Source organism: Nelusetta ayraudi, unplaced genomic scaffold (assembly GCF_046127955.1).
Source record: "Nelusetta ayraudi isolate G7.1 ecotype Tasmania unplaced genomic scaffold, CSIRO-AGI_Nayr_v1 ptg000042l, whole genome shotgun sequence".
NCBI classification, from domain to species: domain Eukaryota; kingdom Metazoa; phylum Chordata; class Actinopteri; order Tetraodontiformes; family Monacanthidae; genus Nelusetta; species Nelusetta ayraudi.
In genome coordinates, this window is record NW_027466092.1 from 22,039,037 (window position 1) to 22,183,215 (window position 144,179).

At 43.0% G+C, this 144,179-nt stretch overlaps 1 protein-coding gene and 1 long non-coding RNA gene across 2 annotated transcripts in view; one reads left to right on the forward strand and one right to left on the reverse strand.

Annotated features, from left to right (window-relative positions):
- Positions 1 to 736, reverse strand: part of LOC142894270 (uncharacterized) — a 1,751-nt gene extending 1,015 nt beyond the window's left edge. Inside the window, exon 1 of the mRNA XM_076035535.1 lies at positions 1 to 736. This exon is cut by the window's left edge and continues 54 nt beyond it. Coding sequence (XP_075891650.1) covers positions 1 to 694 — 694 coding nt within the window. The 5' untranslated portion in view covers positions 695 to 736.
- Positions 737 to 31,456: 30,720 nt separating this feature from the next.
- LOC142894219 (uncharacterized) lies at positions 31,457 to 108,086 on the forward strand. Its single transcript, XR_012927790.1, has 2 exons — positions 31,457 to 31,617; positions 108,003 to 108,086. It is a non-coding gene; the product is annotated as an uncharacterized LOC142894219 (long non-coding RNA).
- Positions 108,087 to 144,179: the final 36,093 nt, after the last annotated feature.

Here is a 144,179-nt window from a genome sequence, read left to right on the forward strand (position 1 = left end):
AGGGAACACCGGTAGAGAAGGGAACTGCACTTCCCAAGGTCCTGCGCGGGATCGGGATTTCGTCGGGTAAGACGGTGCTGATGTCATCAACATGCGAGGAAGGACCTGCAGTTGGTACAAAGTTTCCACCGCTGGCCCAAGATGTAAATTCCGCTGCAACGAATGGTGGTTGGGATGAAGCCGCAGCTGATGCTTCTAGAGACTGGATTCTTGCGTCCATGCCAGAGAGAGAAGTTTGGATCGAAGACAGCGCAGCCAAGATGGAGCCGTTCGAGACTGCGGAACTGGTCGCTGGATCGGGGGCTTTCGCCTTCTTGGATAGCTGGGTTACGCTAGATCCCGAAGGGTTGAGGTTGGAGGTGTTCTTACATTTCGCTGATGCCTTTCGAGCGATGGAAGGAGGACGATCGTTCGGAGGTTGCGGCAGCCCCGAGCAACTCAGGAGAAGAGCGAACAACTCTTCATGTGACACGCCGATTGGAGCAGCGACGTTGTTGGCAAAAAGAAACTCGAGGATCTTCGGGATTGGCCATCCTTTGATGGAAGGGACCGGAGATCTTTTCTGTATTATCCAGGAGCTCCGGCGAAGGGAAGGAGCGCCGTCATCGCACATGCCAGCTTCGGTTTCGGAGCTTTGAGGTGACTCCAGGGCGCAGACGAGCTGCTCCTGATCCTCGGCATAGATTGAGGACATCGAGGCGAGAGGCAGCGAGGTGAGTAGGAATACGAGTATGAACATCGATCGCCGGTGAAGAAGCAGAGGAAGAGGATCAGTTGGGGTGGCTTTAAAAAGGGCGCTTCTAAAGATGTTGACCAACAGGAGCTGAGGAAAGTGATGTAAGCCTACAGCTAATTACGGTCACACAGCTGGAATACTAATAAGGCGACATCATGCCCTGTCAGAACTAACGCTTCGCTCGATTTTTGTTATTTACCTTTATTGTCATCATTGTTATCATCAGTTATTTGTCTGTCAGCCATCGAAGCCATGAGTGCAGCAGGTGCGGTGGGCCTCCAGGTCAGTGAGGGGCGGTGTGGGACTGTGTCGTGGTGTTAGCGGCTCTAATAGGCAGTGGAGGTACGATCTCGCCGTCATTGCCTTTTTGGAGCTGCAGCACATGTCATGTCTCCGCCTCCTCTTTACATCGTTTTACAGGTTTGTCACAACTCTTGAACTAATGACAGTATTTAATGTTGGCATAAGAGATAGCATAGTGCATATACTGCATAGTGGGCACGTAGTTTGGGGAGGGGAGTCAATGCTAAAAGTATGCTCATTCAAGTCACAGACGACATGCAAGTGGCAGTCACGTAGCAGCGCTAAACAGGCTAGCGGCCGCTATGTCACTAGCTTTAGACCTCGTGTTGATTGTGGAATGCATCGTCACACACGTGATTACCCCCGCACACACTCACGCGTGCGCACAGGTAGATGCACTTATTTCATTTATTTGAGTATTTTGTGGTAATCTTTATCTCCATTGTATATTGGTTTAAACTAGCAGAGTTTAAAAAAAAAAGAAAAAAGAAGTCACATTCAAAGATGGAGTTGATTTAAGACGAGCTGTAACATTTTCAAGAAAGGGGAAAATGTGTAACCTTTGAGTGTTTTTGCATAACTGTATCAGGTGGAAATTGTTCTTATTTTTATGCTGAATAGGCATCTGTAAAGTAGCACAGTAGTGCAAATGAATATTATTTCATTGGAGAAATTGTAAATAAAATTGTCATTGCCTTTTTGGAGCTGCAGCACATGTCACATCTCCTCTTCACACTGTTTTACAGTTCTACTGGACGGAGACTGACAAAGACAACATCACTGTCAGATCTCAGCCATTGGGACCTGTAACATTTGCAATGCAATGCAATATACAGTACAGTCAGCCACCTTGGGGAGACTATAAATGGCATGAAATGTCGTCATAATGCAGGTTGATTGGGCTGCGCATTCAGGAGGAAATCACTTCCTTTGCCTCTCACGCCACACCATCACAGGGAAGTGACATGTGCAAATAAGCTATTAGCAGTAACTCAATTAAGTAGAGAAATCAGCAGAAACATCATGTCAACAGCAATGATGTGGTTGAGCTTTAAAGGGACAGTGCCCACACCCTGGAAAAATTAGAAGCACATTATGCATTGTGCACTTGCTAGTTTGAGTTGTCACCTGGAAATGATCTTCACCAGATCATTTCAACAAGACTGTGTTTACTCATAACCTGCCAGGGAAGTACAGATACACATTAGCTTTGAACTAACTCAGATACATACAATGCATGTGTGGCAATGCAACAATGATGTTTATTTATAAAAATCAATCTTTATAAAAAACAAACCAAAACAAAAACTAGTCGTTGAAAAGTAAATTTTAATGAAAGTGCACAACAGATTTCATTCTCTATACACTCTATTATATGGTCACATTACATTCAATATTTTTAAATACATTTTCAACAAGCCAACTTGTTTGAAGTACATGTTTCAAACTAACATCTGTAACGCCACTGGAAAAAACAAAAGCTGTCTTGGAGCGGCGCAACAGCAAATCCTATCCTGACCTGAGCGAGGCTCCCTCACAAATATATATGTTCAGACAGCACAGCTGTCAGAGGGATCCCTCGAGACCCCCATCTGTCACCGCAGGCAAGGCAAGACAGGGTTGCAGGAGTTTGGAGGGGTGCCATGCTGCCCTGGCTAAAACAATCAGAGGCGAGGCCAGTGAGGTGGGGGTGGGGGTGAATGGGGGTCACAGTTACTGTGCACACCCTGCTGCTGCTGCAGCACCACCGGCTGACAGGCCACGGGAGTCTGAAGGTCCATGATGTACTGGCATTTGCTGGGCTCCTTCACCGATCGCAAGGCTGTCTCCGTTCTACATGTCAACATGACCTAGAAAGGCACAAAGGCAGGAAGAGTTGAGGTGGAGGTGGAGGTAGAGGTAGAGGCGGAGGGGGGTGAGGAGACGAGTCGTTGTCAGCCCGAGTTAAAAAAAAAAACAGTGCCGGTTTCAGGTGAATTTGCAGCACCGCAGGAGAAAGATGTTTGGTTTTCTGACCACGTTATTAAAGTTCATTTTGCCATAAAAGATTTTTTCGTTTTACTTTAGATGTGCTTATCATTTAGAAAGCTTTTTGGAACAGATTTAAATCAAAGAATAAAAGATCAGATTTTTTTTAAAGTTTGGGGACCGAGAAGTTTTGTTTTATGCGCATAAAACGAACCACCGCCTTCTACACCATGACTTAAGAAAAAAACAAAAACAAATCCTACATAAGAGGAGATGGGTCAGTTTTATGCAGGACCAAAAATGACATAAGTAAAAATAAATAAATAAATAAATAAAGGAATAAATAAAGGAATAATTAAATAAAATGATTTTAGAAAAATAAAAGTTTGTTTTTGCCTTAATTTATTTTTAAATTTATGTATATTTACTTTTATCTATTTATTTTTACATTTTTTATTTATTCTTTTATTTATTCATTTATTTTTCCATTTATTTATTTCTTTATTTAATTCCACATTTATTTATTTATTTATGTGTCGTCTCAGACATGTCAGACGGCAATGTAAATATGCTAATGTGGGAGGCGGACCTACGTTTATCTAAAGCCCTATTGGTCACATCTATGTGAAGGCTCGGATCTACTAGTGCTGCCTAGATTTGAATTTTCTTGGCTCCCAGTGTTGTGCCGGAACGCTTCTGTGTTTCAGCTGTTTTCACAATAGTTGTCCTTTCTCGTAATAGTTCATCTACGACGTCGATGACGTAGTCGTACGCACCATAAAATTCGTACTTTCCAATATAAGCCTAGGCAGTGATTACAAAGGAAAATGCGTAAATGGCTACATTTAAAATAAAATAAAAATGAGGTATATTGGAGTCAAAACCATAGATTTTTTTTTAAATCTTTAAAATGCGTGTTGTTGTTTTTTTTTTTAAATTTACCAGGCAACCGTCCGGTTTCATTAGATTTCCTCTATGCTCTATTCAGATGTGTGTAATAATGCAGTTTGGATACCACCATTCATCAATGTTGGAATAAATCATGTAGGAAGTAATATTCGTGCTAATCTATTAATACACAGTTAAATCATTTATTTCAATGCGCTTTTGTGGAAAATATAACTGCTCCACTACAATGCAGGATTCCACAATGTTCAGTGCCCCCCCCCCTGTTTTCCATATACATGCTTCTACTTGGTCATCTCATCAGCAGCCTTCCAGGTGTCTTCTATCTATCTCTCTAAAACTGAAGTGTTGACCTTTGCTCCTGACAGTGCAACAGCCAGGGTTCAGGAACATCTGGGCCCACTGAAGAATACTGTCTGCCAAAGAGCAGTCAATGTATCTTGACCAACATGTCAAGACTCTAAAGTTTTACGTGTTGGGAAGAGTGCTTTATAAATTTAATCTGAAGTTATAAAATGTTTAACACACACAAAAATGTCTAAAATTAAGGTTGTCATTTTCATTTTATACACAGGTGTAACAAAGAATATAGAACACTTCATATGTCTAACTGAATTGTTTTTAATAGATTATTAACAAAATTGAGAGAAAATTTCATTGACTTATGAAATCCCCATCTGCATCTTAAATAATCTTGCCATCCATATATCTGGAATGTAGTGACGTCTTCATGATCGATACCAGTGTGTATCTCCAACCAGGCCGCACTGTTAACACTGTTAATCTGGTGGCTCCAGTGAGCGTGCTGCAAATGCTGACCTCATGTTTAGAAAAAATATAAAGACATTAATATGTTTGAACATCGATTAATTGACCTAAAGTCCAATCCAACAAATAATTACACCCCCACCCCCAATGTTTGTTTTTTTTTAAATGGGCGTAGGCACTTTTTCTTTCACAATGTTGAATACTTGGCAGGAGGCCAACAGCTTCATCCTTGTTTTTCTAGGGGCATCTGGAAATTGGTTGCTCTGCTCTCGTAACAGCCTGTGTTGACCTGGAGTCACATGCTGGGGTGGGGCATCAAAATCTTAAATAATATCATTGAGCTATGGACTAACACAATTATATTGAGGAACGTGCAGAAAACGCTTACCGTATGGGTTTCACTTGCAACTACCCGGTCACCTCAACGAAACCTTGGGTAGCAAACTGCATAGCACATCTCACCCTCACTGATTTGAGCAACTTCTCTACTGCTATTGCAGTTAAAAAGCAAAGGTTCCAGGAGAAGTCTGAAGAAAAAATTAGAAAGTGAGAAGTGGTTCATTTGAATATAAACAAAAATAAATACATCACAGAGGATTGAGAAACGAAATGTTCCTTGTAGTTACAGCACGCAGTCTTACATGACAGAGGGTCTAATCGAATACATCAGTATACAGAACAGTTGATAGGGTCCACTAACCTTAAAGCTATGCAAGAAATAACTGCATAGCTGTATGCACAATATAATTTTTGTTTGTATATTTAAGATGTTGATATATATTTTTTGTATTATTTTTTCATTGTAGAACTTTTAGATTACTATAAATGAAATTCATTGTAATTCTTATTTTCATTGAAGGGGCTGGAGGCTTGGATGCTTCATCGACCATTACAATTACAATACTTACAATGTATGTTTACTTTTTTCACATTTTGTGCCTCCTGCCCCTTTAAGTAAATACCTGAAAAGAAAATGTACCTGTATTTGTAGCATGGTCAGTTTTTCAGAATCACATACCTGTTGTCATCCCAAGGAGGGAGAAACCAGTGTGCTTTGGTGCAAAGTGCAGGATGAGGGAGTGAAAGCTTCAAGGGGAAAGGTCTGATGCTGTGGGGACAACAGCCGAACATCCTCTAACAGTGTCTTTCTTGTGGTAATGCTTTTCAGCTTTAGAGCAGGTGTTGATCCTGAATAAATAAAAAATCTGTTACTACAAAACTACAAAATAAATGGCAAAATAATACATTTTATTTTTTTACATTTTTCAGAAAGCCACCCAACCCATGCATTGATAATTAAAATCAAGTTTTAATTTCCTGTACCTGGTTCCAGACAATGCATGTTCCTTACTTCTTTCTCACTCCATATGGCTGATGTGCAAGCCTTGGAAACGCGGGTGTGCCACGTTCGTTGATGACTTGAACATGGTTGACAGTGCTTTTCCCCTTGGCCTCCCATCAAATCTGGAGCTCTGTTAGGAGTGGAAGTCCAGTAAAGGTGGTTTATAAGAGCTGGCCTCTTCAGCATCTACTGTACTCTCCACAACCCATGTCCTTTGAAGCCACATTTCTAAAGCTTTCCATACATCTATTTGAGAAAACAATCAAAAAATTATAAATACGGAACAAAAAAAGTGACAAAAGACAAACCAAACTGAACCATAACCATAAATATACATAATTTTGGCAATATGCCAAATTATGAAAAAAATAGCGTGTTCCCTGTGGACAATGGCTGCATCCGAAATGCGAAGTGGCATACTGTACTGCCCACTGCTACTGCCTAATGCTACTACCTCAACACGGCGGCACCATTTGGCAATCCTAGAAGATTGGCGTTGAATCACGACCTCTACTGGCGCGTATACTGGCTGAGTATAGACGCTGCACATGTTCATTTTCGGTTCGTTTTTTTTTTATTTAGTGAAGTACTATACCCATGGTGGGATTTAATAGCTTTAAAGACCGTGGTACTTGCTCCAACGTTTCTCGTGACCAATCATAGTTCTACAAAAGTCAGAAATGAGACGAAACGTGCCCAACGCGCCACAGCAAACGAGTCCACTGCGCCGCCCGGGGTGAATCTGCGTAATCTGTGCAACCAACAAGAACGCAATAAACAGCCACATTGATAATCAAAACGTTAGATATCCCCAGCTAGTCAGGAAAAACAAACTGATAACGTACTGAGCTTCGGGCAGCAGCTAGCATGCAACTCTTTCTCGTGAGGTCATATGAGCACGTTGAATGGCCGCGATGTTAAAAAGAAAAAAAAAGGTCGATCATGGGATCGATTCGGATTGCTTTTGTCTGGTGTGCTGGTTGACCAATCGGGCTTTAGATAAACGTAGGTCCGCCTCCCCTATTAGCATATTTACATTGCCGTCTGACATGTCTGAGACGACACATATAAATAAATGTGGAATTAAATAAATAAATAAATAAATAAATAGATAAAAGTAAAAATAAATAAATAAAAGTAAATGCACATAAACTTAAAAATAAGTAAAGGCAAAAACTAAAAAGAAATACCGTTTATTTTTCTAAAATCATTTTATTTTATTTTATTCTTTTTTTTATTTATTCATGTATTTATTCATTTATTTATTTATTTTTACTTATGTCATTTTTGGTCCTCCATAGAGTTTAGCACGTGCACACATATTTTGAATGCCTTCGGCAGACTTCATATGAGCCATTTTAATCGTGATTAATCGCGATTAACTCCCAGATTGGAGTGCGATTAATCGCAATTACAAAAATTAATCGATGCCATACGTTAATGTATGTATATATATATATATATATGTGTGTGTATATATCTCAACTCAATCAATCAACTTTTATTTGTACAATCACATCCAGAAACTTTGTACAATCAGAGAAAAAGAACCAACTGAGCCCCCAGAGCAAGCAAAGTGCGACAGTGGCCAGGAAAAACTCCCCTGTGGGGAAATACAAAAAATGTAGAGAGAGAGACAGAAGTAGCCAGAGTGGCAGACAGGCCAGAGTGAGTTGCAGGGTTAAAGCTCTCACAATAAACAGTAGATGCAGATATATAAGAATTAATAATTAAAATATGTATATAAATGGATGTTTTTGTATCATAAACATCAAAACATTCTAGAATGTAGATAGGCCCAAATGTTGAGTGGTGGGGTGGTACAGCTGCCATCCATGTGTAGAGTGTGTTGGTCTGTGTTTGCTGTCCATGTAGAATATGTTGGTCTGTGTTTGCTGTCCGTGTAGAACGCGTTTGTTAAATACTGTTCCATATACAGTATATATTAGGGCTGCCTAGTTGATTAAAATTTTTAATCACGATCAAATCACATAGAGTTAACTTGTGAGTAACTGCAAATTAATTGCAATTATTATTATTTATTTTTTTTACCATGCTCTATATGTAACTTAACAAAATATTTATTGTGTTTCTTATACTCTAGGAAGAATTGGAGAGGATAATAATAATTCCTTTGTGGAAATATTTTATTTTAATTTTCATTGGAACATTGTGACCATCTGTAGCTCCAGCTCATCCATTTTGTGGGTGATGGATCTGTCGTTGGTGAGGAAGAGGCTCGGAAGTGCTGGCCGGTGTGGTTGTTTACGTAGCCTAGTATCAGAGCCCGACCGACATCCCCGCTTCTGCTTCCTTTCTGTCCGCCGCCTCCTCCGCTTGCCGGGCGGGCTGACCATCCACGGAGACCCCGGCAATCTCGCTATCTCCTCCGGGATGTTGTGTGATCGCTCATAATCGCCGGTAATACACAAATTATGTCTAAAACCCAGGTCGATTAGGTTCTGGCGACTGTATGAGACGGCTGCATTACAAAATTTAAAAAGTACACACACTAAAAGCAATAAAAATAGACACCAAACTAGAGAGCTGAAAGCCGCTGCACCCGTGCGCGCCGCCATCTTGAATTGTAACTGAATTGTTACTGGTTGCTGGAAAAATCGCTTTTTTAATTTACAAGAAATACAAGAAGTATACTGTGAATAAGCCAACAACAAAAAGATAATTTTGGTTCTCATTTTGGGAGGGGGTCACATGCATCTTTGCAGCCCCCCATCCCAGCCCAGGGCCCTCCAACATGGTTTGCCACAAACGTTGAAAGGCCTCTGCTCGCAATGCAAAGTTCCACTGCTCTGTATACCCACACCGACCTTCCTGCCTACTGTCAGTTATAAAGCCTGCCTGCCATCAGGAGAACTGACCGCAGTAGTGTGGAATTCTGGGACCTCAACACTTTTGCATCCAGGACAGACGAAAATGTAAAAATGTACTGTAACATGACTGTGCCGGCGAACAAGGGCGCCAGGAGAGGAGTGGAGACGGCAACATGACAGGCACAAAATAGATGTAACCCAGGTCCGGAAATAACTCCATGTCTTTTTTTTGTTAAAGTTTCTTTTAAAATAATTCATTTTAATTGTGAGATGCACAATGCATTGAGCATTCATTAAAAATCTGTGAAACAATTCGATTTATTTTGAAATAAATAAATAATTCATTGAAGCTGATTTATGTTTAAAACTATATTTAAAACTGTTAAAAGCGGGTTAAAAGTGTTTAAAAATAAATAAATAAACAAATAAATGAATGTTTTGCTCACGACCGAATGTAGCCAGTGCAGAGTTGCCCCACCTAGCCAATCAGTGAGCTGCATGAGCCCCAGGTGGTCAGCTCGGTAGTCTGACATCCTGTCGTGACTTCCGGGTCCAGAGCATGTGCTGCTTCGTGAGAGCTCAGAGAAGGAGAAAAAACGGGTGGAATGAGTGGCGGTTTACGGGAACTGGTGGGGTAAAGCTTACTTGCATACGGTGATTCATCGGTGAGTGAAGAAAAAAAGCTATTAAACTGTTTTAAGGGTGCTAATGATGTTTCGTGATGCTAATGGCCTACTAGTTTGGGCATGGCCACTTAGCTGCTATTATCGCTTAATTGCAGTTGCAATTTATTAAAATGCTCATTGTTGATCTGCTGTTACAAAAAAAATATGTTGTTTTCCTTAACTGTTTATTATATGTTGAAAAAATATATTGGTGAGCTTTATTTGAGTGTGTTCATGTCATGATTGTGGTAGTAAAAGAGGGGAATTTTTAGTGCATTCTCTTGCTGTTACCGGTGCAAACAGAGAAGACTAAGCACGCTAAGACACATTACCTCAAAAGATTACTATCATAGCTGACTGTATTGAATGTATTTTCTTTTCCAACTTAAGGTGCACTTACTACGTTGTATTGTTTTTTATTTTTGAAAAAATGTTTTGGTTGGTTACCATCATAGCCATGATTATGTAGGGTTTTGAAATGGTATTACAAGAAGAACTTTGAATGTATTTGTGGTTTTACGATTACAAATGAAAACTAAACTAAAGATAGATTCTGGATGTACAGCTACATTTTTTGAGAACATTACTGAACCAGTTAAAACAAGTGAGTGTATTTAATTGGTAAAAATATATGTAGAATTAGAAAATGAAAATGACTTTGGATATAGTAACAAGTTGGATTTCCTTTGACCTGCTCACAGGTCAGTTTTTTTTTTTTTTTTGGATGATTTCGGTTAGAAGTCCCTGTTCCATCGTCCATCGGAGGAATTCCTGCTGGATTCGGGCGAGGTTTCCAGAGACCCCGAGACATCAAGATCCCAGTGTGAGCTGGGTGGTAACTTGCGCCTCAGAGAAACCATGTGGGTCTGTGTGTGGCTACCGGTGGGACCAAATGTGTTTTCATGTGCATGACTGATTTGCTTCACCCGAGCCAAAGATAGTGTTGAGTCCGGCTATTCTTCAGCTGAGGATGTTTCCTCTTCAGACAAAATAGCCCAGACTTGAGAGCAGTGATGTCATTAACATTTTGCAGCCAATTAACAGAGGTTGAGTTTTTTGTGTTTTTTTTTTATCTGTTTTTTTGGGGGGGTTTTTGTGGGGGGTTTTTTATCTCGTATTTTCTAACGCCTCCTCTCCAGGGAAACCCCCTCGGCCAACAGTCCTCGTGACTCATTACCGAATGGATAAATAAGCATGGACAATGCCGGGGAAGCAACAGCAATCAGGTGGTGGAACACTGTTGCGGAGTTCTCATTTTATTTAATCAAAGCGGAAATCTTGAACTAGTCGTAGAGCTCTCCTACATTTGCTTTGCAAAGAAACACAAAGAGCAAAAACCAACACAGGAGTTTTACAGAAGTGAACTTTGTCTCATGTGCCAAATACTCTGTTCCTCAGCCTTCAGGAAATAATCTTAACCCAACATGACAGGAAGACAAAAGGTCAGTAAAATTCTTCCTTGAAGCTACTGTACATTGAAAGGCTAAATCTCTGTTGGCTGGAATATTTTTTTGGTATCTTGGTGGAGTCTGAGCTGAGCTGTTCACCAAAGGGATGTCATATCCACAACTGGCCAAGCCTGACTTTGTTGTGGATTCCCCTCCCTCTCTTGTGTGTGTGTGTGTGTGTGTGTGTGTGTGTGTGTGTTTTCCCTCTCTTTCTCCAGGAGAGGTGCAGGCAGCTGCAGATCGTCACACACCTGATGCTTTTCATCTTCATCAACCCTTCGCTTTAAAAGCCCGGTTCTCCAGCCACTCCCTGCCAGATTGTTGCAGTAATCTCAGCGGTAACGCCTGTCAGGCTGTTTTTCTAAAGCGCTTCTTCCACTGCTTTTTTGATCCTAGTTCTTGATTTTTTTTGTCATCAAGATTTTCAATGTTGGCTTTTCCTTCCGGGAAATCTCTCCTGCACTGCACGCTGCCTCTCTGGACCCGCTCCTGCTACAAGACTCTTATCAGCCACCGTTGACCTATCTCACTTCTCTCCTGGCCTCAGCCCCATGCTCCACTGCCTGTCATCATCAACAGCAACTAAATAGTCAAAAGTCAGCTGCCACTCTGAGTCTGTGCCTTGGTCCAACCTTTTCCTCCACCTGAATGTCACAAGGGAAGCCTAAAGAGTGAAAAAAAAAGCAAATAGTTGATTGTAGATTTATATTTAATTATAACATCAAGGGTGTTTTGTTTTAACCTGCACTTTATGTGCTCTGGACCAAATGAGTTGATGAGTTTCCTGACTTGGTGCAGTTCTCCTTGCTTGGTTTGATTTCAGCCCCCAAAATCTGTCAGTGCAAAACACCTTTTGGCTGCAGAAGACAGGAGAATTTGTGTGACTTTTTTTTTTTCTCATTTCCTCATAATGCAGACGCATCAAGTTCTGATAACTGAACGAAGGTGGCACCTTCAAAGACGTCTCCAGTACGGTGCAGGTCATGTAGTGAAGGCAACGTTCATATGATGTGGCTTTACTCAAATCATGCGCCACACTGGCTGCACGTATGTTGGATCTAAACCTTGACGTTAAAAAGGCTTGGGATCCCCCCCTGCTTTAATTTTGTTTATGCTCATAATTACCTTCCCGTCCATTATCTTTATAGTTTAGATTTCCACTTAGCTCAAAGACTTGAAGGAGACTAAAGTGGAGCCTGTTCTATTTAAACCCTTCTTCTTCTTCTGCCGCATTATCCGGGGTCGGGTCGCGGGGCAGCAGCCTCAGCAGAGATGCCCAGACCTCCCTGGCCCCAGTCACCTCCTCCAGCTCATCCGGTGGGACCCCAAGGCGTTCCTAGGCCAGCCGGGAGACATAGTCCCTCCAGCGTGTCCTGGGTCTTCCCCGAGGCCTCCTCCCGGTGGGACATGCCCGGAACACCTGCCCAGGGAGGCGTCCAGGAGGCATCCGGAACAGATGCCCGAGCCACCTCAGCTCTATCTAGCCGGTACCTTTCAACCTCCTGCACAAGCTCGAGCTCCTTCCCCCCAGCGAGGTGACATTCCATGTCCCTACAGCCAGAAGCTGCTGTCGAGGCCATCCGCCTCGACTGCCGGCCTGAGCACACTGCACCCGACCCCTACGGCTTCCTCTGCGGGTGGTGAGCCCACAGGAGGTAGGACCCACGTCGCTTGTTCGGGCTGGGCCCGGCCGGGCCCCGTGGGCAAAGCCCCGGGCCACCAGGCGCTCACATGCGAGCCCCAACCCGGGCCTGGCTCTAGGGTGGGGCCCCGGTTGCGCCATACCGGGCGACATCACGGTCCTTTTATTGATTTTATCCATAGAAGTTTGTTTAAACCCCACAATGACTAATGCATTTTGTTAGTGATGGTGAGCTGAAGCCTCATGAGGCATTGAACCACTTGAGCCAACTGGTTCAAGAAAGGGTTCATTTATCAAAGCTTCATGAGACTGTCTGTTGGGAATGACTATGAATTGCAAAAAAATGAATGACCAAATAATCTCTGTACATAAATTATAATATGTGTATAATAATAATATATTATCATATTTTATAATAATGTATTCTGTGTGGGTAAATTTTCCAAAAATGGTAATATAATATGGCAGGTTGTCCAATTTTTTTCTGAAAATGGCATGGGTGTGTAACTTGGACATAAATGTACAGGGGACATTTTATTCATTTTTGTTCAGAAACAATATTTTTTTCAACAGTTTTTGGTTTTAAACAACTTATTTTTTTTTTTTTTTGAAACAACCTCTCAGGCCTTTGAAAACACCCTTTCACAAAGTACTGAAGATGCCGGCGTGCACAAAAAGGAGAGTGCAAGTTTATATAAATTTGGGTAAAGAAGTTTTTGCCTCTCCCGGTACTCAAGAGAGTTTCCCATTCTCTATTCTGAAGTTGCTTGATTAGCTGGTCTCCCACTTCTAATGCCACTGCAGGTGCCGGCTTTGCCATTTCCTCCTGAAGGTTCTGCTCCAGTATTTTCATAAGGGGTACAACTTTGGAGGCAGACACGTTTTCCTCAGCCGACAACTCTACAGTGGCATCAAGGGAGACAGCAGAGAAAGGCACCCTCCAACAATGTTGAACTCGTCAGAAGTCATCATGGGGATGTCGTGCCGGAGCCCAGCTAATGCTGCACCTACTGGCTCCCTTTGCTCCACCAAACGTTGCAGCATCAAATATGTGCTGTTGCATCTGGTGTCCACTTCTTGCATTAGTTTCATTTTTGCCATCTCCAGATGAAGCCACACTTGTTTAAGCTTCTCCTTTAAAGATACAGATGAGTAGGCCATTAAATCATTGCAGCAGGAACGCAGACAAACTATAAGTGTTATTATACATTTAAATAAAGGGAATGACCATACCTTAGCAGTGGTGCTGCTTCTGAAGAAGTCAACCAGCTTCCTTGCTTCGGCCCGGCTACCAGAGAGCACAGGGTTCTGGTCAAGTGCTTCTTCACAATCAAATTCAGTGTGTGTGTGTGTGTTGTGCAAATATGTTGCCGAAGCTTCAGCTCTCTCACACAGGCCACCATATTGGGAGCACCGTCAGTGACCATGCATGTCACCTTGTTGATGATTCCCTATTCCTCCATTAGGGAGGCTTTCACACGTGCAATATTTTCAGCAGTGTGTGACTGGGGAAATGCCTGCACTCCCAATAGCACTGAGCTGAGCCTGGTGTTCTCCCCCACAAAATGGCATGCCACAGCCATGTTAATGGATGTCCACATGTCAGAAGTAAGGGTAACAGCAGGCCTTCAGAGCCTAAAGGAAAAAATATACAATGCTGAATTGTGAGACATACAATTAAATACTAATTTGTTTCTTGCATGCACCCACACATATCTGCCTTGTAGGGAGAACATAACTGGGATCCAGTTTGGACACAAATGCCCTGAATCCAACGTCTACTGATGGGCTGAGTGTCCTTCAATACCAAGGAGACAAGAGCTTCATCCAGCTCCTGTTTTCTGGTGGCTGGTTAAAAGAGAATAAATACAGTGTTACGTGTCTTTATTTGCACAATAAACAAAAGTAAACATAGAAAAACTGTGATAGTGTGTTTGTAATATTGTTATGACTTACCATGGCTAGATGAAGCTCTAGTTTCCTCCTTGTTCTCATGCAAGGCACGGTAATGCCTTAGCATGGAAGAGGTGTTATTATTGTACCACAACTCCTTGGAACACACCGGATTGAGGTGTGGAGTCGAAGGAGGAGGCAGGCAGCGTCGAGTGCGGGAAAAAACTGTTTATTTTTGCTAGCCAAAAAAACACAAAGCAAGCAGCGGGAAACGGCATCTATCTCTGCTAGCCTCACACCAAGCTAGCTGGCTCAACCCCCCACACAAGAATGAGCCCCCTTATATAGGGCAGAAGCCTATGGCCAATTGGGCCAACCTACTAACAGTGCATCAAAATACAGAACATTAAAATATATATATATAATAATAACACAAAGAAATACATACTTAAATAAACAGAACACAATCCCCACTAAATATACAAACCCTTAAATAGAAATAAACCCTTCATTTCGCCCCTAATTACATATTCACATTGGAATTAAAAAAACAAACACCCCCGACAGTAATGGACTACGCCACTCAGCCCGGCGCTCAATAAAACCCCACCCCTGCAGCGGCGCACGCTTCCGCCCAGAAGCAGACCGGGACCAACGACGGATGCAGGTGAGGCGTGTGTGAGCAACATGGTGTCTAGGCTGGAACAGATGATGGTGGGAGATGATTGACCAGTGCACTAACTGTTACAGGTTGTTTGTGGAAAAGAATTAGAGTCGCGGTGCTCCGTGTGCAAAACACAGTGCTAACTAACAGACTAGGCTCTATGCACAAATCACTTCCGCGTTCGAGTAAGGATGGTGAGTCATTTCCGGTCTGGCGTAAACACTATGAACCAAGTGCGGAGTAACGTCATGGCTTAGCCTACATACACACACTGTTTACTGGAGTTGCCAAAGATCACGGTAAATGATGTCCGGAGAATTGTCCGAGCGTCCAGCGCAACACCTCAGAGCAAACTTGAAAAAGGTTTCAAGTTTTACGTCTTGTCGTATCTAAGCTTATTTTAGCCAGCCGAACTGGTCGGCTGGCTATCACAACCTCGCTGTCTTATAATAATGATCTAGTAAGCTTCAGGCAAATCAGATAACAAGAAATGACTCTCATGTGCTGTATTTTGTTTGGTTAAGTATCTGGAAAAGACCAAGCCACTAATGAGATCTCTGTGAGAGCTCACTGCTACCGCTCTATGAAGAAAAAAACGCCACACAAGCTGACAGTAGGACAAGATTAAGTGACACGTTCTGAACATGTTAAAGTTCTGTTCAGCATGAGTTCAGCCCTTGATGTTACCATAAGTAAGCTCTGATGACTATTAGCAAAGATGTTACCTTTGCAATGACATAGATCTACTAGTTGTTAAAGGGCAGTTACAGGAAAGCTGAGTGGGAATTGGCGTGAGTTACTTTTAACAATAAAATTTGCTCTTCTAATATTGGTGACCCACCGTTTCTGTAATTCAGTGTTATGAGGAAACGTATGGAAACTTAGGACATAATTACAAGTAGCGATGCTGTACATTGGGGCACACAGCAGTGGTGGCTGGCAGTGCTATTCCCCCGTTTTTGAAAACAAACTTTTGTAAGTTTACACGTCATCCTGACATTCAGTGGGTATGAGACGAGTTGAACTCACTTGCTAATAAAATCCCAAAATAGCTCTGCATGCAGCTTTGGTGGCTTTGTTGCTAGCATCACATAACAACCAACGCTGACCGGAAACTACCAACAATCCTGAGATTTTGCTGGAACTACGTCATCGTCTCTCATGCATAGTGCCTATTATACAATAATAAAACCCACTACACAGCCCGTGTCTCTCCCGCTCGCTCTCCCACGTGGGCGACGCCACGCCGCCGTGTCCTCCTGGGGAGACAGAGAGAAGGGGGGGTGTTCGCTCACCTTCTCACAGGGACGGTTATTAATTGTAGCAAATATGTATTTTGAATATGTAATGTGTTGTTTTTTTGTTAATGTACCGCTTGTTGTAGAAGCTGTTTTTTTTCGCGTGGGGGAAGTGGTTTTGTGTTCGCTGGGAGGGTCGGAGTTGCAATGCTGGAACCGGTTCTGGCGCGGTTTGTGCATTTTTCTTGAAGGTGTGCGTCATGGAGACGGACAAGCGTGCTGTACTTTTTTAATTCTCTGTTTTACAGAAAATTAAATACAAGTCGAAGCAGATCCACGGCTTCCTGTTATTCTTCTCGCGAGGTCACAACGTGAAGGTTCCAGGCGAAAGCGGTGTGCAAGCAAGACCGGCTAGATAAGCAAACCAAATGCATCTCTGATAATGTTTAGATTTAGCTTACTTTGTTAGGAGAAATCAAATCAAAGTGTTCACACACAGGGGAAATCCTCCTCTTCCTCGCTGGCTCCATCCTATCAACTATCCTCTCTTCACTCTCTCCCTAAACTCTCCAAACTGTCTCCAAACTAAGCGCTATCTAGTCTCCAAACTCTCCAAACTCTCTCCAAATCTCAACTAACTGCAACTCTCCTACAAAAACCGACATTTTGAATGGAGCCTTAGGGGTCTATATAGCCGTTGAACGTCGCTGCAAAATCTGAACCACTTCCCGAAGCAATCACGTGGTACAGCCGGGCGGCAAGGCTTCGGACGTCATCATTTTTGGCTCCTCCCCTAAATGAAGCGAGCCTCGATACGTGCTTCGTGGAAACGCTCCCATCATTACTCGACACAGGCTTCGAAGCCTCGGCACGTCTCGTAACATAACTACATTTTGTTGTTATGCTTCTTTAGTTGTTGCTGTATTGTTCCTCGGCTGTCCTAGGTTCATAGTCTTGGACCAGTTAGATTCCTATTGACCTTGCTTGCCTGTAACTCAATCTTTACACCTGTTATTAAATCCTTCTACTGCCATCGAGACTTTTGTTTGGAACTGCTTCCGGTCTGAGTAAGCCCAGAGTTCTTACCGACTCTACACAGCGATTCAAATTATGCAACCACCAACCATTATATCTTTCACTTGATGCCCTGACTGGGGGATAAAACCTATGACCTTCCATTCTATAACATCAGAAAATCAAAATACGATCAAAATATGATTTGTGCGTACTGGACTGTTATGTCTTAATAGATAAATCCATCCACTTACATGCGATGCGCGCTGCCGAAATTTGGATGACGTCGAAACCCCCCTGAAACGATACATCTCTGGTCCTGGCAGTCAAATCCAACACGTATTTAGCTGCTGAACGCCAGAGCTCTACCCGAAGACAAGGCTCAACATTTCAAATATAATGAGCGTCGACTTCTGACGAGACTTCATTTATGCCGACTGCACGCCGTTAAGGGAGCCAAATCAAAGGAATTCAATTTAGTCTTTTCAAAGGCGAGCCCCCGGTTGGCATGACTGCTCGCATTTGCAGACGACATTTGTTGGACTTGGATTTGAAGTGGGGGGCCAGGCGAAGAAAACAGGATGATTAAGTGTGCTGCATTTTTAATTGAGCAAATTCTTAACACAGTGAGAGAAGATGGGGAAAAAAGCAAGGGGTGAAGGTTAGGGGGTAACTGTAAACAGATCTCCGAGAAGTGTCAGAGAGGAGAGAACGGGTACAGGGGGAAGGAGGGAGGCAGCAACAGCGGCTGTAGAACCAATAATGACTGAGAGGGGAAAAGCCAGTCAGCTCCCATTGTTTGGATTGGAACAAAGCATCTTTCTGCCACGCTGCTGAGTGGCAGCTTGGCAAAGGAGCGCAGCTTCCACTGATTGACCGACGTCACTACCCCCCCAGCCTCCACCCACCCTTTCATTGTCGTCAGCTTGCATGCACAGAGCGTCCAGGGCTTCACTCGGCCGCTTTTCTTCTTCTGGGCAAACAAGCAGCCATAGAGCTGTGCTGCGGCCCTCAGCTGTGTTTATTTGGGAGGTGAGTTTCACCCAGTTTGCGGTGTATCGCTTTTAGGCTTTTCTGCGGGAAGCAGTATCTGCTTGTGTATGGACAGAGATCATCATTCAGGATCTGTGAATCATTCAGCCAGTGAATACAAACCAAACCTGGTTGGAGCAAACTGAAGAACTAGCAAAAAAACATGAATAATAATAATAATAATAATGATAAATAATAATAATAATAATACCGCCTTCCCCCACTAACTGCCCAAATTTATTTTTTTTACCTCTTTTCTCAATATTTTTTTTTCTTAATTGTTTAAGCTGTTTTTGGCTGTGCAGGTAGTGCCATTGATTAAAGTTTGGACATAACGGACCTCGCCCTCCTTTCTCTCACCCCTCCCTTTCTCAACTCTTGCCTCTCCATCTGTGTGTGTGTGTGTGTGAGAACGCCCATCCCCCCAGCTGCAGCTGAGAGAGGGCGTGTTCTCATTGCCTCGCCTCGCCACAGTACGCCTCGGTATGATTGTGTTTTCATTGGCTCTGTGATCACGAGACCGTGGGCGGAGTTGACGCGGTAAAGCGGGGCAATGTTTTTGACAGCATCATTTCTGTGCGATACACAACAGCGCAGCGATGGACAAAGTAGAGGTTGTTTCATACCTGCTGCTCGGTCTGTGGTTGCTTTTCTGTTAAAGAAAGAATAGTTTTCCTCACTGAAGTCACAGTTGATAATTTATGCAGGCAACATTTATAATTTATTGTTTCATTTTCTGGGAGAGTAAAGGTGTAGTTCAACCTTTATATTTTCACCAAAAGTAAACACGAGACAGATACAACGGGAAATAGCATTTATTTAAAAACTTTAAAAACAAACACAGACAGTAAACACGCCTACTTATTTGAAATAGCAGAGAAGTCAAAGACAGTCAGAAAATGAAACAACAAAATAATGTTACTGTTACAGCGTACAGGGGTACGAACTGTGATTTTATATATTGTTTGAATTTTGGTTTTATTGTTTGATTTTTTTTTATAATTTGTGAATTTTATTGTTGCTGTGTTTTGTGTGTATTTTTATTGCATGCTTTTACTTCCTTGTACCTCTAATCGACTCTTAATAGCAACCACCTGAATGATGTTAAACGTTGATTGGAAATATGCGCACAGCCCATGGGAGGTGGCAGAGGCAGACTCACCTGCAAGACAAATGATGCTGTTTTCACATTGAACGCATTTTTGCCTCTTGTCTGCCGCGCGGGGTGGCGTTTGACGCCCGATTTAAAACATTTTTAAATCGAGCGTCAACGCGCTGTGACGACATCTTGGCGCGGCCAATAGGAGAGCAGCCGGTTCTGAAAAAAGTGGGCAGACGCAGAGCGCCAGTTAGCGAGAGAGCAGGAGTGAGAAAAATGGAGGAAAAACTTGTCTCTTGGCGCTCTGGCGTTCTTGCTTGCTCCGGTGCTCGTACTAGCTGCTACGTGTTTTGCATTCAGGTGGCACCGGAGGCTTGAATAACTGCGGTGAATGAAAGCAACAGCGCTCTCATCCTCCCACTTGCTACTCAGTGCGTTGCTATCCATTTTGCCGGAAACTCGTGCAATGTACGTTCCGTGTTGTCTAGAGTATAAAATAAAATGCAAATCAACGCGATAATGTCCCGACCCTAATATATATATGAAAAATCAACGACTTTATGTTCATATATTTGTGGCGATGCGAGTGGCTATAACTATCTGATAAAGCAAGATTTAATATGGTGAATTTAAAAAAATGAAAAGAACCGACAACGCCACACTGTGAATTTCGCCCAGGGAATTCTAACTATACACAAAGGTAATAAATGGGCACACAGGTAAGTTATACGAGGAAGGAGTAGGAGACGTGGTTCAGAATTGTGTAACATATGAAACCAACTTTTATTCAACATTGAAAATAAAAAACAAACAAACAAACATTTAAAACGGAGCTACTGAGCTCCTTATTCTTGGTGTAGAAACTGAGGCTTACCGATGAGGGGGCCAAACGGGGGAGGAACCAAAAAAAACAAGGAACACCCCACTCACACGTGACACACCTGCAAAGAAAGTGAAGTGCAAAAAAAAAGAAGAAAACAACCACAATCCCGGGTCACAGCACTCGAAGGGGCCCACCACCCGGGACACCGCCACCACCAGCAGCCCTCAGTGACTACAAAAGAAAAGATAAACAGTTAGTTAACAAAAGTTCCCTAAAATTGGTCATATGTACGAAAATAGCAAAAAAATAAACAATACATTTTTCCACGCACACACACACATACAACAGGACCCCAAGCAATTAGGTGTTGGAGGCAGATGAGTTGGAAATCAGAATAACTAGTAACCTAACCAGAAGTAACCAGAAGAGCAAACAACAAAAACTGTCTCTGGCCAGAGTTCTCAACGAAGGAAAAACAAAGAGGACATAATCATTGAATTGATCTGAAAGACAAATAATTAATCAATAAACCCAAGCAATACAAGACACTTAAATTAAACAAAACAAACCGATAGTACAAGACTTAGACAAAATGACTCCCTCTCCCCTTCACACACACACACACACACACACACACACACACACACTCACTCACTCGTCCCCACCAACCAACACACACACAAACAAACGCACACGCATACACACACGCACGCAACTGTAGCTGGACCGAAGACTTGATAGTAAAGTCGGCTATCTGAGGGTCAGTGGAAAGAGCCGTAACTTTCGGACCCACTGTCATAAAAGTCAACGCAACGGCATCAGCAGGCGACGTAAACAAAACAAAGAAAAAGACAACGAGAAAGGAAAACAACAAGTAAAACCAAGGCGAGATGGAAGCGACATGCACCGTCGACCGTCTGTACGGGGCGGCTAGCACAATCAAGTGTTCCTGTACTTATCTCGCTGGACCGAGTTTTGGGCCAGAGGTCTCGCTCACCAGGCGTCCTCCAGGTGAGGAGAACAACGAGGAGGCTCTGCACAGCTTCGTGCTAGCAGGCATCTGTAGTGTGCCGGTGATGTGTTCAGGAAACACTGATCCTCTTAAAACTCGGGCACACAAAGCAGCTGGCCAGTGTCCTGTTGACCACAATGGACCACCGCACCGAACGCAGCAGAGCAACCAGAAGGCCGGGAAAACGGAAGCAGCCTTCGGGTCCGGAAGCAAGAGGGCGAGGGAGGGGCGCAGCCTACTTTTATGCCCTCGTCCTCTGCAGTGATAGGCTAATGAGCAGAGTAGGAGACCTCTGCAGCGACAGTGATACTGTCACATATTGTCAGGCACAGTTCGATGTAGATAAGTTTTAACACACATTTAAAACACCGGTGCCGTGCTCTGCTTCTGGGCACTTAATTTACCCCCAGAACCGGCTGCTCTCCTGTTGGCCACGCCAAGATGTCGTCACAGCAAGTTGACGCCAGGGCTGCGCCTGCTTGCGCCGTACCGCGCGTAACCAGAATGGAAATATTCACTAACGGAAAAAAAAAAAAAACAACTACGGGGATCTCAAACATTTTTCTTTTTTTCTTTTTTTTTCTTTTTTTTTATCAACTTTTGATCTTCACAGTCTTGGCCATGTTATACTGAATTTTTAAGCTGCCAACATTTGTGGTTTTGGAGGAGAAGATGTACCTGCCAACATGCTCAAATTGCGCATTTTCTGACAAAGACGGAAACTCGGACACAGTGTTTCAAATGTAGCTGAGGATCACATGCACGCGTGGGTTTTTGGACCCACGATTCTAATACGTTCATACTGGCTGTAAGAATTTTTCTTGTGTGTTGCATCAAAAAAAAATGTTTGCTGATCCCGACGTGCATGCCGAATTTCATCAAGTTTAAACAAAGTTAAAGGGGTCAAAATTGGGTCGAAAGATGTATAAGAAAAATGCTAATAATAGAAAACATTATAAAGTCAATGGGTCTTTTGCCCTTGTGAAAGACGTGGCTTGAAGCACATTCGAGCCCCGTCATTCGTCGGGCTCAGCCCCAATAATTCTGTTAGTAAGTAACGCATCTCATATAAAAGAGGCAGAACCTTCCCAAGAGCTGAAAGGTTTAGGTTGTAAACAGTTCAAAGCACAACCTCCTGTGATGGGTATTAACTTTATTCTTTGAAAAATCAGACAATAATAATAATAATGGTGCCAAATGTAATCTGGTAAAATCTGGCATAAGAAGGAAAAAAATATGGTTGCATGTGCTGTATTCTAATGCAAATTTTTAAAATAACACATTCATTAAAATAAGACTCACTGAGGCAACCGACAAAGCATTTCAAGAATTTGATGAAATGCAGTCTTGAACTCATACTTTTATACTCATGATTAATGGATGCCCCAAGTACTATTTCTTTAAATTCATTGATTCAGAAAGAGTGAATGAAGGATGGGCGACACGGTGGCGCAGTGGTTAGCACTCACAGCAAGAAGGTCGTGGGTTCGATTCCAGGGCCCAGACCTGGGACCTTTCTGTGTGGAGTTTGCATGTTCTCCCTGTGTCTGTGTGGGTTCTCTCCGGGTTCTCCGGCTTCCTCCCACACTCCAAAAATGTGAGGTCAATTGAACGTTCTAAATTGTCCGTAGGTGTGCATGTGAGTGTGAATGGTTGTTTTTATGTGACCCTGCGATGAACTGGCGACTTGTCCAGGGTGTCACCCTGCCTCCGCCCTTAGACAGCTGGGAGAGGCTCCAGCAGACCCCTGTGACCCTGAATTGGAATAAGCGGGTATAGAAGATGAATGAATGACTGAATGAATGAAGGTTTATCATAATGATCATCATTGATAGTAAATAAACCGATGGACTGATTATGATCATCTGGGGAAATTGCCAAATGAATTAAAGGAAGCAAACTCCAGAGCTTCACACAAACTAGTCATCATTTTGTACAAACCAGCTATGAGTCACACAATTTGTGTTATAATATACTTATATATAATTATATTACACATAAAAATAAATGTGTGGCATCACAACCATTGTTTTCTGATTTTGTCTCTCTGTTGTTTGTTTAAAATGTGCCTTTAGATTTACAGTGCCTGCTTCCTCCTGCCCTCCTACACTAATATCAGTGAGGGAAATACTGACTTTCGTGCTTCGTAAACCTTCTTGCCAGCAGCGTTCTCCATTCTCATAGGCCATCTGGATGTAGCGGTTCTTTGGGGATCCTGCCCACATGTCCCACTTCCTGAAAAGAGAGGAGACAATCCATATCAACGGCCAGAAAGTAGTTGTTTGTTTGTTTTTTCAATCAAAGAAAAAAAAGAAAGTTATTCTTTGACTTTTTAAGAAAGAAAAGAAAACTTTAGAAGTCGGTACAGAAGAAAACAATTTCTCAAAGAAAAGGAAAATAACCGGAAAGTTGGCCAGACTGGCATTGACAGTCTTTGTATTCTGGCATCCTCATCAACAATGGAAGGGAAATATTAACTACCAGAGTTTATTCCATGTGTGAGGAAACCCACGGGGGAAGACACACGAGATGGGACATCTCAAATGAGGCTGTGCGTGCCCGGCGCTGCCTAATTGCATTCTCACAAACATTCTCTTACAAATTTGGAGAGCCAAAGAGAACTGGGGTACCAGCGGACGCTCTCCAGCACAACTCGCGCTGGCGAGCCATTAGATGAGATTTTCCACTGACAACTTCCTCTGATCGGTTGTTGAACTGGAGCGGTGTCTTTGAGATGGCCGCAGGTCAACTCCTCTTCTGCAGGGCTGACGGAAGGTTTGCTTCTTTGGCAAAAGTGGGTGTTTCTCTGACCACACAACAGCCTCGCGGCACCTGCTTCTCTACAATGCCCCCTTCCCCCAAAAAATTCACATAAACCTTCACTTCCACAACCATTTGTCAATTTTGCGTTAATCATTCTTGCCATGAGGCAATAAATTCTACACGCTGGTCTTTAAATCCGCCTAAGTGCTCAACTTAACAAGTTTTGCACCATTTGATGAATATGCCTGCACCAACCTTTTCCGCCGAGGATTAATAGCGAGAGGCAAAAGAGCTTGTGCGTGGTGAGTTATCTAATGAATCCGAGACCACACCGGAACAAACAAATAAAGTAAAAGGAGATTTTAGTTGTCCAGTTGTTAATCCAAAAAGAAAAAGAAAAAAAGAAACCCTCAAACGAGCATTTTTGCCGCTAGTTGCAACCAGTTGACTGTTGGATTCCTGGCACATCACACCCACGGCTTCTTGCTCCTTGTCTGCCACACTTGCACCCCTGAGGTCTTCGCTAAACACATCGTCAACTTCTCTCACTTGGTTCCCGCATGTGTTTTCTGGCTTTTATGCCGGCACGTAGCCACAGATATGTTGGGTTGATCCCTCATTCCTACCATGATACACAGTCAAGTCAAGTCAAGTCACCTTTATTTATATAGCACATTTACAAACAGCTGGGCTGAACCAAAGTGCTTCACATGTAAAAACAAGTGCATATACATGAGATAAAATTGACAGGATAAAAGTTCAAACAGTGAGAAACATTGGATAATTAAAAAAAAATGGAGATAAAAAGACAGATATGCAGGGGGCAAAACTAAGCACTATCAAAAGCGAGGGGAAAGAGGTGAGTTTTTTAGGATCGACTTGAAAGCATTGGCTCTGGGCTACAGTGAATGGATTGGACTCATGGGGCTTTTCCACCAGCATCTACTCAGCTCTGCTTGGCTTTAAAGCGTTTCCATCAGGTGGTAGGTAGTACCGAATACCAGGCAGGTACTATTAGTACCTCCTCGGCTGTGGTTTCAAAAATATGACGTCAACAGAGTTCAGGCCACTGATTTGGTAGGAAGAGAAGACACAGGATTCATCAGAGAACACGTAGAAGGAAAATGGCTATAGCTATATGAATGTTTCTGTGCTTTGTGGGGTAATAAAAAATTCAGGGGGAGCCAGACCGACTCGATTTGCAATGAGAAGGTCTATCGGGACTTGACGCTAAAGTACCAGCGCGCATGAAAACATTTCTGGCACTAAATAGCAAATATGGTACCGTCAAGGGCTGCCAGGCTCTGCCGACTGGTGGTACTCAACTGTTATAAAAAATGACCAAAACTAAGTCACGGAAGAGCGTCATTATACTGCACTTAACAAGTGAACTGCATAACTCAAAGCACTTTTGTGCTACACACTGTTCACTCAGTCACACAGCGGCGGCCGCCGCTGCCATGCGAGACGCCACCAGCTCATCGCTAGCTCGTCGTCTTGCTCACTTTGGTTTTCGGAGAGAGCCGAGGAGCAATCCGGTGAAACTTCTGACAGCTGAATGCTGTGCTCACTGCTCAGTTGGTGGAGTGGCTGAGCCACCGTCGTCCCACCATAACAATCCTCAGTTGTTGTTTTGTTTTCCTCTCTGTTAGAACCGCAATGACCTGGCAATTTATCATGGTGTAATCCCATAGAGTGCAGGATAAGTCCCCTCAACTCCTCCCCATGTACATGTCTGAATTACTTTGTTCATCGCAGGTAGCTACTTAGTCCCCTCTGATGTCTGCAAGGGATTCACGGAAATTCTCAATAAAACAGAATATGTCGGTAACCACCACAGACCTGACCGTTCTTTGACTCTAGTTCTGTTTTTTTGGGAGGAAATGGAATGTTTGTGGCCCGAGGGAGGGGTCTCTAAACAATGGACCACCTGCATATCACTTCACGCTTCACATACTTCATCATCATCTTCACCTGCTTGCTGAGCAAGAAATCCTGTTTGCCCTCCCAGCGCGAAGCTTCACACCTGGCTGTTACTATTCAGATCACAATAGAAGCTCCATTTCTCAAGGATAGCAGGCGCATGGTTCTGTTTTTCTTAAAAGAGGCAGCACAAATAAAAATAGTGAAAGTGTGGAAATGGATGTGCATCTGTTTCCGGATATGAGCAGACAAGGGAGGGACCATGAATCCTTTTAGTGATTAATGATGGGGGTCTTGGAACATGCGTTCCATTTCCGGGGCTTTAAAAACCTGCAGAATCCTATTTGCAGATATCTGGGTTGTGAGTCACCCTTTGTCTGGACTTTGTCTATAAGATGCGCCCACTGTTGCGGATAGACCAGTAATAGCAGCATATCGAGGCAACTATAAACCCATTATCTATACATTTACTTTGCTCAGACATGCCTCCAACCGCACACATTAGGGAGTCAATCTCATTTAATTTTCTCTGCGAATCACTAAGGTGTGATTTCTATTGACACACAGGCTGGCAGATGGAGTTGTGATTAAATTAGATCCACCACACACACACACACACACACACACACACACACACACGCACGGCAGCATTAAGGAGTGCGCATTCAGCCCCTTTGGCCTTCAGAGGCCACATTTACTGGAAGACTGTAAGAAATGGAGACACACAAGGACATAACATGCTCTTATCACAAAGGTCTGGAGCGCTTACTTTGAAATTTAAGAGCACTCTGGTTTTGATAAGCCTGAGGACAACGTGGTCTCAGAATATCTCTCTTTTTTAACATAATGTAATCCTCATTAGGAATAAATAGCATTTAAAAAGGTGATTAGCGTCCTTTTCTATGCCTGATAATAGCCTGAGCTGGTAAAGGCTCATCCTCGTTCCTTAAAAAAGAGACGGAGATGTGACAGTAGTCGCCAGTGATTCAGTTTTAAAACTTTACTGTGTGATTAATCCCGTTGCCTCGCCGATAAATCCTGCAGAGCCACGGCTAATCTCATCCAGAGCTGAGAGAAAAATAGGTTAGAACCGCATCATTCAGACAACTCTATTGTGTTGCACGTCTGGTGTGAACCAGACGGCTGCGGCTCACGCCAGATTTTCGTAGCGGCGACGCTTTGCGGCGCTTCCGCGTCCAGTGTGAACCCGACCTTAAAGTTTTAAAGTTCACCTGCACTGTTAAAAAGAAGAAGTTCAGAAAACGTAAAATTTCAAGGCAACATGACGCAAGAGATTTTGAGTTTTCTCAACTTTTACCAGCTCTAGTTGACTTAACTCGGCTTTTTAAGTTTTGCCAAGAGTTCTGCCAACGTAGATCTTTTTGTTCACCTCATGAGGATAATACTGTGAGACTAACAAAGAACTTCTTGTTTGAATGCAATGTATTTCTACCTTCACCAAACACAGATTTTTATGTTGAATTAATAAACTATTTTCCCAATCAATGCCATTTATTTTTACCTTTTTTAAACTTAGATTTTCTTGTTGTATTAATATAACATTTATTCCTTCAATGGCATATATTTTATAATTCACTTAACACAAAGATTCTTGTTGAATAAACATACATTTTCCCTTTATAAATCAAGCTAAATTCATCTTGTTATTATTTCATTTTAAAACTGCTCAACAGATGGATAATTAATAATACACACTAAAGCTGATTGTTATTCAAAATGTTTTATTCAATTTTCCAGTTAACCTATGGAAACCACAACAGCAGCAGTGTATCAGAATCACAGCAGTCGTACACAGCCATGAAGACGTAAAAAAATGACCGCCTGGTCTCGCACACAGGATTGATCCTCATAGAGCACCGTGAGGATGGCAACAGGCGCATGTACCTTCAGCCACTGTAGCCAAATCTTCGGTGTCCTGGGGAAGAAGAAAAGAGACATTATCAAGATCTTAGAAAACAAAGAGCGTTTTAAAAATGTGAGTGCTGAAAAGGTTAATGCTAAAGCTGAAAAGTATAACTTGTAAGCGGGAGACGATCGGCTGCCCGTTTCTCTTGACATCAAGGACATATATACAAGCAATGGCAATCATTACAAAACTGTAGCTCCAAACCAGACAGGAGGATAGAGGTCCCTGAGCATGTGGGTTGGGCAGTAAATCTTTTGGTTTCTCACAATTCAATTCCAAATTCAAGGGTCACTGTCCAATTCAATATCGATTCTCATATGCATATACTCATAATTGTCCATCACCTTTAACAATTGTGCTCATTTAAAAAAAAAAAGGCATTCTCTGTCACGCCGCTTCACCTGAAGCAGGTGCTGTCAGAGACTACTGCTGCTGCCCCCCTCTGCTCCCCCCCTTTTTTTCAACAATCAATTTCACCCACTAACTTTGTGATGAAACATCACACAAAATGACAAACTCTTCCCCTCAGGAGAAACAAAGGCATATGAAGTGGAAAACTGCAACCCTCCCCCCAAAATGGTCTGGACTGATAAACTGCTATGGGAAGGTGTACTGTTACATTTTGGATTAACTAGTCCTTAAAAGCATTTTGTGGGAATGAAGAATTAGCTGCATGACCTGGATTATGTGTCTTTTCTGCAGTTGCTATTACATACCATGCACTTCAAGAAAAACTTGTGTCCTTGCGTATGTAGATTGGCAGGCCTCTCAGAGCTGCCGTCTTGCGGTGGGACACAATGTCGGTTGTCTAAAAATATCCAGCGCATAATTTAATTAATATATTACTGTAATGTTGTCATTCCCAATAAGAAAGTAAATATCTCTTCTAAAACTGCCCGTGAAAAGGGCACTTCACTGACCTGATCATCGAGTTCATCAAGGAGCTCCTCCATTTTTTGACCAAAGGCTCCTTTCTTGGACCTGTAGAGCTTCAGCAGGCCGGGCCCAAATTTGTCAAGGGATGCATTGAAAGTCCCGAGCAGGTCTTTGCTTGTGATCCGCTGAAATTCTTCAGATATCTTGACAAGAAAACAAAAAAATAATATATTGTCAATTTTCAAACTATTGAATTGAATTTCAAGGTGCAAGTGTATCCTTGTCCACTGCTGGTCTGAAATCTGTGACCCGTCAGGGTTAGGTTAGGTGATCTGCTCCATGGAGGATATAAAAAAAAAAAAACTCTCAACAAAAACACATCCTTACCTGATTAAAAATAATTTTGTATTCTTCTTATTAGTATTTATTTATTTCTACTGTTCAGACGAGTGAGTAAAAAAAGGATGTTACCTTGACCGTGGCGAAGGCGAAGGTGTTTGAAGAGGGCCAAAGCCGGCAATGCATGGAATCCACCACCACAACAGCACAACAGTTTTGTTAAAAGCACTTTCACAACAGAATTTGTAATTTGCAAACATAAAAGCACACACACTGCTTTTAAACATATACATAGATAGATAGATAGATAGACAGAGAGAGTCCACTCGACTCACATGCATCCACCATTCTTGAGTCCCAGAACCTTGAGTTCTGGGACTCAAGACTAGCTTAAAAATATGTATCGGGTTGGCGACTCTGCTTGGTTTCGGCGCACTGACGTTCTCGTTACCTCCGGTGCTCGTACTAGGTGCTACGTGTTTTGCGTTCGGGGCGCACCGGAGGCTTGAATAACTGCGGTGGAACGTAATCTCGTTGTCCCACCGTTTGCACACAACATCCTCCCGTTTGCTACTCAGTACTTCGCTATCAATTTTGCCGAAAACCCGTGCAAAGTACGTTCCGTGTTGTCTAGACTCTAGAGTGTAAAATAAAATGCGAATCAACGCGATAATGTCACGACCCGAATATATATGAGAAAACAACAACTTTATGTTCATATATTGTCAGGCACAGTTCGAGCATCAAGGCGTCAAACGCCGCCCTTGCGCCGACGTCGCACATACACAATCAATGGCTGCGCTGACGCCACCCTGCGCTTGGCGCGTTCAGTGTGTAGGCACCTTTAGGCTGACGTTAGGCCTACTTACAACCATAAGAAAAGACACAACTTTAGCTAAAATTAATATAGCTTCTGAATTACTTACACCACTGTCTTTTAAAACGTTACAAGGATAGGCCCAATTCTCCGAGCTCAAGCTAAAGCGAGCTAAAGTTAACGTAGAGTTACTCCATGAAGCGGCCGCATGACGAGGCACGCGGATTACAAAGCGAAAACAGCGGACAATGATACTCGCTTCAGCAAAAAAACAACAAAAAAAAAACCAGTCTGCAATAATTCAGCGTGATGACAGTACAAACATGTATAGGTTACCTGCAGAGGGAAAGTGATGGGCGCTTTCAGCTTTGTCAGCTCTCACCACATGATGTCGGATGGGCTGAGCTGCTCCAACTTGTTCAAACTTGTGCGCCCAAATTGTTCAAATTTGTGCACGCATGCGCAAATGAGCAATCGACGGAGTTGGCCCAACTTAACTCAAAATTCTGCTTAAAGATTAACAATTTTTTGTTGGGCAGACAAGAGTTACTTATTACATTACTTATTGTAAAGCCATATTTAAGTCAGTTTAGCTTAAAAACTGTAATGAGATCAACAATTGCGAGTTATCATTTAACAGTGTGTTGGTGTTTGTTCAAGCAAAGCTGTTTTATTCTGCTGCCTTTAAAACCTAAATGCAGTTTCATTTTGCAGCTTTGACATTTTGATTTAATTGGATTGTGATGCACTGGAAAATATATATTCTGTTGATACACTGTTACTTGATGCCAAGAGATCTAATTGAAAAATGAATAGCAAATTGAGGAGAGTTCAAAAAAATAGTAATTTTGGTCTAAGGTTTTTTTTCCCCACTTTTTTTTTACTTATTCCATCAAGTCAATAAAGTCCTAAAAAAAAAAACTTCTGTTAATTTGCAGCAACTGCAGATGCAGCTGAAGACACCTGTGTTAACAATTAAACAGGCCATAGCGGCAAATATGGTACTAAAAGTAGTTTCCGCTTCACACCAGGAGATGGCAGACACCTGTGGCTTCAATCTGAGCAGCATTTGTGGGGGTGTTGATATTCAGATTTTGGAGTATAAATCGAGAGAAAGCCCGCCTCAGTCGAGTAGACGAGGAAGTGGTTGTAGTGGGAGCAGAGAGAGAAAGACAGCGAATTTTGCAGTGAATACATCGCCGAGAGGTTTGTTCGTTGACAAAGTACTTCGTCAAGTAATGGCTGACTCAGATAACGAAGAGGAATATTCGCACTCTGACGATGATGTTCAGTCGCCACGTGAGAGCGAGTCTGCCGGTGCGTCTTTACGCAGCTCGATGCGCCACTACAGTCACCAAGCAGCGCATGCTTCGCCTCAGCGTGGCCGGGGTGTAGTGGGAGTAATCGGCGAATGGTGGGGTAAGCAGGAGTGCTCAAAACATCGCTAATGGTGACGGAGGGCGCGGGGAATTAGTGCTCAACGTGGTAGAAGCTGTGGGAGGACACGCCCAGCCAGTGCCGTGGGAGGCAGCAGGGATGTTCGCGGTCACCCTGTAAATTACAGTGATGATGGCTGAGTTTGAGATATGTGGAAAATGATCAAAAGTGGATAAAACATTTTGATGAGCCTGTGGCGTACTGTGGAGACAGGGATCTGACATACAGATCCCTGACATCTGACATAACACAAAAACAAACAAACAAAAAGTTTGGGTTTACTGAAGATTTTTCTCAATTACAGTATGGCTTTATCTCGAACCAATTTCAAGTCACAGCCATTTGAAATCTTGATATCAAAATTGAATATTTTCTTGAAAAAATGATGGTGCTTAAAGGGTTAAGAAGTAAAACCCACTTCTCCATTCAGGATTGCCACCAGTGTTCAGAAAAATAAGCTTATTATACCATCTTCCTGTTGAAGCCCACCCTCATTAGCTGCCACTGCTCAGGAATTACACCTCACAGCAATGCTCATTCGCAGCTTTAACAAGGGCCCTGTGCCCACCCCACCCATCATCAAAGCGTTAGCGTGCTAATCGCTTACAGCCCGAGACCGTCACCGCCAGTAAGAGGGAGCGATTTGGAATATGATTTGGAATTTGTCTGAGTGAGTTTGTGTGTATTGGCCAAGGAGATGACTGGCAGTTCACCGGTCGGGGGGGGGGGGCAGTCCTCCATCTGCCAGTTGGCACGGCCCCTCTCACTTCTCCACCAATCCAATCACCTTGATGTTTCATTGGCCATCAAGAGGCTCAGACACAACGTTGCTTTTCTATTAGCTCTAAGTATCTAACGTTTCTTAATAAACAGAAGCAAGTTTGAATGTGTTTTGCATAACATCAGGCACAAATGCAGGTTCTGTTGATGCTGTTGTCCTTAATTGATTCCTTATTTCATACCAATGGGAATAGTTTCACATGAAAAACGTTTTGTTTTTTTGTTTTTTAGCTTTGATGGTCTAATAAGCAATTTCATAATCAGAGAGAAACGGCCAAATAACCCAGAAAAGGCAGACGATAAGTAAACGTCATGTTAATTCCTGTTAAGGCATCATTTGCTAGCCATAATCAAGTGAATATCAACTAATGTTTCCTCCCCAGGTCATCAACATGAGGTCGCCAGCGCAGGGTGGGGCCACATTTCATTAACACTGACATCAGACCTGAATCAGTATTCCTTTGACAACTCACTTGTGCCTCATTAATGGCTGGGCAACTTGTTACTGTGGCAACGCCATAGAAAGGCCATCGGGTTGTTGAGAGAGCACGGCGGGGGGTCACCATGTCAGCCCCTCTTTCTTCCCCTCCCCCCAATCATCCTACTTTCCACTCCCCACACTTTAACCCTCTCCTCAGACGAGCAGCATCGTTAATTTCTCACTTTGATTGTCAGATGAAGTGTGGGCTGCACAGGGACACTGGGAAGAAGGAAACACAGAACCAGAGACGGTACGTAGCCGCTATGAGCAGGATCCCTACATCTGAAAAAAAATTTTTTTAGCCTGATTAAGGATGCTATTTAAAAGTCTGAATGAAGTTGTTTAATCATAGTAAACATTAACAAATGGGGAATGGAGCATTGCCTAGTAGTGAAGCTGATAAATATGTATTGCGATGGCGGTGAACACTGTGTCTACTGCTCACACATACGGCCAAGCTGACCACCATTGTAAGTCTTTCAAGTCTGTATCCAGTAGAGTAATGGGATGCATGGACAGGTGGGCTGATGCATTGACTGAAGCATCTGTGGCTTTAAATAAACTATGAATGTGAAACACAGAACCATTTGTTATCACAAAGAGATAATCAGCCAATCATATGGCAGCAATTCACTGCGTTCAGGCACGTGGGTGTGGTGAAGACGACTCGCTGGAGGTCAAAGTGAGCAGACCAGTGAGATTATCTTACTACTTCCTTCCTTTCTCACTAACTTCCTCACTTATTTAATTACGTATCCTCTTTGTCCTGGTTGGGACCTAAGACCACAAGAGAGTATCTAACTTAGCGTAAGCAAAGCGCAGTGCTTGGTCCTCACCTTGATTGACACTTCCAGGACACGACCATTGTAGATTCTGAATTTTTAGGGTCATTTTAAAATTTCAATTCATATGCCAATTCAAAATTTTAAATCAAAAGATGAGCCAGGAGGGAAACACAATGTTAAAATTGAATTTGTAAATCCCTGCCAAGGCTGGTTGTGTGTGGTACATTAGAGGCCAGCGTGTTAACAGACAGAGAGGGCCCCTCTCCTCACTAATGGCACTCCAGCAAATCACCTCAACAGCTCCAAAACGAGCGCATTAAGTAGACACTTCCATCCATAATTATGTACTTGTTGGGGTGAAATGCTCTCTCTTCTATGTATGCCAAATCGTACAGGCTGTGATGATGATATATTTTTTTTCTTTTTTTTTTTAAAGGATAATTTAATCATGAAATGAGTACTTTGTGTATGGAAACAATTTGGGTCTGTAATTGCTTTGATATGGAAATATTAGATGCAGCATCAATTCACTCACTAGCAGAGGCAGTTTAAAAAAAACAAAAACAAGCAAATGGTGGGAGAGGAAGCAAACAGCAGCCAGTGGGGGGTGGAATGAGCCTGTCTTGAATTTCACTGCTGGAATAATGCAAAAACAACAACAACAAATCAGTGTTCTGTGAGTCTACAATGCAGACACCATGTTTAGATCATCTTGCAATGAAAAAGGTTCTATATGAACTCAGATTATTCCACTCTCACAGTTGTGGCAGTGATTCCAAAGCACTCTCTCCAGAATTGGGGGCTTCACAAGGAAAAAAGAAGAGCGGGTTTTGGATGCTCAATATTTTTTTGTCCTATAATTAAAATCGGAAAGCACGGCTTCAGTCTCAGGTTGATGTTTACATCCTTTGTGCCCGTTTGTAACCAGCTTACATTTCACTGAGTTTACCGTGATAATCTTGTGGCTCCCCAGCGACTGCTGCGCAATAAAAGCGGCCACTGGTGGAGATAATTAGCCACAACACATTCTGCTTATTTACCCAATGGCAGCTGCTGCAGGAAAAATAAAACAAAAAAAATAACTAGACCATAATTAATCTTAAAAAGAGGAGAAACATGATACGTATCGATGCTTGCAGCAGTAGCTCGTGTGGGGAGAATCCGAGCATTTCAGCTGAAATCGACTCCTTTTGATCAAATGACAAATTTCTCCATATTACCATGGCCACAGAGTGCAGCCTCTCCTTCCTCTCGCCTCTGCCAATAAATTTGCTCAGCTGGATCACTTGAGCCCCTCAAAGGGACTTTGACTGCCTGCAGGCATCCGCGTCTCCAGACCTCTCCCCCCCCCCCCCACCCCCATCTCCCTCTCTCTCTTTCTCTCTTGGCTCAAGAGGAAATTGTCTTTTTTTTCCCCCCTGCTACATCTTGGAGATCTTTAAATCAGAACACAGCGTCATACAAACATTTAAAGGGTCACTCTGCTCTTGATGTTTTTTTTTTGTTTGTATTTTTTTTTTTAAAAAAGAAAAAAACCATAAGCCACTACCGGTGTGCAGCTGAAATGATAATGAAAAGAATCTGTAAAGCATAGGTGTATGTCCACACTTAGCTGCTACAAACAGCCAACCTATTTGTAGTTTCCTCGGTAGCCAGCACAGCCCACTCTCTCTGGGGTTGCTCCACGTTGTCATTTCCACTGCCGAGCTCCTTTGCAGTGGGCACACTCAGTCATTCACTGCCGCTTCAACGTTGCTAGGCTACCTAACTTGTCCTGCGCTTTTTTCTTTTCCCTTTTTCTTTCTCTCCTGCAATAAAGCAGTTCAAGGGAGACCTGTGAGTTTGAATACAGAGTGATATACAGCACACCTGCAACTCTTATAGCCCTTTTTTTGTTTGTGTGTGTGACTGAAAATGCTGTGTTTTGCGTATTTTCTTCCTCTTGACTTGGTAACACGGAGTCACTTAATGTGATGTAATGTAATGTAATGGGTTCTTATGCATCTGTCTGGCATTTTAATACACATATGTTTCCCTCATCTATCACTCCTTATCCTGGTGTACCCCATGAACAGCTATTTGGCCAATCAAAGTTTGAACACTAGGGATGCTAGTGCTAGGATACTGGGGAACAATATAGTCATTTAAGCCTCTGTTCCACTAAAATTAGCGGGATGACACCATTTTTTTGGACGCGGGACGTCGCGGAAGCAATCGGCATTGAGTTCCGTGTCCACGCACCAAACCCAGCGGGGTGTCACCCCTGCCGGCAAGCTGCACCCCCTCCGCTTTCACCGCTGCGTGTCTGCTGACGTCATTGCGTAGACGAAGTGCTACAGAATTCAAGAGTCCGGCGCTGGCCAGTGTTCTTAGTTGTTGGTCACTTTTGGCTGTAGTGGAACGATGACGTCGTTGCCGCCAGACTTGAAGCGGCACGCACCTCCGCGGCCGCTCCCCGCCGTGTAGCGATTGTTTCGGCGTCTGGTCCACTTGGTGCGCGAGCAGCGGGTGAAACAGCCAGAGGACAATGAACAATTATCGAGCGCTGATGGAACGTGATCGAAAACTTTTGCATCGGTACTTGATAAACGCTGCGACTGGCGCGATATTATGATTTAGCGCACGTGACGTGCAACGTCATCCCGCGCGGCAGGTAAAAAAGGTGGTGTTGTCCCGGGTGTCCCGATTCCATCTCAAGCCGATCGGTGCGGAGCCAATCAGAGCCGATTATCACCCGGGTCGTTTGCCGGGTTGTTTGAACCGTTTTGTCGCGCAACAGCGCAGCTCAGTGAGCAGATTCCACCGCTACCAAATGGCGATTAGTTGCGGGACATCACCACGTTTTTTGGCCAATGGAATTGGGGCTTATGACTAAAGAAGGGTCAATTGTTAGTTGGATTTCTCACTGCGCAACCTTGTTTAGCAAAGCGGACATTTGAAACGTGTGAATGTTGAACATTCAAACGTCATTAGCACTATATCAATATATCATTAGCAATATTTACTGAAATACATTCTCTGAAGAAAGTACTTCAATTTGCATTTCATTTTTACTGAGCGCATGCCTGAAACAATCTCAAGCCATGTTTGAATGGTGGTCACTACAGAACAGAAGATCTGTTGAGCAATTATGCACAACTCAGAATTGACAACTGATTGAGTCACAATCACAATAGTATAAATATTTCTTGGCCTTTTATGGCTTGTATAGTCGTGTCTGCCCAGCAGTGTCTGTGAGCTATTATTATCTCTCTTCTGTCTGGGATATTTCCAATACTGGCTGTTTTCCAACCTTCGACTATCAAAACACAATGTGTTTTTTGGGTCAGGAGGTGAATAAACGGGGTGCCTTTCAGAGCCCAGCACATTTTAAATGCCCCCCCGCCCCCTCCTTTTTTTCCCTTGATGTGCTCTCAGTGATGGCGAGTGGACAATAGTTTGACCCTAGCACAATGGGAGGCTCGGCTCCTTGAACTTTGCAGGGTGACATGCAACACCCTCTCCCTCTGATCACAAGTGGGCAGCCACCCGATTTCCCTCGAGTACCCAAACAAAAACTCACTGGATAACCTCTCCACTGATCTTCACCCTCATCTGGGACTACATTTAAATCAGTCCAGTCCTCTCTGCCCTGGAAATACGAATACTTTTGCATTGTTACGTCTCATGCATTTCATCTGCCAAAGACCATTGACTGTAATTGACTACATGTAAAAAACAGATGGGGTATCTGGTTTCAAAAAGGAGGCCAGAGGAGAAGTTCCAAAAAACTGCATTTGATCATTTTGGCCAGCAGGGACTGCCAAAAATGGTTGCAAAAAGACTAACAGCTGTCTGTACGGAAAGGAGCACAACATTTATGATTTTACAAACTGGTCAATATTTTTTGTTGCTCTAAGTCACTAGTAGAAAAATCATTAGACAAGTGCATTTTGTCTGATTTGGTCTAATTTTGAGTAAACTTGTAGTAGTCGTAGCGGTGGTCGTGGTTTAGTTGCCAAGTGTAATGAGTTAACCAGTGGTAGGCGGGCATTGGAAGACACACTGCCCCTGTCCTCACGCTCCATACTGAATCAGAATTAGAATCAGCTTTATTGGCCAAGTTTTTGCATGCCAAACAGGGACTTTGACTTTTTTCTCTGATCTCACTGCTTAGGTTAAAAAAACAAAAAACAAAAAAACAGGATAAGTAAAAAGTAAAAGATAAACAAGTAAACGATGTGCAACTAAAGTATACAATAAACAACGTGCAACTCGGTGGTGGAGTAAAATAATAATTATATATATATATGTATAAATATATATATATACATATATATATATATATATATGTATATATATATATATATATATATATATATATATATATATATATATATATATATACAGTATATTAAGTATTCATTAAAATGTGCACACATACCTAAGTATAAGTCTGTCTGAATATACCTAAATATAAAAAGAATAATATATACAAGTCTACATATATACATTTACACTGTGACAGGAAAATAAAAAGAAACATAGGTGCAGCAGTAGAGGTAGAGATGTTCAGAAGTACACATCCAAATATGAATTTTCCGGTTTCAAAATGAACTGTAAACTCAACATGGTGTTGACCATGAAACCAAACGCCAGGCTACCAAACAAGAATTTGCAAACCAATGGGCATCTTCACAATGACTCTGCCTTTATTTATTTATTTATTTTTATTTGATGCAATCGGGAAAAATAGCGAAGTAAGACAATGTGTCCACTATCCATTGGCCAATCAGGCAGTTCACTGCAGCTCAGTCAATATATGTACAGTCAATGCCACATACTAAGACGGCTGCAGTTTTATGAGTGATGATGACGATGATGATGATTACCATTGTTATTGCTATTATTATTATCACCAAAGCTCATCATGATTGTTGGCTTCCTCTTATGGAATGACATGCTGCTGAAAAGTAGTTTGGCCAGACCTTGATGTGGGCTAACTCTAAAAACCTCTCTTAGCCGTTGCCAGCAGTAAATTGCATCTGCTGACGATCGACTTCCCGGAGAGTTGCATTTAAAATGTTCATCGCCATAGTGGGCTGTGGTGCTGTGAGTATTTAAGCCATTAGTGTAGGTTGAAAAGACACTTGATGAGATGCGGTTAGTTATGGCACACTCTGGGTTTACTGCATGACACCGCCAATTGTGTGTGGTGTGATTTCCTTCTGCATTTCACCTCTGTGTGAACCTGGTAATGGCGCACAGTCGAGTGCACACGCCGTGTTGCCGCCAACCAGGATTTCAGACTACACAGCACACGGTTTGTGTGGGTGTTAACACAACTTCGACACATATTTAGTTACGTTCCTGTGTTATCACATAACAACTTCACCATCATTTTATCTATGGACAAAATAAACCAAACAAAAGAAAACAAGGCTGCAACACTGGCCTTAATTGTATTCTTATTAAATTACGTAATGAGGTAAAAAAAAAAAATGTTTAGGGGGAAGACTAGCGAGGATGTGTGACAACTCCCACATCATTTACTAAGGTTTCCAGCAATCAATAACCGAAGATTAGCTTTTCCAATTTGGATGCCGATTGGTAAAACTTCAGACTATTAAAATAACTGTTTTTTGGCTGATAGATAGATAGATAGATAGATAGATAGATAGATAGATGGATAGATAGATAGAGTACTCATTAAGCCTGTTTTATGAGGCTTAATGAGTTACACAGTCTTTGCTCACAAGGTTTTGAACACCACTGGTCATGATCAGCAAACAATTATCAAAGCACTACATATAGTAACATTCAATACATTTATACATTCAAGTCAACATAATTCCAAAATATAAATGTAATGTTACCAATATAATAACACAATATGCTTTGATGCATGATGTTAAGTATCTGATTCCAGCAATAGATAGATAGATAGATAGATAAGCTAAAACACACGCTAAAGCAACAAACTGCCACAAGCTATGACTTTAACAACATTATCATGAGGCCTTCTGAGATATTAATGTGATGTGCTGCTGAGAAACGATCAATACTTTATCTGAGTGAACGGTGCTTTGTCTGCACAAACAAATAGTGTTTCCATAAACAGTGCGCACACGCACGCTCCTGCATGTGCCTGATTTACATACGCCTGTTTGCCTTTAGCAAAGCCGGCACTCAGCGTCCTGTCGGCGCTGCCGCTGTGTTTGCCCCAGGCTGGGTGGGTGGGCAGAGGCAACATTATGAAGACGGACGAGGCTGTCATAGCGGAACGCTGTTTGCTGCATTGCAAGCATTCCCTTACACTCTATTATTATTTTTGCGGCTAATGTTATTGTTACAATGGCCATTTCAGAATTGGTTGAGCTGCTCAGATCGAAAGGCAGAAAATGGCTAAATGGAAAAACAAAGACGATGGAATTCAGGAGGTGAATATGACTTGTATAATGTCTACATTCACAGATAATTGGAAGCGTATAGTACAACTGGGGTGCCTTATGAAATCTTTATGGCTGCGCGTGTGCCCACAATACAGGGGCGGGTGGGCCAGCTACCAAAGAATGTGTTCCGTAGCTGATTTATCGCTCCTTAAAAACATTTGTAAAGTTAATGGCGTGAGGAAGACTGTGCTGCAAAGCCAAGCATGAAGGAAGGTTAGGACTCGGGGAACAATTCCCATTTTTATGAGCCCTGTCACACCTCACGGGCCTAGAGCTGGCCACGGGAAATAATCAAAAATTCTGCAGCGACAACTTCCATTTAGCGGCACAGAGATGCAACATAACTAACCCAAATGAGTGTGAGCGGTGCGAGCGAGGCTTTAACGCCAACTGGCACCACATGCTGATGCCGCCTCTCTCCTCCCGTCTCCATCACACGCTTGTTCTTTAGGTTGCCGAAAAAAAGCAGGTGTGACAAATGCCGCAGTTTAAATCAAAGCACTTCCACCATAGCCGCACCCGAGCACCGGGGGAAGAGGAGCTTGACATCAGGCCATATCTTCCCGCCAGGGTGAGTGATGGTGTCTCAAGATCCCCCCCCAAAAAAGAAAAAAAAAGATGCTATCTATCCCACAATCGCCCGCGTACCTTCCTCCTCAAAAAAACATTTCACCGACGTCTTCATCACACACAGCTGGCAAGCAAACCTACATAGACATACTCACTCAGTCACTTTATCCGTTATAATGTTCACTTGTAGGCATGTATAGATAGTGAGGGCCACTTGCTGAAGTTTAAAGCAAACATCCGTATGGTAGCTTTAGATTGAAGAGCTGTCGCCTCCAGCGTCACACAGGAGGTGACAGCACAGCCAGCCAGCCACGCCGCTCTCGAGCTCTGACTGAGCGAGTCACTGGACTGTTTTTTCTTAAAGGTGATCGAAACTATTTAGTCTCTTCTCGACACCTATTTCTATCTGTTTGCACAAGCACTGTCGAAGCCATGGCTTCTCCCTCCCACCTCTCCCCGGTCCCCCCCCTCTCTCCACCCGTCTTCTCTTGCTCACACTGCCAGATGCTTAGTTTTACCTCATCCTCAATTACTGAGTCAGGGATTTGTATAAAGTGTAGTGCTATGTTAGCGCTTGAGTCGAGGCTGAGCCAGCTTGAGGAACAACTTCGCTCCTTTGAGCATAGTAGTCCGGTAGCTAGTACGGTTAGCTTAGCTGGAGTGGAGCGTTCAGTTGCTAGCGTAGCGTTAGAGGTTCCAGGTCCCTCTAGCTCCCCTCCCTCAGCGGTTCCCGAGCAGCCGGGAAAGGGCAGCTGGGTGACTATCAGGAGGAAGCATAGCTCCAAAAAGTCAGCCAGACACCACTGTTACTCTCAAGCACCAGGCCCCCTCCGTCCATGTCTCTAACAAGTTTGCCCCGCTCAGCAGCACGCCGGCTAAGATAGACACTCTGGTAATCAGCTCATCCGTAGTGAGTCATGTTAACCTAGGACAGCCATCGGCCAAAGTGAAGTGCATTCCCGGGTCAAGGGTGGCCGAAATCAAAGGGCATTTAAAGTTAATGGCTAAGGATAAACTGAGATTTAGGTGAATTGCAATCCACTGTGGTTTCAATGATGCACGCCTAAGATTGTCTAAGGTCACTAAGTTAAATACAGCATCGGTGTGCGCATTTGCCCCGACAAAGTAGTTTTCTCTGGCCCCATCCCAAATATTAGCAGTGATGAGATGCTTAGCCGCATGTCATCTTTTCACTGTTGGCTGCCAGAGTGGTGTCCCAATAACTTGGTGGCCTTTGTAGATAACTGGTCTTGTTAGGAGGGATGTTGCAGCCCTCTAGCAATATAGTTAAATTATTAGCTTCCACTCACTGATGCTCCAGGGTGGGGACCAGGCAACAGCGTTGCAGTCCTACACGCTACTCTGGGCTTCCCTCACTGCAGTCCCCAGCTGTTAGTAAGTCCTGCATTACTTATCCAATAGAAGTTGTTTCTGTCCTCCGTACCTCCAAATCTATATTACAACCTAGATCTGATATGAAGGCTACAAGTGATTACAGTAACTTAATTCAAATAGATTGCAAAAATAGGATGAGTGATTAGTGAAGAGAATATTGATCTTTTCGGCCTAACACAAACATGGCTACATGAAGATGAATATGTTCGTCTTAATGAAGCCACTCCTCCTAGTCACATTAATACTCATATAACTTGTGATAGGGGTCGAGGAGGTGGCATGGCAGCTATTTACAATTCCAATCTGCTGGTTAATATTAAACCCAAATCAGATTATAGTCCTTTTGAGAGTTTAAGCTTCCAATAAATCGATAGATTATGTTGAATTTATTATTATCGATCGTCTACCTGGGCCATATTCTTCTTTTTTAGATTCATTCAGAATTTTTGTCTAATTTGGCATTAACTAAGGACAAGATGATAGTGATAGGAGATTTGAATGTTCATGTTGACGTTCAGAGTGCCAGTCTGAGTTCCCAATTTAAATCAATTTTGAACTCCTTAGGTTTCCTCCTGTCACACACGCCTGTCAGTCATGCCTGCTGGTTTCAGTGTGCCCTCGGCTGGCACGCAGCTGAGGCACGTCTCCACCAAAATATTAACCAAGTTAATATTTTGTTTTTTATAATGACTGAGTGATACTGTGAATGTATATCGCGTGAATGTAGTATTAAGTAGTTTTGTTAGGAGACGGAGCAAGTTGGAGGAGATCGCTCTGCCGCCATGTTGAGCTGAAAAAATGTCATTACTGTAATTCCATATTATCAGGGTGCCCAAAATCTCCCCTTAGGACCTTACAATTGACACAGAATACTGCTGCACGTCTACTAACTGGAACGAGGAGGAGGAAGCACATCACACCAGTTTTAGCATCTTTACATTGGCTTCCAGTTGGATCCATAATTGAATTTAAGATCTTGCTAACAACTTATGAAGCTCTTCACTCTCAGGGTCCTTCCTACATTGAAGAACTTATTGAACTGTATCATCCTCCAAGAGCCCTTCGCTCTGAGGATTCAGGACTTTTGGTAGCTCCTAAAGTCTCTACAATTAGATCAGGGGGTAGGAGTTTTAGCTTTCTGGCTCCTTTACTTTGGAACCATTTTCCGGCCTCGGTGGCAGACACTGTTAGTTTATTTAAGAGTAGACTTAAGACCTTCCTCTTCCATAAAGCTTACAGTCAGTACCCACCCATTGTCATTTATGCTGCTATAGGCCTAGGCCGCTGAGGGAGATCTTTCTCTCCAGTTAAAGGGATTGTCGCTCTGTGCAGGTGGAGCTTCTATCACTTTTTCCTCTCCACCTGAACTACCTATTATTTGCATGATACTGCCGCAGTCTCTGTGTCTCTGGCAGGTAATGACTACGACGCTACGACCACCCCACCACTCAACATTTGGGCCTATCTAGATTCTAGAGTGTTTAGATGTTTATGATACAAAAATATCCACTTATATACATATTTTAATTATTCATTCTTATATATCTGCGTCTACTGTTTATTGTGAGAGCTTTAACCCTGCAACTCACTCTGGCCTGTCTGCCACTCTGGCTACTTCTATCTCTCTCTCTCTGTCTCTCTCCCCATAGTTTTTGTATTTCCTTCTAACCCCAACTGGTCATAGGCAGATGACGGCCCTCAGGAGTCTGGATCTGCTCTAGGTTTCTTCCCACAGGGAAGTTTTTCCTGGCCACTGTCGCACTTTGCTTGCTCTGGGGGCCCAGTTGGTTCCTTTTTCTCTGATTGTACAAAGCGCTTTGAGACATCTTTGGATGTGATTTAGCGCTGTACAAATAAAACTTGATTGATTGATTGATTAAAGATTGAAGTGCTTCTAAACGTACTGAACACGGTTGTTGCTGGGGAGAACTGCTGATCTACTTGCAAATATCTAGTGAGTGGCAGTCATGTGGAGGAAAACGACTCTGCTGATGTCAGAAGTCAGACTGGTTAGCAATCACAGGAAGGCACCGGAAACTCCAATAGCTACACCTCCAGCCTCGACGCAGCATAGGTCCTAGCTAGGTGTACCTAATAAAGAGGCCGGTGGGCGTACATGATGTGGTGTCATTGTGCCCCAAATCCAACATCAGTGACCCACCCAACTCCCAATCTAAGGGACCTCAACTTACATGACTTCTGGAGTTGTGCTTAACAGTAACAAGCTGTAGTTGAAGTGACCAACTCTCACAAACCTGCTACGTGCTTCATTGCAGCTTCAATTTGATCCTGTCGCCCTTTCATACTACAAAGACTGACAGGCAGGCAGAACTGCCCCGGTCATGTTACTCACAGCTAGCATTCTGTTCTGACTTCTTCCTGAGCTACCGAAGAAAAAAGGTGAGTGGGAAGTGGTGTGGAGGGTGGCACAGCCCTGCTTCAGAGCCTTTCCAATTAATATGCAACATAGGAACGGCAAGAAATATGCCGAGATAATTGCTGCTAAATTATCTTTAGCATTTCAGCAGAGCTGTTATAAAGAGTTTATCACATCTCTGAGACAAAATGTTTTGACACGTCCATTTCCTGTTTGTTTTTTTGCCGTTTACCTATTGTCTCTGACCACAACATCGTCAGACTGAATCCCAGTTTCTGAGGAGGAAAGGCAGAGGATCTGAACATTTATTTTTTTTTTCAATCTCTTTTCTGAATAGAAAAGTGTCACCATTGGAAAGACGCTTTCCATAATTGCATGCTTTTATAAGTGATGGATCCTTGACGCTCAAGGCTAATGAGAGAGTGGAAGCGGACAGTGAGACGACATCCTGTAATCATCACCTCAGATCTGAAATTCAAAATGCAATTTTTTTCATTCCTTCTTTCTTTTTTCAAATAAAGGCAAACACATCACAATGATGCTTCCCAAAATTGAAATGAAGAAAAATGTCATCCTGAAGTCATATCACATCCAGTCCACATCAACTCTAAAGGGATCAGGAACGTACATACTAGGGATGGGAAGATTAACCGATATGTATTGATACACGATGCGAGTGCATCGGTAGAGCAGCCGTGAATTGATGCAATTTTGGGATTAAACCTATATGCATCGGTTTTTATGTCTGTCACAGACTGATACAGCACTGCATAGCACAGTTAAAAAAAAAATAAAAAAAAAATAGACCGATCGCTGCGCGAGCCGGCCACGGAGGTGCGTGCTGCTTCAAGTCTGGCGTGAACGACACCATCGTTCCGCGGCTATTCGTGGAACGATTCTACAGCCAAAAGTGCCCAACAACAAAGAACACTGGCCGCCGCCGGACTCCTGAATTCTGGCGCGGCGGAAGGTGTTCTGTGCTGGAAGTTACAGCACAGCGCAGTTTGCTTCACCCCGATCATGTGGATCAACTGATATTCCTAAAGAAAAACCTTAGAGTGGAACATGTCAGTTGAATAATACAGGATGGACTGAAAGTCACACACCAATGATAGTTGCATTGTGCACTAATTTTGATTGAGTTCAAGGAACCATGACATTATTTTTTTTGAGTATTTGAATCTTTTTCTGTCTTGAATTTCTCATCACAGCCAAGCTATTTCACTGTCGTGACTGTTTTATTATGACAGTTAGGCCGGTGTCTGTTTACAGCAACAGCAATAAGAGTTTACATTTATTCCATTTGTAAGCAATAAGGAAAGGTTAATTTATTTTTCATAAAGTATATTGCACTTGCCTTGTTATTGTTAATTGTGAACCAGTTGTTCACAAAAGACCTTTAAATTTAAATTGAAAAATACAGAATGTTTGTATTTTGGTAAATAAATAAGCAAACTCATTGAATTGCATAGCTTCATTCCTTTGCATCGGAGTCTCAAATCAAATCGCATTGTGTTGGATCAAACTGTGTTGAATCGCACTGCATCGTATTGGGGGGGCGAATCGTATTGTATCGTAAATATACAAATCGTATCGTATCGGAAATATACGAATCGTATCGTATCTTTAATGTATGGAATCGTTGGTAGTGTATCGAGATACGTATCGTATCGGCCACAGACCAGAGATGCACAACCCTAGTACATACACCAGTGTCCACCAGCCGACAGCTGATCTCAAGGGGGCGCTAAAAAAGCTGAGTGGAATCTTTGCAATGAATGTGAAGCCCTTTGAGTCTGACAAATTACAGGCTTGGCAGTTTATGAAATTTGCCGCCCGTTTGTCATAGATCAAAACGTATTAGAAAGTATGATAGCGATGTAGTCGCCGCTGATTGTTTTGAGAGGCCTGAGAGATTAAATAAGGTTTCTGATTTGGTGAGAAATCAATGGGACAAATATTGCTCTGATTGTGACTTGGATGGAGCTGGTGACAATGATTAAAGAGCCTCCAGTGCAGCGCCGGGATGTTGTCACATCCATTCATGGAGTCAGTATACTTGCTCTGACTTCATCAGTCTGACGAAAGATGTGGACAAAGTTCTTCATTCTTTTTAGGGTTTCATTTTGTGGAGTAATAATGGAAAATGTGGCCAATTTTCAGTTTTCAACTCTTTTTTTTTTTTTATCTGTGCCCTCCAATTTCCGATGTTGGTCTCAGATCAAGGGAATCCCGGCATAAAACAAACAAAAAAAAAAGAACACGAAATATGAATTCCCATTAACCAATCAACTAATTCACACTAGCATCTGTGAATGCTTACAGTACAATCAGCAACATACCTCACATTCGCATATATGTACGAGCTCTCCTCTCATTTCTAAGTTAAACTTGCAGGCAAAGGATTTTGCTTTTCCTCTTCCGTTTTAGTTGACCTTCCAGAAAAAAATCATTGCCCTGGACCGAAACTTTCTATTATTTTAACTAAGGAATTATTGGAACATAGGTTCTTACCCCAGTGAGAACTCTGTTCCCAAGGAGCTTGTGCTGCCTCTGAGGCATTCCTTTATTTGTTTAACAAGTTTCTCGTTCTGTTTCCTGTTTAGTTTCAGCTTTATATTTCAAGTTGGTCGTGAGAACGATTTATTTTGAAGTTCAGTTTTGTATTATGTCATTTCCTGTGCACTTCCTGGTTAATGAGAAAGATGGCAGTCATGTTGTACATGCTCTGAAGTTTCAATCTGCTTCCATCTGCTGAAGAACTTCATAGTGGCAGTGCTGTAAGTTCATATATATCATCTCATAAGTGTTAAAAAAAATATATATAAATAGGAATGTTTGTGATAAATTACGGTTTGGAAGGTGTTTAAAAGAAGAATTTATTAAACCTAGAAGGACGTGCTGACAGCCGTTTCACTGTTATTTAAAAGTGGATACACTGATGCACATGTATGTTTTTTATTATATGGTGTCTTTTTCACTAACTGTAAATGCTAAATATTTCTTGTATTGTTTATTTGCAGTTTTCACCAATGCGTCAATGAAAAAAGTGACAGTAAACTTACCACGACTCGTTTTCATTGGCTGTGGTGAGTCTCAACACACTGACGAGAACACTACAGAGCTCTTCTGAGGGACCTCATTGAACGGGCACAGAGTGTAAGTATACCTGTGGAGCATGATTTCATGTAATAGATGTTATTCACAGTCGTATTTCACACTAAGTCTTGACAGATTGAACATCTCTACTAGCATTGACTATGATGCTATGTGAAGCATATTACTGAGAACTGCTTGCTGCAAATATATGAAATTGTGCCCGTTGTCGTTTCAAATTCAACATCTGGAGTTGGTGGGGAGAGGAGATGAAAGCAATGTCAGGTAATTTCCCCTGGGAATTATTAAAGTTTTCTGACTCTGATTCTCTCAGTGATTTTCCATCATTTAACAGGCAACTAAAACCCACTCAATAAAAAAGCTACTTGTGGACAAACGTTATGAAGTGGCAGAATGGAGAGTGAAGTGTTTTGCAAGGTGTTTGAAGCTTTGTCAAAGCCTTGTGGCTGGATAATGGAACAAAAGAAGGTCAGTGACGACCACAGCTCTTCAACTGAGGTGTGTGTGTGTGTGTGTGTGTGTGTGTGTGGGGGGGGGGGGGGGGGGGGGGGGGGGGGGATGGGGATGGGGATGGGATGGTGTGTAAATATTAATGTTGCGCACCTGGTGTGGTGCAACAAAAAAAAAAGGGAAATGCAGAAGGGGTCGCTATCTAAAAAAAGAAAAACTGGATGAAGGAATAGTCGTGTTCTTTTATCGGGGGAGAGCAACGCACGAAGCGAATGAGTGATGGGAGACAGATTGATTTTCTCTAACAATGGGGTTTTTCACCCCTGTTTAATAAAATATAAAATTAAAGAGTGTTAAAAATCAGTTACACCAGGAATCCTAAAAATCTAAAACCTAAAAGTCCGGAAAGCTAAAAGAAGTACCCTAAAAACTAAAAGCAGAGTATCAAAGACAGTCACTGTAGCTAAAATTGACGGGCTGGAACGTGGCTCCACACTCTTGACGCCGAAGTCTGTTGACGCTGGTCTGACCCGCAGACACACCCAAGCTCTTCTGGCACAACCTGCCAACGCAAAGACTGCGGCAGCACTCAGGGATTTCCACACATTATCGAGCACCCACACAATCCAGCTTGGTGCCACGTGGCGAAAGCAAACAAATACTTCTCACTCTGCCGGCACGGGTTCTCAGCGTTGTGTTTGGCTTGGGCGTGTCAACCTCTCGTTCGCGCACTGCCACCGTTCCACACCGTCTCTTGTCGGCCCCCTACTTCACCGTCTGTTCCCTTGTCCGTTCTGGCTTCGGGCTTTTTCCTCATGGTTCCCGTTCTTGAGGTGCCCGTGTGCTCCCGCTCTCGTGCCCACGCCGTCTCCTCCGCTCTTCGCCCCGGATGCACTCACCCTCGCTCTTCGCTCCAGCTGCACTCGCCTCCGCTCTTCGTTCCAGCTGCACTTGTCGTCGCCTTCATTCTGCGTCCCGGCTGCCCTCGCCGTCGCTTCCGTTCCGCGTCCCGCCTGCACTCGCCTCTGCTTCCATTCCGGCTGCACTCGCCGTCGCTTCCGTCCTCCGTTCCGGCTGCATTCACCATCACTTCCATTACGCGGCCCGGCTGCACTCGCTTCTGTGCTGGCCGCACTCGCCATCGCTTCCGTTCTGCGTCCCGACCTCGTTGTGCTGCAGACGCTCGTTATTTGACTCCAGGTGAGTCGGCCTCTGCCACCTCTCATTGGCTGTGCGCTCAGTCCCAATTAGAGTCTAACAGCATTCAAGTGGTTGCTAACAAGAGTCAATTACAGGTAAGCAAGTACAAGCATGCAATAAAAACACACACAGAACAACATACAACAATAAAAAATCACAAATTATTAAATCAAGCAATAAAACCAAAATTCAAGCAAAAATATAAAATCACACAGTTTGTACCTCTGTACTTGCAACATACGTGTAAAGGCATTCGCGCTTAGCAAGACCATCAGCAGGCACAATTGCAAGCTGGAGTGAGTAAGTGATCAAAGACCCTAATGGCAAAAACTGACAGGAAGGGGGAAGAGGCCGTCACTCTGTCATTTCTTGACATTTGAACCATCACAATGATTGTAATGAAAGAGCAAAGGACAAGGACAACTGAGGGAGTCGGGTGAGACACACACACACACAGAGGTAATGCAGCGCGTACGGGGGAGAAACATGGCGGCGGAGTGATGAGCGCGCGGGGAAAATGAAAGAAGAGAAGGAGATGAAAGAAAAGAAAATTCACATTAGATGAGAGAGAGAGAGCGGGACAGAAGTATGTGATGGGCGTCTTCTTATATTACAGGCTTTCATTTAGGCATTTGTCTTTTCATGTCTTGAAAGTCTCCATACCCCTACAGTATTTTACAGCATGAAGGACTGGCATGATTCAGTTGGTCATCTGCCCTGCTAGTTACTGCTAGCCGTGGTGGTAGATGAGTTGGTCATCCCTGTACATTACAGATGATTTATTTCAAATGCTAATCACACTTATTATGATCTCACCAATGCTGCAACAGTTATGTATGTAGGCAAACCTGTCTGAAAAATAATGATCTGAAAGAATTTCTACATTTATATTAAACACTTTCATCAACAACAATTAGTTGAGACACCAGTGTGAAAATGAATAATACCCTTGCACAGTGACAACTCCTTCAGATTGACACTCACTGACAGGGTCACACTACATATTATGTTTTGTTGTTGTACACAATAGTCATATGTCAGCCAAGACAATCATAAAGCTGTGAATTATTGTGTCTTAATCGCGACCACACACCAGAACCCTGATCAGCCATTGTGTGTTGGCATCACGGCCATGTACAAGTCCAGAGATTGTCAAGGAAGGTGAAACAAGAAGTTGAAAATCTAACCTTGCTAAATAAATGAATGATTAAACAAAAAACAAAAGAGAACTCTCCAGAGACCGGTGGTATTCTTCTATCCACAAGATTCATTAAGTTTGTAAGGCAGGTGTTTTGGCAACAACAAACACCCTCATCTGAGTCGCAAACAGATGGTGCTGGAAAGACGGAGAAACTGAGAAGAAGGGGGGTAGCACTGTGAAAAAAAGCAATTAAATGAGTCCCATAAGGGAGCAGCACTGTAGGCTCTTCCCGCACTCTTTCAGCCTCCCTCTTACCTGCATGGCAAACACATCCAGCCCTTCCTTCAGATGAAGGAGAAATTAAAGCGCACAAAAGACAGTGGGAGCGAAACCAAGAGCGTGTCGGAGCTGAATCACCGGCTGAACAGGCCGCGATTATGACAGATGATGATGTGAGGCAAAGAGGGACACTGGGGCAGAGGATGCCAACTACGCATGAAGATGAAACTTGGTGGATCTCTCATTCAACCCACAGCAATTATTATAACACTGCAGTGTGCATCAGATGAGAAGTGACAACAGCAACCCTCCCATCCTGGACATCGACTCGGCACTGCATCCCACTCTCCACTGCCTGTGCCATCTGTCATCGGGTGACAATGCAACTCCGGCGCTGGATGTAATAAGTCGAGTAGCACTGTGTCAATCTCTGACAGGTGTTCTGCAGCCGTGAGGTCCACACTTAGCCAATCAAGCTCTGCAATGCCACCACTCAGTCCCTTAAGGCAGCATTTCACGCTCTGCTGAGCTGGGCTGACGGTTCAATTCATCCACAATTTCCAGCTGGTTTCTGGAGCACGACTAATTGTAAACTCAATACCGTCCGATTGCAAAGGACTTGCATTTGATCAGATGACAGCAAAGTGTTTCCTATTCTATCGTCCGCCGGCAGCGGCTCGGGGTGAAGCTTCCTGCAGTAGCTCCCTGAGGAAATAGCAGTTGCATTATGAGGCTAAATACGTCCAGACAATCGTAACCGCCAGTTTCCACCAGCTTTGAGCATTGTCACGGGCCATCGCAAGTCGCCATGTGCGTTTCTGAAGGGCCGCGCAGCGTTGAAGAGCGGCAAGCAGTTTGACCCATTGCGAGATTACAGAAGAACTACCAGCTCACAAGGGAGGTGTTTCAGTGCGCTGCTGCACCCATGAATAATGTGATACCCTAATGTAAATACAACTTCATTTGAGGTTGCTCAGCTGTTCACGTCTATATTAAAACATCAGCACCACAGGTTAATACAACAAGTACCAAAAATATCTATAGTTTTCTCAGATGTGAGTTTTGTAAATTGTAAATGATAAGTGGACAGCACTTAAATATAAGTAGTGGTGGGATTTGATAAAATAAAATAAAAACTTATTATACTAACTATTATTGAATTGGCCTTTGTAATTCATTAATCGTAATGAATTGTATTTTAATTGCATATCAATATTTGAGTTGGCAACTGAGGTGTGCAGTAACAACAAATACTTTGTTACTGTTCTTAAGCATATTTTTATCATCACATTTTGTGATGAAAAGTGAAGTATCTGTACTTTTACAGAATATGAATAATTTTGCCTCCTCTGGTTGGGGACTTTTGGTTCTGCTTGTCTGACGTCACTGAGTACATTGCTATAATCCGTATTGCCAGAAACCCGTTCACTGACAAACTTTCTGTGGTGTCGAGAGTATACTTTTTTAAGGCTGGATTTCCTTTTTTTTTTTTGCATTAATTATCAGTGAATATAACATTCACAGGGCCCAAAGCGCCTTACAGTTGCCTCACATTCACCCAACAGTTGCCACACACACACTCCCACACCAATGGTTCAGTCTTCACCTAGTGTCCTTGGGCAAGGCATGTGGACAGTCGGGTCATGACCAACAAACCCTTGGGTCAGTGCACGACATAACTGATCTACCATCAGAGCAACAGCCGTCATTTAAATGTCTGATTTGTGTTTTATTTAGCTATGCATGACTTTGGGCAAATGACTTCAGTAAGTTAACAACTATTTTGAAATTTAACAGATGACACCCGTGTTCGTGTTTTACCTCATGCTTGGGGCAACGTGAACCAGGAGTGACAGCAATTGCAAGGTATTTTGACTTGATGTCTCCTTTAATAAATGTGTGGGGAAGCTGATGAAAGGCGGCACAGTAGTGCAGTGGTTAGCAATGTCACTTCAAGAGAAGAAGGTTGCGGGTTAGATTTCGACCCAGGGGTCTTTCTGTGTGGAACATGCTCATTCTCCATGGGTCAACATGGCTTCCCTCCAAGTACTCCGCCTTCCTCCCACAGTCCAAAGACGCCACATTAGGCTAAGTGGCAACAGTAAGTAGTCAGTAGGGGTGAGCGTGAATACTTCTTTTTCTTCCTCTATGTGTCCTACCATAAATTGGCAGCTTGTCCAGGATATAACCCCACCTTTGCTCAGAGACAGCTGAGTAGACCTCATCAACCTGCAACCACGAGGGCAGGAGAAGCAGTGATAGAAAATGAAAAAATGGATGGATGGATGGATAACTAACCATTCTACACTTTAGGGAGACCTTTGTGGGATCATTTCAAGTCTTCTCAAGCAACACACACCCAGCTGGTTGCCATGGTTATGTGTCCGTCCAGTGAGTTCTAGTTGTCTAGTTGAGTGAATCCGACTTTGAGATGGAAGCAGCAATTAAGCCATCCTCCCAGTGTTGTGATGCTGTGGGTGTATAGTGCACTGAAAGTGCAGCAGCGCTGACACCGGCTAATTGGTTTCCAGGTGTGCCAGGCACTGTGCACGGTGGTAGCATGTCACAGGTTCAAGGTGAGCTTGGCGCGACAAAGCAACGTGGTTAATTGCTTGTTGGCAAACTCTGAGGAGAACCAACAGTGTAGCGTCGGGAAACTTTGGCATGACCTCACACAACTTCTAGGCACTTCAGCAGCACTTTCAAAACAGCGGGAGAGAGGAGACTTTTTTATAAACACGTAGTTCACATGATATGTGAGTATGTTGCGCCCCTGAAATCAAGGAGATGTGATCACGATGCTTCCTCGTGTGAGTGTTTAATGGAATGATTTTAACATATACCCAATTTACATGCAACTTAAAATACATTTTACAAAACTGAATAATGCATTCACAGGTGACAGGGACACTTGATGTAGTCGCTGGTTGAACGTTGAACATGCACAAACATACGCACTCAGCAGGGCTGCTCTTAACTGAACTCAAAAATATGCATAAACACTCCCTTAGAACAGAAAATATATTTTAACATTCTCACAACCCCTTTAACAGTGTAAACTGCTGACAGCACACCTGAAATCAGGGAGAAATACTCACTAGATGTGATCATGATGCGTCCTCGTGCAAGTGTTTAATGGAATGAGGAAGACACCATGACTCCCCCGGGGTATTGTGGGTGGAGACCAACATAATCGATCCTGAACTCACAGATCACCGATAACATTTTTATATATTTTACTTTTTAACAATAATGATAAAAGATGAAACACTAAATGAATGAATTAAACCTTCTTCAATTCAACCTTTTTTTTTAAACACTTTTTATAAATCTTTTTTTTTTTAACTATCACAGCATTGTGATCAATCACATGAATCTACAATTATAACCTTTTACAAGTACAACATTATGTGGTAAAACATTTGTAATTATTATACATACGAATACAGCAAAAATTGCTAGTTGTTTATAGCTTGATATACAGGTACTACCCAGAAAATTAGAATATCCTGAAAAGGTTGTTGTATTTCTGCAATTCAACTTAAAAGGTGAATTTGACATATTATATAAACAAATAATATGCAAATCAATATACTTCAAGTTTTTATTTCTTTGGATTTTGCTGATCAGGTCTTGCAATTTGAAAAAAACCCTCAAATTTTATAATAATTTTCTTAGTTTGTGGGTTTGTGGTTTTAATAAGCTGAAAATCTTAAAGTTACAACAAGGAACCGCTTGAGATGTCAATTTGGATGTAATGGCTCAATAAAATTTGTTGGTTTCATCTTTTCTTTGCTTTTCTGTGTTGGTGACTTGGAATTTAAAAAAATGGTACACTAACATCAACCAGATTCAATCAATCACATTTGATTTACAAAAATATCAGCAAGAGAGTTATCAGAGTACGATGTTAATTTTTCATCGTTTGAAAGAATTTTCAAATAAGAGGCGAGGAAAGTTTTGTCCAGGGAAAAACAAGGAGAAAAACATACAAGTCAATGCCAACATAGAGCAGAATCAGCCTGTTTTATTGCATTAGCATGTTTGTTTTTTGCTGTGTTGATTGTTTAACTGTTTTCTTTGGAAGAACTGCAGATGGAAAATAAGCTTCCCTGGTTAAAACCTGGTTAAACACTTTTTTTTTTTACCCACAGAAAAAACGATATATCAGGTACAATACAAAGAAATAAATGAACCACCACTAGTCAGCTCAAATGCTTTAAATCTTTGTGCAGTCTAAAACATTTGTTCAGGTCATAACATGTGCAAGTTTGTTGAAACTTTCTTCATCTTCTTCTTCTTCTTCTCTAAACAACCTGACCTGTTTGTAAAGGCTTCAGCATGTCTGTCCTCTAATCAGCAGATCCAGCATAACATGGGTTTTGCCCACTTCTACCTTTACCCAATAATTTCACATATGCTGATTATTTCTTATCTAAAAGACTGGATAAAACGTTTTTCTAAGGCTTTCAATTAATGTTATTTGGTGCCTATAACAAGCACAAAAACACAACTCAAAACTAGAAATAGGTTACACTGTTAGCTACAATAAAGAACAGACTATGTTAATAGAACAAGAATAGGTTAAATAACAACACTTAAAAATACTTTTCATCTGGAAAACAAATTAATATTATAAAATGTGTCAATAGTTTTCTCTTTATTTTGCAGAAAAATGCAGCAGAAGCACAGTACTGAAATAAAGGTCTGATCACACATCCCACTTATAATAACTCCTTTGTTTTTGAAAACAAACTTTTGTAAGTTTACACGTCATCCTGACATTAAGTGGGTATGAGACGATTCCAAAATAACTCCCCATGCAGCTTTGGTGGCTTTGTTGCTAGCATCACATAACAACCAGCGCTGACCGGAAACTACCAACAATCCTGAGATTTTGTCGGAACTACGCACATGCATAGAGCCTATTGCCTGCTGATCCTTCAATACATTCTCTTTTTCTTTCTTTGTTTTTAACATAACTAACATAAGAGCACAAACTTTAGAACGAGTAGGTGGAATGGAGGCATTTTAATTTATTTCTCAGTGCTAAAAACGTTCTGCAGTGGATCTTGCTGATATAGAATAAAAGCATCGAAGTACAGCTGGAATGAGAGATTTTCTCATGAACCCATTTGGGCCTTCTTGGAATCAGCTAACAAAGAAGACTTTCCGGAACCATTTCAGAAAAAGCATTAACTTATCGACTTTGGGTCACTGCATTTAGCTTCACATAATAATCAGGTTGAGATTCTGGCAGCAGCCCAAAGATTAAAGGTCACTTTATGTACCTTTGGAGCCACAAAAAAACAAAAAAGCATTCAAATTCAGTTTACCTTAATTTTCCACATGAGGGGGCACAAATGGAATTCCCAGTGAATGTGACATACATTGTTTTTCATCCTGATTGAAGCTCACTTTCCTGACAGCTTATCATGTCTCTGCCCTGAGAGTCTGAAGTCGGCATGGTCGTTATAGGACTTTTTCATCCTCCGCTACGTTTGTGCGGTGCATTAGGAGAATGTGAGTGCACATGAGAGGTGGGTAGAGTGTCTCCCTCAAAGATGCCTCAATTTGTGAGAGGTAACAAAAACAAGCACAACTTCAATCCGATTTATTATTTATTTTTTTTAGAGCCATCACTGAGGGCAATGAGGCAAAGGGCCTCTGGCGGATCGTTTAAAGCAGCTCTCTCATGATGGCATCTCCTCAGCTCTTATTGTTCTGCTATTTTGTACTGAAACAAGGTGAAGGTTAAAGCATGAAAAAGAAATGCACAGCAGCTGTCCATTACACATTTTTCTGGAGGAAAAAGTTTCTTTGACTGTGGATATAAAGCATTTTAATTGTATTATAATCCATTGTTAAAATATTAATTCTACCTGGGTCTCATTTAGTTACGGCAAATTAAGATTTGATTTGATTTTGATTTGATTGATTTATTTCGAACATGATATTTTTCGAACAAGGTAAGAAAATAAAAGGGTTTCCAAAAACCTTAAAACATACGAAAGAAAAATTAAAAAACACACACATATATATGTATATATATATATATATATATATATATATATATATATATATATATATATATATATATATATATATATATATATACATATATATATATATGTACATATATATATATATATATATATATATATATATGTATATATATTATTTATATATTATATATAATATTATTTTATATATGTATATGTATATATATAAAATAATATTATTCATGTTCGAAAAGGGGTAGGAAGAAGTAAGAACTTATGTGTACCTACCCCTAAACTTAAATAAATATACAAACTTATGAACTAAATTAAGTATATACAATTAGATGACAGAAAACAACAAAAGACAACAACCAAAGACAAATCTAAACAAAAGACAACTCCAGTTATAAAATAGTGCTGGAATTCAGCTGTTTATTATTTTACGAGTCTATATACATATATATATATGTATATATATATATATATATATATATATATATATATATATATATATATATATATATATATATATATATATATAGATACAGATAGATATTCATTATTCATGTATATTCATATATAGACTGATTGTAATAATAATTATAATAATAAAACAATAAAACAACAACAAAAATAATAATTAAAGCTGCAAGCAGCGTTTGCGGGACTGAGCTGCCGTGGCCGACGCGACCCCCGACCTCTGCCGATGCCTGCAATTGACCCCCGTCCTCTGCCGTCGCCCGGCGACATCTGCTGACTCTGAAAGAAGTCTTTGCAAATGATGCCGATTTTTCACCTCCAGTTTTGTTTTTTTCCTTTTTTTTTTGAATATGCTGTCAAATTTAAATTATAGGCCTTTCTGAGACAAACACGTGGGTGTTTGAATGACGTCTGTAGGACTTCCGTAAAGGCAACTGCAGCCGTTTATGTGTGTGTTGAAAAAGAGGGAGAGAAAGAGAGGCTATAGGGCTCCCAACTAGCAGGAGCAGAGTTAGCTCCACTAGCTCCGCTTTTGCAACCTTGGACACCTAAGCTTAGAACTCAGCCATTTCGACGTCTACATGAAAGATATTGGTATCATCTTTTAGCTAAGGGCTTCAGTAATCTAAATATGTATAGTTATCCGGAGTGTGAATAACGGTGTAGGGGTGGTCAGTGAAAAAATTAGAGTGTAAGCGACGTAGAGCTTGAAGAGATGAACGCATGGGTTTTTGATGTTCCTAGAGGGCGCTAGGTGCACTTCTAGTTTTCTGGTGTTTTCTTGGATTTTGGTCAGTTTTGACATCCATCGACTTTAAAGGGCTATAAAATGAAAACGGTGCAACGCATCCGGACCATTCTTTTTACGTTGACCTTCTGACAGTCCAGTCTGTGCAATACAAAACTGCACACTTGCAGCATTCAGTTGTTGAGTTCTGTCATTCTGGATGATTTCAAACAAGTGAAAATAGCTCACTTCCTGTTTGACAGGGGTCAAAGGTCAGAGTGGCAAAATGCAGGTATCTACCGAATGCGTGGGTTTTTGTCCCATGTCATTTCGACCTTCCTAGAAGGAAATAGGTTTTCACGAGGGGCAAGAAATTTTCAAAAAAGTGGAAATAACTCACTTCCTGTTTGTCGGGCGACAAAAGTTAGAGCGTACGAAATGTCGGGCTGGAAGAGACGAGCGCGTGGAATTTTTCCCCATATTTTTTTGACCTTCCTAGTTGAAGCTAGGACCCATTCTAATTTTTGGACGCCTCTAGGGGGCGCTGGAGAGTGGAATTTTGTCTTTTTCTCTTCATTTTATAATTTTTTTCGCCAGTTTCTACTTATGTGGCAGATTTAATTCACATATTTTGTATGGTAAGGGGGTCAAAATGAGGTTCGAAGCTGCGTAAGTAAGTAAGCAGTCTCAGGCTCAAGTTGAAGATGTGCCCCACTATCCCGCACAGTTCCTCTGCACAGGATTTGAGGAGACTTGAGCTTATGCCATCTGGACCTGCAGCCTTCCTCGCCTTGCACCTTCTCAGCTGTGTCCTCACCTGGCTAGTTGAGAGGAACAGGGGAGCACAGGGGGTCTGGATGCAGAGTGTTGTTGAACAGGGGTCAGTTGAGGTGGGGGGAGGGCCAGTCACAGTTACAGTAGGTAGTGGGGGTTGCAGCAGTGGTAACTGGACAGGGGGTGGGGTGGGTGACTGATCAAATCTGTTAAAGAAAGTGTTCAGGTCGTTCACCCACTTTAGATCCCCCTCAGACTGGGTGGCAGGTTCCTTGTAACCAGTGATGGATTTCAGGCCCTTCCAGACTCCGCTGACGTTGTTCTGCTGCAGCTGTTCCTCCATCTTCATCTTGTATCTGTTTTTGCCCTCCCTGATCTTCCTCCTCAGCTCCCTCTGCACAGTCTTTAGCTCCTCTTTGTTGCCCGACAAAAAGGCCCTCTTCTTCTCCTTAAGCAGAGCCTTTATGTCGGGTGTAATCCAGGGTTTGTTGTATGGGAAACACCGTACAGTCTTGGTGTGTACGATGTTATCCACACAGAAGTTAATATAGTCCGTAATGCAGTCAGTGAGGCTGTCAATGTCCTCCCCATGAGAGTCACTGAGTTCTTCCCACACCGTTGTGTCGAAACAGACTTTCAGAGCCTCCACAGACTCCTCAGACCATCTCTTAACAGTGCGTGTGACCACTGGCTGTCTGCGGACAAGAGGTTTGTACACAGGCAGGAGACATACCAGGTTGTGGTCAGATCTTCCCGGGGGGGGGAGAGGTGATGAGCTGTATGCCCCCTTGGTGTTAGCATACAGTAAATCCAGTGTTTTATTGTCCCTGGTGCAGCATGTGACATACTGGGTAAATGTGGGCAGAGTGGAGGACAGAGAGACATGGTTAAATTCCCCAGAGATGAGAAGAAGGGCATCAGGGTGCTGTGTCTGCAGCCTGCTCACAGTGGAGTGGATGACGTCACAGGCCGCCTCAGCGGTAGCAGAGGGGGGAACATACGCAGCTATCACGATAACATGCGAGAATTCCCTTGGCAGATAGTATGGCCTCATGCTAACCGCTAACAGCTCAATGTCCTTACTGCAGAGTTTCTTCTTAACAGTGATGTGCCCAGGGTTACACCATCTATCGTTGACAAACACTGCCAGCCCACCTCATTTCCTTTTTCCGCTCTCCTTTGTCCTGTCCGTCCGTAGAAGATGAAATCCGTCCAGCGTGACGTTCGTGTCCGGTGTTAGCTCCGTTAGCCATGTCTCTGTAAACAGCATGATGCTACTCTCCCGAAATTCCCTCTGGTGCCGGGTCAGCGCCGCTAGCTCATCTATCTTGTTGGTCAAAGATCTTACATTCCCCATAACGATGGATGGAAGGACAGGTCTGTAGCGTCTCTTCTTAGCTCGAAGTGCTGCACCGGCACGTCGTCCCAGTTTCCTTCTCTTCAGTTCGCGGGGAAGATCAGGCCTCGCACCGGTTAGCATTGACATGCCACGGGATGCTAACAGCTGGTCCCGGGTGTAAACAATGCGGCCATGGTTACACATGGGATCCCCGAGCACGCTCGTAACCAGAACGAGTAGAAACACCAGTGCTATCGTAGCCAGTTTGGTGTCCATGGTCCTTAAACTTAACAAAATAAGACCAGACGAACAAATAAATAAGAAAATAAGTAGAAAGAAGAATAAATACTAAAAAAGATAGCTGCTGCAACAGTCGCCACTCGAGCAGCGTCCTGCTCCTTAACCGGAAAAGAGATATAAGAGAATGTAAAGGACTGTAATTACCGTAATTCTGGACTATAAACCGCTACTTTTTCCCCATGCTTTGAACCCTGCGGTTTATACAACGGTGCGGCTAATCTATGTTTTTTTTTTTAGAGCTAACGGCCACTAGGGGACCTTCTCAATTTATGGATTTTTGGGTGGGCTCGGGAAAGAGTGAGACAGGCAGTTCGCGCGAACAACGAAAGCAAAAATGGAACCAAATACAGAACGAGAGCAAGACAGTTTGTGCAAAGGAAGTTTTCATGCACAAACCCTCATTATGGAAAACATACCAAGAATTGCATATGATGCAGCTTTTAAAGTTAAAGGCAGTCGATCGGGCTAGATCGCTCGCGCTCTCATCTGTATGTTCTCTTGTCTTGTTCTTGTTGTCGAGTTCTGGTTCGACTTCATACCAATTAACCGAGGTGACCAGCGGGACCCCGCAAACAGGATCCGTGGTGCGAGTCCAGAGTCAAAGGCTCGCAGCCGCCGAACCGATCCGCTCCGCGGACCCGTTTTCTGACAAAACACCTGCGGCTTATAGTCCAGTGCGGCTTGTATATGTACACATTTGTTTTAGCTGGTGCGGCTTATATTCAGGTGCGCTTTATAGTCCGGAAATTACGGTATGTAGGTGTGCAGCAAGTTGGCTCAGAATAATAACTTACACTCAGCCCCCTCTAAGGTGCAAAACAAAAGTGTCCTAACATGAGAATGTGTTGGTAAATCTGCTTCAGCATAATTTAAGGTGATAATTGGAGATCCCACATGAGGAGCGAGGCGGAGGAAGACTGGAATTAATAATCAGTTTGAAAAGCGGGAGAGTGACTGTGAAACATCTGCTCTTCCAGTCACACAGCTCACTTTCAAGGCGTCTGTGCAGCACAGCTTGTTGTTGTTTTAAATAGACACACTGGCGCCGGCACCGCACAAAGTTTAGAGTGAAGCTTTCATCCCCACCTCTAGAGGTGCGTCGGGAACAGTTGGTGGTGATTAGAAAGATAAGAAAGCAGAGATTGCACACAGCGTAGCGGAGACGGCCGCTTCCCGGTTTCCTTTTTCTTCTGACAGTTTCTATTGAAGTGGACAAGAAGAAAGTCTGTGGAAAAGGTGGTTTCCCACAGTTTCTACAACGTCTCCAGTTTAAAGACAAACTTCTGACGATGGGATGAATTTTAAAACCACAACGTTCGACCTTGACAATGAAACACCTACACGCCACACACTAACACACTAAGACACTAAGACACTGGTCTGTAAAATGGAAAGTGATTATTTTTGACAGCCTGAGCAGAACTCAACATCTCTGTTTATCAAGGATTTTCTAGTGCACACTCTTCCAAAATACACAATTTAATAAAGGTTAAAACATGAAAATACACACATTTGTATGTGCTTATATATATGTGTGTATATATATGTATTTATATATATATATGTATATATATATATATATGTATATATATATATATATATATATATATATATATATATATATATATATATATATATATGTATATATATATATATATATATATACAGTATTGTCGAAACAGCACAGATACGCAAACGAGACTAATGACACTAAAACTGTTTTATCATGTTAAGGGAAATAAATAAATGTAGACATGTTTGGAGTAAAGGTGGAGTGAAGAAAAAACTACTATGCCTTTGTTGTCAAACAATAATGTGTAACATCCTACCACAGTGTCTGTCACTCCCAGGGTAAGATGTTAAGTTTTCTGCTTTACATATCTCACTGTTGCTAAGATGCGACGGGAGCCGTTCGCTCATGTAATCTGCTCCAATTTAGCCCCATAACATTGCAAACTCTTCAAAGCACTAAATAAAATGGGTCACTGCCTTGAAAGCCTCACACTCCTTTTCCATTCAGAGAAAGGCTCGGGGTAGAAGCTTGATAATGCTATGATAATGCACAGCCAAACTGCTGAGCTAACACGCAGCTAAATGAGAAAGTGGGTGTCTGATTTGCCGCTAATTTGCAGTTATTGTGTTTTTACAACTTCACTCTCTCTCTTGAAACGAACCATATGACAGCGAATCTCGTCTTGACACACACCGACAAATATTCCTTTCCCTAGGTGCGCACTAATGCTACGTTTTTGTTTGTTTTTTCTTCCCATTTGAAGGATTAAAATAGAACTTCTAAATGAAAGTTGGAGAAAAACAGCAGTGATTAAATTTGTGCCTTGGTTAAAACATTTGCACAGTCTAAATGTGTTCTTATTAGATTTGATCAGATGAGATGAGGCCTGTTAATCTCACCAGGAAGTTAAAGCTTTCACAGCATGAGCGCAGAGACACACAACATGAAGAGAAACACATTTAAAATTAAACTTCCATTTTTATCATAGCATATTGTGCTATTGTATTGGTAACATTACATATATATGCTGGAATTATTATAGTGAGTTGAATATATAAATGTATTGAATGTTACTATATTTAGTGCTTTGATAATTATTTGCTGATCGTGACCAGTGCCCTGGGGGTGTTCAAAACCTTGTGAGCAAAGACTGTGTAACTCATTAAGCCTCATAAAACAGTGACCCTGGGTGACCAGAGAGTGGACAGCTGAAGGGACTGGCTTTGCAACGCTCATAAAGTTTGTTACCCAGAGTGGTCCATGGAATTGGAGTTTTACAACTTTTGATTTTGCCATATAAGGGCCTGCTTCCTGATGCACAAACAATGACAGTAACACCCAGGAACTGAAGGGGGAAGAACGGATAGCCAATCAAAGGACACTTGAGAAGACATTCACATCAGGAGTCAGCTTTTTTGTCTTTGCATTTAAGGACTTTTTTTTAGGAGAAAGGAGTCAGTCTGACTCCGGCGATGGCCAGGACTCAACTCCAGAGATCTCTGCACCAAATATCTTGTTCTTCCTTTTACTAAAACTGATTATGATTTTACTTGTCTCCTATTCTCTCCATTAAACAAACACGCGGTTTGGTAGCACGACAACAGATAAAGGAGCCAAACCAACACCAATCAACATCAGAATTTCAATCAGAATAAACTTTATCGACCAAAAAGAGATGATTAGGACCAAGTAAGATATCCAAGTCAGATATCCAAAAGAGCTTTGCCTTTTTTTATATAGGTCTTCTGCTGTGAACAGACTGCATCTCCATCTATCCACCCATCCATTTTCAATACCCGCTTCTTCCCGAGCTCAGGGTCGCGGGTTCTGCTGGAGCCTATCACAACTGTTATAGGGCGAAGACAGGGTGACACCCAGGACAAGTCGGCAGTACATCGCAGGGCCACATAGACACAGACAACCACCTGAAATCACACACACACCTACGGACAATTTAGAGTTTCCAATTCACCTCACGCATGTTTTTAGAGTGTGGGAGGAAGCTGGAGTACCCGGAGAGAACCCGCGCTGACACAGGGAGAACATGCAAACTCCACACAGAAAGGCCCCAAGCCCGGAATCGAACCCACAACCTTCTTGCTGTGAGGCAGCAACGCTAACCACTGCATCTATTTGTGCATGGAAATGTATCAAAACTGTAGGGAAGAGCAGGTGAAGGCTTTTGTCCCTCCGTCGCCCTCCTGACCTTCCACCTAAATTAATTGCGTGAGTGTGTTATTAGGAGCAACACTGAATTCATGCTTTAATTCAACAACAGCGTCTCGGCCTGCATCTATCTCGATTTGAGAGCTATGGTGTGTGACAAAGTGCTGGTGCTCCAGGGCGCGGATCTGCATAAACAGCAGGCGCAGTGCCACCACTTACTTCAGCAGCATTCCAATTACGGTTAACCAGGTCCAGCGGCTCTCTGCCCACATCGCCGAGACAGCCCCCTGCTTTTTTCCAGCACGCATGTATTCCTCAGCCATTAGCCCGTTCCGACGTGGTACATTTCAAAAAGGCTTTCAGCGGCTTAAAAAGGAAGAGGAAGAGAGAAACATCTCTTTGTTTCATAATTTGGCCTCACCCTAAAGGAGAGGGGAGGGGCTGGGGAGTGCTTTCCCCTTGGCAATCAACTACCCCCCCCCCCCCCGCCTCCCCCCCCCCCCCCCCCCCCACACACACACACACACACAAACCCAAATGTTCCTCTCTAATACAAACAAAATTAAAGAATGTCATGATGCGTACACTCTTTAACCAAGCTAATAGCCTCTTCACAAACTTTAACGATTTAATCATGACAATATCTATGAAAGAGTTAGCCCACTGCCACCAGGACAGGGAACTCAGTGGTTGCCATCTCAGTGCCAACAATTTCTTAGCTGCTGTGACACCAACCCATAGAGTTCACCTCTTTGGCAAAGACAGGTTCAAAGAGGAGCCGGAGCCGTAATTAAGAGAAGTAACGCTGGTGATAGTGGGATTTTAATTGAAATATCTGTTTACAGAATCTAGTGAGTGGATGTGTTCTTAAAAATTATCATCACTGGCGACAAACTCGCTCAAATCTTGTCATTTCCCGACAAGCCCTTGCCATATGGGGGAAAAAAATTGCAGACTGTCTTTAACATCCCGGCGGTCCTGTCAAAGTCCTACCGCTCGTCGCTCCTTGTGGTGGAGCCCTTACAAAACACACAGGCGTACACAGCCCTTTCGCTGTTAGTCTCACAACAGCGAGCACACACAAATAGGGCTTAGCACAACCTGCGCAACCGTTTACATCCTGTTTTCCAGAGCGCCCCACCCCACCCCAGGCCACACTGATGGAGTCGCTTTCTTCCTGTGAAGGATCTGGTGTCGCCAACGAGGCCACGTGACGTTCCGACAGACAGTTGGAAGTGTCACTAGCGCCGCGTTCTCCCTTCCCCTCTTCTCCGTCAGGGCTGAGCCAGTAGGCATGACTCACTGAAACGTTGTACTTTCTAATGACACAAGAGCAAAGGCTGAGTCAATGTGACCTGACACGTGTTGCATAAATCGCCCCTCCCCACCCCCCAAACCCCAAACCACTATTTTTTCATGATTTGAAGTTGCTCTGAGGAACGTCAGCAAATCCATGAGAGGAATCTTCCACCACCACGCCACAGGTACCTCAAAAGGCTCACTGTGCCTGAATCTCAGAGTTTCACCCAGATTCAGTGGTGGTTTCCCTCAACTTTCGAGTCGTAATAACAGCCCCAGGAGCATCCCGTAGGCTTTAGGCTTTTAGCTCTTGGTAGGTTTGGCAGGGGAACACATTTCTAAGAAGAGGTTTATGAAATACAGGTATAGAAGCATTTCACTTGGAGAAAATAGATGCATCTTATCTTATTAAACACAAAGCTTTTTTTGTTTTCTTAGAAGGGTTGCTTAGGGTTAATAGGCTAGATTCCCAGCCGATGCATCACCATTATCATCTAGTCGATGTTGGTTGTTAATCCTCATGCAGCTCTTTCAAAACTTTTATGTTTAAGTCAACAAGGTGTCAAAGTAATGAATAATTGTCCAAAAATGCAACAGAACATCTTTGTGAATCCTGTCACCAGTCAAAGTTGGGCCTGCATCAGCATCGAAGGGTAAATTTGGCTTGAAGAAAATACTACACCATGATTAAGGAAATACTGCCTACGTTCACATTGACAAAAATGATTGGAATGAAAGTCTCAATCGGAATAAAAATGCTTCCAATTTTGCCAATTGGAAGATTTTGATCCAAGCTGGTCCATTCGGAATTAAATTTGATTTGGATTGAACAGTGTGGTTTATGCTGATCCTCAATCCAAACATGGTCCACATACACACTCATCATGTCTCTCATGTAACTGGTGTAACTGGTGTCACTGAGTCACAGTTTTCGTTATTTCAACCTTTCCATCATGCAGTACACTCAAAAAAATAAATCTTTGAATGAACTTAAAAAAAATCATGGAAAGTATTTCCACGTGATTAAATGTCTTTCTTTCAGCATTAAACAATTTTGTTAGTCCAACTTGACATACTTACGTTGTTTCAACTTAATCTATTAGGGTTGATTGAACTAATTTACTCGGTCTGGGTCCAACTCAATATATTTGGGTTTGGTCAATTAATTCATTAGGGTTGATGTAACTTGTTTACTATGGTTGGGACTGACTAAATATAATAGTATTTGACCCACTAATTTGACAGTAGTAAAATTACACCAGTATATTAAGTTGATCCAACAGAATTGCTTATTTCCCAAAAGAAGCCAATTAATCAAATGGAAATACTTTCCATTATTTAATTACAGTCATTCAAAGAATACGATTTGAGTGTAAACAGTTTGGTGTCAATTGGAAAGAAACCTAAGACAAATGGTAGACATTTCCATACAATTGTATTTTTCAGTCACAATGCTTAACACTGGCAGTAATACAAAGTGGGACAATATTTTACACAAGCAGTTGTTAACAGCAATACAAAAATGTTTCCATATAAACTAAAAGGCGGGTATTAACAGAACCTCGAGAAACTAAATATTTTTTCTCCAAATAGGCAATAATAGTCTAACAAAAGCAGTTGCTTCAACAAAATAAAGTAGTCATATTTTCTTGAAAATCCACTCAGAAAAAAATAGAAATAAAAGACCGTGTCTTGCCTTGTTTTTGACCTTTGACACTCCTTTACAATATAGAAAACAATTTCAAAATGCAACTGAGAACAATAAAATTAAAGAATCAGGGTCACAGTCCTTCACATGTAACAAATCGGATCTCCAAATCCTCTGTGAAGGATTCTCCATCACTTCACTAACGACAAAGGGATGTTTTGAGAGCTTGTACTTTTCTGGATAGTCTGCTTCCATCTAGTTCCATTATGAACTTCTGAAGTGCTTCAAAGGTATATTTCAACTCCGGAGGGTAGCTCAGGTTTAGAGCATACACAAGAGCGAGCAACATTGCAACAGCTAAAGGAACATTTCTCAAGTCGCTGAGTACTTCCACCCCTTCCAGAACGATTACAACATCCTCGGGGTCATCACCAGGCTCGGCTCCTTTATGTCGGATGACAAATATTCCAAAGACCATCTCTGTCATAGCTGTTCCAATGCTTTCGTCATCGGCCTGCCAAAACAATTTAGAAAGGGCAATGATTTTTCACTGATATACAGTCGATCCCTTTTTTCCCCCCCAATTACCTTCATTCACATAATCAAAAACAATTACATACAGTGTTTCCCACAAACTGTTCAAGTTCCCAGACAAATTGAAAGGAGGGTTATTTGATAGGTAGAACTCATGTATGTACCAGTTGGCCTAATAAATTGTTCTGTTCAGACATCAATTTGTAAATATGCACCTGGTTTGTTTACAAATGCAATGCTACCAGCATGTAGGGAGAATATAAAAAGAAATTTAAGACCTTATCTTTCCCAATTTTACTGCTGATTGGAACCCAGAGGAAACCATCTATTTCAACTGATCAAAACCTTAATAAACATAAAAAGTAAATTCACATACCATGTATTCTTTCACCAGCTTCTCTGGATCTTCATTCAAGTAGACACAAAGACCTTTGAGGACGCATTCTCGTCTGATGTCAACGCTGTCCGTCTAAGTAAACAGATCGGAGAAAATATGAAAAAAAAACATTAGGAACACCATCACAACCTAACGATAGAGCAGCTTTCACCTAGCTGAGACAACTTTTAACTTTTAAAACAACCCTTTTTGAATAGTCTGGCATTTTCATGTATGACGTATACAATTTCAAATTGAAACAAGTTCAAACCTTTTCTTATGTAAATTCCCCCCTTAGTTAAATCTATAATTGTGTACAGGAATTGATTTGAGTTATCTATCTAATTTCCAGAACATTAGTCATTTCCACAATAGTGGAGTTGCAGTACAGGGAGAACATTTTCTTTTCTTTTCCATCGTTGTCATACCTGGGTTGTGGGTACCATGATGCTCTTGATTTTTTTCCCTTGAGTGCCACCTTTTTTGGCATATGCCTTGAGCAGATTTCCAGAGTTTGCATCCAGCTTAGAGAAGAACTTTGACTGCAGATGCAGTGTTGTGATTCTCTTGAATTCGGAACTCACCTACAGCACAATTAGAATAAAGAACAATGGTAAACAAAACTCAACTCTGCTTATTTTGATGTCAACATCACACTTGATTTGGCAGCTCGGGCCATTCAAGATACAAATGCATGACATTCAAATATCTCTCTCTATGTCTTTTCTATGCCATACACAGTCCTGTCAGAGACAGGACAGACATCCTCACTTGTGACGTCTCATAAGTAGTTTTCCTGTAATGTAATGTAGCAGTGTATTAAATTAATATCAGTTTGTTCCATCACATATTCATTCACTCACCTCACGCACATGGAAGAGAGCTGGCCACCTTGTTCTGAAGTCAGCTATCATAGGTGCCTCTCCAACTACCTCTTCCCTTCTGAGGGCAAAGGTCTTCTCCATCATCATTGCGACCTTCTCATCATTATTTATTTTTTGTACTTCTGACAGGAGTGCCACTCTGACCATTTCTAGCGTCTTTGCTGTTTCACCAGTTGGATAGGCGGGGCAATAATTCACCTCTGCTTTTTTCGGCCAATTAACACCATAGGCAGGACTGCACTTGCCATCAGGTTTGTGCTTTAGGGCATTCACTGTAACTTCTGGACAGCCAAGCTCTCTGAGCTTTGTTCTGTAGTTACCGAGTTTATACTTCAAGCTTGCTTTCCATCCACCATATCCAGAGACCGAACCTGGCTCTTTCAGACATGGATGTTTTGATATAAGAGCTTCTGCAACATCCTCAAACTCTGAGTCAGAGAGGTACACTTTGTACTGGATTATCGTTTCAGCTAAGCCACCAAGAATGGAGGATTTTAGTTTTGCATCAGGATTTAACAAAGTTCCGGTTTCTATGAAAGCAACATTGGCCCTGACCAGGTGTAGCTCAGTATCATAGGAGAACCTGGGAACCTGGAAGACTACAGGCCATGCAGACGATCTTGAGGAGGTGGACTCGGCAGAAGACAATATGTCAGTGTCAAATGAGCAGCAAGATGAAAGGGATGAGGAGTCATCTGGAGAGCGGGAGGAGGCAGAAGCTGAGGGGGGAGTGGGGGGGGGGGGGGGGGAGCTGAGCCACCAGACTGACCAGGGGCATCTGAAATAAAGATGACCTTAATGGTTCCTTTGTCCTGGACATCCGACATTGTCAGCAAGTTGGTGAATTCATTCCCAAATTCTGTGTCCATGAATTGAAGCCTGAAATCCCCCTCTATTCCACACTGTGTCATTATTTGCTGTGAGAGTTCACTGACAGACTGTGGAATCCCATCAGGAAGAAACAATCTCTGGAAATTGTTTTCTCCTCGGATGACTCTTAGTTTCACAGGGGCTGTCATTACGCAATCTGTGCAAAGAGAAAGATAACAACAAGGAAATTTAACTTTTAACAAGAGTAGATCTGAAATTTAACAGATTAATCAGAGGACAAAAGAATCATTCACCATTTAATCTTCCTGGTCATTCATTTCTTCTCTTCTTCTAACAGTGGAAGGGTTAATCAGTTACTGCACTTTATAAATGGATGTATCTTTTTAATGTCACCATTCTGAGATGTCCAACAAAGTAGTCTGCTAGAGGGTAGTAATCAGCAAGTTCACCAAGCTCAATCAAAACAGTTTCTCTGGTAGCACATGCACCCAGCTCAAAGGCTCCGAAATGTTCCCTGTACCAACCAGAAAGCCTTTTCAGCATGAAACATAGTTTCTCATGTACAATGCAAATCTGCAGGATCTCGCCAAAATCAGGCAGTCCACTTGTAGACCCATGAGCAACTATCATCCCATTTCTGAATTGTACACCTTTGCTTGACACGCATTTCATGAGGTGAACTTCAGTTGTACCAGGGAACTTCTGTTCAATAGTCTGAGTCATTTCCTGTTTCAAAACAGCCACAGGAACTGTTGACACATTTGTAATCTCAAAGGCAGTTTTTTCAAAACTGGATGATCTCAAGTGATATGAAATCATTAGCTGATGCTTGGTAGCGAGTGAGAGGGGGGTATTTTTAAAGCAATTGGTGTGTCGCATAACCTGCTTAAAAAAAACTATGCTTGGCCTCAAATCGCATGGTCCAGAGTGCCACAAGTGGACCAAACATCCTGATCAGATGGGGATAGTGCTCTAAATAATGATGTTTTGGGAGCAGTTTGACATCAGGTAAGAGTTCTTGGTACTTTTGTCTGTGCTCTGAAATTTTTCCCTCAAGATAGGCGATGGACTCATCTGTGTGTGTTGGAGCAACCACAAGCTCTACAACGTCTTTTAAGTCCATCAGTATTTGCCATGCCATTTCATCCTCAGGTACTAGATGCCCAATTATGAATGGCAGTAGTCTTAAGAGGGCCCAGTTTTCATGGGCGTTTCCACCTATTGTTTTCCTTGATGAAAACGTGTGTGGGATCACATGTGGCCTACTTGTCTTATCTGCCCATTTGTAGGGGAAATGCAGGATAGATTTGTTGAGGGTTTCCAGATTGAAATATTTTTTGGAAATCAGCAATGCCAAACAATGTGCAAGCTCCACAGGCACAATGCCCTCAAACACATCATGCATGACATCTGGTGGATAACCTTCATTAACACTGAAGTGGGCAAGAGTTTTAGTGATAACACAGTGACTTTTTACTCCGAAACAGCTTGTGCCATTCTCCCGAGCTGATTTCACATGACAGTCATGGAGTTCTTTAGTCCTGAGACTGAATGCACCTGACTTCACTTCTTCTGTTTGGATGTCTGTTCTTGTTCCTATGCAAAATCGGCAGATATACCCAGAAGAAAAGCACTCATTAAAACCAGCTAAACTGTGGGCTCCCAGGTTGTCTGCTGCAACAAACTGAATCGTGCCTTTGAGACATCTGCCAAGCAATGGAACGAAAACTCCCTCTTCCTCCAGAGTTTTTATATCTTGAAGAAGAGGATGCAAGACACGGTTATAACCAAACTTGTTCACATCATCCGTCTTACACAAGACTGCCAAGTAAATTGAAGATAGTGATGAATGTGAGCCTGGAGGGAAATTATTCAAAGTCCAGTAGATTCCACAAAGCTTATGTTTCCTACGAGAAGTGCCCAGAGGGTTGCAAACCTCAAAGTCATCTATGTATAAGCTAACCAAAATTTTCAACTCATCCCCCGAGAGAAAACTGTTTCCCTGGAAGTATGAACCATCCTGAGAAGATTTGTAAGTATGTTGCTCACCAGTCACCCTGTTACTCTGCTGGGCTTTGTGTCAAAGAGTTGCTGCAAAGACTTCAGTACAGGCACATACTGAAAACTTATTTTTTCCTTTGCATCAAGTATGTACTCGATGGCTTCAACAACCATAAAGGTTTCTTTATAATACTGCTTGCGGAGATAAGATGTGCTCAGGCAACCACCCTTCCCTATGGCTTTGACCAATGGGTTTGATGCGCATAGAGCAGTGGCTACTTCTCTTATTACAGACTGATCAGTAGTGGGACTATGTTTCTGAAAAACACCCTCAAGAGTGTTAAAGGAGAGGGGTAAGGTTGCTGAATTTAGCAAGTAGTGCAGTTCCTCTAAGAACTCATCAATTTTTGTGCCTGGCACATGTGCAAAATGCTCCAACTTGAGCAACGCTGCAGCAAAATTTTGCTCAATTACTTCCGGTAAGTTCTTCATTACATCTACATCTCTACTCGAACATGCATGTGCTGTTTCAAATGCAAAGTCATCTTGATCAAGTGTCTCTTCCTCAGGATTTTCAGAGGATTCTTGTGAAACTCCAGTGATTTTAACTACACCTGGCTTGAAATCTTTCAATATATGTGGGTTGTGTTTCCTATTCTTGTGAGAGTGAAATGTTCCATACACATTTGTTCTAAAACTGCAACCCTCAAACATACAAGAAACAGTTTCATTACTCCTCAAATGAATGCCAATATGTACAAAATAATCCTTTTCTGTAAGCAGATCATTACAAGTGCACAAATGACAACTGAATGTTGAAACTTCCAGCAGCTCCTGAGAGTTTTGTCTAGAATGGACTCTACTTAAATGAATGTGAACAGCATTCCATGTCTTAAAAGTACATGGGCATGTTGTGTGGGGGCATGGGTAACGTTGCCTATGACAGTGCTGTAGTGTAATATGTTTAAGCAGCGCAAGTCTACTAGATAGAGATACAGTACAGTCCTTACACCTCCACATCTCCTCACCTAAAATACATTCACTGTTTTAGTGAGAACTCCAGGTCTGGCAGGATGAATTTTTCCCAGCAGGCACTTCTGCAGTTGAATGCAGACACAGGTTAAGTCGGACAGGACCCTCCTGCGATCAGAAATTGAGAGAACAATCAATTAATGCCCATGAAAGTCAGTATGTAATCACTGACACACGTGGATCTGGACGAGTGGAACAGGTAGCTCAAAGAGTAGGGATTGATCAATCAACATAGATATGATTAATAAATTCAAAACACATACAGTGCATATTGTTTTAATTGTGTTACGGTGTATCTATCAAGACTACCAAGAGATCATTTTCACACAAAGCATTTGGCTGAAACTGGCACACATCAAAAAGAAAACATATGCAAGATTTCTAATCTCTAGATGAGGCATCGCTGCAGCCACACTGCAATCCTGCACTGAAAATGTTACTTTTTACCACCATCACCACCACCATCCCCCGAACACACACACACTTCATACCTTAAGGTGACGGCTGCGCAGCAATAGACGCAAATGTTCATGCTCAAGTATAAAATACACCAAACAACCTGCACACAGTTACACTGCAAAGCGCACTAACCAGCAATTCGCCAAAACTACCCCCCATCACGAGTTTCCCACTTGTAGCGTTTATCTTAAACATCGCCATGCTAGCGAAGAGACAGCTCACGGTGACGGCCGGCTTTTTAGTCTAATGACATTAAATAACTAACCACCACCGCTGAAAATGATGTACTAAGGGATAATGACATTTATGCATCGTATTTCGTTTGCATCTAGATGAATATTAATGGAGTTCAAGTACTTACCTTTTCCATGCATGCCACCAGACAGTTCTTCTTCCCAGGTGTCTTTGCAAATTGCCGCGATATCGATATCTCGCGGTCTATCGCGATGTTTGCTTGGCTTTTCCTGCCTACTTGTACAAACGTGATTTATTAACTTTATGGCAACATGAATGAATTTAGTGAATGTTTAGTTGTTTGAGTTCATGTAAACCCAACATAATTTAATCATGTTCATCTTGGAAACATTAAAGTATAGCTTAGATAAAATATGTTACACTTGAGTTAATGTAACAGCCCACCAGTTTGCTTATTTTGAGTGTAATTTTTCAGGGATTTAGATTTTGTGATCAACCAAAGTCAAGATCAGCGAGAAACAGAGATTTTGTGTGTGAAAATATGAGATGCCAATGAGATGTGGCACAAGTCAAAGTTGGGTCTGCATCCGAGTGGCATTTGAGATCATTAATCCAGAAAATGGAAGAAGATGAATGGAAGAATGGAAGAAGATAATATGGTACTATGACTAAGGAAACACAATATACCCGGAGACCAGAGATGAGATTGGAGCTCTGCTAAATCAAGCAGCCATTAGATCATCGACCACAACTGTTTCACATGGCCAGGGCTGAGCACACAATTATAAATTTTGAGCGCATAAAACATATTTTGCAAGCACAAATCGATTCTGAGCGCCTTATATGAGTTTGCATGTTGTGTTTATCCAAATGTTCGCTCACAAACTCTTTCCATGGTGCTCAAGCAGCCCACTTCACTCGCTCGCTTCCCCCCTCCTCCTCTCGCTCAAAACTCTCTCTGCGCGTTCGGGTTGTCTTCTTGTGCCACAAAATTCACTAATCAGAGAGCTTACGGAAGTACACTCTGATTGGGTGTCTATCCACCAATGAAATCACTAGTTACATTTACCAGAGGAAAAAAAAACAACAACCAAAGACGCTCGCGTGAGACGGACACCGACCGGATAAAGACTTGACTCATCACAAACGTCGGTCAGTATTTTATTATTTTATTTATTTATTTATTTATATTTATTTATATATTTATTAAATCATATATATCAGTTTATTTTAAGACAGTAGATATTGTGTGACTGACGAATACTTTCCTCTCCTGGGCACTTTTAGATAATGTCAGGTGAACAACAGCCACAACCACCCAGACCACATGTAAGTCGTTTGTGTGGCCTTTCTTTTAAACGGTGTGTCAGATATATGATTTAATAAATAAATAAATAAAAAATAAAATACTGACTGAAGTTTGTGATGAGTAAAGTCTTTATCTGGTCGGTGTCCGTCTCACGCAAGCGTCTTCGGTTATTTTTTTTCTTCCCCTCTGGTAAATGTAAACTAGTGATTTCATTGGTGGATAGACAGCCAATCAGAGTGTACTTCCGTAAGCTCTCTGATTAGTTAGTTTTGTGGCACAATCGCTAGTTGAGCGCGCGGAGAAGACAACCCGAGCGCGCAGAGAGAGTTTTGAGCGAGAGGAGGAGGGGGAAAGCAAACGAGTGAAGTGGGCTGCTTGAGCACCATGGAAAGAGTTTGTGAGCGAACATTTGGATAAACATAACATGCAAACTCATATAAGGCACTCAGAATCGATTTGTGCTTGCAAAATATGTTTTATGCGCTCAACATTTATAATTGTGTGCTCAGAAAATATAATCGCTCGCTCAAAATAGATGCTAGTCGCGGCGTATATCAAGCACTGATGCAAAAGTCTTCGATGACGTTCCATCAGCGCTCGATAATTGTTCATTGTCCTCTGGCTGTTTCGCCCGCTGCTCGCTCACAAAATGGACCAGACACCGAAACAATCGCTGCACGGCGGAAAGCGGCCGCGGGGGTGCGCGCCGCTTCAAGTCTGGCGGCAACAACGTCATCGTTCCACTACAGCCTAAAGTGACCAACGACTAAGAACACTGGCCACCGCCGGACTCTTGGATTCTGTAGAACTTCATCATGTGATCTCAGCGCGATGACGTCAGCAGACACGCGGAGGGGGTGCCGCTTGCCGGCGGGGGTGACACCCCGCTGGGTTTGGTGCGTGGAGACTGAACTCAATGCCGATTGCTTCCGCGACGTCCCGCGTCCAAAAACATGGTGACATCCTGCTAATTTTAGTGGAACAGAGGCTCAAGTTTCCATGGACCATGAAGGTCACTACACAAAGTTAGGACTGCTTTTATGTATGTAATATGGGTCAAACACAACAAACACTTAATTGGATGGGATGAGGATGGCACCACACAGTGTTCAGCCAGCGTTAATCCTGCTAATCAGTGCACTTGAAATGTTTCAACCACACTTTTATTTGTCCACTTTTGAAATAAAAGTAATTGCTTTATTCTGTAAACAAAATGAGCCTTCAAGTCCCAGAGTGCAGACGTGGTTCACACCATCTCAAGGCGAGGCAGAAACAAAGCCGGAGAAATTACCAATAACAGGCTCTCCTTCACCAAGGCAACAAATAAAAAAAAGTAATAATGACCCGAGCCCTCTAGTGGAATAGGAACACGTTTAGCCAGAGGTATTGAATTGTAAGCACTGACAAGTTGCTGTATTTTTTAGCATGCTGAATCATCCTGAACTAGAGTAATTCAAAGAAGCTATTAGCTATATCAAAGACAGATACTTCAAACTTTTACAGCTCCAGGAATTTTCTTCTCCAAAACTGTCTGCTTCTACTTAACAAAAAAAGGAAGGAGACACTTAATCAAAGTTGAGAGATCTGCACAGTGGGGGGAGGGGAGATGCGAGAAGGGTTTGACCAGCGACTGAGGAGCCTAAATGGAGACGAGTGTGATTCCTCTTGCGGTATTGGAGAGGAGCTAGAGCCTCGTGGGCTCTTCTCTCCAGGAAATGTGACAGAGTGTGATGGGAAGCCGGTGATCGGCGTGTCCGTCACTGTCACGTCTTCTCAGGATCACAGTTCAAAGTAAGCGGAAAGCAGGGTGGAAGGTGCTTCATCGCTGATAGGGCACTGGATGGCCGAAGGACCTTCGACTGTGTTGACGTTGGTAGATGTTTCACTCCTCTGTGAGTTGAAAGACAGGATACATATATATATATATACATATATATATATATATATATATATACATATATATATATATATATATATACATATATACATACATATGTATATATTATATATATTATCAGTTTTACTTTTTTGCCGAGCAGATCTCAGATCATTTTCTTTCAAAACTGCAGCCACCCACAGTCTTCTAAAGCTCCAGCTGGCAAGCGATCCTGAGGAGAACAGATTCTCCCCGAGCAGGGGCCACAGGGATGCAGCGGGAGAGAGTAAAAGAAGCTCATTTTGTTGATTAAATTTAGTTGATTTAGCTGCTCGGCTTTCTCTGGGATGCCTCACAGCTCGTACATTGCTAAGTTTAAACAATGATGGAGATTTGCCGTTGTACTCTATCGCTGCGACACATGCTTTTTTTGTGGTTGCTGAACAGGGTGTTGGGGTTAACATTTGGGGGCCAGTGAATATTTCTTTAACCTTACATATCTGCTGCATAGTCTATCAGTCTATCTGTCTGGAGATCACCGAGCAAACAAACAAATAAAATCAAACTATTCAAAACAGCAAAGTTTGAGTTTTTGGAGCTTTGGATGAAAAAAAAAGGGGTTTTCATTCAGCTGTGTTGCAGCTTTAAGGGTTTAGACATACGACACTAGGAGAAACCTGCTTGGCACGCAAAGATTACATCACCAGGAAGGAGACGCTTTAAGATATGCAGATTATAGAACTCTGCAACAGAAACAAGTGTTCCAAATGTAGGCCATTTGTTTTAAGTTTCCTGACAAGTTACTTTAATAACTTCTTCATGACTCTTAACTGTGCTGACAGCGGCCTTTTTTTTTTTTTTTTTTTTTTTTTCCTCCGTTCGCCTCTTCAAGGGTCTGACTCCTTGGATGGAGTGTTGATGAAGGTGCACCTTTAAAGCTCGTCCCTCGCTCTGTTTTTTGCTGCCAGTTGAGGGCTGCTCTCCACGCTAATCGCAAATGAAGGGAACCATGCCCTATCTCATGGCAAGCCGCTCCCTAATTTCCATATTCATAACCTGGAATGGTGGGAATAGGGTGTTAACAAATGTTTAAGGAGGGCAGTCTTTATAATGGAGGTAGGTCGGTGGGTGGCGAGGTGTTTGGGGGGTGGGGTTTGCTGGCGTGCGCAGGGCAGGTGGTTGGAGGTGAGAGGTGCAACGCTGGCTGCCTTTTTAGCGGGGGTCAATTTCTGCGGCTGCGCCCCCCGCCCTTTTTTTTTCCCTGCTCAGCTTAGAAATAAAGACTAATGAGGTAAAGACTTTATATTCATGTCAGCTCCAGAGGCTGAGATAACGCAATGTGTGCACTAGCACATTTATATCTACAAACTGATAAAAGGACATGGCCCGAAGAGGAGAAGTGTGTAAGTCGGGGGAGGTGGGGGGTGTTGTGGAGGAGAAGTGAGTCATTTGACCGGGAGCAATTGCAAGGCAAGGTGAACAATGAAGAAGTAGAGCAAATGACGTCATACCCGCTCCTCTGTTCTGCCTGTGCAGCCGTGTGTTTGAAGGGGGAATAAATCTTGACCTTTAGGTAACTGTGCTTTGCTCTCCTAATGTAACAAACACGTTCGCAGGCCTAAGGCTTGGCTGCAGCTTATTAGATATCGCTGGCCGACTACAAAACATCTGGACAGGAGTCAAAAAGAAGTACATTCATATATATATATATATATATATATATATATATATATATATATATACATATAAAACACAGTTGTTCACCGAACATCATGAGTACAAGTCTTTTATACCACACAATAAACATAAGCATGAGATGAATAAACATGAGCATACAATGAGCAGATACATATGTAATTTGTGGAACTCCTCCCCAACAATATCTGGATTCGCTCCAGACTCAGTGTCGCTGGACAAAGATACAAACCCCTATCCGAGCTACTTGACGCCTTCGCCAATCTGTTTTGGTCAACCTGACCTAACATTGGTGTTAGAGAGACTTATACTAAAGGCCGGCTGAAATGTCTCTACAAGTCCAGTTGTCACAAACCACATGATTCAACAATATTTTTCTTCCACCACAGGTCTTGAAGACCTGACACACTAAACAAAAAAACATGAGTGCACCGCTAATTTGCCTCTGCAGGAAATCAATTGTGTCCATTAAAAGAACAAGAAAAACATGTGTTTGCTACGGTAATTTGTGCCACAACATATCAGAGCAAGCAGTTTGGATAACTCCCACCCAGGTGGACACTGCTCCAAGTAACTTAGGCGAGGCCTTTCCACTGCTGCGTGGCAGGAAGGCGGCGCCGTTTGTTTTTCTCCATTAAAATTGGCCCTAGGTACCGTAGAGTGCAAATTCATTACTGTGCAGCTTTCTTCTTCAGGGAAGGGAAACTATTTTGAGGCAAGCCTGCTTGCAACTTCTCTGGCTGCGTGCAAAGTGAGTGCATCCACAGTGAGTGCAAAAAAAAGAAGAGGTTTTAGCTACAAACAAACTTACAGTCTGAGTCTTACCGCTCACTCTTTGTTGCCACCCCCTTACCTTATTTCCATATTGGCGGTCTCAAAGGCTTCCTCTATTTTCTTCACACTTGCCGTCTCTCCCACTGAAGACAGACGAAACAAAAGGTCAGACAAATTAACAGTGCTTGTGAATTATTAGTTTGGATGCGGGCGTACAGTTGTCTGGCCTTTGTCTTCGGTTAGAAGAACAGCAGCTACTTCTGATGACTTTATCCTTTTTTATTGACTCCACTCATAACTTGAAGGACATGCTGACTAATGTGTGGTTTCTCGACATGCACGCACAACGTCAACACTGAAAGTCCCGCTTCGGCTTTCAGTGCTGACGTCAGTTACCCAGGGAAAGCCGTGCTCGCTGTGAGTCTTGGTGGCTCACGGATGTAGGCAGGTGATATACGTTGTGTGATTTTTGTTGGAGTGAGGTCGAGTCCACTACTACTAATGTCACTACTACGCAGCACTCATTTCCAGAGGCATATTCGCTGCGGTCGATGTGGACTGCGACTTTAAAATCGCCGGTAATATGTTGTGCATGTTTGTGAATTGTGTCGAATCTGCTAAGGGAGGCGCAGCACATCGACATCTGTTCAACAAGGAAACCAGTTAAATCAGAAACCAGTTGGGCCACAACACCACTAGCGTGCCAACGTTACACTCACATGGCCACTGCTGCAGTCTCAGTGAATGTACACTTGTGGATCATCATCATCATGTGGATCTCCAACCTCACTGTGAGTTTTGTGCTCTGGTGGACTGTCCTGTACATCGTTATTTATCCAGCGCAAACCCTGATCCACTACATGCGTGCGGAGCTTCTCCAACTCCGACTCCACCTGTCTGCTCCCCCGCCTGCACTGCTCGACTTCCCGGACATCACTTGCCCTCACCACCGGAGGTACATCCACCGCGGAGCCAGACAAAGCTACCACATCAATGACTTGACAGCGATAAACTCCATCTAGTCCTCCACCCGCCGCCTCCCTCCGAGAAACACCCGTAGGAAGGTCGACCACAGCGCGTTAGCTGCCCATGCTAGAAAGGCTAACATTGCCTTCTCCAACCAGAACTGCGATGTCAATTTGGGATCATTCAACGTCCGCTCCCTCACTGGCAATTGTCAGCTACTTGAGGACCTCATCATCGATAGCAAGTATGACTTTCTCTGTCTGACTGAGACATGGCAACATCCGGGCGACTTCTCTCAGCTGAACGAATCAACTCCACATGGGTTTGTTTACACCTGTCAACCCCGTCTCACCGGCAGAGGTGAGGTGGAGGTCTCGACGAGACTTGGAAAGTCTCTGGTTATTCAACTAAATGGACCTTCTACAACCTTATTAGTCAACATCTACTGCTCACCCAAACCAAATAAGGACTTCATTGACAAATTTACTACATTTCTCACCCACATCTGTTCACTCTCATCCAATATGATTTTGTTGGGTGATTTAAATATTGGGCGACACGGTGGTGCAGTGGTTAGCGTTGCCGCCTCACAGCAAGAAGGTCGTGGGTTCGATTTCGGTGCCCGGGCCTTTTCTGTGTGGAGTTTGCATGTTCTCCCTGTGTCTGCGTGGGTTCTCTGGCTTCCTCCCACACACCAAAAACATGCATGTGAGGTCAATTGAACATTCTAAATTGTCCATAGGTGTGCATGTGAGTGTGAATGGTTGTTTGTTTCTATGTGGGCCCGCGATGAACTGGCGACTTGTCCAGGGTGTCACCCTGCCTTCGCCCTAAGACAGCTGGGATAGGCTCCAGCAGACCCCCCGTGACCCTGAATAGGAATAAGCGGGTATAGAAGATGAATGAATGAATGATTTAAATATTCACATGGACAACACAAACCATGCTCTCGCTACCTCTTGCTTGGACAGTTTTGGTCTACAGAAACACACTCCTTACTCACTCTAAAGGCCATATTTTGTTTTTAGATTTTGATTTAGTATGCTGCTCTGGGGTCACTCCTTCAAACTGTTCTGCTGTTGATTTAGGATCTACTATGTCTGACCACATGCTTGCCTCAAAACCAATCAGCTACGTGTAATGTCCTTCCACAACATCAAAGGTATTAATTTAGAAGATTTCACAACAGGCATGACAGTGGCTCAGAGCGTTTTGCGTCTCTGTGGTGTGAGTGAAAGGATGGCTCTGAACTCCAGCTGATTAAAAGCAAGTGTTTAATCTTGCAAGAAAAAAGTGTGTGTCCGACACTGTTGTTCACCGAACATCATGAGTACAAGTCTTTTATACCACGCAATAAACATGAGCATGAGATGAATAAACATGAGCATACAATGCGCAGATACATATATCATTACATCATCATACATCATACATATCCCCAACAATATCTGTATTCACTCCAGACACAGTGTCGCCAGGCAAAGATACAAACGCCTATCTGAGCTACTTGACGCCTTCGCCAATCTGTTTTGGTCAACCTGACCTAACATTGGTGTTTAAAGCTTGCATGAGAGGCTGCATATACTAAAGCCCGGCTGAAATGCCTCTACAAGTCCAGTTGTCACAAACCACATCTTTTTCCTTCTTAACTCCTGCAACGGCCTCAGCCATAGTAGCGGCAAAGGATTGTAACCTGTAATGTAGAGTATCCACCCGTAACATAATTTCCCAACACCAAGCCATAGAAACAATGAGAGCGTGACCTTCAAACCTGTGCTCCAGAGTTTATCCTCCTGGGGCACATCTGAGCCAGCCCCAGATAGGATCATGGGGATCAGGGATTTTGCCCCCCCCCCCAATTATGTTACGAACCCAGTTACTCTAGGGTCAAGGGTTGCAACATAAAATAAAAACCAGAGGGCCGCCAAGCGTTGAGGAGGAAAAATAAGAGGGTCAACACAGGATTAAGAGTAGGAACGTGTTTTTCTTTATTCTTGTTCTTTTTTTATGAAGCTATTTACAAGGGTCAAAATGTACCAAAACAAAATAAGCCACTGCCAGGGGACCATGGGTGTTGCCAAAATAATAATCTCAAGCAGCTAGGAGGGCGGAAACACACACTAAACTAAATAACTAACATTCCAAGAAAACAAAAGCCTGCCTGCCTAACTACTCTATCTGTGCGAATTAAATACAAAGGGGGCAACCACCCTTTACCTGGTGTGACTAACAAAGTTGGAAGCCTACGTGATGCCTGTGTATGGAGGTCCCCTTTCTTACCTGTCCCAAGGCAGGGCATACAAAATGGCAAAACTAGGAGAAACAAATGGGAATGACTCCTAAGCAATGGTAATGTGGCTGGTGTGAATCATGGAGAGTAGGATAGAAGGGCTGGACCCCGCCCTTTTATAGAGCAGCTAATGAGCTGGTGAGGTGGCTGGGAGATACAGCAGATGATGGTGGTGATGGCGAATTCAGGCCTGCAGAGAGCGACAGAGTGAGGGAGAGAAAGAACAAAACAAACCCAAGAAACACCATACAACTAAAACAAGAAGTGGAACGTAACACACATAATCTTGTTTCTTACATTCTGCGCCAAAACCATGTAAGAATGTTGAGTAGCTCTCACGAGCGCACAACGTCCAAACCAATTAGAGGGTAAATTTGTATACAAGTAAAAACCACATAGCCAATAGATATCGGCCTGGGTCCCAGTAAAGTCAGGAGCTAGAAAATAGGGAACAAATGTAGCTCCCACTGGTGCTTGGGTAGCATTGAGTTCTGAATGGTTTGCATTAGGGGTGCAAGGAGCATACACAGAGACAAAATGATACATTGATAAATTACCCAAATACTGTCGGTGTTCATCTGGAAAAATAAATAGTTAGTATAAGATTTGAATTTGATTCCCTCCGGAATCCACACTGGTCCAACCATGGGAACAGCTTTCACGCTGTCGTTCAACTTTGGTGGGTCTCTAAGTACCAGTTAACCTCCTTAGAGTGCAATTGATCTGGGTGACCACAAACTTTGACTCAGTGGATCTTAAAATAGCAGGAAAATACGATTTCACCCCCGGAATGGGCTGTGGAACAGCTAAGGGTGACAACATAGCTGAAGGCATTCGTGAGCAAACATATCAGTTGCTGTTATGTGCAATGTACTTAGCATATCTGTACCAGAAATTGAGAGTGAAAGGGTGTGCATGCACTGATTGTTGTTCGACTTCGGCCAGCCAGGACACATCTCTTTTCAACTTGGGTGTTTCTAACCTGCCCAATCCTGCATTTACGTTTTTTTATTTATTATTATTCCAATATCCTTGCTACGTCATTGTGTCGCGTACAACGTCACGCGGCCATGTGACGGAACGCGCCTACTCCAGGTGCTTTCAAGTATGCTAAGTTAAGTAGTTCGCTGCCGGCAGCTGCGAGATCGCGTGGAGAAATGTTTGCTGTACGTGTTGATTACCAGAGCTGCTGAACGTCACGTACCGATCTGCTGAACGCCACGTTCCGATCACGTTCAGCAAGCGAGCTGATTGCCGGATGAACACGGCTGTCTGTTAATCGCACTGGGAGAAGTGAAGCAAAAGCATAAGCCGACTGCCGTAGCTAGTCGTGTCGAGCCGCGTCTCGTGTTAGCTGCGGAATTGGTAAGTCGCGCTCACATCCTTCGTCAAAACAAGGATTGTTTAAATTAGCCTTAAGTTTAGTTGTGTGCACACAGTGTTTTATTGGAACTATTTTATACAGACCAGGTTGATGGTGAGCCCGGACCCTTGTTTCTAGATCTTAGTGCTACATTTGATACTGTTGACCACAGCATTCTTCTTAGAAGACTTGAGGATGTTATTAGCATTAAAGATCAAGCCTTAAATTGGTTTAGATCGTATTTGTCTGACCTCTTTCAATTTGTGTATGTCCATAATCACTCATCAGAACGTAAGAGGGTTAGACATGGAGTCCCTCAAGGGTCTGTTCTTGGACCACTCCTCTTTAACATTTACGTTACCCATTGGTGATATCATTAGACGGCATAACATCAGTTTCCACTGTTATGCGGACGACACACAGTTATATCTGTCATTTAAAGCCGATGAGGCACATCAGTTAGCTAAATTAGAAACTTGCTTAAGCGACATCAAAACTTGGATGACGCAAAGAAATGTTTCATGCTCAATACCAGCAAAACTGAGGTTATTATTGTCAGCTCAAGGGCGCTTAGCGAAACAAAATTTGCAATGGTCACATTAGCTTAAACAATACCACTTTTGCCTCGAATGATGCTGTAAGAAACCTTGGAGTCATTTTCGATCAGGACTTGACATTCAACTCCCACATTCAGAACCTAGCAAGGACAGCTTTTTCCCATTTAAGAAATGTTGCTAAAATTAGAAATTTCTTATCTCTCAAAGATGCAGAAAAAAAACATTCATGCTTTTGTTACTTCTAGGCTAGATTACTGTAATTCCATATTATCAGGGTGCCCAAAATCTCCCCTTAGGACCTTACAATTGACACAGAATGCTGCTGCACGTCTACTAACTGGAACTAGGAGGAGGAAGCATATTACACCAGTTTTAGCATCTTTACATTGGCTTCCAGTTGGATCCATAATTGAATTTAAGATCTTGCTAATTGCTTATAAAGCTCTTCACTCTCAGGGTCCTTCCTACATTGAAGAAGTTATTGAACCGTATCATCCTCCAAGAGCCCTTCGCTCTGAGGACTCCTTTACTTTGGAACCATCTTCCGGCCTTGGTGCGGGGGGCAGACACCGTTAGTTTATTTAAGAATACACTTAAGATCTTCCTCTTCCATAAAGCTTACAGTTAGTATCTACCCACCGTCAGTTGTGCTGCTATAGGCCTAAGCCGCTGAGGGAGATCTTTCTCTCCCGTTAAAGGAATTGTTGCTCTGTGCAGGTGGAGCTTCTATCGCTTTTTCCTCTACACCTGTAGTACCTATTATTTGCATGATGCTGCCGCAGTCTCTGTGTCTCCAGCAGGTGATGACCACGACGCCCGGACCTGGAGAATGCAGTCCTGGGAGTTTTGGTGCCACTGCTTCAACTTTGCCAGCAGGATCAGGACGAGGACTTGATTTCATGGCAGATCATGCGTCATTATGGACTCTTGACCTCCCAAACATAAACAAGCGCATTCTACATGGACAGCAAACACAGACTAACACACTCTACATGGACAGCGGCTGTACCACCCCACCACTCAACATGTGGGCATATCATGTATATGATACAAAAACATCCACTTATATACATATTTTAATTATTCATTCCTATATATCTACAACTTTTGTTTATTGTGAGAGCGTGAACCCTGCAACTCACTCTGGCCTGTCTGCCACTCTGGCTACTTCTATCTCTCTCTCTGTCGCTGTCTCTCTCTCTCTCTCTCTCTCTCTCTCTCTCTCTCTCTCTCTCTCCCTCTCTCTCTCTCTCTCTAAAATTTTTGTATTTCCTTCTCACCCCAACTGGTCATCGGCAGATGACGGCCCTCAGGAGTCCGGATCTGCTCTAGGTTTCTTCCCATAGGGGAGTTTTTCCTGGCCACTGTTGCACTTGCTTGCTCTGTTGGCCCAGTTGGTTCCATTTTCTCTGATTGTACAAAGCGCTTTGAGACGTCTTGGGATTTCTATTAGCACTTCACTTTTCCCCCTGGACACTCGGTCATCAGGCTGAGGAGCTGTGAGAGAGCTTATTTTGCACCAGCAAAACAAACTTTTAAAATTTGTTTGGTTGGGGATCATGTAAAATGAAATGGGTGCTGTGAATGTTGTTTCCTTGTCTCAAGGTGTGTGATTTAATTGATTAGTTTTGTCCATGCTTAGTTTATGAAAGTAACTGTTAAAGTGTTCATGTTTTTTGTCTGTTCATGTTTTCTTTATGTTTTACAATATATTGTAACATACAAGAAACCCATGGTGCACAGTATTTTACTCTCCACTCCAGTAGCCGAATCTTGAATCGCTGAGTCTAGCCCAATTACATTTTATTAAATCTTAAATAGCATAACACCCATGGTACATGTTACAGAGTCTTCCTCCCGAACATAACGAAAGTACAGAATCACTGTACTTTCAAGTGTTCAATGCAGCCATCAAAGTCCAGGAAATCAGGAAAAAGAATTCAGGAAATCCAGGAAATCAGCGTAGGCTGGTCGATCGTATGATTGTGTTTCTGCTTGCTGGTGTATGTGCACTCATGTTCTCACCGTTGCAGCAAGAGCAGCGATCTGGCTACACTCTATGCTGTGCTGGGTCAACGTCGATTGCCGGAAAGGAAAATTCCGGGTCGTGTGTGTGTTCCTTGGTCGCCCTCGTCGTCCTCAGTGGCAGCTCTGGAAACGTTGTCCTCAGTTAAGTTCTTGAACCGACGTCCTCAGCGGCAGCCGGCTCTGCAACCTTTTTGCAGTGGGTGGCGTGGACCCACATTGCTCTCTCTGCGACTTTCCCAGCCGTGTGTGTTGTCAGGAGGATCTGGAACGGTCCTTGCCACCGTCTGGACTTCAATTGCTTCCTCCTGAAGTTTCTCACCAGCACCCAGTCACCAGGTTTGAGCTGATGGAGCGGTCGGTCAGCAGCGGCTGAAAGAGCAACAGACACCTGTTTAGAGATATCAGAAAGCAGATTGGACAGGTTCTTGCAGTAGGACATGTCATGTTCATAATGGTTGGTATCCAAGACAGGTCTTGTGGTGGGTGGCCCTATTCCCAAATTTAGTGGTCGAGCAAAGATAATTTCAAAAGGGCTCATGTTTGTTCTGGTTCTCACTCGCATCCTCATGTAGGTCAGGACAAGTTGAATGGCCTTTGGCCAGCTCAAGCCTGTTTCTTCACAGCACTTGACCAGTTTGTTTTTCAGCGTGCCATTTTCTCTCTCAATCACTTACCCACTTGCAGGATGATAGGCACAGTGCTGTTTCAGTTCAATGCTAAAACTCAGTCATGTGCTGGATAGCAGTATTGACAATGTGAGAACCATTATCACTGCAAATCTTTTCTGGAATCCCCCACCTGGAATGACCTCTGTTACCAATGCTTTTGTGACCACGTCTGCAGTAGCATTTTTAGCAAGAATGGCTTCTACCCATTTCACCCACATGTCCACCATCACCAGACAATACCTCTTCCCTTCAGCAGGTGTTCGTTCAATGAAATCAGTCATGAGGTGCTCAAACGGTCACTGCGGTGGTGGATGAGCTGCAGGCTGCGTTGAAACTGGCTTTCCTGGATTGTGAGCAGCACAAATCAAACACTGTTTGCAATGTTTTTCAGCGACTGGCGTAAACCCTTTTGTGAACCATTCGTCTGTCACCATCTTTATTATCCCCTCTTTTGACACATTGTCTAACCCGTGGGTCAACTTAGCAAAATGAGGGTAAAAGTGTTTGGGAAGTCAAGGTTTGCCTTCTGATTGACATCCAAACACCCAAGGTCACGCTCAGCTTGAGTAGAAAAAGTTTGTTTGTCAATCAAATGAACACTGGAAAGAGAGGCAGAGGCAGGTGGAAGTGTAGCCGCAGCCTTAGCAGCAACATCCACCCTGTGGTTGCCCCTAGACACAGGATCACTCCCCCCTGTGTGCGCAGCGAATTCACACACAGCGATTGCAGAGGGAAAATGAATAGCTTCCAGCAGCGCTGCAACCTGAGAAGAGTTACAGATGCGAGAGCCCGAGGAGGTGAGAAATCCACTTTGCTTCCTCAACGTGCCAAAATCATGTACCTCTCCAAAAGCATAGTGAGAGTTAGTGTAGATGGTCACAGATTGGCCTGCTGCAAACCTGCAAGCTTCCATTAGCGCAATGAGCTCAGCTTCCTGTGCAGAGAGGTGAGATGGAAGAGGTGAGCTCACAAGAGTAGCAGACCGTGAGCACACAGCAAATCCAACACAGTTCTTCCCCGTGTCTGGGTCTAGAGACGCAGAGCCATCTACAAAAAGAATAAACTCAGGATCAGTTAGGGGAACATCAGAGAGATCTGCACGAGGAGTGCACATCTGGTGGACTACAGCAACGCAGTCATGCAGTTCCCCATCGGCAGCTGTGGGAAGAAGAGTTGCAGGGTTAAGGATGGTGCAGCGCTTAACATATATGTTTGGCATTTCCAGACGTGTAGTGGTGTAACGCAACTGGGGAGCAGCAGACAAGTGAGGTAGAGCGGGTTGTCTAATGACCGAAAGGTTGGCGGTTCAAATCACGCTCCATCCTAGTCCGTTGTGGTGTTCTTGGGCAAGACACTTAACCCTAAATTGCTCCCTATGGCTTGAGGCAGCACATTGCATGGCAGCACCCACCCATTGGTGTGTGAATGTGTGTGTGAATGGGTGAATGAGAGGCCATTGGTGTCTGAATGTGTGTGTGAATGGGTGACCGGGGGGTGAATGGGGTACCGTGAAGGTGCTGGAAAAGCGCTATATAAGTCCAGTCCATTTACCATTTACCAGTTGTCTTTTGCTCCAGAAGAAGGAGAGAAACTGCATGTGGAGGGTCAGTGGAGAGTAACCCACAACGTCTCTGGATGAGATCACAGCAGCTTCTGCAGCCGCAACAGCGCAGAGACAATGCGGCAGTCCTGCCGTGACAGGATTGAGTTTAGATGAAAAGTAGGCTACCAGTCTCAGGCGGTTGCCATGCTTCTGCAACAGCACAGATGACATTGTTCCAGATTTGTCACATACAGTTTGAACAAACGGCTTTGTCGGATCGGGAAGACCCAAGCACGGCGGCTGCTGGAGAGCAACCCTCAGGTCAGCAAAAGCCCTGCCTGTCTCTGAAGTCCATAGCGGAACGGGTGCTGAGGATGTTGTCATTGCCCGGAGAGGTTTCTTTGGCAGTGGGTGGGACTTGAGACAGAATCGTGTTAGTGTTAGGAACATTAGGAGCATGTGCAACGATGGCAGCACTCACAGCCTGCAGGTCGTGGATAAACCTCCATTCACGTGGTTCCACATCCTTTTTCACGGGGTATATAGGTGAGGAAACAGGAGAGTCCTCGCACGGAACCACAATGTTGGATTCTAAGAAAGAGTTCAAAGCAGGCGAAGTTCCTTCAATAGCCTCAGGCTTAAGAGGATATTGTTTCTGATAAGGTCAATAGTCAGACCTTCGCGTGATGCGGAAAGGTTCACAATTCTTAATCAGCACAACATCATGTTTACTTTTTGCCCAAAGGTGGCTTGGCACTTCCAAGAGTGCAGGGTGTGCCAGATCTGTTGGCTGTGAAAGCATTGTGAGAAGGGTCACTCAGAGTGTCTGTTTGAAATCACTGTGAGTGCTCTGTGTGTTTGTGTGTGTGTGTCATGCAGTGGAATTCTAAACATCCGAGTGGAGGGAGAGTACTGCTGTTGTGACTGTTGAACGAGGTTGTGTGTGTCTCGCCAATCAGCAGCGCACACACACTGAGATGCTAACTCCCCCACCTCGGCACCCCACTCGGCACCTGCAGGTTTTGCAAGAGAAACATGTAGTGCGGATGAATTGTCTGGAAAAAAAAAACTGAAGCTGATCTTGTCCGGTGCATACATATGCATATATATATATATATATATATATATATATATATATATATATATATATATGAGAACCGTTGTAACGGTAGGAAAACCAAACCAAATTATTGTTATTGTACACTGTGTACACTGTACACTGTTATTACTGTATATATGGACAGCATATATGTTAAGCTTAACCAATATAAAAAGCATAAATCAAGCCAAATGTGGCGGTATGAGACACCACCGTCAGGTAGAGGGCGCAGTCTGTTTTTATACACCTTTCTTTGGAAGCGGCCTGTCGTTGATTGAACCGAGGGTATAAGAACAGGCTTAGCGTGCCGTTATTTTAGCAACGTCTTTTAAGATATATATATATACGGACATATTTTAGTATGTTCCTTTGTTTTTCGATAGATCCGGCGTCACCACCGTGATCGAGGCGCGTTGACGGGGTTTGGGTGCTGCCGCTGGCCAGACTCGCGCTCGCTGGCACACCTGCGGTGGCAGACTCCCCGCGTCTCTCCCTCCAACGAGGCGGTAAATTGGCTGCTGTTGCTGCGGCGCTACTGCTACTGCTGCTGCTATTGCAACTACTACTGCTGCTACGCGCTACTGCTGCAACTGCTGCTATTGCAACTACTACTGCTGCCACGGCTGCTACTGCTACGGCTGCTACAGTTGCTACTGTTGCTGTCGCTTATTGCTGTTGCTGTCGCCATGTATGAACTTGCTGGTGCTGGACTCGACAACGCCCGAGTCCGGACCGGTCTGCCGAGTGTGTGGTTGTGTGTGTGCGTGTGTGTGTGTCTGCCTGATTTTGGTTTAGTTTTTGTGGTCACTATTGTATATTGATTTTGTTTTGTTTGACCAAACCCTTTTTCAGTCAGTTCTTTTCTTAGGGCTTAAGGTCATCACTGGGGTTTGAGTCGGTAGTAAATCTTAAGTTTTAGTTTTGGGTTCTTTGGGTTTGGAATATCTGTTTATTTTCGTTTGTCAATCAAGGTTTTGCTTTGTTTTGTTTCCTTTGGATATCCATTTATTTTGCCGGGTTAAATTCTGGTCTTGTTTCTGTTGAGGGGAATTTTTATTTCTTTCATTTGGTTGCAGCAGGGTGAGCTGTTTGTTTAACCTATTTCCTTTTTTCTTTGCAGCTGAAGGCAGACGGTGTTGGTGGTGGTTCTCTTGGGTGATGTTCCCCGTGTGTTGGGTCTTATAAGTATTTCATATTGGTTTGTGCACTTTAATTTTTCCTTTGTTTTGAATTGAAGTGTTTTGTTGTTTTACTTTTGGGGGGCTGCCTCCCCGCATCGCCTTCCCCCCCGCCTCCAGTCGGTGTGCCTCAGTCTGCCTCTTATTTTGTTAGTGTTCGTCTTATCCTGGTCAAACATACGTTGACATTCCGAACCATCAAGGCACACGACATGGTTCATCTTTCTTGTTGCATTTCTTCTGTTTTGTTTGAACAATAAACCTATTCTTTTGTACAATATTGGAACACAGTCTCCGCCCCCCCTTTTTGTTACGAACCTGAACAAGTTAATTTAGCATGGGTCCTTGGGCCCTTACCCAAGGTGGCGTTGTCGGTATTATTAAGTTCCTTTTTTTTTTGGTATCCATTAATATAAAATAAAGTACCCTTCCCCTTGTGCCACCACACAAATCTACACACTGGCCTTTAACTGCCACCGAATGCGAAAGTTTTAGCAAAAATAATGAATGTCTGGACTGCAACTGTGACAAGCAGGACAACTCGGTTGCAAGCTAGTTTGACCAGCAGTTGACCGTTTCAACGTCGGGAAGCCTTGCTATAATTGGCTTTTAGCACTCAATGCCATCAAGAGGGTTTCTAACCCAGAAGGCAGCATACAAAAATAGCAGTGAAGATGGAAAACACTGTACGACATGTCTTCAGCCGAGGGGAATCTCCAGAGCATATATACCTGGAGCTGCAGACCAGATGCTTTTTTTAACATGGAAGTGGATCAATAGGCAAAGCAATTTCTTTGCAGCTCCAAGAAAAGAAGCCGGAGAGTCTGAGCAATGCGTGCCGTGGCAATGCTTAACACAACAGGGCCAATGCAGTGAGGCCACCCTTGAACTCTGGCGCTCGCTCTGGCAGCAGACACCTTCAGCTAGCTTGCACCGACAATAAGGCACATGTAGGCGTTTGCTTTGTTTCCTGAAAGAGGCAGCTCTTTAAAATAAAGACGGCGCACTGCAGCTTCCGCCTCGGCTCCTGTTCGCTCTCCCCTTACCAGTTCCCTCTCTACTTTTCCCATCTCACCACCTATCCAATCCACTTCAACTTTCGGCACTCCTTCAACATTTTCCACATGAGCTCCTCTGAGTTTTCCTGTCAACTGTCTCCCTCCTCTGCTCTTGCTTCTAACTTACTTTTTGTTCTTGCAGCTTTTTCTGAGTCCCCTGTAATAAAATGTTCATGTCATGCTGCGGCTGCTGCTTAGAGCAAAAGGGCTTCCGAAGGGCTGGCGATGGCGGTAATTGCCACCTGCTATGTAAGCACAAAGAGGTGCAAATTGCTTGCTTTTATTCCCTGGATCATAGATCAAGACAACTGCAGTTAATGGTAATGAGAGCGCTGTTAAATAATTCCAATCTCAAGCTCAACTTTCACTTTAAGTGAAGTGCACTAATGGTGTAAAACACATGACTCTGAAAACCAAAGCACAGGATGATTCAAGTTGAAGACAGGGTCAGTCTGCCACCACCACCACCTCCCATCACATAATGGTTATGTTGGAGACTCACCTGGTTTTATTATGGCTGAGTGAATAACAGTGGCTGGCAGGAATTAGCATCATGTTTTGAACTATCAGCGCAATTGAGAGCCCTGCGACTGACTCAGTTTACATTTATTCTCCCACACTCTCCCACTACGCTCTCTTCATCCACCGTGGGCTGAAGGACAAGTGTGTCACCTGGACCGAAAAATGTACCAAATTAAAAATGGGCTCATTCACTGCACAACTGCCACTGTATGAGACGGCATCAGCTAATATGCTGACCAGATCAGATCGGTCACTAGGTTGTCCTCCGACGGCAGAACCTCAATGGCCTCATTACAAACTACAACATGTAAAAAAAAGATGAGACATTTCTTGAACATACAACTCACCAGCCACTTTATTAGATACACATTGTTAGTACCGCAGCAAGTCCTTTTTAACTATGTCTACATGCCTAAATGCACAGTTACTGCTGATTAGCTATTTGTGGCAAAAAATAAATAAATATTATTATTATTATTATTATTAAATAATAATAATAATAATAATAAAAATAATAATGATAATAATTACGCCAAATCAAGTCAGCTGTGTACACGTATCTTGCAACTCTGATACAATTAACAGCCGTTGGTTAGCTTAAGAGAGTCAACATTTAATATTTCTGTATTAAATATCAGATCACATATCCAACCTATTTTGATGGGAAAGATTAGAAATTTATTTGGGTTTGTTTCTACATTTGCTTTTTTTTTTAATCTCTTCCTGATGTTTTCCAATGGGAAGCACTTGGGACTAAAGGTGAAAATTAGCAAATGTTGCTATAACCTGGCTCATTATATCTTCTCTTATATGCAAGGTTAATATTTTATTGTGTCGTCCCTGTTCAAGTAAATACATTTCTATTGTTGTAAGTTGCAGTCTCTTTAATTTTTTTTTTTCACATTGTGCTATGGAGATGTAGCCTTGTAAACACCAACATGAGAGCACTTAAAGCAGCTGAACTCAGCTGTTCATGTCATCAAGGCAATGTGTAATTACTATTTAACATTTATACAGAGGCAAAGGGAGTGAGGGTAGCGGTGGGCAGTGAACGGAATGAACAGTCTGTGTGGAGAGAGTGTGCAACAACTGGGTGCTGTTTATGAATATGGATGATGTAACAAATGCCTAGGAGCTGACCTACTTCTGGGTCTTCTCCACTCATGACTTGGTCCCCTTCCGGGGTAACTGTCATCTCGCAACACACTGTAACAGCAGGAAGGATGTGACTCTTGTGTACAAATCAAACGCTCCCTTTTGACAGCTCTGAAAGCGATGAACGCCGTCTGCTGACGGAAAGTGTTTAATAGTTGGTCGCGCCGCTGCGGGAACAATCAGGAAGTGGAGACGAGAGGTTACTCATGTCCTTACACGCAACGCTGACAACTTCATTGCCTGCGCGAGGCTGATATCAAAGAGGGTGATTAGCGCCACATCCAGGGGGAGTTGCGCCGGAATAAAACACGCACATGTACTCAAGTGGTCACATGGCAGGGATAGAACAGCACAGCAGGAAATAGGAATAAATGAATGATGGACAAGTAGGAACAGACAAAAGGGAGCTCTCGACATAACTAGGGCTGCACAGTGGAGTGCTTGTCTGTACCATCTCATAAAATATCTTTATCGGGGATCATCTTGGTGCGGTGTCAAACGCTGTTAGCTTCAGAAGCCGGGAGAGAGGCAGAGAGGGAAAAAATAAATAAATCTATTTCAGACAGAGAGCTGGCAGCTGCTCAAATCAGACTCCCAACGTTTGATAAGTGAAAATGGGCTAATTTGCCGAATCCCTCAAGCAACTAACCCTAATCCAATACATACCACCCGTGGCTACTGAAACGGGCTGAGAGGCCAATTGTTTCAACCCCCGAACAGCTTCATGGAATGAGAGGGGGAAATGTACTACCTGCTCGTTGCACGCAGCCAGAAGAAGCTCGCCACCTTTTTTCCCCCCCATTTGGCCGACTCCTCCACCGACACGTGGCCTGTCATGGCAGCACTCGATGTGAGCACAATTACTGTGTGAAGGACGTGCCACCCTCGGCCAGCGGGGTCGTAGGTTGCAGCGTGTGCCGCGGTAATGGCGAACCCCTCTTTGCTTAACATTCCACATCTAATTTAGAAAGAGCTGAGCATAGCCTTTAATTAACAGTAGGTTCCTGCCAAGTTTCCCAACCAGCTTGGCCCCCAGTGCAGCGCTGGTGTGTTCGCAAAGCCCTCAGTAGCAACCATGTTCACCAGCCAGCAGCGCAGCAGCATCCTCGGGTTTAAGGCTGACAGATTCAGTACTTCATTACATGTTTTGGTTGTTTTATGACAATTTTGAGAAGCTATAAATCATAGGAATTCTATGCTTTAAATAAGCATATAATCTGTGTGCAGAGTGCATTTACGTTCTGCTTCAGGTTGAGGATTCCTGCAGTCAGCTCACAGCTTGCACCTCGGGAAAACACCGCTGCTTTTTGACGAAGACGGGACCTGGAGACAACAAATCCATTTCCTGACGTGTCTTTGACCGGCTAGCTCATTCGCACGGCGTTCTGAAAATGCAAGAAAATGGGGATGGTGGCGTAGATCAAATGATGCGGTTACCCACCAAGATTAGCTCTACGGAAGGAGCAGCATTTGCACTGCTGACAGCACGGGCCTGGATAGTAAAGGAAAAAAAAGAAAGATGAGGTAGCACAAAGGGGCAGGTGGCCAACAAAAGCAGTCAGCTGTGGCTTAGCAAGGACCGGCTGGAATGGGAGCAGAATTGATAACACCACAGACAGCACCAGCAAGCCAGCGTCTCAGTCAGCACTACGGTAAGCGCACTGCTGAGCAAGGCACTGCAGGGAGGAGGGGAACTGCTCAGCGGGGTGATGAGATGTCTGGATTTGAAGCTGCTCTGTAGACACTGCTTTTGTTCCTGGTGGACAAACATGCGACATCGAAGGGGCCCCGAAAAATTAATATTTATTTATCTGCGAATGCTTAGAAGGTGGCAGCAGAAGTGACACTGCTTGTTTAGTTTCAAACATTCTGGGAGAAGCAGAAGTGGGCCTCCGTAGAGATGCTAACGTTTCCACCTACTGAGGCTTCTTGGGATGTCAGACAAATTACAGAGTGACACAGCTGTGCAGCGTGTTAACAGGGCGCAAGTAGGGTGTGTGTGGTGTGTGCGTGCTTGTAGTTGTGTTACAGCTTATTCAATTATTATTACGGTTATTATTCCCACAAGTTGGAATTCAGATTTATCACACACTCGGGCTGTCAATGTTCCAGCTGCAAATGGAGAAAAACGGAACAGACGCATCAGTCGTTGTCGCTAGCACAGTTAGCACTGGCACTATATATCAGAGTGCATGTATGAAAAAAGAAAATCAGCACACACACAGGTAGCAGGTAGACAGGTGAAAGCGCTGTGTACCATTGTTGATGATGTTGATGATTGTTGTTGATTGTTGTTGTATTTAGCCTTAGATGGAGTTTACCACCCGCTTTGGGCTGCATTCCCTCACTGGTCCCCTGCTGTGAGGACCAGAGAGGGCGCCACTGAGCGACAGTGACCTCGACTGACTCCTATGACACTGAAAGGGGAGTGGGGGAGGGGCAGCTGGTGAACTCTGGCTTCTCCCCCTCAGGCAAGAGCACTCTGTGAATATGCCATATATATATATATATATATATATATATATATATGCTGTGCAGTATATATGTGTGTGTGTCAGTCTAATCGAGGAAGAAGGAAAGACGACAAGTGAGAGGAGTTGCCACTCTACGGCTGGCAATACACCCTGCAGTGGCGCTCTTAATAGCAGCAGCCTAAGGCCCATGCGCACAGCATACGTGAACGCACTCACGCACGCACAAACACAAACACACACACACACACACACACACACACACACACACACACACACACACACACACACACACACACACACCTGCATTTCAACCAGTGGATCCTAAAGCTGAGCAACTCGTTTTGGGCCTTTGACATCGCATCATTTAATAATAATAACGCACAGCCTTTTTTGCATCACTATGATCCCCCCCGACCTATCCACCCTCCTCTCTCTCTCAATCTCTCTCACTTTGTCTATCACTCGCAATCTCTCTATCTCATTCACTTTCACTCACTCACTAAAGGGAAGCGGGGGAACGGGAGGGGGGGTTGTCTGGCTGCCAACACTCATTCGCAACATCCGCAACCCGATGGCAATTATTTAGACGTCCACTTGCTAATTATAATAGGGGATGACAGGTGCCCGCTATGATTTGATAGTCGCTGGCGGAGAGGTCCTGCGTCTGGTTCCATTCTGCTCGCACTTGCCGACAGAGAAAGAGCCGAGTGGGGCGGCCCATCCAACAGACATCTCCAGTTCCGGGCTCAACTCTGATCGGCGCCGAGGCGCCATGCGACGGAGCTTACACGGAGCTAATTCCGAGATGGGATTAGCACCTGCGTTGAGTTTCAGCATTTTTCTGCGAGAGGAAAACAATTCATGGGAAATGAAAAACAAGTAATAATGAGAGTTTAAGATGTTGCATCAAGGTTTATGGAGCAGGCTAAACCAAATCTATAGGAATGCACTGAAAAAGTATGTTAGCTGCATTAAACATTCATACAAAGCATGGAAAAAATATTGAAAATTTGCATTTTTTACAGCAGCCTACAAAGGCCTGCAGCTGCCGGCCATTCAAGGCTGCAACTGAAAATTAGCATAGCTGTTAAGTCAAGCTGCGTGTCAAATTAGCTAATAAACAAGCACTATTTACTATTAATTAGCCTGCCGGGAAAAGATGCGTTCCTTAAAAAATGTAATTAAACAATAAAACCATGTGTTCACTACAATACCTGTGCATTTCCAGCAAACAAAGAAAAAAAATGCAGGGCAGCTGTTTTCAAAGGCTCTCCTTGCTGTTTAATTTCCTGGGTTAGGGTTGTAGTCATTTTTTGTGGGATTAACAATTATTTCATTAAAACTCACAGGAAGAGATGCAAACCGAGAAATGACCAAAGTGATTTTGTGTATCATTTCTGTTCACAATGCTCAACTCTTTGAGTTCCTTAGAGCTCAGTCTCTTACTGTGCAAAATACATATGCATTTTCAGTGTGTTCATTTTCTGCAAAACATTTGTCAAATAACACGAGTTACACAACAATATTGTCCAAATTTGGAAGGTGGAAAGGGTGCTGAATAGATGTTGTTGCGTCCGACTTAGCTATGTATCGTGATCAGCTGAAAAATTTCACTTCAGCGTTACCACATGGAAGAGAAAATGCAAAACAGGGTTTATGGCTAAAATGTCACAAATCTGTAAAGACTGGGACCCAAGCAGACTGCACGACCAGCCCCGGACTGGCCAGTCTGGCATTTCTGGCAGAATCCAGAAGGGCCAGCAGTCTCTGGGGCCGCCAAGCCCTCCCCCTGAAAAATCTAATAATAATAAAAACACGCAGACACCGCTCATCAGCCGGCCCTAATAGAAACTGGGAAGCCCGGTCCCTTATCCATTGTCATGGGGATGTGTGAGGTGATTGTGACTGGGTTGAGGTAGGTTGACACCCTGTGAGAAAGTGAGCGATCTCACACACAAAGTGGCACACACGGGGTTGTGTAGGGGATTTTTATTTTGTATTTCATATTGTTCTTGTGCCCTGCCGTGCTTTGGGGCGGAGCAACGGGTGGCGTGTGCAGGGTGTCGGCATCGGGAGCGCGGAGCACCGCGACTCCCATTCTGTCCCATTTCCCAACCTGTAACAGTTGGTGCACTGGTCAATCATCTCACACCATCATATCTCGCCATGCTGCTCACCCACACCTCACCTGCATCCGCTTGGTCCCGGTCGGCTCCGCTGCTCCTGGGCGGAAGCGCGCGCCGCTGCAGGGGTGGGGTTTTATGGCGCGCCGGCTAAAGTGGAGTAGCCCATTTCCGTAAGAGGGGGTGTTGGTTTTTGGTTTGAAAGTATAATTAAGGGGAAAATGTGGGGTTTATTTGTATTTAAGGGTTTGTATGTTTAGGGGGGATTGTGTTCTGTTTATTGAAGGGTTTATTTCTTTGTGTTATTGTTTTGTTTTGAAATGTTCATTATGGTCGATGTCACCACGGTTAGTGGGGTGGCCCAATTGGCCATATGATGCTGCCCACTATAAAGAGCGCTCATTTTGGTGTGGGAAGGGAGAGCTGACTAGTCTGCTGAGAGACTAGAGGACCGTGAAACTGGCGCCTGTTTATTTATTTATTTGTTGGGGTTAAAAGAATAAAATTTTATTTCCTCCTACAATTGACGCTGCCTGCCTCCTCCTTCTACTTCACCACCTCAATCCGGTCAGTCCAGATCCCCTTTTTCGTGGGGAGGCCACTTTGCCCCTCCACAGACCCCAAATGGTTTGCTCTGCACGACTACGTGACTACCTCAAAAAAAGGTGGCGGGCTTAGTTACGCTAATTGAAGGTGGGACCGGCGTCGTCAGAGAGAAAATTTCAATTAAAAAATGGAGCGAAAACAAAACAAAAAAGTCAAAGGTGGTGCGGAGAAGGAGCGAGACAAAAAAAAGAAAATGTCTGGAGGCAGATGCGGGTAAATGTCTAAAAATGACAAAGCTGTTCGCCCAGCAGCAGCCTGCTGTAAAGAGCGGTGCTGTCAGCGAGGGCGCCGGCTCGGAGGCGTCGTCACCGACACCGGCTGTTAGTGCCACTGCTGCTACATCCAAGTCACCTATTGTCGGGGACGTGGTGGATAAGGAGGTGGATGGCGTTGCGGCCGCAGCCCAAGGAGGAAATGTAGGTGGTGATGATGAACCTGCTGAGACTGAGGAGACTGCTGCATTTAACTACTTTGCTCTGCCAAACTCAACAGATTTTGATTTATTTTTTAATTATCATCCAATTCAAGCAACCACCAACAATACAGTTAAAAGATAATTTAACTGCAGCGATGGGACAAGGCGATCGTGGTTAGCGTATTGTGAAAAATCACACACATTATACTGCTCTGTGTGTCTGGCATTTTCCAAACATGATAACCCCTTTACCCTGGGAATGAGTGACTGGAGGCATATACCTCAACGTATGGGCGAGCATGAGATACTTAGGGTGAATTCCAATTCCTCCCTTAACCCTCAATCTCAACCCTCAATCTCAAAAATGCGCGCTCCCGCGAGGTGCAAGTGCTGTCCCGATTCTAAGAACGTCAAGTTGAGGGACGAGTTTAAGGGCTGTATCGCCCTCAATATTGAGATTCTCTGGCACCACCCTTGGGACTAAGGGCTACCCAGAAGGCATTGCGTATTTTCGCCAAGACATCTTCGAAAAAGATGGTGATGTAAAAGCGAGCTACAAATGGAAGTATTTTCTTAGTTAATAAAGATATAAATATTACGAAACCATTTTATTGTCCTTGTTTAAGACTTTTTTATGGATTATTGACATCGTTGTTGCGTAACATTTATTTTTTTTTTACTTTACAATGTTTGTCAGCCGGACCGGCGGTCCCGGCTTCACGTTACTTGTGTACATCGTTGTGTAGCAACGGAGGACTTCTTCTTTTTAGTCGTCTTCTTCTTCTTCTTCGTCGTTGTATTCTTGACTGACTGGATGTAGCTTTGGCGTAAGGCCGCCCCCCACAGTCTGAAGACATAACTGCACTTAAGGGGTGTCCCATTTCTAAGCCCTTACACTTATTTTTGAGGGCCAAGATTGAGGGCCAGAGATTGAGGAGTTAAGGGAGGAACTGGAATTGGCCCTTAGCCCTCAAAAAGATGCTGCATACGCTTACCTGTTAAGAGAGAACAGAGGCAATATACCTGAGGTGCTTTATGGAAATCAAATGTCTATAGCCATAGTCAGAGGCGATTGGTTTTAGAGCGTGTCATTGACATTGTTAAAGTAATTGGAAAACGTGGACTCAGTTCCAGGGGAGACAAACAAGAGGCTGTATTCAGTTTGGAAAACGAAGCTGCTGTCCATGAGACCTTTTGAGAACTTGTTTTCTTGTTGAGCAAATATGATGTAATAATGCAGACACATGTACGTTCAAGTATAGAGAAAAGCAAGAGGCTGCACGACTCCAGTGCTAAGGGCAGAGGTTCACTGGTCACTCTACTCTCTAAAACAACAGTAAACATTGTCATTGAGGCTATTAGACGTCTCATTAAAGAAGATATTGCTGCTGAGGTTAAATAGGCTGGGATGTATTCAATTCAAATTGATACTACACAGGACATTACAGCTAAAGATCAGTGTTCAGTTATAATGCACTATGTGACTGACACAAATATTCAGGAGCGACTGATTGCACTTGTCATTACTGAGTTGTCCACTGGCCAGGCCTTTGTTGATTTGGTGAAGGGCATTTTGGAGAAAATGGACAGTAATGTGGCAAACTGTGTTGGTAATGCCACAGATGGTGCGGCTAACATGCAAGGGGAATACAGAGGCTTTTCAGCACTCTTGTCAGCTGATGCTCCCCAGGTACACGTATGGTGTTATAGCCATGTACTGAATTTAGTGCTAATGGACACTACAAGCTCTGATCTATCGAGCGCATCACTCTTTAATTTGTTAAATGACATTGCTGTTTTTCTGCGAGACTCATACCAAAGAATCAATGGGACGATGTGAGCAAAGACACACGACACAGGCGGCTGTCAACAATAGCTGCGACACGATGGTGGTCTTTGGCAGGTTCGGGATCCAGCTGAGTGCCTTTACATTGATCTGACAGTGACACTCAGGGAACCGAGTGATAAAGTGAATCTTCAGCCGCAGGTGCGCGAAGGCCAACTGGTTTGCAGATAACCTACTGAAATACCAAACTATCCTCACTGCCCAGATATTTCTGCGCATCTTCCAGACAACAACTCCACTCTCAGAGTACTTGCAAATGAGTGGAATGGATTTGCTTTCAGCCCATTGCTTTGTCACAAAAACACAAGAGGATATGGAAAAATACACACGTGACTTTGCTGGAGTGAAGCTGGCAGCAGACCTCTTTGTGAAGTGGGAAGTTAAATGAATGTGACTGTGAGGACGCAGTGGCCCTGCCCAATGTCAGACCAAAACAAAACAGGAAAAAAAAGATGGCAGGAAAATGATGTGGTGACACAACCATTCAAGATGCTTATCAGAGGTATGAGATTACAGTACACAATGTCATTCTCGATAAAGTCAATCAAAGCCTTTCCCAACGTTTTGAAAAAAACAGAGAACTATACACAGATTTATCTCTGCTTCACCCCAGGAGATTTGATCATTTGAAACTTAAAGGTGTCCCTGCTGGCACACTGAACACGCTGAGTGCAAACCTGACGAGGCACAACAGCAACGCTACTCCCGCTAAGTTGCAGGCCGAGCTTCTCAGTCTGGCTACAAACTGGGCCAGTTTCAGCGAATCTGTGCGTAAAGAGTCGTAGTCCAAATATGTATTGAGGATAAAGAAGATGATGAGCAGACCGAGGAAGAATGGGATGTTAGAAACTGTCGGGCCTGTGTCTATTTTTACCTCCAGCGCTTAAACATGCTCACTCTTTCATACCACCTAATTGGGCTTGGATACAAGTTTCTCTTAACACTGTCTGTGACTCAAGTTGCTTGTGAGCGAAGCTTCTCCACTTGAAAATTAATCAAAACTCGATTAAGGAGCACTGTATCACAGGAACACCTGTTGCAGGAACAGCTTCATGTTGATGGCTATGGAGAAAGAGACTCTGCATCTTTGGATAAGGACTGCATCATCGACCTGGTGGCGGAGAAAAGTGCTCTCGTGACGCATGCTGATTCAATAAAGGACATAAACAAGCAGTTTATTATTATTCTATTCTATTCTATTCTATTTGTGACGGCTCTGGGGCTTCGGCGCTGCCTGTCTGTCTGTGTTTTTCTGCCCCCTGCAGTACCAGTTCCCAGTGAGGCAGTGCCTGCCATTAGGAGCACCTGAGAAGGTGGCTCCAAGTCTACAAAAGAGGGCGGTTCAGTCCCTCTCACTCTCTCTTCCTGTCAACACCAGAAGACCCAGCCTGAACCACTTTATTTTCTGTTTTGATTCTGGTTTAGTTGCATATTATTCCTGTTTTGTAAATAAATTCAGATTAATTATTGATCTTCAGTCCTCCTTTGGGTTAATTTTTGGTTGTGGTCTCAGAGCTGGGCCATAACATATTCTATTCTATTCTTTTCTATTGCATTTGGGCTTAGGTCAATGTGGGGGGCTTGTCTAAGCAGCTCTCTGTGCATCTTTATGACGCACAGTGCCATGGCATGCTGTGTTGGTCTGTGCGTTGTTACAGTGATACTGTTTTGGGCTGCTTTTTGCATGTGAATGTGAACGTGAACTTGATGGGAGTTATGCAGTTTAGTTATTACCGGCTGGTTTTGCGTTTGTCAGTCTGTGTGTGGAGTGTGTGAGGCTGTTGTATAATAAGTGTTAATCATTTGATGGATGCATGAAGTGAGCGCTGTATTTGACACTGACTGAGACTAGATCACTGTAAAATCGAGTTAGGCTATTAATGTGGCCTGTACATGGATTATAGTGTCCTATGTGAATGTTGTTGAAATATTAACATGTACAATGGTTCGATAACAATTAGCATGGACCATTATAAACGGAAAAAAATACACCTACTATTATTTTAAATTGATCTAATTAGGATACAATCATGCAGAACAGAAGCTTGGCAATGCAACTCAGTCACGGCTGTTTACCTAACAGAATTGTATATATGTTGTTTTATTTCATTTTGGCAGCTGTCCACAGCCCAGGCCAGGATGAAGGGTCAACCACACACTCACCAAGCAAACAGATTCAATATAACGACTCAAAATAATGAGAGGCTTTCATTGACAGAAATGTCAGCAAAACCCGGGCGGTGAATGACTTATAAGTCTCTTGCAGAAATTTTATGAAAAAGGTTTAAACAAAAATTCACTCTCAAAGAGAACACAAAAGCACAACAAATATTCTCTTGATCAAGGAAAAATACAAAAACCTGCACTGGTTGCTTGAACCACATGACTCCTCAACAAGGACCAAGACAAGACAAACTGGAAAAGGGCAAAGGCAGACAAGGACTGTGTCTCAATTCAGGGTCTGCATCCTTCGAAGGAAGCGTCCTCCGAAGGACCCGGCCGAGAAGGGCGAACCCAAACCCGCCTCCCCGGTAACCACAGGGGACAGTCTAGCCTTCAGCGTATTTCCTGGTTGCATCACCGCCGTTCCCTACTGCTGGCCAACCCCAGAAGTGACGTTTTTATAGCGTCAAGCTAACCATTGTCTCGCCATCCAGACATGACACTGGATGTTCAAACAAGTAAAAATCCTATGTTAAAAACTTGAATACTTAAATTTATAAGTCGTGTCTTTGCCAGCAGATGCTGCGATTTCAGCTAACTTCCCAGGATCCCTGGATGCTTAGCAGCAGCACGCGAAACATCCTGGGATAAAGAAGGATAGCGGTGCATCCTTCGAATCAGCTAAAAGTAGGGCGCATTTGGAGCGCCCTTTGAATTTTAGTGAATTGGGACAAGTCTTCGCGCAGGGCTATGACTTAACTGGCCTTCAAATGCAGGCTTCAAAGAATGCAGACCCTGAATTGAGACACAGCCAAGGACTGTTTGTACAAGAGGGCAGAACAGATGACGAGACACAGGTGAACGTGATGAACGACTAAACAAGAGTAAAGCTAAAAACACCCACACTACAAAGGAAACAGAACTATAAAATAAAACAGGAAGTGGGAGACGAGACTAGACGAAGGCATTAATAAAACACTAAATATGAGCATGAATTCACTTAACAGACAAGTAGATTAAATCTCAAACTAGCAGCTGCAAAGTTACTCAGACACTCCACTGCACTATTTGACCTTAAAGGTCCAGTGTGTAAAATTTGGCCTGATAACTGATTTTTGTATCGGTAAAAACTTAAGATGCTTCCAGTAAATATACTAATATAAGTATATGCTCACAGTACAATAAGCGTTTTTTTGGTTTTCCTACTCGTAGAACAGTTCTCATTTATACATAGGAATATCCATAAAGCAAGGGGTCTTGCTCCCATGTTAGCTGCCATCTTTCACCGCCATATTCCTCAGGGAACCCGCTGTGGACAATCCACCCTACCTGAAAGCATGTTTCGTATTTATGGTGTAGGGGGAATATCTAGAAACAAATAATAATATTTCCCCACTGCATATTCTGTCATTCCAGTGTTAAGATGAGGATTTTAAAGTACAGTAAATAATTATTGATTTAATCTGACTCTATTTAAAATAACTTCACTTTTAGGTATTGATTGAAAATAAATAATCAAGCAATAATTAGGAATATAGATCCTTTAATAATAATAATAAAACTTTATTTGTACAGCGCTAAATCACAACCAATTTAAGAATTAAGCTCTGCTGTTAAGAGATCTGACATCAGTCTTCAGTTCAGGAATGGCATACATCAATTAACAAACCACTCAGTTTCCTGACTCACATGAAATAATAGCCCTGATGTCTGGGTTGGAGTACTCAGAGGTTATAAAACATGATCAATTTTGTCTGTTCAACTCAGAGTTTAGGGGTTTGAATAGCACCCAGTGAAACTTACCATATAACTAAGGTCTTTGGGATACTAATTAGTCCCAATCTTAGTTCAGGGATCACCGATATAGACAAATTATTCAGTGGCCTTCTTAACCCTTTAGGCGGCATGGTCGCACAATTGCGACAAGCGTCATTGCTGAATTAAACAGGCCATAGCGGCAAATATGGTACTAAAAGTAGTTTCCGCTTTACACCAGGAGATGGCAGACACCTGTGGCTTCAATCTGAGTAGCGTTTGTCGGGGTGTTTATATTCAGATTTTGGAGTATAAAGACAGAGAAAGCCTGACTCAGTCGAGGAGACGAGGAAATGGTTGTAGTGAGAGCAGAGAGAGAGAGAGAGAAACAGCTAATGTTGCCAATAATACATCGCCGAGAGGTGTGTTTGTTGACGAAGTACTTTGTCAAGTAATGTCTGACTGTGATTGCAAAGAGGAATATTCGCACTCTGTCGTCCCGTGAGAGCGAAGTCTGCCGGTGCGTCTTTACGCAGCGGCAGCGAGTCAATGTGCCATGACAGTCACCAAGCAGCACATGCTTCGCCTCAGCGTGACCGAGGTGTAGTGGGAGTAATTGGCGAATGAGGATGAGGAGACGTGGTGGGGGAAGCAGGACTGCTCAAACACCGCTAATGGTGATGGAGGGCGCGTAAGTGAAAAAGAATTGGGGAGGTAGCGATCAACGTGGTAGAAGCTGTGGGAGGAAACGCCCAACCAGTGCCGGTGTAGGTACAAAGTTGCTGTGTCTCAATTCAGGGTCTGCACCCTTCAGACCGAGTGTCCTCCGTCTGAAGGAAGCGTTCTTCGAGTACCCAGCCTAGAAGGACGGACCAAACCCCGCCTCCCCGGTAACCACTCGGGACGGTCTGGCCTTCGGCGTATTTCCTCGTTTCGTCACTGCCGTTCCCTCCGGCTGGCCAACCCCGGAAGTGACGTTTTTATAGTATCAAGCTAACCATTGGTTCGCCATCTAACAATGCCGTTGGATGATCAAATAAGTAAAATCCTACGTTAAAAACTGGATACTTTATGTGAAATTTCAATACTTAAATTGATATGTTGTGTCTTAACCAGTACATGCCGCTAATTTCAGCTGACTTCCCAGGATCCCACGATGCTTTGCAGCAGCACGCAAAGTATCATGGGATACATAAGTACGCGAAGGATAGTAGCGGTGCATCCTTGGAATTGGCTAAAACGAGTGCGTATTTCCAAATACGCATTTTGAGCGTCCTAAGCACCCTTGGGAATTGGGACAAGCCAAAATGGGTACTTCAAGGATGCAGACCCTGAATTGAGACACAGCAAATGTGTCCGGGGTCCTACGGCAACTCTATTAGGACAAACTACATCACGGTTTGTCCAGAGCGCAGATTTTTACCGCAACTCTTTTAAGACAAACAACATTTTTTTCTGTTGCAATAGATGGGCAGCTGTTTTACTCTTGGAAAGGAAAGCCCAAAATGGTGGTGATGGATCACAAGTACTTGCCAGTACATGCCATGACAATGTAGGTCACTTTGGCACAAGGAAAACCCAGGAAAAGGTTTCAGCATCTTATCGCTGGGCGACTTTGTCTGAGGATGTCAAGAAATGGGTGAGACCTCTTGAGTTATTAATGCATCTACAGGAATGTTTGACTGTTATGACTTAGCACATGCCATACCCTTGAAATTGTTCAATAATTTAACAAAAATTATTGAATAAAACTAACATGTAAAATCTTCACATTAGTTTGTGAAGATTTTATTCAAAAACTAACATGGACTTGGAAGTGTTTTCCACTGTTTGCTCTTTGTTTCTGGTGAAATCCCTGGAAAAAAACAAATCAGTCAAGTCTTAATCAGGCCATTGGCTATATCACATAATGCTTCAAAAGTGCAGTTTACAGTAATGTCTAAAAATTTAAATGATTGTCATAGTCTAAACAACAGCTATCTTTTAAGCTTGAGGAGTGTCCCCAATGTCAGCGAAATGACAGGATGAAGACCGCTGCACCTGTATTGCAACCAATTGTTGTGAAGGAGGCATGGAGCGTACTTGGCGTGGATTTAATTGGCCCTCTTCCTACCACTGCAAGGGGCAAACAGTAAATGACTTATGTAGAAGTTATTGTTATTCTCCCAACATGCGTCCCCTGCAACCTTAATACTAGTATATTAATACTAGTATTTTATATTCTAGTAATAGTATTTTTTACAAAGAAAAACAAACACTGACTATATTACATTACGTTGTAGATATATACTTACGACCACAGACCTTTTCCCAAAGTGGGTTGTGGCAATGTCCCTTCGAAATAAAACTGCTGCAGAGGTTTCCAAAAAAATCTCGAATATCCTACTCGACCACGTGCATTGGATGTCAAAGGCTGTATAAGAAATTCTCTGCTGGTACATGCATGTTCGAAAGAATGATATTGTGTTGATGTCAAACATGTTGTATTGCTCTGTTATTAATGTATAGGCAAATTCATGGACCTCATGCCATCTCTACTTTTAAGTGGAAACTTCCATTTACAGGATATGTCAGTTCAGGAAAAGAGGACAAATCCAAGGATTTTACTCTGTATATACTGATGAAACACATCCACACAACTGTTGCTACTTCTGTGCCTGAAGCTCCTTACATTACTGTGGTGAAGGTCAGTTCCTTAAAACAGGTGTTTATGCAGGCACTTATTGGAAACATCATATTCTTCATGACGTGACTACTGTAAAGTAATTAATAAATCAACTCTGTATTCTCCAGGTCTTCCTTACCAAGGGGAGTGGACACCAGTGGGCATCAGTGCCCCTATCTTGCAAATGTTACATTATTTTGTATTTGGTTGCTTAATTGTTAATTTCAATTGTTTTTAAAATGTTAAAAAGAATGGTAAGAATGCTTTCTTAATACTTTTCTTTGATTTTTTGGGGGATTTAGTTAATGCACTTTTTTTAAATTCACTTTAGATTCAATCAAATTACAGATTACAGTGAAGAGCATAGTCATATACCTGTTTGTATTACACACACACACACACACACACATACATTCTAACACGAGTATATTCTGTGCGTATATATATCCTACCTCGAGGTAGTTTGTCGTAATCGGGTTGCCGTATGTGACGTCGTCGGCCGGGGGTCTGGCGACTGCCGACGACGTCACATACGGCAACTCTACGATGTCAAACGGCATCGCGGTAGAACAAACAGACGGAAAAACCAACTCATAGGAAAACCAGCGATAACTATCCATCGTTCGTTTGATTGATTGTTTGTTTGTTTCCTCTATTGCATATAATACGTTCAATCTATGTACTTATCTATCTACGTTTAACAATTATTTTCTCTAAATGCGATCGTGATGTAGTTTGTCCTAATAGAGTTGCTGTAGGACCCCGGACACATTCCACAGCCCTGGACAGATTCTGTACCTACACCCTGTAAATTACAGTGATGATGGCTGGGTCTGTTTGAGATATGTGGAAAATGATCAAAAGTGGATAAAACGTTTTGATGAGCCTGTGGGGTATTGTGGAGACTGACATACAGATCCCTGACATCTGACATGATACAAAAACAAACAACCAAAAAAAAAAAAAAATGTACTCCTTTCACAAAGTTTGGGTCATACTGAAGATTTTTCTCAATTACAGTATGGCTTTATCTCTAACAAATTTGAAGTCACAGCCATTTGAAATCTTGATATCAAAATTGAGTATTTTTGAGGGTTAACATAGAACAGCCCAGACACCTTGGTTGAAATATTCAGAGGTTATAGAATAACTTAATAGTTAAAGAACATGATTCACAATATTTTCTATTCGACTCAGAGGCTACGAGTGTGTCAGATAAACTTACCATATAACTAAAGACCAAATCCATATCTGATGTGAGGGCATTCACCACCTAGAACACAAGTCTCAAGTCAATATTAAAAGGAAATGGTTGACATACCAGTTTATTGCGATGTCCAAAGTGAAAATGCAGCAAATAATGTAACAGACAGTGAGTGGGAGTGGTAGTATGCGGATTAAGAAGAAGCAGAAGAAGAAGCAGAGCCTCGAGGTTCTTGCTTAAATATCCCCCCAGACCAGAGACACTTCTAAATCACATATCAAATAGATTCAAGGAGATCCCATTCCTATATGGGAACCTTTTGGCCATCAGGAGTTCTTATCCAATGACAATAAATCACCTAGACCTTTGTACTTGTACCGAGAAACAACAAAGGGAAGTCAGATAAACAAAGGGGTTAGTTTTGGGTGATAAGAGACAGTAACCAAATGGTGACATCTGAACCTAGTTGGTTAATTATAAATAAACAAAAGATAAAATAAACACAGTTGTTACCAGGGTTGGGAATTGACAATATTTTATCAATTCTCTTAACGATTCCCAAGTAGTTTTTTGAGGAAGAAAAAGTTATTTTACACAGTTTTCAGCAATGCAACTATTTTATTTATTTATTTTTCCAAAATGTCAATATGAACATGTTTAGCTTAAACAGTGATTGAACAGTGTCGGACTCTCATAACTTTCAAAACAAAAATGTAAATGTTGTTGATTTAACTTATAAGCCTAAACCAAATGTAAGTCAATAGTGAAACACTTCTTTTCTTAGAAATTATATAAAACGGTGACCTGTCTTATGAGCATGGGAATTACATCGCCAATTCTTTTTTATCAGAGCTTTATTGACACTAACAAAGATGTCAACGAGCCCGCAAATGACACAGAGAGTCCTAAAAAATAAAATAAAAATAAGAAACCGGACAACACTCAGCTTCTATATGTATTCCCCTCGACCAGAGAGAGAGAGAACACACATAAAGCAAAATCGCGGTATTTTTTTTATTTTATTTTTTTTAAAGTTACTTTCAGTCTAAGGTAACTTCGACATCGCCACTGAAGTCAGTAAATAAAACAATGTCATTCTCAACAAAAACATAGCGAAAAATGATCAGCCCAGTATGGAAATGCTCAAAATATTGACAGGATTATTTCAGTGGTTTTATATGTTGAAATGAATTATGTAATTTCACTCGCATTTCCTATTAAATTGCTATTTGTTTGAAACCCGATAGTCATATTGTGACTTGGGGGAAACATGTCACTGAACCCTTTAGTCATATTGTGACTTGGGGTAAGTCACAATGTGACTTGCAGCCCTGCTGCCCAAACGTCAATATACGACTTCCAGGGAGTGAGAACATGTTGTTAAAACCATAACCAGCAGGTGGTAAAACGTCGAACCCTATCCGTCTGACTCCCACATCAGGCTCATAACGTTGAACTCCCGGCGGACACACCCACCGCTGTTTAACGCACACAAACACTGGTACTGCAAACACGGAGAAGATCCCCCGCCTCACCCTCTTCCTCCTCCTCTGCCCGCTCCAAGTTAACCAAGAATCAGCGAGCGGGAGGAGGGTGCGGGGGGGGGGGGGAGGTTGGAGGCGGAGCCAACAGATGTTGGACTCCAAATGCTGGAGTCAAAGCAGTCCACCATCAGCATCTAAACCGCAGCTGCGGCAAGTGGGAGAAGCGAGCTGACGTGCAGCTGTCGATGTGATGAGGTGATTGCCGCATGCGGCAAGTATGTTCGCGTGCACTTAAGCCGGGCTTGCGCTGCTGTCTGTCCATTTCCCCCCCCCCCATCCCTCCCCTCTCTCCCCTTTAATGCATCGCCCTGAGTGCGTGTGTGTGTCTGTGAGCGGTGCCTATTGACATCCTCCGCTGTGACCCTCTGACTCCTGACAACTCCAATCAGCAGGACGAGTGGGAGGCGGGGGGGGGGGGACCGGCGGGGGGCACTGTGAGGAGAGAGAAATAACGTCTAGAAAGAGAAGAGAGAGGGGACGGCTCCGTCTCTCTTTCACCAGGCGATGGACAGATGGACGGCTTTACACTTTTGTCGAGGCAAAGGCGAAAAAAACACAGATGATTTCTTTTTGTTTTCAGTGAATATCTCCAATTTCACAGGCAATGTCATGCAAACATGTCACCTCCCATCCCAGTGCTGGCAATTAGCTATTAGCGCCGCCATTCTGGGGGAGTCACATGCCAAGCAGTGTGACCTGCCATTGGCTATCTGTGAGGTCCATATTTAGATTAGACAGAGCTCCCAAATACACACACACACACACACACACACACACACACACACACATATACCTCCAACACGATTACAGGCACCAGCATGAGAAGAGGAGGAGAGGAGGAAAAAAACACTGGTGGAGAAGGAGGCTTCGAACAGACGCATTCCCAGATTGTTTTCTTCACCACTAGAGAAGAGATCGAACCTGATGCCATTCACGCTGCAGTATGTGATTTCTAAAAATCACACAGCCCAGGTTTAAAAAGGAAACAAATAAATACATATAATAATAATTATAATAATGATAATAATAATAATAATGATGATAATAATAATAATAATAATAATAATAATAATCATAATGACACAATGACAATAACCAAAATAGGATCAGATTCAAGGACCAGTTCCTTTTCCTGTTACTCTGGACCGAATTGTCGTGACGTCACCAACTGGTGTCACACTGCGGTGAGGTTGCGTCTTGTCTCGGTATTGTCTCGTCATTTCCTGTTTTATTTTGACATCTTTACTAACCTTCCTCTCGTTTCAGATCACTTCCTCCTCCTCATGTGTCACCTGTGCGTCTGACCCAATTACCCATTGTCTCCACTTGTGCCTCATCACCTCATGTCTTTAAATAGTCTGTTGTTGTGTCTCAATTCAGGGTCTGCACCCTTCAGACCGAGTGTCCTCCGTCTAAAGGGAGCATTCTTCGAGTACCCAGCCTAGAAGGACGGACCAAACCCCGCCTCCCCAGTCACCACTCGGGACGGTCTGGCCTTCGGCGTATTTCCTCGTTTCGTCACTGCCGTTCCCTCCGGCTGGCCAACCCCGGAAGTGACGTTTTTATAGCATCAAGCTAACCATTGGTTCGCCATCTAACGATGCCGTTGGATGTTCAAAGAAATAAAATCCTACGTTAAAAACTGGATACTTCATGTGAAACTTCAATACTTAAATTTATATGTTGTGTCTTAACCAGTACATGGCGCTAATTTCAGCTGACTTCCCAGGATCCCACGATACTTTGCAGCAGCACGCAATGCATCATGGGATACATAAGTACGCGAAGGATAGTAGCGGTGCATCCTTGGAATCGGCTAAAACGAGTGCGTATTTCCGAGTACGCATTTTGAGCGTCCTAAGCACCCTTGTGAATTGGGACGAGCCTTCGCACAGTGCGATGACGCAACTTCCTTTCAAAATGCGCACTTCAAGGACGCAGAACCTGAATTGAGACACAGCATTTGTCTCCCTTGTCTTGTACCAGAGTGTCTTCTGTTGTCACCTCTAGCTCCCTGCCACAGCCAAAGAAAAGTCACAGTAAGCCAAGGTTCATCCTCGAAGACGAGTGAATTTTTGTTCTTAGTCAAAGTTTAGTTAATTGTTTCGGAGATTCTGTTATTTTTGCCCCTCTTAGAGAGTGTTTTTTTTGTTTCTGCTTTATTAGCCCTTTTGTACCTCCTAGTGAACACTTTCGGTTTTGATCCGTTTTAGTCTAGGTTTATCCTTTAGTTATGTAGCTTGCCCCATTTTCCTCCTTTGGAGTGATTTTTAGTTTATCCCTTGTTTTTCCCCATCCTCGGCTCTTTATCCCTTGAGAAACTTATATCTTGCCCTTTTTGTTTCATAGATTAGGTACTCTAGGAGTTTCACAGCCTGGTTATTTTTGATCACCTGGTCTTGAGGTGTATCGCGTGTTGGGTACAATAAAAATCTTTGCCTCTCACTACCCTCTGCGTCCTGAGTCCTGCCTTGAGTCTCAGCTTGACAACTGGTTCATGAATAACTGTTTTGCCGTCACAGTCAGCGCCATCTTAAGTTTCCGCTACATAAACGCATTAATTGTTCTAGTCAGCTTTTTTTTTTTACGAGTTATTTAAACAAGCAAGAAATGTAAACTAGTTTGTGAAGGTTGGAATGCCAGTTATGTTTACTATTTTGGCAACCACTTCTGGCGGTCCCTGCTGGGCTAATAATAGACTGCAAGTTTTTAGTGCTTCTCCTTTATATCCGGCCGATGGCACTGTAGGCAATGTCAATGTAAACATGATAGCACCCCAGCAGCATGCTAACAGGCTAACATGTAGCAAGTTTTAAGCACATTTCAAGAATTAGTAACAATAACAATAAGCCTGCGAGAAAAGTTTGAGGGATCGGAACACAGCAGTAATCAAGGATGCCAAGAATTACAATTCGTTTTCAATTGTGTTGACAAATTAAAAGTTTATTGCAGAACAGGCATCAGAATTAAAACTTTTCATAACTTCTCTTGACATCATATTTCAATTGCACCAGATCACTCATTGCAGTCACATGCAGCTACTTGAGAATTTTGTTATCCTAAATAGTAGGGATGCACACTATTTATCGGACTGATAAAATATCGGTAGATTTGGGGGAAAATTACATAATTTTTTTATTGGTCCGATACAGTAAATTTTCTCCGATAAAAATATCAGATAAATTAATGAAACGTGAATTCAGAAAACGGGAAACGTTTGCAGGCTGAGTAGCGACAAAACAGGCTTGCGATGGTTACGTCATCTATCGCACCTTATTAGCAGGACCAAAGCCTGGCCCCGTCACTGCCTGACTAATAACAAAGAAGACATCAAGTTTTAACACAACAAATCTTATAGCTCACCAGAAAAGTCGTCATCATGGCGAAGCGGTATTGAAAGAATATGAGAAAGCCGCCTTAGCCACTAACGATGCTAAAGCTAAAACAGCAATACGGATGGCAGATGTCCCCATTCAGCAGGCGTTTGAACACTGTAATCAGGGGTGGACTGGCCATCGGGCGTACCCGGCGGTTCCCGGTGGGCGGATGCCCATAGGCCGGCACCGGTATGGTGACAACGGTGAACATAGGTATACTGCCACCTGCTGGTCTGCTTCTATACTGCTACATTGTTTGCTGTTATAGATAGGCCAGAGCAACAAAATATCAGTTTTCCATCACTGTATCCTGCACAAACTGCAGATTACATGGAGATTGTATTAAATATAAAAATATGAACTTATTTGTTATTGTATCTGTATCAGCCGTGAGAAGCAGGAAATTATCGGTTATCGGTATCGGCTGAAATTTTTCATATCATGCATCACTACCAAACAGAGGAAATGCTGCAAACTTAAACAAGCTACTACTAGCAGACCGAGGCATGGCAGATTTTAAGCAAATTCCAGATACTTCAGGCCAGATCCATAAATAATGGCGCGCAGCGCTAAATTGCGGCGCGTTTTGCGGCGACTTTGCAGCCTTAATCTCCACCACCTTTGTCTTGTACCCACAAAGATTTTTTGCGCTAAATATATGCAGGCACAACAACGCCTGTAACCTGACCGCACAATAGATCGTCAGATCAAAGGTTGAATTTTTGATGGAATACTTTATTTCTGTTGTTGTAAAATAACACGCATATCGGTTTTCCTCCGAACTCACCCAAGAAAGAGACAGCCGCACACGTCTCTCCAAACATCCCCACAGCCCTGCGCACAGGACACACAGCGGTCTCTGTCACCCACTTAAAATGGGAAGTTTAACATGTTCACCCGATACTAACAGCAACACTAATAAACAGTGGAGCACATAGAAAACTGAACCCCAAATCAGGAATTTAACAATATGAATATGAGTGTGTTTGACTGCACGGCAAGAACAAACCCGAACCTTCGAATAATTTGAATTAGTCTGATTTCACAAAGAGAAACTATAGTTAATTGTGTTGTATATTTTACAGTAACTGCTACCTGAGGACCAGAGTGTGATTTATAGCTGTTTAGTGGCTGATCTGATCAAGTAAATGCATGCTTCAAGTGTAAGTGAAATGGATCTACCTCTGAGAATAAAATCTGTCAGCCATCATAGACATTCAGAGACACTTCTGCTTGTCATTATGGCCAGACCGGACAAGGGAAAAAAAAAAAAAAAGTGTAAGTGAAATGGTAACTTATCGGTTTCGCGTTCTTAATAAATCAATAAATGTTACATTTGATTCGATGTGTGTGTATGACATGTTTCTATATACACACACCTCATCATTAGGTGAACCATGTTGGGGGGGGGGGGCTAGAGGTGGTACCTAATTGACTGTGATGCTCCTCTTTCGATGACAAGATCTCACTTGAGATCTTGAGAACATAAAATACACAGTCTAGGAAGAACACTTTCACCCACAAATCACAGTTGGGAGTCAACTTCAAACATTCTCAGACGACCTGGTTCCAGGCAGAGACTGGTACCACTTGGGGCCAGCGGCAGTTTTATGACCTTCATCTCTCAGCAGGACATTCCGAAGGACAGATGTTCCTGACAACACAGTCTCACTCCGTAGACGGCACATATTGAAGTTTTGTCAGAAACCCACAACGGCACGTAGTGCCTTCTTCGGATGCCAGCGACGTCATTTTGCGCCTTCCACGGTCGCTCATAGAGGTCCAAAGACGGCAAACTGCGCCATCTCTGGGATGAGCGAATCTGTTATATAGATCTATTATATTATATAAAAGAGTTTTGATCAGATATCAGATTTACTACTACCAATCATGGTAATTTATTTGATGTGGATTTATTTGGAGAACGTGACCGTTATTTCACGTCTCCAACCTGTGACGTCACGTGACATTCTTTCCGCAAGCTTGACATGATTGGTAGTAGTAAATCTGATATCTGATCAAAACTCTTTTATGTAATATAATAGATCTATATAACAGATTCACTCATGCCAGAGACGGCGCAGTTTGCCGTCTTTGGACCTCTATGAGCGACTGTGGAAGGCGCAAAATGTCGCTGGCATCCGAAGAAGGCTCTATGTGCCGTCGTGGGTTTCTGACAAAACCTCAATATGTGCCGTCTACTGAGTGTTTCCTAAGTGGTCGATCGAAAGTTGAATAAACTGCACATCAGGTTTCCTTATGTCAATGTTACATACTTTGCCATAATCCCGATCATTACCGTTCCAGTTTTCCACGTTACACGTCAGCAACTGCTACCTCAATTTATACGCATATCCTTTATATATTGACAACCACAGATACATATATCTATTAATTAGGGCTGGGCAACGATTAAAAATTTGAATCGCAATTCATTGAATGATTTCCCTGATTAATCACGATTAATCACAATGTATACGCAAAATACAATAATGAATTTGAAAGAAGTGTATAGTGCACTTTTATTTTAATGTTCTATCATATGAACAAAGTATTTTCTTTTGTGGTTCCGCTGAAGCCAGCAACACACTTTTACAAAATAAAAACATGTATTGCGGTTAACTGGCGATCGATAAATAAATAAGCCCCGGTGGCCTAAACAAAGGAGTAATTGTTGACGTGCATGCAAAAATGAATCCAGTCTTGCTTCGAGGTTCTTTTTTATTTACTTTATTCTTTATCAGAATGACTCCGACGGTCACCCCACCACACCAAGCCAACCGAGGCGCACAGGTGAATGTCATTAAATAGCGTTGTGGCTACAACCCACAGTGACACACACACCCTGGTCCACACACCCTTTCCAGGTGTTAAAGAAGTGCGCTCACAAATATAAACATTAGAAACTCACGGCTAGGGATGGACGATATGGACTAAAAGTTTTATCACAATAATTTCTGGCATTTATTGCGATAACGATAAAAGTGATGATAAAAAATATAAACAATTCAACTCCATGTTTTGTTTTGTTTTTTTGGAAACTGCATATATTTGAAACCGCGCTCGAAAAGAAACGCATTTACATGAAGCCATATTAAAATAAATAAATAAAATAAAGAATTAAAATAAAAAAACATCCCGTTTACACGGATACGCGGCTGGAAACGACTGAAAATGATGTAGTACCTATGCCCGGCCTGGTGTGGTGCCGCAAGTTTATTCCTTGAAGGCGGAAGAAGAAGAAGAACGCCTGAAGCACGCCGTGTTTGCAAAAACGGTAGCTCGCTAAAAACAAGCGCCACAGAGAACAGAAAGAAAGATCGCTCTTGAAAAGATGGTGTGGATAAACGACAGAGTTCAACGTCTGCTTCGAGTAACTTTAGAACACAGAACACAAAGCCTGAGAAGGTCCATGCTAAAATTGACTCGGAGTTGCGCCAGTAAAGATTCGCTAACATTTTTGCGTTTCCTGCCTCAACATCCCGGGCCGCCAACCCAAAAGTAAAACAGGATGTTTCCATGGTGTTTATTTTCACTTTGCACACAATCCATGATTGATTCTCGAGCACGGTGGGTACGCTATCAGCCCCGTGCTTGTTATTGTGCGACACATGAGCTGCCGGCTGCCAGCAGAAAGTGCGTTGCACACGTAATTACGTCATCAACACGAGTTTATCGTTATTACCGCGAGATGACATATTCTTACCGCGGTGAATTTTATGACGATATAACGCAAACGCAGATATATCGCCCATCCCTACTCACGGCTCCTACAGCACGTAGGCAACATGCATTAATGCGCGATAAAATAATTGTCGGCATTTATAAATAAATGAGCTAACGAGATAACGCGTTAACTTGCCCAGCCCTACAATTAATATTTATGTATAAATATATTTATATATGTGCCCATATACAGTAAGTGCCTGAGAGTTCAATCTATCTTCCTCTTTTAAATATAAATAAACGTCCGCCTGCTTCTGTATGCATGCTAAGATAGGTTGATATATATACTTGGATATAAAATATATGTAGAAGGTTTAATGTGCTCTGAAACTCTGCATCTTCCCCAGCGGTTTAATATAACATTAGGTCCAGATGTGGCATTAACACCACAGAGGGGACGCAAACGTGAAAAGCGGCGGAAAATGCGCAGAGGCGCAAGTAGCAGCAGGGCTGCGGCAGACTTATAATGTATTTAAATTAGCCATTACACGCAAAATGGCACCCCCTTCTAACTTTTGTAAGGTATCCCACCATACGAAAGACCACACAGTTTTTATTTATCCATGTTAATAATGTTATTTTATTGTTGGATGTTGTTTCATTTCTTTATTGTTGCAATGAACCCACATACATATTCATCAGATGCATGTAGCGTAAGACGATCCATCAGTTTTAGTATTGGAACAGCCTTTTCTGTTTTCGTCTTCACTTTAGTTTTTGTCTTTGTCATTTTTCTTTGTTCTATTTTTCATCGACTTCATTTTTTTCAGCCTCGTCCAGTGAGTGTTATTTTTAATTTTTAATTCATGCCTGATCTCAGCTCGCTAATTCTCAACCCCCGAGATTGTGATTTTTATTATTTTTCTTTTTAGCCAAGGAGTTTTTCCTTCCAAGTAACTGTAATTCGTTTGATCACCGAAATTACAACCGGTTAGGAAGAAAGACTCTACTTGGATGCCAAGTGAAGCCACCTGTAGGACAGAGCGGAACGGGCAATTCAACCTCAACGGTCGGTGTGCTAATCCAAGCTCCCTACGCGGTACCGGACCCGAATGTTACAGTACACACTCTTAGGACCACCTTGGAAGAATCTCATCCAACGTAAGTCCTCATCCCTGGCTCGCTGTCCCATGAGGCTGGCGTTGCATCAATTATACCAATAACTTTGTCAAATTATTTTTGTGAGACCTAGCCTAACAAGTCTCAGAGACACACGGAAACATCTCTATATTTCTTCTTTTATTTTGTTACTTTTAGCTTAAATGTAGGTTTTCTTTCCTTAGTCTTATTCACACACACACGCCCAACACACACACACACACAGTTCGTTGCTGATTGTGTCCTCATGATCATATTCATGTCATACTGCCCTGTGTGAACCATTGAGCCATATTGAGACTAATTCTGGCGTTTCCTGCTGACGTCAACTACCGAAAAGCAGGTGGTGCCCCGATATTAAAAATATTCATTCCTTTACGTGTCCTTTCTACCCATCACAGACTTCCTCTGGTGGTCAGGGTAAGAACTGCATGCAAATCCCATTCATATTTATTTGATGTCCCGTTTCCATTCGTTTGTGAGTTTGATCGATTAAAGATCGATTAAATTAATCAATAAACCTCCCCCTACTACAATGGATAGTATGCACTGTTTTTGGCGATATTTGCACAGATTTTCTGGGACAAAATCCAGGGCAATCGTTTTGCGTATATATTGCGTATATCCTTAGTGTTGGCCAATCACATGAAAGTAAATGCCAACTGTGGGGCCATTTGTCAAACACTAACCTGATTGTGGTGCAACAAGGAAGGAACATGAATGTGAGTTAAATCGTATTTTTCAAACAGTAAGCCACAGAAAAATGGCTGTTGACTTAAATTTCGAACCCTGAACCACAATTGAAAAAAAGACGTTCACCAGGCATTGCATATACCTGATGAACGTCTTTTGACCGAAACGTTGCTGCAATAAAAACAAAAAGAAGAGAGTCGAGCAGTGTGCTGGAGCTTGTTTCAATTTTGGTCTTACTCTGGGGTGGCACCCTTTTCCGATGCACCTCTCTTTTTGGGAGTGCTGAGAATTCTTTTGGAATTTGGAAAACCCTGAGCCACCAAATTTTTCACAATTTCATTACAATTTGACAATCGACTCATGTCATGAACTAAAACTTCCTTATACCTTGCAAAAAACACACACCAATCATTTTCTGGGATGTTTAGAGACTTTCCTGAACAAAAATTTGCTGCGTAAATCTCAAGTTGTGGTTTAACTTTGGGTGAATTCCAATTCCTCCCTTAACCCTCAATCTCAACCCTCAATCTCAAAAATGCGCGCTCCCGCGAGGTGCAAGTGCTGTCCCGATTCTAAGAACGTCAAGTTGAGGGACAAGTTTAAGGGCTGTATCGCCCTCAATATTGAGATTCTCTGGCACCACCCTTGGGAGTAAGGGCTACCCAGAAGGCATTGCGTATTTTCGCCAAGACATCTTCGAAAAAGATCGCGATGTAAAAGCGAGCTACAAATGGAAGTATTTTGTTAGTTAATAAAGATATAAATATTACGAAACCATTTTATTGTCTTAGTTTAAGAATTTTTTATGGATTATTGACATCGTTGTTGCGTAACATTTATTTTTTTTACTTTACAATGTTTGTCAGCCGGACCGGCGGTCCCGGCTTCACGTTACTTGTGTACATCGTTGTGTAGCGAAGGAGGACTTCTTCTTTTTAGTCGTCTTCTTCTTCTTCTTCTTCTTCTTCGTCGTTGTATTCTTGACTGACTGGATGTAGCTTTGGCGTAAGGCCGCCCCCCACAGTCTGAAGACGTAACTGCACTTAAGGGGTGTCCCATTTCTAAGCCCTTACACTTATTTTTGAGGGCCAAAGATTGAGGGTTAAGGGCGAGGGTTGAGATTGAGGAGTTAAGTGAGGAATTGGAATTGGCCCTTAAACTGATTATCAAAGTCATGAGCGCAATGATGGACTTTACTATTTCTTCACACAGTGAGTGAGGCTGATAACGAAGCTCTGATGATGATGCAGATGCAGCAGCAATAACCGATGACTAAATGCTTATTTATTCATGCCTATTTGCATTAAAAAAGTGTATGATATGTAAAGCAGGAGCGAGCAAACGCTTCAACTCCCCTCAATCAAACAGACGCCGTGTTGAAATACTATTCCTTCCGAAGAACATCTGTTCGATTTGCACAATCTGAAAGGTGATGAAGAACCCAGGCAGCTTTATGTTCTCGAATTTCTTTCACAGCTCCGAGGAAAAGGAAAGGGGGGAAAAAAAAAATGTTGCATGCATGTTTGCTAAGCACACAAAAGTGAGGCACCCACACCTGGAAGTGATTGAAAGGGCAAAATGAGAAGGAATGTGATTTATGTCTAATCTGAGCACTGGGTTTCATGTGGCTGTAACTGCACTTTCATTTCAGAGAGTAGTTTGCTACAACACAAGGAGAACAGTAAAAGCCTCTGCAGCGGTGCAACGAGGAGCCGCCAGTGGGCCTCGCATCTGCACATGCACGCATTTTGCCTTTTTCTTCCTTACAAATGTGACATTTAAGTCCCCCCCCAACCAGAAAGTCCCCCGGTCCATTACAATCCCCTGCTGTAATGACACATTCCTCACTGCCGCTGGAAAAAGGGGGAGCTTCACTTGGGAGCAAACCCCAGGCGATACACGACTCCTTTCTAACTGCATGATGGTTGGTGATTTAAATCTGAAAAAAATAAATAAATAAACAAAGCCAGCGTGATATGACCTTTCCCCCCCATCCCCTAACTGCAGTCCTTTCTTCCTGCAGCCTTCCCGTTCACACAACTGCACGCATTCAATCTTTCCGCTCTCTTACGCCATGCAGATCGAGGGCCACTTCGAGGTCATCAGTTAATGCTTGGAGAAGCCCTGCCATGAGTATTTACAGTTTTAGCTCTTATTAATGCAATTAATTTTGAAGGAGGCCACTTGGGAGGTTATCACATTGCTGACCTTAAAAGACCGGTTGACACTGCGAAAATCGCGCGCGAGCCGCAGCCCTTCTGTTCACACCAGACACTCATGTCTCCACAATGGTCAGCAAGCGCTTCTGCTCAGCTGCTGTTGCTTACTCCCATTCAGACAACTCCCTCTACTTCTCCACTTGCAAGATCAGTTTCACATCATCCATCCTGACTTGACAACAACTCATCTCTGCCTCTCTCTCACTCTTTCTCTATTTGTTTGTGTGTTTAGACACCCAAAACCCTACTCCCGCTCCGTAGCTGTTGCTCTCTTGTGTGCGTGGGTAATGTACCGTATTTTCCGCACTATAAGGCGCACCTTCAATGAATGACATATTTTAAAACTTTTTCCATATATAAGGCGCACCGCATTATAAGGCGCATTAAGCGAAACAAAAGAATCAGAGATAAGTCCGTCAGACTTTATTAACTGCGTTCACAGTAACTCTAAAACTTGTTTGTAACAAATAAAAAACAGAATGATACCGCTAGAAATATGTTACCAACGCGAGTTGAAATCCACCGGAGGTTCTCTACCACGGTTCGGAAGGTGTTCGATTACGTTCCATCAGTGCTTGATTCTACAGCACCGCCGGACTCCTGAACACTGTCTCACTTCATCTACGCGATAGAGCGACCGTGTTGACGCTCTGCTCACGCTCCAGCACCCTCCCACACAGGACGCGTTTTACGAGCAGAGCGTCTCGATCGGTTCACGCATGTTTTTAAAGAAAACAACAATGAAACAAAACATCGATACTTCCAGACACTGTTGGGACAGTGTCTGGAAGTATCGACGTCTGTAAAAAAGAAAATAAATAATAACGCAAACTGCTGGCATCATGCAAAATGCAGGTATTTAAAGTATAGATGCATTTTGTTCATCATAGTTTGAGATTCAAAGTGAAATCGGTTTTTGTTTGACGGCCGACCTGAACAGCGTTGAAGCCGATGCGTCACGTTGATGTTTCACAGTAAAGTACAGCACATATAAATACAAAATCCAGCACATTGTGTGTTATGATGAAAATCAACCGGATCCTACCGTGTTTTTACACTATTGATTTCCTGTCGGAACGATCCTACCTGCTACAATTGACGCAGGAGGGACGCGGCAAGCGTCAAAGAATAAATTCTGGCGTTCTTTTCCAGCGGCTCGCGTTTTACTGCTTCTGGGACGCTTCTGAAACGCGGCTGCTCTGCGCCTGGTGTGAACCTGCTCATTGACTTTAGTGGCCACGTTTCACTGCGTCGACGCGGACGCTCAGCTGACGCTCTGCAAACGCTTCTGGTGTAAAACAGGGGTTATGTATTACTCCGCGATAGCCGTAATGCTGCGAGCGGTGCGGCTTTGTAATTTACCTAAGTCGTACTACGGTAAAACACTTTGACAGAGCGCCGTGTACCTCTCAAAATCGCTTCGACGTCAGCAAGCACAACCAGAATCAATCCATATATAGGGCGCTCCGGATTATAAGGCGCACTGTCGTTTTTTGAAAAAAAAAACGACTTTTAAGTGCGCCTTATAGTGCGGAAAATACGGTACACAGATTTAATCAAATTTGTCAATCACTGTATTTTATTTTGAAAATTGTTTTGATTTCGAAAATTAACTGGATTTTCCCAAGTTTCTTTGAGCGAGTTCCTGTCCGGTTGATGCGGATCACTTGCGGCTTACGCACCAAATCGACCAGACGGCAAAACTATCACTGCATGGCGTGGGCAGAGGTGCGCGCTGCTTTGTGTGTGGTGTGAACGACGCCGTTGGTTGACATGGTCGCCGAAAGGAAGCGGTCTCCGCTTCGTAGTGCTTCCGTGAATTGGCCATAACTGTATAGCACTAGCAGACAAAGCTAACATGGTCTGATCCTGATCGCTACAAAGGGTAGAAGCAGATTCAGCACAAAAGAGTGGAATCTTATAGACACACACACACACACATATGTATGTATGTGTGTGTATATATATATATATATATATATATATATATATATATATATATATATATATATATATATATATATATATATATGTATATATATATATATATATATATATGTACACATATATGTATATATATGTATATATATATATATGTATATATATATATATATATATATATATATATATATATATATATATATATATATATATATATATATATATATATATATGTACAGAAACATTTGATAACATTTGCTTTCTAAAAGTTGTATATTTATGCAGAAATGCACAGTCACCTCTAGTGGAAGCTCTGGCTGTTCTACCACTGGTGCTGGATCCTAACTTAATGAACTTGCCCAAAGGTGGTGGAGCAAGTCCATGCAGGATCTTATACTGAGAACAAGCAAATTTAAACTTCTTAAAATTATCAAAACTTAAAAATATTACATTTCTGGAAGAATAGCGTAATAATCAAAAAGATTTCTTATCTAGTACTTTTACAGCTTTCTGAGAGGGCAATTCTATGGGTTTTAACGTACTGAGGCTTGCCAATGACCACACGGCGATACAATAATCTATTTGAGAAAAACATCAGAGTGAAGATACATATTTGCAGCTCTCTCTGGGAGTAACGATGATGTACTTAAAACTGTTGAGATTGAAATTTAACACAGAAGTGTCCTCCGTCTGAAGGAAGCGTTCTTCCAAGGACCCGGCCCGAGAAGGACGAACCAAAACCAGCCTCCCCGGTAACCACACGGGACGGTCTAGCCTAGCGTATTTCCTGGTTGCGTCACCGCCGTTCCCTCCTGCTGGCCCCAGAAGTGACGTTTTTATAGCATCAAGCTAACCATTGGTTCGCCATTTAACAATGGCGTTACCTGTTCAAATAAGCAAGAACCCTACGTTAAAAATTGATATGTATATGTGTATGTATATATATATATATATATATATATATATATATACATATGTGTGTGTGCGTGTATGTATATATATATGTGTATATCAATATGTGTACATGTATATATATATGTATATATATATATACATATATATACATATATACGCACACACACTGAGATGCTAACTCCCCCACCTCGGCACCTGCAGGTTTTGCAAGAGAAACATGTAGTGCGGATGAATTGTCTGAAAAAAAAAACTGAAGCTGATCTTGTCCGGTGCATACATATGCATATATATATATATATATATATATTTATATATATATATATATATATATATATATATATATATAGTGTGTGTGTGTGTATATCTATATGTATATATATGTGTGTATATATATATGAAGAGTGTGCTTTGCAGGACTTTCCATGTGATGAAGATGTGTTGATCTGTGTGTACTTAATGTTATTCTACCCTCTGTTGATCTAGCTTACTCAGGCAGGGAACCTTCAACATTAATTCATCTATAGGCTTAGCTGAGGGAATGGTTGACAAAGCCAAGCTGCGCAAACTAACACACCTAATCAAAAAAAAAGACATTCTGGTTGTGCACTTGTTTTGTTGTTCACAATAAATGAATAAAGTGCTCTTAATAAATTGAAAATCTGCAAAGTCTAAACATGAACCTCTAATAGCGGTCCAGCTCTTGTTGGCTATTATGTTTGTATTTTAGACAATGTCCATAACACACACCTTGCTTTCTAAGACTTTGTTCCTGTCATCTCGAAAATCTGGGTAACTGTCATAACTGACTGGCAACTCCAAGTAACGTCCACATGTATGAACAACAAGTCTTCACTGAAATCCCTCAATTTGTGAGAAGCTGACAGTAATGCTCTTTCCTGTGAACAAATCAGACCCAGTGCAAAATCTAAGGAAAAAGGAGAGGTGGTGGGTGTCTGACTTTCTAAGATATGAGCTTACATACTTGACAATTTGTTTCTCCTCGGCATTCTGGGTACTGGGGTAAGTAATGGATCTAAAGATCTTTTGTGATGTTGGTTGTTGGTTGTCATAGACTGCTGCAATCCCTTTCAGCTCTGATCTGACAGGTGCAAGTGTCAAGCTCCACCGTTTAATCACAAAAGCAGGTTCCTGAATCAGTTTTTGGTGAGCAAGCTCCTGTCTGCTGTTGGAAGCCTGCGGCAGTTGTGACTATCCATGATTTCTAGCAATTCCTCTAGGTCAACACCTTCAACATCTGAATGACAAGCTTCAAAGATCACACAGTCAGACTCTGGCCCTGTTTGCACTTGGTCACTTGCAACTGTTTTTGGGGATCGTATCACGAAGTACGCATCTTGAAGCATCTGTTCACACATGGCATTAACATGCGTCTCGAGCGTGCCACTTGTGATCGCATTAGTGCATTTTTAACCACTAGGGGCAGTAAAGCGCAAAACGATGGCTAGTTTCACCTGAAAACGAATAAGAATCAACTTCCTGTTTGCAGACTATATCAATGCTGTGTCTCAATTCAGGTTCTGCACCCTTGAGACTGAGTGTCCTCCGTCTGAAGGAAGCTTTCTTAGAGTTCCCAGCCTAGAAGGATGGACCAAACCCCGCCTCCCCGGTAACCACTCGGGACGGTCTAGCCTTCGGCGTATTTCCTCGTTTCGTCACCGCCGTTCCCTCCGGCTGGCCAACCCCGGAAGTGACATTTTTATAGTATCAACCTAACCATTGGTTCGCCATCTAACGATGCCGTTGAATGTTCAAATAAATAAAAACCCGATGTTAAAACTGAATATTTTATGTGAAATTTAATACTTAAATTTATACAAAGTGCCTTTGCCAGTAGATGCCGCTAATTTCAGCTGACTTCCCAGGATCCCACGATGCTTTGCAGCCGCACGCAAAACATCATAGGATACATAAGTGTGCGAAGGATAGTAGCGGTGCATCCTTGGAATCGGCTAAAACGAGTGCGTATTTCCGAGGGCGCATTTTCAGCTTCCTAAGCACCCTCGGGAATTGGGACAAGCCTTCGCGCACTGCTATGACGCAACTTCCTTTCAAAATGCGCACTTCAAGGACGCAGAACCTGAATTGAGACACAGCACAAGTCACTCGTTTGAATTCTACTGCAGCTCGTCCATATTATCGGAAGTCGTGGACAAAGCCGGTTAATGTTCTTAGAGCGCCGACTAAAGAGAAGAGCAGCATGGAGAAGAAAGAGGGCTGCAGCATTTGTCTCTGCTCTGATAGTCGCGGAACCAGAAAGATGCGTATGGATCCTAACGAGGAGTAACGACTGGTGGGACACAGTGGTGACGACTTTATTTTCGTATCAACAGTGGCTGGCAAATTTTCGGACGCAACGTCGCACATTTAATCTCATATGTGGGAAACTGCTACCGCTGCTCCACTGACAAAATACGCTAATGCGGAATTAAATTAATTTGCATCCTAATAAAAGAGTCCAACATAAATGATTTGTTTTCGCTTCTTGTTTGTAACTTTATAATGACGACACCGGGAGGTGGGGCGCCTACCAAGTACGTACACGGGAGAGGTGAGTGGAGTAGGCGGTCCTTAATGTGGACTGAGCTCGCATTCTGTTTGCACGTCCGTGAGGAATGCTATGCGAAGCGTCGAAACCACCTCTGTAAGAAAGCTCTGTTAATGAACCTATATTCAATAAGTTAGTGCTGTATTGTTACCGGTCATTTAAGAGACGCAATGTTCGTTTTTCCTATTTTTTCTACTGCACGCGAATCTGCCATCAGTGAACCCGCCGTCCAACGAGCTTCGACAGAGTGGTGTGCGATTCTTTCTGACTGATTAGAGAACGTGTGTCGGTGATGAAAGTGAGTAGAGGCGGATCACATTGTAATTAAGATTCGTGCAGCCTGTAGGTTCCTATTTTGCCTTTTAAGATTTCTTTGCCATTAGTTTATTAGTTTAGTTAGCTAACTTGTTTACATGTACTTCGTAGCTAAGCTAGCAGCATGCTCCGCAGTTACATCTTGTCAGCGCGACAGGATGATTGATTTATGCCCGTCCGATGCAGTTATTATCCCTTTAATGCTAGCTAATTAAGATGTTTATTGCTCTATGATTGCCGTGTCGACTCTTATGGGCACTTAACTCTTTAAGCGCCATAATCTTTTCAAGAAAATATTCAATTTTGATATCAAGATTTCAAAAGGGCTGGTACTTGAAATTGGAAGAGATAAAGACATACTGTATTTGTGAAAAATCTTCAGTAAATCCAAACCTTTTGTTTGTTTGTTTGTTTTTGTATTATGTCAGATGACAGACGCACCAACACCAGCGTCCTGGAGGAGACTGACATCCCCACCATCGCTGCCACTGTCGCTCAAAACCAGCTCAGATGGACCGGCCGACAGTCTTTGAACGTATTCATTTTTCTAAGTTTAACAAACTTGAATTATCAAGTATTACCTCAGGTGACACAGTGCCCTGTTGTGATTGGCTCAAATCTCAAGACAAGTCTGGGCTTGTACGTTGGAGTTCGTTTGAAAGCTGCGCCTTTTCTTCCTGTGTCGTCGCAAGTTTTGACATTTTCTTCTCGAATGAGGTGAGTTTTCTTTTTGTTTTTCTCTCAAATTAACCACATCGTGGCCACGAGATAATAACTCGTGGGCACGCATTCACCATCTCGTGGCCACGCGTTTATTAGCTTGTGGGCGCGTTACAGTAATGCATGGGCTCGATATAGTAATGCGTGGCCACACATTATTATTTTTATCCATGTCAACAGGGGGGCTCCGCACTACTCTAGTTTGAAACGTGTATTTGAATGTGGATAGGTTGACTTTGGCAGATTTTGAGCATTGAACAACTGCAGCACTGTGTTTTTAGAAAAGCTAGCTACTCTTATGTTTTCTACAGTTTTGTAGTGTTTAATGTTAAAAGTGTTGTACCCACTTTTAACATTAGGTTCATTTGCCCTATTGTTTTTGTTTAACGTTGTATGAAGATGCAGTGGAAATGCATGTACTGCCCTGCCATCTGTGTTATTTGTGTTATAAGTAACTCTGCCTGAGTATCAAAATTGAGTTTATTTCATATTTCTCAGGTGTACTTTTTACTTTTAACAGGGTTGTTGTTGTTTTTGGGTGTTCTTGATGCCCAAGCTTAATGGACATCTTCAAGAGGAAGACAGGAGGTCGGATAGGCAAGCAGTTAGCTGACCTGCTACAACAGACAACAGTGGGTTGATATTTCTGTTTTCTTCTTCTCACGATATTGATGTTAGTAGTTCATACATATTACAAGAAATCATTTCCCCACCTTCCCTTGTGGTCATTTTCTATATGAACAAATATGATGTTATACATTTTCATGTCTTATGTTTCTTTGCAGAGCACTGAGCGAACAGCTATTAGATGTTTTATCCTGAGAGGACTTCCAATCATTCTTGGCGATGATCCATCCATGTTCTTTAAGAGCAGTTTGGTGAGTAAAGTTACCTAATTGGTGTTTTACTCAGTTTTTCTGTTTTCCTATGTTTTGCTTACTTGGGATGATGGGTTGTGATAATGAGTATTAATGAAGATGTTTCATTGAACTTTAGTTGATTTTAACAAGATAATATCCCTCCTTCTGTTAGCAAGAGTAAATTGATTACTACATTTTGTACTGCAAATTATGCAAAAATTCAAAGGGCTTGCAAAGTGACTTGGTTTCTTCACAAACAAAAATCTAATCCATTGAGGGGCTGATGCTGGAAATTGGATCAATCCAAACATCTCTAATATATTGCTAATATTTTCCTTTATTGATCAATACAACCATAACCCAATAATAACTTGAAAAAAAGGATAAACAAAACGGCTCAAATTAGGCCAGACGAAAAGAAAAAAAAGAATGCGTGCTTCTTTATGGTAAATTGCTGTTAACCACAATATCCTCTTTTTTGTATTGTTTCTTGTACAATAGAATGACTCCGTGGACATTCCAGTGGGAATCCTTTGCTATGAGGACACCAGCCCTGAAAACCCAGCAAGCTCAGCATCGCCAAAACTAAACCCCACAAGAGTGACGATCATCCTTGAGGGCAGTGTTGTTATGGACCCCCTCACCAACCTACCTCAGGCCATGTGCCTCTTGTTTGGCTTTACCTATGCACTCCACCTGCAGTACCCAAAGTGCTTGAAAAACACATTCAACTTCATTCAGCAGGTAATGCTAAATTTGGGTCAAAGTGAGCTACCTCCCAAAGTTCAAAAGCTGAAAAGTGATCTTGCAGTCTAAGACACATTATACTCATACACAATTCTTGATATCTGTATCTGAAATTTTGTTGCAGAGTTGGTCTTAATGCCACTGTTCTTCATGTCTATTTTTGTGTGACAGACAAAGCATACAGTTTTTTCTTTTGCACTTGAAGTACCTGCTGCTCTTTGAACAGTGTTATATTTTTTTTATTGTTATTATTATTTTTTTTTTTTCATTTTTTTATTAATTTCTTTTCGAAACTTGCATTGAAAACAGAGGATACACGTTAGAAAGCTGCCGTTTCAACATCTCTGCCCCACTTAATGCTTGCGTGTTTTGTGGCAAAATAAACAAATAAAATAAAGTGCATTGTGTGGTCATTGACAAAAGAATAATTAAATTGGAACTTTCTTATCCAAAATATCATATTTTGAAATTCAATTCATATTTTTGGTAAAACTACAATTTTAAGTTAATTTGGCTCATAATATTAAGTTATGACTGTACTGCTTTTGAGTAGACTCCACAATCTTTTTCTATTGTTACCTAATTAAACCATTTAAGTATACATAACTTTAAAATATTAAATTCTGACTATTGCACATTTAAGTTGACTAAACCCGAAGAAAATAATTTTCTCTGCTGTCAATTACTTAAACCGTTCAAGGCAATCACTTGATGGAAGTGGTTTAAGTAGAATCAACTTATCCGGGTTAACAGCGTAGTCCAGAAGGACATCTGTGAGAGCCTCAGTGTACAGGGGTAGTGGGTTGCGAGACAGAGCATCTGGCATATTGTTGTGAGCGCCAGGTTTGTGTACGATGGTGAAGTCAAAATCTTGAAGTCGTAGTGACCAGTGGGCTAGTCGGCCGGAGGGGTTTGGGCGGGACATAAGCCACTTGAGGCTGTTGCGGTCGGTGAAGACGGTAAGTGCCCAAATCACAGCTAAACACTCCTTCGCAGGGGTAGAGTAAGGCTTTTCTGCTTTGTGAAGAGACTGACTTGCATAAGCTTCAACAACCTCATGGCCCTCAGCATCTTTTTGCATCAATGCAGCTCCCAGGCCAGGGTCAAAAGCATCAACGTGAACAAAAAATGGGAACGTGAAGTTAGGGAACCTCAACACTGGTGCTGATGTGATGCACCTTTTCAAAATGTCCATGGATTCCTGACATTTTTCATCCAAGTGGAAAGCTGCATCCTTCCTCGTGAGCGCATGGAGGAGCTCAGCGAGGCATGCATAGCAGGCCAGTTTTGAGCACCTCTTCCAGATCTGCCAGGTACAGCTCAAAAGCGGGGGAAGCAACAACAATGTCGTCCAGATACACGGCACACGTTTTGTAGATGAGACCAGTCAGTACATTGTTCATCAGTCTCTGAAATGTTGCTGGTGCGTTGCAGAGACCGAAGGGGAGAACACGAAACTGGAAGAGACCGCAGTGAGATATGAAGGCTGTCTTTGGTCGTGACTCCTCTACAGCTGCCACCTGCCAATATCCTCGGGCTAAGTCCAGTGTCGTGATGAACTGCCCTCTCGCCAGGAAGTCAAGTGACTCATCAACACGCAGCAAGGGATAAGAGTCTTTTTGCGTGACCTGGTTGACACCTCTATAGTCCACACAGAACCTTGGGTCAGAACCGAGTCTGTTAACAATCACGACTGGGGTAGCCCATGGGCCAGTGGATGGCTCAATAATTCTGTCCTGCAGCATCTGCTCAATTTGCTCTTCAATGAGACGTTTCTTGGCTGGAGAGGTGCGATAAGGGGGCAGATTTATAGGTTTAGCATCTCCTCTGTCGATTACGTGTTCAGTCAGAGACGTGCGTCCTCTGTGATCATCAAACATGTTGTCAAACTGGGAGAGGAGGCTGAACATGGCTGGTCTTTGCCCGTCCTCAAGGCTTGCCTCACTGACTTTTGATATGAGAGAGGATTGCAGTGTGACATGGTGGTTCCTCTTTCAATGAATGGTTCGGCTGTATAGTCCTCATCCTCGTCCAAAGCAGGACAAGGGACGTCATCCATGAGTACATTTCTGGAGGGGATATGGATGGTCAGTGAAGCTCTGATCATAAAGTCCATTCCCAGGATGAAAGCGGATGATAGGTTGGGGATTATGGCAAAACATTGGTAGAAGCGCTTGCTCATGAAGCCGATAGACAGCCAAGTAACACCATCAGGAGTGCAGGGGGCGTTGTCTGCAAGGCTCACAGGTGGACCTGCCCACCAGGGTGTTTTATTGGGTTAAACGTTGTTGACCACGAACCGAACCAAGACAGCCCGTACCACTGAGAGTGAAGCACCTGTGTCTCGCGTGGCTTCCACAGACACAGCATTAAAGTTCTCTTTAGTTTTCAGGGGCGTGTTCCAGGGAGCTTGAGAGTCAGTGTCCTCAACATATCCTAAGATATGCTGCTCTTCTGGGGGTGTGGCATGTGGGCGAGGCTCAGTTAGTGTCTGAAGGTAGGATTGCCTCGGCGAAATCTCCTCAGCCCTGAAGTTTTCCGACTGCCTTGCGAGTTGTGGGGTGTTTGCTCTTATGTTGTCTGTTTCAGTTCTTGGCTCAACCACGTCAAGAGTTGCAGTTAGCGGGGAGCCAGGAGCCGGCATGGGCTGCGAGTGAGTAGGTGACGGCGGCACGTGAGACGAAGCGTTGCAGCTTGGGAAGGAGCGAGATGTGATCTCAGGGCGGGAGCATTTAAAACAGTGGGGCTCAACTTTCTGGTTTCTCCTGAAACGTGTGGGGGGTGTCTGGAAGCCACATGGTCCAAGGATGTCATGGAGCTTATGAGCCTGCAGCAACAACAGTCCATCACTGAGGAGATAGGCGTACCATATATTGCAACCCTGTAATTTTCCAGAGAATGTTTGCATATCAGATCAACCTGCTCCCGCTCCAGAGGTGGGCTCTTTAACTTGTTAAACTCACTCAGCATATAAGCCACAAATGTTGGGAGGGGCTCGTCTGGAGCTTGGGTGCAGTCAAGAATGCCTCTCAGGATACGTTCCTGGTTGTGAGAGGGCAGAAAAACTGTTCTTAAGAGCTGGCAGAACGGTCAGTGAGGATCAGTAAGTCAGTGCTTTTACATGCAGAGCTTAATCGGACTAAGCAATAATTCGGTTTTCTCGTCCAATCGGAGTTCTCACCTTGTCTCCGTACATATGCAGCTGAGAAATTTTAATTATTGACGGAAACGTGTCCTCCTCCCAACAGTAGGGGGTGGAGTGAGTCTTCTCAGCAGGTCAGCTGCTTTCGGCTGACATATTACATCATTACGATATGTACGATAGTTCATAATGTACGTGTTAATAATGTATAAGATGTGCCCTATTTCTCGTGCTCATGGTGATTTTAAAAGGCAGACAAGAACGTTGTTTGCTGGTGGAGGGCTACAACAACACAATGTCTTTGATGCTACGCTTTGTGCCGTCGCTACGGACCCGAAACTCTCGTTCTTGTTGGATGCGGGTTCTGAGCACAGACTGGTGGGAGGGGGTCGTATTGAAGGAGTTTTCGGACACGGAATGGAAATATAATTTCTGAACGACGCGCAGATCATTAGACAAACTTTGTGGACTGATGAAAGATGTTTTAAGCCCCTCGGAGTTGACTATTAGAACGCCAACTCCCCTCCAGATGAGAACCGCTATTGTTTTATACAAACTGGCTCGCTCTGAAGAATACCGCGTCGTTCCAAACCAGTTTGGAGTGCACAAATCCACAGTTAAAAGGTTTGTGTACAGGTTTTGCAAAGGAATGGTGTTATACACACGCTCATTAAAGTGCCATCCGTGGAGGAAGCTGGTGCCACTGCACGCCGTTTCCAGCAGAATAACAAGCTTTTATTTACAAAGTCAAACTTCTAACTTTCAAAAAATGTGAACGAAAAGGTAGAAATATAAATACGATCAAATACGTATTTGTTCAGGGGTGCTCAAAGCCGCAGCAATGCATTTGCTGCGCTACCTTTTTAAAAAAGGTCTCCGTTGCGCGTTATTTTAATATGTCCATCTCTTTTAGAAGAGAAAGCATCGCCCCGGTCTCATCCTCTCTCCAAATGTCAACATCCTTATTCGCGTTTGCCAGGTTGTTTCGCGCTGTCTGTTTTGTTAGACGATGTAGTTCTGCGGTCATGAGTCGTGAGAGGGAGGCGTGACGCGTGCGCACTCACATTGTCCAGTTAATAGTCCGACTAAGGCGTATACATGGCAGAGAAATTCAAATTCCAAGCGCATTATCTGGGAGTTCTCAAACTCCGATCATAATCGGACTAAGGCAATAATTTGAGTTTCTCTAGTGCCATGTAAACCCACTGAGTGTTCACAACCTGTAACCAGTCCTCAGGGTGCACTTCAGCATTGTCGGCAAACACAGGGGGCTCCTACTTAGCATGGTTTAGTGCAGCAGCGTTCACTCTTGACGGGTTACTGAGCTCAACTGGGTGCAGAAAACAGCTTGAATGTCCAACTTGAGCTCCAAAGTGGGGTGCATGTACCTCTTTGTTCACAGCAGGTGTGTACAGGGGTTGAAGCGGCCATGGGGGTTGGTTGATGGGTTGCAGGACTATCACAGCCTTTTTGATCAGGCTGCTCCAAATGTTTAAGCATTCTGTGCTGCAGTGTCAGGGAGTCCTGCAGAAATTCCCGCAGTTGCCCAACATCCGAATGCAGGTCTCAAACCTGTTCTTCAAGGTTTGAAGGTGAACGGTGATACTGTATCTTGTCAGAGGTGGAAGGTCCATGTCATCAAAGTCAGGGTCGTCAGTCTGAAAGTCTGCCATTATGTACTGACACTTTAAACAGAAATACACCTTGAAATGAGCAGAAGTGTTGTCTAAGAGCAAAAACCAAATAACCGTTTACACTAAAGTTAAATGATGTAGGCTCTTACAAATTACATCTAGCACCAAGTGTATAAGATTTTCACATGCAGTAATAGCGGAGAAAAACACCACTAGAAGCATGTTCCATTTATCAGGCGCCGCTCTGGCTGGCAGCCTGTTGCAGCAGCTCTCTCAGCTCTCTCTTGTACTTTTTCTTGCATTTTGCACCTTGTTTTTTTAATTTTTTCTTAACTTTTTTACAAACTGGGCGGCTATGGATCTTGTGCGCTTCAAGTTTTTTTTGTTAGTTTCTCTCCTGTTTTTGTTCCTCTTCGCAAACGAGAGTAGCGCACTAAGCGCTACTAAGCGCCATCACCGGACTCTTCTGAGCACGCTCAGGACGGCCAATTAACACACACACACAAGTATTTTTCCGATCTCCGGATTCCTTGGGGATGATGATGATGGTGCACTTGCTGTGGTTGAGAGGGGATTTAAGGCGGCAGGGTGAGAAGCCGAGAGAGAGAGAGAGAGAGAGAGAGACGCCAACAACGATACCTGTAAGGGCTGCGCTAGAGATTCGGAGGAAAAACCTGCCGGGGAGGAGAGAGGCAGAGAGAGACAGAGAGAGAGAGAGAGAGAGAGAGAGAGAGAGAGAGAGAGAGAGAGAGAGAGAGAGACGCCAACAACGATACCTGTAAGGGCTGCGCTAGAGATTCGCGGAGGAAAAACCTCAAACGTGCCGGGGAGGAGAGAGGCAGAGAGAGACAGAGAGTGAGAGGAAGGTGGACTTGGCGTTCAACGACGCCCAACGGAGCTCGTTGTTTTAGGCCTCCCGGGGGGGGGATTGAGTACCTCCTGGCGTGGTCCGAAAGTCTCGAGCTGTTGCCATTCACCAAACCCAGACTTTCCACTCATCCATCCCGGGCTGGCGGCTGAGGGGGCGCGAGTGGTTGCAGCCCCGCCTCAAACACTGGCGCGCTCTCACCTCGTGCGGCTCCCCCACGACCACTCCCAAGCGTGTGCCACTAGGGTGCTCAAGTCACGTGTCGGGGGTAGGTGGGCCACGACCAGCTTCCTAGCCACGGAGGAGGGGAGCCGTGGGCGGAGTTGGCGGTGCACGGAACCCGGGACCTCCAGGTAGACGCTGGAGACCACTGCGTCGTCCGTGTGCGTTTTGGCGCAGGGGAACTGTGGTGTGTGCGTGTGTGCGTGGGGGTGGGGGGGTTTCCCATGTTTAGTGGGGTTGCAGTGGGGGGTTAAGGGTCCAGACGCGGCTGGCAGCGTTCGGTGCTCCCGTGGGGGTGGACACTGCGTTCTTGCGCCCCACCCACTTCCCTCAGTTGCGGACTCCTCCGGGTTGCCAGGTCGGCCCTCTTTTGTGTGTGGTTTTCTGCTGGGTGCATGCACGCGCATGTGGTGGGTTCTAGTCTGCACTGGTATATGCAAAGGAGGTGCGCACATCGTATCTCATAATTTAGATTTATTTATCTGAAAAGTTAAACTTTCTTATCTCATAATTTAGATTTATTTATCTGAAAAGTTAAACTTTCTTATCTCATAATTTTGACTTTTTATCTCATAATTAATAATCAAAACGATCAACCATTATCAAGTAATGGAAGATGCGGAATTCCGCCATCTGGTGTCACAATTAGAGCCCCACTGTAATCTTATTTATTTTTAGTTAGTTATTTAAGTTTGAATGTGAACTGAAGCTGTAAAGTGCAAGACTTTATTATTCATGTTTGATGGCAGCAGACAGAGGAATATTGTGGCAGCCGGGGGAAGCTGGATGCTCCCCTGTAGCCGCAAGGGATTATGAGGGGAACTTTGTTGTTGAGTTGCGTTGCGTGATGTTTAGTGTGAGTGTGTGTGAGTGTCTTAGTGCATTGTTACAGTGTTCATTTTTGCCTTATATGCCATGTTTTGCTCATTGCTGTTAGAGCTGTGAGCCAGAGTTGACTTAGTTTGAGTTAGCCCCTGGCTAGCACCATGTTGGGGCGTTATCAAGTTCAAGCTGCTCAATAGAAAATGGCGCCGCTGTGAGCGGAGCGAGGTCCACGCTACGAGTGGTTATTTCAACAAATCGCTACAATATTTTATAAATGTCTAATTGACAGTGTTGGCTGTACAGTACAGCCAACCCCCCATGTTTATGCTATGTTTAAAGAAGCAGTAGCTCGCTAACATCATCAGCACGACTGAGAATAGAAAGAAAGATTGCTGGTGAAAAGACAGTGTGGATAAACGACAGAGTTGAACTTCTGCTTTGAGTTACTTAGAACACAAAGCCTCCATGTTAAGGTTGCTGGAAGTCGTGCCAGCCAAACTCTTTTGTTATTTAGGTTTCCTGCCTCAATATCCCAGTCCGCCGCCCTAAATAATAATAATAATAATAATAATAATAATAATTAAAGCTGCAAGCATTTGCTGGACTGAGCCCACCTGGCCACCGCCTGCCGTGACGTCCTCCACCTGGCCACGAGCCCCCGACACCCGCCAACGCTCCCCAACGCCTGGCGATTCCGCCCGAAACCCGCCGATGCCCCATGACTGACGCCGAAGCCTGCTGACGACACGTGAAGCACACACATTTAGATACATTTGAGCCTTAAAGTTGGCTTTTTTTGTTTCGCGACAGCTCCAATATTCCATTAGGTCTGCCCACACCTACATGCCCATGCACGTACAGTTGTGTTCATAATAATAGCAGTATGTTTAAAAAGGTGTTTAAAAAGATTTAAAAAGGTGAGTAAACTTCAATATTCCTCAAATAAATTGTATTTAATGAACACAAATGCATTGAGGACACTGCACAGTCTATTTCAAAGCAAGAAAATTGGAAAAAGTCATTGAATTTGATAATATTTTACAGAAAGTCAAGAAATATAATGTTCAAAAAAATAGCAGTGTTGACATCTTTCTTTACAAACTCAAAGAAGTATTGTATAAACTAAGAAATGCTTGAAGATTCAACTTTCCTGAGAATAACAAACTAATATTTAGTTGCATAACCACAGTTTCTGATGACTGCTTCACATCTGTGGTACATGGAGTCGACCAACTTCTGGCACCGGTCAACAGGTATTGCAGCCCAGGACAATTGTACCACGTTCCACAATTCTTCCGCATTTCTTGGTTTTGGCACATGAACAGCATTTTTTATGTCAGCCCACAAGTTTTCAATGGGATTAAGAGCTGGTGATTGTGCGTGCCACTCCATTACCTCAATTCTGTTGCTCGCTTGCTGGTCTATTTGGGGTCGTTGTCTTGTTGAAACACCCATTTCAAGGGCATCTTCTCTTCAACATACTGCAACATGACTTCTTGCAGTATTCTGATGTACTCAAACTGATCCATGATCCCTGGTATGTGATGAATAGGACCAACACCATAGTATCAGAAACATCCCCATACCATGACGCTCGCAGCACCATGCTTCACTGTCTTCACTGTGTACTGTGGCTTGAATTCAGTGTTTGCAGGATGACAAACTGTCTGTGGCCCTTGGATCCAAAAAGAACAACCTTACTCTCATCAGTCCACAAAATATTACGCCATTTCTTTTTGGGCCAGTCAATGCGTCCTTTGGCGAATTGTAACCGCTTCAGCACTACAGCATTTCTTGCTGGTAGCTTGGCTTCGCATAGACGTGAACAGCCTATGATTTTCTGCACTTCTTTATAGGTTTTCCCCTCTTTTATTAATTTCTTAATCAAAGAACGCTCTTCTTCAGAACAGTGTCTTGAACTACCCATTTTTTTCTGTTTTTCAAGGACAAATGCACAGCCAGCATATGCAAAGTCAATTACCTTGATCCTTAAATAAGGGCCACATGTTTAACACCTGTTTTTTTCACACAATCAATGACCTCACTAATTGAACTCCGCACTGCTATTTTTTTGAACATTATATTTTTTTTGACTTTCTGTAAAATATTATCAAATTCAATGACTTTTTCCAATTTTCTTGCTTTGAAATAGAATGTGCAGTGTCCTCAATGCATTTGTGTTCATTAATACAATTTATTTGAGGAATTTTGAAGTTTACTCACCTTTTTAAACATACTGCTATTATTATGAACACAACTGTAGGTGTCAACTTGCGTGTGTGGGCGGTAGTTATCGAGACAATTTCACAGAAGTAATTGCAGAATACAGACCCACGGGGAATTAATGTGAAATTAGAATTTTTTTTTTTTTTTTGAGGGCATTATTTTTTACTGGCTCTGACCGTTTTAAAAGTACGCCCGGGCCACCAGGCCAGTTACATTGTCAACCCCAGATATATTTACTCGCTTTCTAATCCCCTCATTTAGTGGGTGAATCCTTCACTAATTTCCCATTTATGTAAGATCAAGTTTGGAAAATGTGACATCTACGCAGGCGCAAGCGCAAGCGGCTGCATGTAAAATGCGTACTGAGCCCCTTAATGCAGTCTGAGAAAGACAAACGGCAGGAGTGTCCCATACATGATTGATCTGCCAAATCCAGTTAACGCTGTCAGAAAAAAACAAAAGAAAAAAATCTTCATTAGGATGTACATTAACACAATTTGATAAATATTTTTTTGATACACAGCAAACTTATTGGCGTGTCCAATGGATTTGCAGCTGCATGTTGCAACTTGCACGCCATCAATCACGCGGCTCTCGGCCTTTGTATGGAGGGGGAGCACAACGCTTTGCTGAGCATGCAAAGACATGCGTGCTCAGCACGTGTACCGCTGCATTTGTTTATCCACAGTTGTTGTGGTTGCTGTTGTTTTCTTTTTTTTAAGCCCTGACATTTACTAAAATTGATCCCTTCCACAGCATTGCATTTGTTTGAACACACAACAGCAATGACTCTGTAATCCCATTTTAATTAGAAAGATGTATCGGGCACGGTGAACTTGTGCACTCTATTCCCCGCAGCGATGCCACACTGGCAAGGAATCAATCACCAAGGCACCGGTTGCCAGGGCAACGAACGACAGGCTTCTGCACAACTGTCTAAGTGGTAAATGATTGCCAGTATAACTCATTGGCGGATGCGAGGAGTTTTTATCTCGCTCTCCCTCCACCCAGCTTCCCCCTTGCCCGTACCCAACACATATCCAGAGAGTTAATTAAAAGCAGCAAACATGAAATAAATCTAAATCTGAGCAGAAATAAAGTAGAGAGCACAAATTGAATTCCCACATCAGGGGTGGTTTGACACTAGGTGGATGGGTGAGGTGGGGGCGGAGGTGGAGTGAGGGTTAGGGGTGAGGTGAGGTTCAGGGAGGCAGTAGTAGTGAAGATTGATTGATTGATTGGTTAATACTTTATTAATCCCAAAGGAAATTCAAGCACTGTGCTCCACATACTCATGCATACATTCAACAACATAGCAAGATAAAAGAGATACAAATTTAATAATAAATACAAGAGGAAGAGGTCAGACACATTACCATCATCGTCCTCACCATCATCATCATCATCACCACACCGTCGACATTCAGGTAACAATAAAAGATAACAACAGCAGCATCAACAAAAACAACATCAGTGTGCCACCTCCCCAGGGGTCCTGTCCCCCCCCCTCCCAAGTGTTGCATTGTACCCCCTGATGGCACGGGGCACAAAAGAGGACCTGAATCTCTCGGTGGAAGAGTTCAGTGACAGCAATCTGCCACTAAAGGAGCTCCTCTGCTGAGAGAAGGTGGCATGCAGGGGGTCACTGGGGTTCTCCAGGATCGTTCTGAACCTGGACATAGTCCTCTGCTCCAGCACCATTCCCACGGACTCCAGGCTCAAGCCGATCACAAAACCAGCTCTCCGGATGATTCTGTCCAGCTTCTTTATGTCCTTTTTCTTTGTTTTAAGAGAATAATGCTGATTTTATCTTTAGTATCCAAATGAATTCAGAATAAGTATACAGAGCTCTGGGTCGAGTTCAAGCCTAACATCAACAAGTGCTATCAGGTCCTGAAGTCTGACTGACTTTTCGTCCCTTGGTCAGTCTATTAGATAGAGAACATCCAGTTGTTCTTGCTGGCGCGCTCAGATTACGTCCTCCTCTGATTGGCTCTCTTGTTTCCGCATCTTAGCCTCATTGGATGTTGCCGCTGCCTCTGTTCCCAGATGCAGGCTGAGGTCCGAGGTTGAGATGCTTGGTAGGGAGATGCAGGATCCTCTCTCGGCCTGGTACCGCAGGTCACCTAAGGTCACTGTTTTACGATGGACGCATTCCTGTGTCCTCTCTTAGGTATCATGTTACTCTGCACAAAGCTTACAAGGCATGTTATGCATACATTCCCCATCTTATGAATAGTTAACTTACTGCATTAAACATATTCATATCAATGATGACCGGAATTTCCGGACTATAAGCCGCTACTTTTTTCCCATGCTTTGAACACTGCGGCCAATACAACGGTGCGGCTAATCTATGTTTTTTTTTTTTTTTTTTTTACAGCTAACGGCCACTAGGGAACCTTCTCAATTTATGGATTTTTGGGTGGGCTTGGGAAAGAGTGAGACAGGCAGTTCGCGCGAACAACGAAAGCAAAAGTGGAAGCAAATACAGAACGAGAGCAAGACAGTTTGCGCAGAGGAAGTTTTCATGCACAAACCCTCATTGTGGAAAACAAACCAAGAATTGCATATGATGCAGCTTTTAAGTTAATATGGACTGAGCTCGCATTCTGTCCGCATGTCCGTGACGAATGCGATTTTATGCGAAGCGAAGCGTCGAAACCACCTCCCCGAGGTGGTTTGGGTATTCGGATGACAAAACGGATTTGGACTGCACTTGGTTACTTCGTGTGTTTTTTGCCGATTGGAATACGAAAAACGCATGAAATGACCAAGTGCAAACAGGGCTTAGGAGGCAGCAGTCATGGACTCTTGTCAATGTTTTTCACCCAAAAGTTATCGCTCATGTTTTTATCAGTGTACTTTGTACAATGTCCGGAGAAATAAAAACAATGCCGAGCGACGACCGAAGCACCAAGGACTACGACGGCCACCAGCTGCGAAACCAGGAAGGCTTTTCATTGTGTGTCGCTCCGTCCGTCCAGCTCTCTCTTTGAGCTTTTTCTTTGGCGACAGAGAACAGAAACGTCTGTAGTTCTACGTTTGCCCATGGTACAGTTTCATAAACTTTTCAGTTTTTAATACGTGAAACTGTAAATATCCACACGCGCAGCTTTTAAAAAGATGGCGGTTTTGGTCTTTCATGAAAGACTGCCTTTGGCTTTCGTCAAAACTCTTACCCAATCAGTGCCCTGCACATTGCTACGTCACCCTTATGGTCTGAGCTCTGCTCGCTACGAACCCCAATGGGGCAAGGACCAAAATCGTATCCCCAGGGAACGTGCTGGGGCTTGTGGAAATGCCTGATTACCGACCTGTCCCGTACCGAGATGTTACCTAGCACTAAGGCGCCTAAGGAAAAACGCCTTTTTAGCTGCATCCAGTGATGGTCTTCATCCCTGCCCACACTTCCCTCATGTTGTTGTTCTGCATTCTTTGTTATATTTTCCTTCTGTACTGCTCCTTCGCCTCCCTGAGCTGGACTCTGAGTTCTCTCTGTACCAGCTTAAGCTCCTGTCTGTCGCCATCCTTAAAGGCCTTCTTCTTCAGGTTCAGAAGGTCTTTGATGTCGCTGGTTATCCAGGGCTTGTTATTGGCATAGCAGCATGCCGATCTAACTGGAACACCAATGTCCATACAGAAGTTTATATAGTCCGTGGTGCAGTCAACCATCTCTTCCATGTTCTCCTTGTGAGAACCCAGCAGTGCATCCCAGTCTGTGTTCTCGAAGCAGTCTTTCAGAGCCTCTTCTGCTTCAGCAGACCACTTCCTGAATGAGCGTGTTGTTGTTGGCAGTCTCCTCACTCTTGGTGTACAGTGAGGTCTCAGCAGTACCAGGTTGTGGTATCCTTTCCCCAGTGCAGGCAGGGGGGGTGGCACTGTATGCATCCTTTACATTTGCATACATCAGATCTATTGTCCTGTTCCCCCTGGTTTTAAAGTCCACAAACTGGTGAAAAGCAGGCAGTGTTTTTTCCAAGGTGACATGGTTGAAGTCCCCAGAGATTAACATAAGATCGGGATGTTGTGTTTGTATTTGAGCAACCGCGCTGTGGATGATGTCACACGCGACTTCCGCGTTGGCGTGCGGACATATGTAAATAACAAGAACGATGGCGTGGCTGAACTCCCTTGGCAAGTAATACGGTCGAAGACTTACCGCCAGGATTTCGATGTCCCTGCTGCATGTTGAGATCTTAATGTTCATGTGTCCAGGATTGCACTGCCGTTTATTCACATACAGCGCAAGTCCTCCTCCTTTACGTTTACCACAGGCTCTTGTGTCTCTGTCAGCTCTGACTGCGCTGAAGTCCGGTAGCTCCACGTTTACATCTGGGATGCAAGCTGTTAGCCACTTTTCAGTAAAGCACAATAAACTGCACTCTCTGAATGTCTTGTTCTTTGTCAGCGCCGCCAGTTTGTCGATCTTGTTTGGTAGTGAGTTCACGTTTCCCATGATCGTTGAGGGCACCAGAGGATTGAGGGACCTGAGGGACCTTGCAATCAAAATCCCACCTGGATTAAATTTACACACCCTTAAATCAGTGTCGGCAACATAGGCATTTCCTGTTTACAAATACTGGGTGTTAGAGTGAGTAGCGTAAAAGAAATCCATAAAAATAGTAAATAGTAAAAAGTATAAGTAAATAAGATAGTTTAGCTAGACATTTGACAAGATTAAGTAATTTATTTTCTGCTGTGACTTATTTAAGAGCCTGTTTTAAATTCTAGTCTTAAAATAAAAAACAAGTTCTTGTTTCAGATTTTGCAGCTTGGGTACATTACATTACATCTCACAAATTAAATTGGTCTTGTTATTGCAAAACAACGAACATGCAATCTGACCTGCCTTGTAGGGTCACAAACACAGAATGATCAGCGGCGAGCACACCCTACAAAGACAACAGTTCCTTAACGGAGACAAAGAACAGAAAGGCAGCCAATGAGATTCACAATTGCAACTTTTCCCAACTGAAATGCGGCTTCGCTGCAGGAAGGACAGTAACATCTGCCAAACTGCAGTTAACCATGTTGAAGCAAGAGGCGAGCGATCCTGAGAGCCCTGCAGGTGGTCCTTTACAGCCTTCAATCAGATGACCTGCACCAGCCTCTCTATGCACAAATCATTGTGCACAGTCCTGAAGGACTGGTTGTTCAAATAGTCTGAGACAGGACTGCTGCTGATGTGGATACAACATCGGTAGTGTACAAGAGAAACAGCGCGTGCACGCACGCGCACACACTCGCACACTCGCACACACACACACACACACACACACACACACACACACACACACACACACACACACACACAGATCTTGTCATTTCAATATTTCAGCTATCGCTGGATCTTCTAAACAACACACATTTTGCATTCGAGGCGAATAAAGGCAGAGGCAGCCACTGGTGCACAGCTGCTTGTTTACATTCTGTTTCACAATGCCAAGAATTTTGTCAGATAAACCTCCTGAGTGCATAAACAAACCCCAAACAAACAAATTCCAATAAGCCTTTGCCCAAGTTGCAATGCTAATGCAGCTATGCAGCCCACTGTATTCTATTTACATTTTTTTCCAATTGCTAAAACACAATTTTGCAAACTAGCCTCGTTTTACCAAAATACTTAACACAATTCACAAAACCACAACACCTCAGATATCCTGCAAAATGAAGCACTGCAACCAAAAACTACATATAACATTATCAAAATCAAACTTTTGCACCACATGGCACACACTTCATTCATATTACCAGATTTTTGTCTAACCAGCTACACACTGTTGGGCAGAATGAAAAGCACTCTCATCTTTGGTATGCTTTGCCATGATACGATAGGAATTGTAGAAAGCTCTTAGATTGTTCACATGCACAGAAATATTTGTAGATCCACACGCATGCTGTTGAAACATATATATTTTTTATTTTTGACCAAACAAGCAAATGTATTTACACTGGAGTGAGCAACATATGCTCACAAAAAACAGTTGACAGAAAACAAAAATTGCAGAAATAATATGCAGGAAAAAAAAAAGGCAAGATAAAAAAATTAGGCAGCATCTTGCCGCATGGCTGGGTCCGGCCACAACGCCTCGTCCACATCACAGGCAATATCTTCCCTTGCCAGACATCGAGGGAAGAAGCGCCTTGAGTGCGTTATCCATCCTTGAATCGCAC